Here is a 144,179-nt window from a genome sequence, read left to right as displayed (position 1 = left end):
GGGGGTAGAATATCTGATGAGTGGGTGGTACCTACCCAGACGGGCTTGCACAAAGCCCTACCACCAAGAAATAATACGTACATAATATGTAATTAATTATTATAAATTATTTTTAAACGGTATTTTAATAAATATTTCACAAATTATGCCCAATAATATTTAAATTTAATTAAAATTAAGTATTTCGAACGGAATGCAAATATTAATATAGAAATTAATTAATAACGATGTAAACGTTTACCAACGTTACGTTTTATGTTGATTTTACACTTTATTAATTCATATAACAATTTTTCACTTTTAAACGATATTAATTGCATTTTAACGTAGTTTACTCAATTAGTTCATATTTTAATAAAGTTCACGTGAGCGAATATACGTAATTTTCTTCGATATCAAAATATACGTAACGTTAAGTTATTACCGATAAATATTGACACGCGAAATATTAACCGCTCTTGGTTTTTCCAAATATTTTTTCAAAAATTTAATGACGCACAAAATAGTTTTATTTTGCTTTTAATGTCGTGCTTTAAAATGTCTTAATATATTATAACATTTGTCAAAGTACCTGATGTATAATTGTTTCTAAAACGTATAATTACTAGGATACGTTATGTTTAATGTAGAATATAGGTACTAAAACTTTACCATTTAAAGTTTGTCAAGCTCGTGGAGGTTCATAATTAATATGGACAGACTGCGTTTTAGCTTTTAAAATCGTTTAAATTTTCAGTATCTAGTTACGACCCCATTTGAGTTGATGACTGATATTTTATTATTGTATCTTCTTATTCTTAAATAAAGTAATAATTATAAATTCAACAACGCGTACTTACCGAAATTATAGATACGTACTTAATGTTGTACGTAAATATTTAGAAACATAGGTACTTAAATATATTTTTAATATATTTATAATCGTGCATAAAAGAGAGAAATTGCGTGCTTATTTAATATAAATGAAAAACGAGCTGACTGATTGCAAAAATATACATAAATATAATCACAAATCACAATTGCGTCACCATATAATCTCTAAATTCTTGTTCATGGGAAATTATTGTAGAATATCCATTACGAGGTTAAATTTTGACCGGTAAATGGAAAGTAATGATAGCCTCCTTTGTGAAGACTCATTCGATTCACCTGGGCTTACGTATCCGCTGCGAAATGATCCCACTTCTTAATAATATTGCTTGGAATGTAAAAAAGACATGTTTAGATTTAAGGTAGGCATTAATATCGTTTTTGACAATTTATTTAACGTGTATATTTTAAAAATGATTAGTATTATATTCGGAGAAAGTTCGGAAAGCTGTGTCACTTAACTTGGTTAGACTCGTAATATAATCGCTTAATTAAAACTGTTTAACAAAAGTGAAAGCGAAATACTATTTGTATAAAACAAAATTATAGTGTTTCAATATTTCGCAATTTGAATTGACGTTTTAAAAACGATTCCATTCGGTTATATATCTATAAAAAAAATATGGGTAGTTGTTCTTTTATATATTTATTTAAGTTTATATTTAACTGATAATTTATAATACTACATTTAGTTTCCGTCTTTCAAACATAATTAAAAACTCGTGATGTATTAGTATTTTATCTAGTTTTACTAATACAAAAAACCCAATAGCATACTGACGTGGATCTGTGGGATTATTCATAAAGCAATTTAAAATGTTAAAACAAAATTAAATAAATTAATACTTATATTTTTTAATTATAATTTATATCTCTGAGATACAGTAAAGGAATAGCAAAATGTACTAGAAAGTGACAGACTCGTTATGAGATACGACGATGGTCCTAAGTTAAGACATTCTCAAAAAATCGCTTGTTTTCGCTATTTTTAGAAACCTGTCCAACAAGTCCAGGCCCGTCTGGGATAGCCGACTACCAAATAGCATTTGGAGGTGAAACGTGTCTGAGGGAGACGAATTGATGGCTCTTAGAAAGTAGAAGTAGGATGGAAGATGGGCTAAATTCTTGCATGTCAATATTCATTGTGGTCGGCCCGCGGTGCACGCCCCTCTGGCCACATGCTAACAGTTACAAAAATTACCGAGGTGATTATTATCATTACCTCTAGCCAAATATAAAACCATGTTCTGCCTAATAAGCATTATCTAACGGATTTACATCTTTGTAACAACTGTCAAAACGCACCTGTCTTAAAAGTTTTTAATATAAATTAAAAAGTTACAGCGCCTATAAATAGACCATTATAGGTTCTTATTGGAAACGAAATCTAGCATCTGTTGCCACCGCGTTAAGTTTCTTTCGGCAATACTAAAAAATGTCCGTTCACCGTCGACGTCGACTTTCACGCCCGTGAAAAAATGTACCGACCTTTCTAACAAGTTAGCCCGTGCAACTATTGTGTCATAATCGCCACACGCGAGTCGATTTCTAATGACATGTCATGATTTCCACGGCCACACAGCGAAAGAAGTTTCGGTACTTGTATATTTGAATATAATATATTTCATAAAATATTATATTAAAATACTAGTTTTCCTTCCCAGCATTATCAGGGACAAACAATTCTCTCCGAAGCATACAATCGACGAACCCATAAACTTACGTATTTAAAATAATAATTATATTATACCTCCGCCTGTGTGGCTTGGGGTCGTTCAAATCTGACCCCCCATTAATTAAGATATACATGAAATGAGAGCTCATCTTATATTGGAAAAACAAATGTGGTTTTTATTGTTATATCACCAGCTCCCGTCATCGTTGTATGGTACAAACGCGAACCAGTTTTAGAGTCTAACCGTTAGCTTTTAAATGCAAAGTTTCATCAAAATCGATCAATAGTTTTTGCACAATGTTAGCGACAAGGCCATATATCATTTTATGATAGTCATATATATCATCGGGCTACTGACGCATAGTTTTTTTCAATAATATGATTCTCGATCAATGTATTTTACTGATGATAAAGTTTATGTGGAAAACTACCACAAGAATTTTTCCTATGACTTTGTTGAGTCGCCGTAGAAGGAAAACTATTTATATGATCAACAGAAATTATGTTGCTCTTGACAACAATCAATTGCGTAGGTATATCCTTTCTAATTGATATTAAGATATCATTTCTCTTAAAATAGATATTTATTAACCTTAACTATATAAGATGAAAAGAATAATAGTTAATATAGAAATTATATACAGTAAACGAAAACATATCGTAGATTGTTGAACGAGTTGAGCGTCCGACGTCGAGTCTGATTTAAAAGGAAACAGAAGTCGGAAATCTCACGAAATTGCTTATAATTATGCGATTGTTATCGTCTCACTAGCTGGTCGTTCTCGTTAGTATCTTGTACGCTATTATTTTATCAAGAGTATATTGTGTTTTGAGTTTTGAACTTTACATGGCTTGAGTTCGGAAACAGGGTGGCACGACTGCTTGAGTGTCGCGCTCCTGACGTGCTCACGACGTAATAAATAATAAAATCAATTACTGATTTATAAGAGATCGTGTTTTATAACAATGACAAACGATTCAATATATTCACGGTTTATGATTTTTTTTTTTTGATTACAAGGATGAAAGTGTCTCGTCTTGTATATTTATTTTATTTTAGGTGTATTTTTTTTTCTATTTAAACTTGCATAAACTTTTACACTTTGCAAACATACATCAACAATGTTTCCAACATTCCACTATTTTCTTTATTTGATATAAAACTAAAAGTATTATTTTATCCGTTGATAAATTATCAGAATATTTTAAAACAGGTCGTCAGGATGAAGCTACAAAAGTGAAATAATTGATAAGTGAAAATTTAATGTGTAATGTAATGTGAGTCCTAATTAAATTTCAAGACAAAGTCCCAACGACGTTAATATGTATGGGGTAGTAGAAATTTAAATCAATCAATATTTAAAATCTTCGGTGCGTATGGTAGTAGTCTAGCAATTGTGTAGGTAGCTTCCAAAAGACTTGACCGATTGAGGTCATATACAATATATTTGTCAAGTCGAGACGAGATCATGGGTCACAGCTTTACTCTAGGAACGCTATACTTATCGGGAAAAGTAGTGTGTAGGCATTAACCCTTTTATTATTCATATATTTTAAAAAGTGTAAATGCAAATATGACTCATTACTAACAAATACGTGCACTAGTATATCGTTTAACAACGGTTAAGATAAGTCGGATCGAATGATTTGAATTACGGAAAAAATCGAACGGCTATGTCAGGTTTTTAACGAATCGAGCCACTTTTTGCCTCGCCGTTCGTAGTAAGAAGCGGCAATGCTGTTGCTATGCCAAAATGTATCCTGTTTTAAAATGGCGTTGCTATCGGATGTGAATACGTGAAAACACGTTAAGTATTTTATTAAAAGTATCTCACTTTTTATGTTAATATTTTTGATTTATATTTCTCATTAACACGTTGATGGAATAAGTAATTATTATTGTAATTGTCATAAAATTACACATGAAATTTAAATAAATATGGCAGGTAAAATTATTAATACTTACAAATCTAATAGAAAAAAAAACTGTAGTTCAAAATAGTTTAATAATTTGCTATAATTTCTAGTAACAAAAGAAAACTGTATGAATTGAACAACTGTGAATAATAATACCAATAATATATATATATATATATAATAGGTATATCGTAAGTTTTACAGTTCGGAAATGGATAGAGTATTATAAAAATACTAGATATCTCAAGAACTGGTTCGAATCCTCGAACAGGGCGCGGGATCGGAGCAGTGACGTTCTTTACTCTTTATCGCCGTGCGAGCCAGTCGCTTGCGCCGAAATTCGTCGGTGTCATCGCACTTGAGTGGCCTAGTTACAACGATATTTCGGTATAAGTGGCCACGGCCGCCCCCCTCCTCCCGCTTCACTCGCCTTCTCGCGCTATTTTGCCACTTTTATGTTTTTTCTAATCAATCAAGGACGCTATCTACCACTTTTTGTAATGTACTACAAATGAATTTGGAATGAACAAGTGATAACGATGTTGCTTGCCAACTTGGTAGTTGTTTTTCAGCAGGAATTTGTATTAAGTTTAATTTACCACGTTTAAGTCATATTTGTCTTAGTTGTAGTAAAATGAATGAGGATATCCTATTTTTAATTAACTGTTTAATACATTAGTTTAACGGTAAATTCATTATATAATTTAAATAGCAAACTCGAGATACTAGTAGGTACGACCTGGATGTATTTTGTAATAACTTTCTAATCAAGTGGTACCACTGGTACAACCTACCTACCGATTTTTTTTAAATATAGTTGTCCTAATGAAAGCCATTATAACGATGTTTTGTTCTGTTAATAAACTCGTTAGCTGATAAAGAATGTGCGTTCATAACGTGTAGGAACATTGTGTGACCAGTGTCACTAAGCTGTTTAATTTACACATACAGTTGTCCGAGGCCGTGAAGACTCTGTGGAACTAGCTGTCAACGAGAATTAAATGCCTAGATTATATTTCTAATATTAAAAGTAAGCATTTTCTACTCTTTGACTCGGCAAGGTTATTCTGAGTTTGTTTACTCGGTTTCTTTGTATATAAGTAGTAAGCAAAAACTATTAGATCTACAATGTCATAGAAAATTGTTCATCCATTGTTAAGGTCATGTATTGTATTATATTATACTTGTAGTAGGAATTAGGATCAAATAAAATTTAATAATTTCAATTGATAATAGGCGCGATCTTATTTTATACTGATGAGTTATTTTAGAAATTTTGTTTATAATTTTAATTATGAAATAATTGTGTGTGTCATTTTAACTATCCTAGAAAATTATTTATTACTTACGATAATAAAATGGGAACATATTTATGTGTAACATCAATTGGTGCGCCTTGGGGTTAAACCGACTCGTAGGCCATGGTGTGACACTCTTTTATGGTGTCATGTCACCGTGTACAAATATATACATAGGTATATACTGCGTTGCTGGTTATTGTTATAATCATTTAATTATTATCGAAACTCTATGTATTTATTTATTTTACTAAATATATTTGTATTATTAACTATTTTAAAAACCAACCACTTCGTTTCTCATTTGCAGGCCGTCCCGTGATGGCTACATTGTTTCTATAAATTCTGGATAACAATCAGATTATTTCTTCAGAAAAACTAATCATTAATAAAAAAATCAATTTGTGATAATTATTTTGCTTTTCCGAACACACAAAACACGTAGGTTCTCTGTGGAATCTTCATGCAGAACCGGTGGCAGCTTAATATTTTATGTGACCCTTTAACATGACGATTCAATATTGTCTAAAAGTCGAATTTTCGAAAGACTTTCATGTTGACTTTGAATAACAGTCGTGTACGGCGTCGTTTTTAAAATAAACTTAAATAATAAAGAAAATAAAATCACGATGGTTACAAGTAGGATACGTGTTAGAGTAAATTGGAAGATAAGAATTATGCAAATAAATGTATCCTTTTGAGAAGAAGTTTTGGAGTTATTCCACTACTCTGCTCCAATGTAGGATTGTATCGACTACACGTGGTAGGATTTAGGATGTTTTCCTTCACCACAGGGAGTAAAATAAATTACAAATACATATTAAGCACGTCACGTTAAAGCAGTAATGATTGCCCTGGTTTGAGTAATTGTCAGTTTAGATGCATGTGTTGTAACCATGTTCATCGTAGGTCTTGACATTTGTAAATACTAAATTATTATTCTGTACGACTAAGAATTAAAACATAATTATAATGTTTAGAGTAAGAGCGACCAGGCGTATATCGACATTGGTGGATTCGGTCAAAATTAAATTTTATTTTAGTTTTGAAATATTGCCCAAATATTACAATATGTTTTATCGTGTTATGAAGTATGTGCGTATGATTTCATCGCATTGTTACGTTATACACATATATTTGAAAGACTAGGTACTAGCGATAAGTTGAGGAATAGCTAGTATTCCTATTTACCCCTCCAATATCCAACAAGTGTGCATAGTACAAGTGGGGACGGCAATAGCCTATCTTGCTCGTTAGATGTTGTAAAATGTACTCTTCTTAAAAAAGTGGTTATTTTCATAGCTTGTTAAAATGCCAAGTTCTCAAAGTATACATATATTATTAATGTCTTGAATTTTGTTAAAAATCTCTATAATATACCTACCGTTTAAATAATTATTTGCAGATCACGTTATATTACTAGTCATTCCATTTAATTTCATAATAGCAATGGCGTATCAGGGGGTATTTATGTGACTTACCCGAAAAATGTAATGTCGAAAAGTAACAAGTAATATTGACTATCAACCGAGACACATTTATTTTAATCGGAGGTACAAGTATTTTATGGTATTCTCAGACATTTATTTCTTATTTTTCTTCCACATTTTATGTTGTTTTTCTTACTCGTTTCACACATTGAAAGGAGGCTATCAATACCAAGAGACTTCCAGGTATTTCGGATGAACGGTTGATTAAGCTATAATAACATTAAACAGGAAAAGGGGACAAAACATCTTAGTTCGCAATACCATTAGATAGTAAAATCCCTCCCCCTTTTTCCTTCAGCCATTCCTTCTTATAATGTCAATATCTAAACAGTGGTGATGACTGCTCATCAGGCTCATTTTAATGTCTACCTAGTTTTAATAAAAAAGGCACAATCAAAGACTGCAGCTCCTACGTCAAGTTCGGCAACGAGTTCGGCGAAGTCAATATTATTATTTACACTTAACTGGTCTTATTAGTCATTTCCCGAGCCCAGCATATTGTAAAAACGAACGTAGTGAAAATTAAAATTAGTAAATTAATTATAGAAGCATTTAGCATACTTATTTATTGAGAATCAAAGTGCAACAGATATTTGTTCCTGTTGAGTTGTTGATTTTTATTACTTTATATATAATTTATATACCAAGAATCGCGGTCCTGCGGCCGCAACCCCTAACTAGCTGTCCACTAATGGAAACCTATGTGGTCTGAGATAATGAAGAATATTTATTTAGCGGTTAGAACCATCAAAGACTGATTAATACAATTGACGACTAGTAGAATGGACAAATACATGGAGTTATTATAAGAACATTTTTTAGCATTAGCAGCCTGTAAATTTCCCACTGCTGGGCTAAAGGACTCCTCTTCCTTTGAGGAGAAGGTTTTTGGAGCATATTCCACCACGCTGCTCCAATGCGGGTTGGCGGAATACACATGTGGCAGAATTTCGTTGAAATTAGACACATGCATGTTTCCTCACGATGTTTTCCTTCACCGCCGAGCACGAGATGAATAAACACAAATTAAGCACATGAAAGTTCAGTGGTGCCTGCCTGGGTTTGAACCCGAAATCATCGGTTAAGATGCACGCGTTCCAACCACTGGGCCATCTCGGCTCTAACAAGAGCCGAGATGGCCCAGTAAGAACATCCTACGTCATTATTATCGAATTGAAACTTCCTGAAATTCTAAGGTTTCTCTAGCTCTATAGACGAATTTATGTAATGTTAATAAGCTTATAATTATTTGTAAATAAATATTCTATAATATTTATATATTTCAGTCTTTATAACTTTGTAATTATTTTCTGCAGGTTAAAGATTATTCGATAATCTTCAAGAAGTTATAACGAATTCAATGAGTTTTTACCCGTAAGTACTTAATGCAATTAAGTCTCAATTAATAGGATTTCATCACTTTAAACTTGTAAACTAGTATATGAAACTCTGGAACATATTTTAAAATAAAAATTTTTTATACTTACGTTACGTACTTTATATTCATATTATTCTTAAATAAATTTATTTAAATAGTTAAATATAGAGTAAATGGCTTAAAACAAACAAAAATACCAAAATTCCATGAATGTATAAGAGTTGACATTTTTTAAATGTTGATAAAATCCGATTCATATATGATTTACCTTTTCTAGAAAAGAGTCCGTCTAAGTCATCGCGGTATAGTAATAATACATTTCCTAATTATAATTTTCACGGGAACACGCGGTGTCGCCCGACATTTTGGCTGCCCTCCAGTTTTATATATAAACGGAATAGGAGCAACTGACATTATATGCAGGTGTTTAGAAACATTTTAAACTTTATCATTGAATTTTAATAAAGTTTTAGTTTTAAATATGACCTAAATTAGCTAAATTGAAACATTTTACTAACAGCTAACCTTCGAATCACAAGTCCTACCAAACGTAGCACTTACGTAATTAAAAAAAGGTATTTGAATAAGATACCTAATAAATTAAAAAGCTTATATTTTTCTTACGTTAAAAACCCACATGGCAGAGTTTAGAATTATAACAGAGTACATAGCTTCATATTCATGTTTTTATGTTAATATTTTTATATGTAATTACGCTTTTTTAAATTAGAATTACTTTTTGTCTAATAAAATAATAAAAAGGACTTATGTACAGTAAAATAAAGACAATATTGTACTTAATGTAATTCAAATGGTACTACGAAATCGAGCCTTGACCAAGTTTTAAATACACAAGTTAACTAGCCTTGAACAACGTCTAAGTACTTATCTACGAAGCGACGTTTGATTGGCTCGACCGGTCTTTACTGCAGGCAGTTAGAGTTTAAAATAGATTGTCCCTAACTCAGTATCAATTGTGTTCGACCTTCCACACCAGTGACCAGTGATCACGATATTAAAAGATAATTATGTTTCATTGACTATTTTATACGAATTGAATAAAATTTTTCCTCTTATACTTTCCAAATGGTTTAGGAACTATGAAAATATCAAACGAATACTATGCAAAAAATCTTTAAGTTTAAATTAATATTTCATTATGAATTTAATTTACCGTGAATAACGTAAGGTAATACGTTTTATTGTTTTATGTGTAAAATTCTCATCAAAGTAGAGCCCGAGGTCATGCCGCCGAAATATTTAGACACGTAGAGCGTAGCGCCGTCTCAATAATTAACACTGTAATATTTCGGTTTCGTCGTCCGTGGACAAAACTGAACATATAAACATTAGTGTACTTTTTAGTAACAAAGTACATCAAATTGTATTATTTGATCAATATAGATTTCAAATCATCACACTCACAACTATAAAATGTAATGCAAGGAAGAACTGAAAACAATAAACATGTATGAGAACCCACAAATAATGTAGTTAAACTTCCATAACGTACCGCATTTCGCAAGTAATGAAATGACTACATATCCTATGGACGATTAGGTTAAGTTAAAGTATATTGCGACCTTGTCAGCCCACTCGCCCACCGGCGTCGGCATCGACATCGCGACGTGCTGAATGCTGTCGAGATTCTAGTTCGCCTCGCTTGCCACATCACTAATTATTTCAATCACTGTATTCTATTCAACTGGATAGATGAACATTTTTTTTAAATAAAAAGAGTAATACCGCCTTGTATATAATATTACGTATTATGAGAGCGAGGGTTTAAGGTAGCTCTCGTGTTTGCGATCAGACATTAAGGCACTATATATGTATGTAGTTGGCAGTTAGTTAATATCCCACTAGAAATGTCACTGTGACTGAAATTGGTTTGAAATATATTTTTGACTTTGTTTTGACATACATTTAATCATAATGTAATCAAAAAATCAGTACCCAATCATTGCATTGAAGTTTACTCAAACGTACATAGTGATAAGTATAGCAATATAAATTATAGCTCAGAGGATGAAATTTACCCTAAATCACCATGTTCAATTCAGCTTAATGAGCCGTATCATAATTTTATTATAGTATCGGATACACAGACGACTTAGCTGATAAACAATATAGGTTTAAGCCTGACCTAAACTATATACAATAGTTTACCTCATATTCGTCGTATCTATTTTGTAGCATGTGTATGTATAAATATTAGAAATAAGCACAAAGCAAGTTAGAAGCCCGTGTGAGAAGCCGCATGTTGGAAATGACGGATTAATTTTGTACAGTAATTAAATTATTGAAACCTGATCAAGTTGAAAATGACGCCGAAGTAATAAATCAAATTATACTTGGAATTATGGGAATAAACATCACTATTATTTTAATTAGAAAAAATGTATGTATGTTTGTTTGTTATAGGTTTTGCTCATACTCATCCGCAACAAGTAATTCGTATGATGGATAGTTTTTAGTCTTTATTATAGGCTAGGGAAGTAGGGAGTAGGAATTGTCGATACAAATGTTTTTATATTAAAAACTGACTCAAGGAAATAAATAAGGTTTGATAAATGTATGCGGATTTTCAATATAAGAAACAAAAACTCCGCGAAATATATAGATGTCATATTGACCACTTTCTATATTATCTATCTTTCATATCCATCTATTTAAAAAAATATCCCATATTTACCCTCTCTTTATTTTTTAAATACCCGATTGTCACATGATATTGATGTCGGTATAACATTTAAACATCTCGATTATTTACCTTAGTATTTATTGTATTCGTGAGAAATCGAGGCAAATACTCAGTACATGATTGAGTTACGATATCTTATTACTACTTACGCAAAAATAATGTATTATATCGATGGCCCACCTATTTGATACCATTGTTTTATTTTCAGTTGAAAATATATTTAGTTGTGAAGATATTTTAACTCTAATTGTTTTACTTATTTCTATTAGAAAGATACATGTATCTTATGTACTTTTATAAAGACACACGCACACATATAAATATAGAAATATGTTGGTTAATGTGTTTTAAAATCCATTGTGTTAAATTCGTTTATCGAAAGGCATTCACGTCATGGCATTGCTTAATATGGCACCATGGAATCTATGGAGGGCGCCAGCTGAGCCAGTTATGAGTTCGGCTTAGACGAGACGGACGAATGATTTTGATAAAAGTACTTTCATTGTGATCGAATAAACTTCTTTTGTATTTCTGTCGTTTTATTAATCGTGCGCACATTAGAGATCTATTTAAATTATTTTTTTCAACTTGTAATGGAAGTAATCTCTTCAGTGGATCTTGGCAGACTAGAGTGATTTTTAAATTGATTCTCTTTGTTTCACTAGCATAGTTAGTTCTGTTGGTACTGAGAAGATTTACATATTTAACGAAACTATTTTTGTGAAATTGATTATGTTATTTATATGGGGTAGGTTTGTAGGTACCACTCATCAGATATTTTACCGCCAAACAGAAATAGCTTCTTAGTATTATTGTGTTCCAGTTAGTGAGCCAGTGTAACTACAGGCAGAAGGGACATAACATCTTAGTTTAAAGGTTGGTGGCGCATTGACCATCTAAGGGATTAATATTTCTTAGAGCGTCAAATTCTAGCTGCGATGGTTACCACTTACCTACAGATGACACATTAGCACTTCTAAATCATAAAAAAAATACATTGTTAATTTAAATAAAGGTGTAAATTGCTTTTTTCCAGTTCCAGTTCCGAAAGGCGAAGGAATACAACGATGTCCAATTTGACGAGCATACTTTGCGCATACATAAAAATATCGTGACCTAGTTCAATGCTTAAAAACCTTCTCTTGACTTAGAGAATAAAAAGAATTCTCAACACAGTGAGTGAGGTCTATAATTACACTTAAAATACGTACACGTCAATATGTTTTTAAATTAGTTCGAATGCAACGTGTTGGGTGCCAACAGCTACGATGTTATATGGTTTGTACTTTGTAGGTTTTCAATGGCTATTAGTACATGAGGTGACGAGTTTTAAGGTTTTATATTTAATATTCATGGAAAGCAAAGGTCTATTCAGAAGCGGAATAAAAAAATATGATTACGTGATGCCGAAGTTAAATGTCAGTTTTATGAGAGAATTATTTACGTTGTATACTCAAATAAATCATAAACTCAAGATTGCTTGCTGTACATAATATATACAATGTATGTAATATAGTGATTTACATTTAAATTATATGTTAAGAAGATGAATAAAAATTATTATAATTCATAATATTTGGTAATAACTGCGTTGAAACCACTCGGATAGATAAGAGAAAGTAACTAGTAAGTGAACAAAACGACTGACGCGAGAAACTAAACTAATACTCTTACTTTTTAGTATTGTCATTGAAAAAAATTGAAATAAGAGTACAAAAAATATTCAAAACATGTAAATTCATATATGTTTTTATTAAATTATTTATTGTTATAGTACAATAATTATAAAATATTTGAAAAACTTAAAAATATTAACACTTTTGGAAATATGAACATCAGCCACTGCCAATCGAATATACTTTATTAAAAAAAACTTTCTTAAGCTGATCGATTTTGGCTTAGTGTTTCATATTCTTATTAAAAATATATTTCATTTCAGGATATCCTCGTAAGAACGCCAACTGTTTGTATCGATTTTAAAAGCCACGTTTTTATTTCTTATTGCTTATATAATTCAAGACTTCTTATATGATATTACAATCAGTAGATATACACTACAAAACGATATTTAGCTTGGATAGGAAGAAAATTCGAGTTAAAATGTTATTATAATCCACTTGATTACAAAATACGTTTTAAAAAAATGTATAAAGTTGGTATATCGTGGGTGGTACATTCGGCCGAATAAATAAAAAAATATTCGAAACATCTTTGATCTTCGATCGGCGAATATTTCAGAGGGCATTCTAGAACCTTGCTTATAAAAGTCATATTCACACGCATAACATAATTTATTTGGACGCACATTCTTTAGTATGGGCTTGTATCTAGGCCAAGGGTATGCCGGCAGCCTGGCAGGCGATAAACGACGATATCAATAGCCCGACCTTTAATCAAAACGTATTTCACTCCGAATGATTATTATTTGTCTTTGTTTAATAAAATTGATGACGGCAAATAGTTAAAGAAATCGCTTTAATCGTAGTTAATAATAATCAGTTAACATAGCTATACAAATACCCGTACCAATATTATACAGAAGTAGAAATGTATTGTTTGTTCTATGCGGCTTGACGTAGAAACTACCGATCCGGTTGATATGGAACTTTCATATTATTTCAGTTTACAGATTTGGACATTGGCTACACGTATAGTGTGTTTCATAATTGAATATGCTGATGAAGTGGTAAATAAAATTATCGGTGCAAGTGTTCATGAAGCAAACGCTGAATATTTATCTTGTATAGAGGAGACATTAAATATTGGTACGCTTAAAAAGGGGAATAAATCTATGGAACTGAAAATTAGTTTAAATGTAAAGTATTAATCATTATCGAAATTAATAATATTTAAAATAGCATTTATAGAAATACTACTGTTCATACTTTGCAATTAAAACCGATAGTTGTAGATATATTACGAGATATTTAATTAACGCGAGAATAATACGCGGGTTATACTGTACGACGCATTAGCACAGCGCAGGCGACTAGATCGCTTAGAAAAATATCTCGGTATACATAGAATACTTATTTTACCAGTACGAAATTTAAATAACAGGCCTCTGTGTTGTTGTGTTCCGATTAGAAGGGTGAGTAAGCCAGTGTAATCACAGACACAAGGGACATAACATCTTAGTTCTCATGGTTCGTGGCGCGTAGGTGATGTTAGGATTGGTTAATATTTCTTACAGCGCTTTTGTCTATGGGCGGTGGTGACGAAGTCAGGACGTGCAACGAGTTTAATTTATAAAATTACATTTAATGGCACAAATAGACATATTTGTATTTAGTTAACGAAAATATATGAACATTAACGAAAGCTGTATCGTGTATCTTACGCTTATATTTAAGGATCTTGAATATTAACAACTTTTTGTTTATCTCGCTCACTTGCTAAATCGTAGTTGTCTTTTTCATACAACAAGATAAAATTTGAAAACACTATAACACATCATTATATTCTTATCTTAACTAATGTCTATTCATTTATTAACATAACGTTATAACGAAATAGTTACGTTTATTATTTCATAGTTATTTTGGAAAATTGATAGATTGAAAGATTTAGAGACAGGTACTGTGTTTTTAATTTACTTTATTGAGATTTTTTTTATCGTCTCAATGATGTCAATAGCTTTTACAATGACAATAATTATATATAACAGAATAGCAGTGAATGGTTTATTGATAGCGTTTAACGGCGGACAATATAGATATAGATCTGGCAGCATACACGTCATTGCTGTCTCAGGCTCTTTGTTGGCAGCGGCGATTAGAGAAGCATCTAGTAGATTTTCTTTTAAAATATATTTATTGTAATTGTTTTTACAACATCATGTTTTACTTGTAACTTTGTTTTGGTATAAATAAAATAAAATTTAGTATTATTGCAAGATACATACGACAGTAGTTTTATTGTGTGAACTTCTGAACTAAACATTTGGTTAGCTATAACGATAACGTATTCAACACAAGACATAACAATTATCAAATTATTTTATAATTTACATGTAATATTTTTATTTTTCAGTTATTTGAAGATTACTTAATACAAAGGATCGAGGTGAGATGCCTGAAGCACGACTGAATAGTATGGAAAGAGCGAATAACAATTACCTCTAATCTTTACAGTTTGATTCGTATTACTAACAAATAAAGATTACCAATAAATTAGGTAAATGTTTGTGTCAGCTTCTTCTGTTTCATAATGACTATTTGAATTACTTTGTCAAAGGCCCTAGAAAAGTACTCGCTTGACTATCTCAAATTTCCATTAATTTTCAGATTATTATTCATAATTTAAATATTTCTGTTTTTTGTTTGTATAAACAAATAATCTGTAACCCGTTTCGTTGGTCATTAAATAAAATAGGGGTTGGATCAACGGAATTCGCATTCGCAAACTTGATACCCTATAACCATGTATCGACGAATCCGCGCCGATAGATCTCATCTCTCATACCGATACACTAAGTAGTTTTCACGTGATTAATTACGGGGCCAAAGAAGAGAAGAATAATAATAATATTATTTTACTGTTAACTCTATTATTTGTATTGCTAATAATAAAATGTACCAAATACTTTTTTATATCATACTTGTTTAATTATAGGCAGGGTCTTTAAGATTTGACATGAGCTCAAGAAACTGTATATTAAAATACTGATATTATCTAGCAAGATCTCCAATTTCAATCAGTCAATTGAAGTCCATCCCGTGATTTTCGCACGGTGAACAAATTGACAATTGAACAGGATGACCGACTAATGTTCAAAATGCAATTATCTGTACTAATATCATTTATATAAAATTAACTATTACGATAAAACTTATTAATTTACATTCTTCTATCATAATTTTTAATATAATTGAAACCGTCGTAAACACAACATGCTGTGCAATTTCATTGTATAACAGAATTCGTGAGCTGTTTCGATTTTGGAAAATTGTATTTTAGTTAGGCTGAAATGTTTTTATAAAATTATGCGATATTTTGCACTCATATAATGCATTATTTGTATACATAGTTTGTAAAATATCTAGTTAGTTGATCTGACCGGGTTTATGTGCGCAATTTATCTAATATGTTCAATTCACTCAGTTTCCGATCATGGAATATTCAATAGTCACTTTACGGTTTAGCTTAAAAATGAACCTTATATGTTTAAGATAGGGTTAATTTTCATTTAAATAATATTGTTCTGTGTACTTAAAGGTTTAGTATAGGTTAAATGGTAAATTGATTCTGATTGAAATGCTCCAGATTTCAGCGAGTACATCTACTTGTCTATCATATCGTCAATTTAAAGGAAGTACCTATTTAAAGGTGCGTGCCAGAATTTTTTTACTTTTAATAAAATTTTAACGTGTTTTCTTTAGAATTAATTTAAAACATTATTTACAAATATTTAAAGTCTCAATTCTGTACTGTGCTGGCGTTACTGATTGCCAATTTACTAGGAAATTAGAATTTTAAATGATGTTATATTGCCATTTGTGAAACGTACCATATCTACTGGGAAATTTATATAAAATACCTTTATACAGGTACGGTAACTATTAAAAAAAAAACAAGCAAAGTAAACGTCGGTAAACATCCAAACACTTTACAAAGACAGGAAACTGGAATCAATCTTAATCTAGCGACTAGCTCGCTGCACTACTGCGCCGCATTGGCAGATTCACGTACCTCTGAACTCGTCTGACACATATTCTCCACGATATTTTCTTTAAATATCGATAACAAGATAAATTATATATGTAAATAAAACAACGTTTCTTGCTCAGATCTACACCCAGAATATGTACTTTTATGATTGAGATTGACGTTCTACAGACCTACCTAATACGATGCGTAATAACGTATCTACTAAAATGTAAATCGTTTTTTTATAAATGTCATGCCTACTGGCAAACAAGTCTTATTCAGCATCACTGGGCACGGCTCATTCTAGTTTATTCATTAAAAAACAGCGAGTAAGAAATAATGATAACGAAATTCGGTCGTCGACCTCCACGAAAAAGAAATAGCGACGATGATGGTTTTAGAATGATTTTTGCATTAGCGTAAAGTTTCGTATGAATTATTCATGTTTCCGGACTAGAGTGAAATTGCAAAACTGACAAAACTATTTCCATGGAGGTATAAAAACTTTTAGCTCTCAATTCGGAGCATCGGGCGTTAGTTTCCACAGTTTCGAATAATTAAATAGTTGATATTTTTGTTCTGTTTTAACATGTTGCCAACACGAATGTTATATATGGATGCTGTCGTTTCATTTAATATTTTAGGTATTAAATGCGATATATATTTCATTAACAGTTTGCTGTACAATCTCGTCCTCGTACATTATGAAATTTGAACTTTAAGCAATATTTAAAGCTTTACAAACATATTTTGTAAAATAGTTTTTACGTTCATAATACGAATGTAAAATTCAGGAGAACTGTCTGTCTCTGTTTGCTTATAATAAAATATTTGATGAAAAAATAAATTAAGGCATATAAATCTACAAATATTCCAATTAAAGTACCATAACTTAGATTACTTTTTGCATCTTACAATCCTTCACCAAAATCTGAGAGAGACTTTTTCTTTTTACCATGATCCAACAAGACCTTAATCATGAAATACATACATACATTTATAAAAAACGTGGCAGGCAAGAGCTGTTGAAGAATGCATTATTTATTCATGATAATTGATCGTCTTCTACTGTTAAATTCAAGAGCCAGCACGAAAGGTGGAATAGCTGATTAGCTGATCCAAATAAACAGGATCGATATTAGGCAAGTTCTGTTTGCTTACGACCGACGTCCTTCGTCCAGTAGGTGCTTGCCGTGTGTGTCATATATTATGTAACGAAAGGCTATTTCGTAAATATTGTAAACAGCTAAGTCGTTTCTATGGCAATTCTGAATAAACATTGTTATGTACCTAATCCAGTTAGATATTGTATTGTACTAGCCTTCGGTGATATAAAGTAGAAAAAGAATATTTTTTACTATTTTCGATATATTTGTATTATTAGTTTGAATTCTGTTGTGATAAAATTAATTCCATTCAATTTTAATTAACTTTAGATTTTTTTGAATATAGTTTAATGTTACGTTAGGTACGTATATTAGGGAAAATCTTACAATTAAATTACTGTAATTTTTTGAATAACGTCGGTAACATTTATAACATAAATTATAAAATAAAACACGTGAGTATTATTTTATGTTATTTATTTATTTACTGAAATAGTTACACCATCAACTTATCACTAAACACTTAAAATTAACAACTGATATAGTTAACATTCGAAGTGATACGTCTTTAAGATATAAACAACATTGTTCTTTTGAAAAAAATTTGCATGTTTTAAATATGGGACGACTTGCGTTGGTAATCAATATTTAATTTATTTAATAACAAAAATGGATGGAATTTTGTATTATTAGTGTTAACAAGTTAAAATTGATAATAATTTGCGATTGCATTGCAATTATTCCAACATAATGCAGTGCTGTCGCCCAGCTAGTGTTCCGCACTCATTTACCTTGAATAATTGAATATTCAACATCGAGGAATCAATGTTATCTTTGATTCTATAGATAATTGTCGCTGGCTGATTGTCAAGACAACAAATACGTACTTTTTATATAATTACTGCAAATGTTTAATAAGAATATAAGCGGTAACAGCACAGCGCTGTGTTGTTATTTTAAAAGCATTTATATTAAATTCTATAAAATAATTTATTTAAAAAAAAATCTATATTTATACTTTATAAAATAAACCACATGAAATGCTAACTAATTATTGTCGCGTACAAGAAGCCGTCCTCTGAATTATTAGTAATTGCTCTCAGACAATCCAACTTATGAATTTATGAGGAATATTCGATATTCATCTTAACACGTCTGTTACTCATTTTCATGACCTAACATATTGCGCAGGTAATATTAGTCTAGTAATATTTAACTAAGCACGTTTATATCCATATTTCATTGTATCCCTAGACACATAACAGGAGGTATATATGTAGCCTTGGTAGTGATTATTACAAATAGTATTTTTAAAATGCATACACGTTCTAATTTATGCACATAATTTTTGACAGAAACATCTAAAAGAAAAACAAAACTACAGAACGAAAAAAAAATATATATATAGAATTCAAATTTAATTAATAATTAAATGCAAATGTAATTGTTTTAAAAAAAAAGAACTAGTTACATCAAACATTATACATCACGTATGTATATTATAGAGTAATATTTCTTTAAATATGCTTTTAGCATCAATATTTATAAAATATAAACTGCAAAAATTCAATAATATAACGTTCATAAAATGTATGTATGAGACATATTATGTCACGATACATCCGATCTTTTTATTTTATTTAATTATTAATACTAATGACTACAATTGGTCCTTAGTATTATTAACTAATAACGTTATTACTAGCTCTCATACGAACGTCCAAACATCTGTTTATTTTATATGTGTGTTTGAGGCAGGTTGAGAGGTCCTACTGTCATAATCAGGGCCGGATCTACCAGGGCCCCGTGGATTCAAGGGCGCCCCAGCTAAGTCAAGTCAAAGTCAAAAATAGATGATAATGCGAAAGAATCCATAACTTTATTAAAATAAACAGAATCGTATGGTTTGCAGCCCTGCGAGTCCTGCGATTAATCAAACCCATTCAATTAATTTAATTCAAGTCTACGTTCAGATATGTCTTAGGTGGGCCCCTAAGTAGTGTAGCCCAGGGCCCCCTAAACTTACGGTCCGGTCCTGGTCATAATACATTGAAGTAGAACAAGGTTCTTAAAAAACCACCATCGTTTTATCAACTTTCTCTCAAATACAGTGTTTGGTCGGTCGTTTTGTGCTCGGCGGTGAAGAAGATCATAGGGAAACCTATATTTATCTAAATTAATTCTGCCACATCCGCATTGTGGAATAAATATATAGAGCGTGGTGGAATCAACACAAATCTTCTCAAAAAAAGAGAAAGATAGACAGTAACTTTTTACTTTACGTTGTCGGCCATAATAAAATATTATTATTGGATTAAAATATTTCATAAACTACAAATATAAAGCGATGTCTTATAAAGTCAAACTTAGACTCTAATATTATAGAAGAAAATTAATTATCAATTTGTTCACAAAGTCTTAACGCTGACTAAATAAACATCTAGAATCGTTTAATATCGTGATACTAGTCATAGAATGCGCACCGTGTGGCGGATGGCCTTATGGGTTTATGACATCAGCTGATTACGTCACCCGAGAGAACTACTGAATCAAACGCACATGTGCCCTCTAGTAGGAATTAAATACATGGTTATGTATGTTATGTTATTTGTCGTTATAATTAAATTACCTTCCCTTACAGATATATGCATTATTTTAATACTATTTACATTATAAGTCATGTATAATTAGTTTATAAAAGATTGATTTTATAGGTTATTCGTTTTCAAATGTAGGTAAATATGTAGGTATGTGCGTCGTATCTTAATAACCTAAGTAAGTATATAATCGCTTCGTATCTTGTTAATAATACTTAACGTGTTACGAATAACTGTCTGAATAAGAAAACATAGAATTTTTTTTGCGAAACAAACGAAATACTTCAACAGATATTTTAGCGATGATGAAATATAATGCTACTTAGGTTCTGCTAAAAAAGATTTCTGGAAATTTCTTCTTGAAGGAAATGGAGAAGGGAGGTGAGTTTCTTTCGCCGGTTCCTCTCAGGTCAGCGTATTTCCTTTTCCGAACCGGTGGTAGTGTTTAATTTGACTATCAATAAGTAAGTGTAATGCTTCTATATTGAATAAAGGAATTTGAGTTTGAGTTTGTTCGAAGTAAGTACGGGTAGCGTAGTTATACAATAAATGTATCTAGGTTTTTATTGGGTACATTTAGATTTACAAAGTACTATGCATGGTAAATATTTAAAGTATGCAATAATGACGACAAGAACATCCCACAAAATTTCATATAGACATATTTTTTATATATAAAAGATCTGCTACAAAGGTTTTATGTAAAATATATATTTTTACTTTGAAAATTTATTCTCAGACTTTATATAAATGATGCACAACAAAGGCTAAACGGGGTTACTGATCGATGACCCAATTTCGTGAAGTTTCTTCAGCCTCGGCTGCAGTAATCTGCCCGGGACTTATCCCGGTCACCAAGGCGTTATCACCATTGTATGAATTATTTACATATTATTTAATACATACTATTTATATTATATACGTTATACTTATTAAGGAATAAGGAATACAAGTATAACATATTCTTCATCAATTTGTTTGTAATTCATATAATTATGTTTTTTTTATCGAATTTAGACCAGATGGCAAATACTGGTTATGTTAACATCACAAAATGATTAAAAATTGATTGATGAAGATATATTTAAATACGGAAGAATATGTAAATGACTTCCGATGTTGTTTTTATTATACCTATTATATAACAAATATTTTTTTTAGAGAAATCAGGAATTTTACATGTCCTCTTTATTAATTATCTTATCGTTAAAATAATGCTTGAGAAGGTAACGTAATATTTGAGTATTAAATAAATAAAATTATTCATGTACATAGAAGCTTATTGCGATTAACATTTTGCTTAAATTACAAATGTCGATAAAACTTTCCATGCATTTTGTTACATATAATTCAATTTTAACCGTGTTAAAAAAGTAAATACTCATGTATTATATATGTAATGTGCAGGCAAATTCACTTAAGCCTAAGTATTGGATCAAGTTAATCCAATTAGAGGAAGCGTTGATGACAAGATGTGGCAGTTTTAATTTTTAAACTTTCTTTACACGTTTTGTTGTTTCAATGACTAACAGTTGTATCGATTTTGTATTTGAAAGATATTAATTAAAAATGTTAATTAGCACTTCTCAGTGTAACCCCAACAATCAAAAACGCTTATACACAATACACAATTTTAAAACCATTTAATATTTTATTAGTAAGTTAATTAGTTACTGAACTTTATATACTCGAAGATCGACGTATAATCGCTAGAAAGGTTCATCTCTAACTTCGAACATTGGATAAAATAATTTTCTGTACAATGCAGACTGACGAACATTCGGCGTCGGCAGAAAGTCGGTCACCAAGGCGTTATCACCATGGTAACCACTCAATGTGGCCGTATCGATCCTTCCCACTTGTCTTATGAATGCGGACCTCGGCCTGATGCTACCATTTCCGCCAAATCGCCTTTCCGAACTTTGGTCAACTGTCGCAGTCGTAAAATATTAAATAAAAATTGCCAGCAAATAAAAAATAAACTTTGAAATATGTTAAATTATTTAAAAAAAATTAAACATATTTGATGAATTAAGTCTTTAGTCTTGGCTGACTAAATATAATATATAGAAGTGGCACAGTATTGGCGGGTAAACAAGTTTTGTAACTGTATCAACTTCTGAATCGATATGGATACTAGTTACAGATATAATCGATCGCGACACAATAGGCAGGCGGCGAACGAATATCGAGAGGTCACGTCCAAAAACGAGACCCAGTAAACGATGGTTCAAATATAAAGTGATAATACTTTTTACTAACCTACTAAAACTTAAAAAGGCTACGTCGAAATCCAATGCAATTATAACCATCACCGTATCCACTATGAAGTAAGATTATATTTCTGTCAATACAGCATTTAATGAAAATGTGATATTATATATCTCCGATTCGTTGAGAAACCACTAAAATAATATAATCATAACAGATATATTAGAAAAATATGGCGACCAGCAAGCACTATCTGTATCTAGGTTATCCGGTGCTTATGACTGCATGTGCTACGTTATTTTTTTCTATCATAAGATCTTTCAAACATCTTGTACTAGTTACGCGATCCGTAATGTTGTTGCATTTTATAGTATTAAAGACAAACGCTTATACTTATTCCATTATTTATTTCAATATGATAAATTATAATTTATCATATTGAAATAATAATAATTATTGCTCTTTTGGGGGTAAATAAATGTTACACGTGGCATTACAAAATTTTGTATAAATGTAGTAAATATTACGTAGTATTATGTATATTTATATATAGTGGTGTAGTGTAATTAATAAATAATTATTACAGTAATAGTAGTGTAGTATAATTCATTAATAACTTGAAAGTTAATCAAAGTTACTTTCTCTTTTATAAGACCGAAAACATTCTTTGTAATTTACTTCAACAAGGGTCTCAATTTGTTCTTTTGTGAAGAACAAACAATGGAACTTCTCTTTCAACTTTTATTTATCGAGCCTCGTAAGCGAAGTTGCTATACTACAAGAATGAATAAAAATTATTAAACTTTTAAAATAAGGAAACATTTTTTATGAGATTATGATAAGAGCTTTTCACTTATATCTGGAATAATTTTTCAATTCACTTGACAAAAAATTCGGTGCTGGTGGTCGTATCGAAATTTTTGTTAAGTTAAACAAATTGTAACCCTGAACGTAAAATTTAAATAAATAGGTAACAAAATGTCGGTGGTGCATTACGAAATACATTAAGAAAATGTATTCTATTATCGGTATCAAATAGAAATCGCTACTCACTCCGCTTAAGTTTTCTTATTTTACATGTATGTTTTGCTTTATGTAATATATTATTAGCTTTATACACAATTCAATAAATAGGTACGTATGTATATTTTATTGTAAATTTAAATATATGTATCTATAATTAAAAATTTTAATATCTTTTTACTGAAAATGTAAATAAATGTTTAATTAGCAATGTTAATTAAAAATGAGAATTTTCTGCTGATGATAAATGATGATCAGATCGAATAACAATATTAAATGTCAGTACAACATAATAGTTCTTTGTACACGTTAATACGTGTCCGTCGAATCATCATCCGTATGAACCAGTTCCACTCAATCGATTGAGCTGAAATTTCTGATCCAGGTGACTATTCTACATGTCACGTACTGAAACAATTATATTTTTTTATATATATACGTAATTTAATAAGTCATTGAACTGAAAATACTATATTTCTACAACATATTCTGAGAACATATACATCTTATGGACTTTTCAAGTCCAAATACCACTTAACAGGCAACTCGTTAGGACAACTGTCTGAACTAACAAAGAATATAAGTTTGATCGATAATAATCCTTTTTGAATATCTATTTACGAAGACGCGTCCTTCCGTGCTACCTTATCGGCGTGCGTTAGTATGAGTGGTGCTCGTTCTTAAAAGATGTGTTAGAATCCAGATCTATACCTGCTAAGGTATTGTATTTGCGTGTATTTTAAGATGTATCGCATATTTTTAAATATTAAAAAACTTAATGTAATATAACAATTAAAAAATTCTTATTTATTTGACTAAATCGAGTCAGGTCTAATAGGTAGCCACTTTATATTGATTGTTATGCGTCAAACACGCGATTGAATTCATTAACACATTCTCACGGTTTTATAAGGTGAATTATATATCACCCCACGGCCATTCTGCGATAATTCTAGATATAAAAGAATTATCGCGTACTATTGTATACGAAGAATTCTGAAATTTTCGCCCACATGGACTATAATGGACGTAGGATGCCGAGGATAGTTATTTTAATATACGTCAACTTATTTCATTACTTCTTGTGGTGTACCTACTCGAACATTTATTTACTTTGAGACATATAACAATATTTTTTTATTTTCGAATAAAAATGTAATACATAAAAAATATTTTAGTCATGGTTCGTAATCAATAGGTGCATTATGTATCAAATCGAGATGATACTTTGTGCCGTTGTTTTTAGCACTGGCTTGTAGCATCATCGGCGCCATTATTGAGGGTCGGGAAAGCATTACAGGCGCGTTTCAAATATTCTAATTTTAATATAACTGGCCTATTATATACATCTATATTTTAAGAATACGACAGGAATGGTAGTCCGTGGTCAGTACCCTTTTCCATAAACCTGGCCAGCAGCAACCGTAAAGAAATATATCAAAGAGGCAGTCAATGACTCGCAACTTAAAGTCATAAGGGTAAAAAGGTATGAAGAAGAAGGATTATATATGTTCGCTATAAATAAAACTGTGAAGTTTCAGTAACATAGCTGAATTCAGTGTTTCTTAGCTTTATCCTTAGAGCGAACCGATCATTCCATTGTAATTAAGTAGAATACTATTTAAATCAACTTATTTGAATATTACCTCAATAGGGTAGTTCAGTATTACATACTATTCTGATTTGTTTTGAGATTACATGGTTGAGAATTCAGGTATTTCGTCAGATTTCTGTTCCCGCTACATGATTTTGGTCAAAATTTTTGGTGATTTAATAAAGAATATACCAGCTTATTACGTTAATTGCCATTTAGTATATTTATTGCTGTATTAGATCTAGTATATTAGTTAAGAAATAAGTACAGCTAGTTTATCAAAAGCTGATCAACTAGCAGACAATCTAGGAGGACATTTGTCAACAATATATATTTTTTTGTTATTCGAAATATTAGTACCATCCATTCCTCAAATAATTGGTTCGTTATTTTGTATGTCGTATTTTTGTTTTTATATTTTTTTTATATACAGGAGTATTGGTAATTCGATGTATTCCTGTTAGTAAGTGATATAGGTGACTATTTGCGATATTTTTAACCTATTTGCGAGACATTCTAAGAGCGTATTTAAGTTTTGTTCGAATACGAGTTTTCATCAGCGTCCTTTGTGGACATTTTATTTCGGTTGCTTTGAAAGAAGTTCCTAGTTGTTATACATTTTTGTAGAGCTAAGAAATAGGTTATGTTTTTAAAATAATCTGCAGGACAAGTTTCATAATTTTTTTTTTGTTTTTAAGACATTTTTGTGGAAAAAAATCAAAAAAATATTGAAAAAATATCCTTTTCCATCTCGCATTTTTAAAATTGGACCGATAATTATTGTTTTAACATTGGCAAATGACTAGTGTTAATCCGTTTTTATAAATCAGAAGAATAAAAATGATTTTAATTGATGATTTATTTTTTAATAAATTTTTGAAGGTTCATTCTTGACTTATTTTGAAAAAATCTAAAAAACGTGATAACTCAAAAATGATTCACTATTATATTATGTATATATATAAAAAAAATTAACTGCCAATAATTGTAACAAAGATGACCTTAAATATATAAATCCTTTTTTCAAATTCATGTCGTACTTTGTGCAAGTTTACTACGATTTGATTACTCAGAGCAATTGAGTTTCTATTTACATCGTAAGAATAATAAAAAATAGTCATATAACATTATATGGAAATTTAAACCATTTTCAATCGTAAAAAAGCCTTGTTTAAAATGACAAATTAACTATAAAATACGAAGTAGGTAGGTCAATTAGTGAGTACCAAGAACGCCGTAGTAATAATACTCCATGAAGATAATAACTGTTCCACAAGAAATAGTATTTATTTAGTTAGTAAATAATCATACAACAAAAGATATGTAGTCCATCCGATGATTTTTGTTTTAATGTGAAGTTACAACGGTATACATGTATATGTATGTGTTTACATAGTTCATTTTATGCAATTACAGATACATTTTGTCACGATGATCTCAATATTTAATTATACGAGCTACAAACGACGACTTTAACGACATCTATAAAAAAAGTGTATTTCAATGTACCATTACTTTCTAGTTAGTATAAAGATACCTGTATAGATGTCACTGTTTTTTTAAACTTTACTTTAAAGTTTTCCAGAGTTACTACTAGATGTCGGAACTCTCAAGTCATCAAAGAGATCAATCATCGTCATCAAACAAAAATATAGTATTAAAATTTTTATTAAAATTGGTAAGACGATTTTTGTCTTTACAATAGTTTTTAATTAAAAATAAGTGAATAAACAAAATTAAATAGATTTTTCAAACTACCAGCGCCATCTGTTGTAGAATTGAAGTAGCATTATATGGCTTTTGGTATTAAAATATATATAAGAGGAGAAAGTGCACACACAAGAACACATACATACGAAATGCTTGAAAATGACATATGCCCACAATACTTTATTTGAAGCACAAGTTTTATATATAAAGAATATAGATGTATAAATATGGAGATAAAAGCATGCCATTACATAACATAATATGTTGCATCTATTATCTCACAGATGGCGGTGTAATGAATAAGCCATTAATTGGATCGCGGTGTAAATATTTTTCGTAGTTACCTTGTGCCATATATTTTACACGTTGGGGTTATATCTCCAGATTCCTAGGACGTCGTTATTCTATATATTCTGTTTATAGTCTTAAGTTGTTTGCTTTCTTACGTTATCAGTTTGGCATATCGAAATTAGAGTAGCAATTAATCATTCAGCAATCTCTTAAGGGGACTACATGAGCTAAATGCGAGTTTTATAATGCAAAAAAGTATATGATCCAATGCAGTTAACCAAATGAAAATATATGATAATCTTCAGGATACATGCTAGTTATTTGTTATTTTGAAAACATGATGTAATTAATTTGGTACGATAGAAAAAAATCACAAAGTTACCTCTAAAAAATCTTTTAATAAATAATAACTATACTTATATACATTAAATAATTTTGGTTTTTTGTCAGATTATTCTACAAGCAATATACTACTATACCTCTGTGTCACTTTTTTAGTAAAATCAATAGATTTTTTTAAAATCAGATATTCTTATTTTCGAACAAAAGGCGTACGCATGTGTGCGTAAGCGCCGTGTACAGACATTGCCGGCCGAGGCCTGATGCTATACAGATGTATCGATCTTTTCGCCGCATCATTACGTTACGAAATATTTTTTTGTAATTTTAATTGTAAATTCATTGTTTCATGTTTTCTTATAATAAATATTATTCTTTCTTGTAAATAAATATATAAAGTAAAAATAATGTTGTAGTAATTAGGCATTTATTTTTTATTATATTTGTTATAAATTTTAATTGTGTAAATATGGGAAATAAAGAGAAACGCGTGAGGAAAATTAAAAATATAAATTAAGCGCCGAACATACATATGAACGACATTAAAAGGTAAGAGTATTTTATTAGTAAACATTTTTTTTTTTATAAATTATGATCATTAGAAACATCTATTAGAAAAAATGTACAATCAGTATAGAATCAGATTTTTCGAGCTCTTCTATAAATATTACGATAGAGTATTTGGTCAAAGTAAGGTCAATTGAGAGTGACTACTTTCGATTCCCATGAACTCGAAGCAATATGATATTTTTCATTAAAAGTACTATGGGGCATATTAAGATACATTTTTTTTAAATACATACTTTTATAATTAATAAAAATATAATTACTAACATATATTTATTTTTTACAGAATAAAGAAAGTCGAAAACAATAACACGGAAGCTATTTATATTGCGTAAGAGTTTAATTTTATCGATTTTGTTTATAATAGAAATTAAAGTTATGTATGAACTAATTTTAATAATTAAAAAAAAGTAAAGTCGTAACAAAAAAAATATGTAATTGTTGTGAACCACAGAACTAGAATAGTTAGAAGTGTCATTTGTACGTAATTCAAAAATTATTATTTTTTTAACGTCCGCCGTATTGGATTGAATATGGCAGCAATTCATAAATCGTGCATTGTCAACGAGACTAAATATGTGTGCCAACTTTCAGCTCCATAGCTTCAGTGGAAGTGGGTGTAATATTGATTGCAAGATTCCAGGATAAATGGACATACATTCATACATACAAGTGAAATTAAATAAAAGATTTTAATAAAAAAATTAACACTAAATGTTTTTTTTTTGTAGTACTAAATACATAATAAAAATATTTTAAGTTTAATTAAATCAGTTTTATTTTTTAATCATTTTCGAATAACAGTCAAAAGCAATACAAATAATTCTAATATCCTATCTATTTTTATGAGATTTATGATTAAACCTAGTATGATTAACCTAGTTAACCAATAATTCAACCAAATCGACTTGACATTTTTTTCTAGTAAATATTTAGATGTTTTTTTTTTAAATTGAATATATATTTTTTCTTTGTGAACCGATATTAATAAAACGACCAAACACTACGCTATATGTTACCCCACAGTTACTACACTACAGATTTCGAACACTTACGATTTTATTATATAAATAGATTATCAAACGTTTATGAAATGTTAAAAATTGGTATGTTTTAATATTTAGTATTAATTTAATAGAACTAATTGTGGTATAATAATATAAATAAAAAAAAAAGATTAAAAATAACTGTCTATTTTATTATATACAAAATATAAATAAAATATTGTAAGTTTAATTGAATCAGTTTTATTTTATAATCATTTGTTAAATAACATCGAAAGAAATAAAAACAATTCTGTTGTCCTATCTATTTTTTATGAGATTTATGATTGATCTTACTTCGCTCGGCTTGGCGCCATCTATTAGAATATTTGGGCGTAACCTCGTTACCTCGCTTAACATTAGTTCACGGGCTTGCCGTTTTCGTCGATTTTGTAAGTGGTTGCGTGCGATTCTCAAGGGCACTTAGCTCTTGTAGTCCTCTTAAGGATACTCTCTAATATTACTCTAAGCACTGGGTTGTTTTTCGTAAAAGGGTTTTTAGTTATTAATAAAATTAATTTAAAGGACAAAGTAATCAAATATTCATATTTCGGGTTACAAGATCTGTATGAGTGCCAACACAATGCGAAGCGGATACGAGGATGTCCTGTGAATATAACACACACTGATGAAACAGAATTTTAGTCATAAGATCTTAATATGAAATCACGGACTGCAATGGACAACAGGCTAATAAGGTTAAAATATAAATATATACATATTATAAATCATCAAAATCATAGCTTCATCAAAAAAATGGCAGTACTCTATATCTGTTATGTCATAACCATATTTTCACTCATGTGAGATTTTGACTTGCAAATATTTCACTTCTCGTGTTTTATAACATAGGCTGTTTGTTGATGTTGTTTGCTTATATAAGCTACAAGAATGCATACAGAGTCTTACTAACAATATATACACTCAACCGTACGTTACAGTCATAAATCACAGCATTTGATGGGGTCCCTTTAAATTAATCATACCGCACATGAAATATGTCCTTGGTTTTATCCAAGGGTCATCTAGACGGATAAAGGCATATCGATGTCCTCTACAGGCTGCCACTTTATCTTTAATAAATTAAGCTTACCACTGGAATAACGCACCTCAGTTATAGGCTTCAATATTAAGCATATTTGCTGGTAATTGTGACGAGAGTCACCTTCGAAGAAGAATTCACTCATCGCCGCGGTCCATTCGCCTCTCTAAGGCACCAGAAACCGTGCCGCAGCGTATGACACCTTACCATACGACCAGGCGAGGAGTTGAAGCTTATAGCGATCATTCTCCTGTATCTAGGTGACACGGTAGGGACTACACATACCTGGATCAATTTTACCATGTGATTGAGAGTATTATATGCAAATACAATATAGCCTTTCTTGTATTTTCGTGACGGTCGACTATCTTCATTAACCAAAGTCGCGATTCGAAGCAAGCAAGTCGCGTATCACAGGCGTTGGCGCATTAGTCTGGTACTAATATGAGAAGATTAAATGGAGCGAACTGTGTGGTCTCGTAAGAGATCGTATAAATAAAAGCTGTCCAAATGAAAAATAAAAAATAAACAAACATTTATTTAAAGGCGAGATATCACCTTTGTTAGGATTAGCCATGATTTATGACTTCTAGGTGCAATTGAATAACAAGATATAACGTCAAAATCAATTGCATAATCAATATACTTCTTGAAATAAAATTAAAATCAGTGTTTAGTCCAAAAATCAAATTAATAGTCTCAATATTAACTTTATATCACAAATGAATCGAAATTAACATAAACTATCGTAGATTACACGGAACAATAGCGATTCGTCGTATTTGTGGTGCATTTACAATGACGGTTTCTCTTCCCAGTTGAATGCCGCCATTATGTGTGCGCTAACCATCCACACGACGCTCCGCTAGATTTTGACAGTGACGAGTAGTTGTCAAATCTAGTTCCGACGTAATTCAAAATACAACAACATATTTTTTAAGTTAAAACTAGATTAAAAAATACAAACAAATCTATAAACCAAAACTAAACGACTAGTTAGGAATACTAGGAGAACATAATCATTGTGTACATCTTTTCATACAAAAACACGTCCCTTTCTAATGCACTCAAAACTGCAGAGACAATAACATGATGCGCACGTTTAAAGCGAAAGCTTCGCATTGCGCATCCATTGAAAGTAAACAACGTATCTATCATGTTATAGAAGTCTTAGCTATTTAGTCTTACGTTCTATCTTAATGTACAATAAGACAGTATTTAATAATTAATTACCTGTGTTTAAAAATACATTTCATTATTTGTTAATTCATTACAACTATCAGACGTCACGCGGGCACATTTATTTGTCCAAGAATCTATATTATTGGACAACGCAATTTATTTTTATATAAGAATTTATGATAAAATGCGTCGTATTAGTATTTATTGGCTCTTGATGAAGGATAATATTCTTTGGGGCTACAAAATTTAAAAATTCCTTTATCATTAATTATCACTCGTATTGTTTCTAACTATGTATATAGAAACTAGGATAGTTTAAATAGAAACGACTATTATATTGTATTGTATTGTAAAATAACAGTATGATAGATAGTCCTTGTTATTGATAAAATTGTCGACTCTGATAAAAAATAGTGTTAATCTATATGATCACATAAAATCAACATTTTTTTACGAAGCTTGTTTTTAGTTTTGCTATTTTGTATAAGAGGTTTTTCTATAACTCGAAATGGTGAACTAAAAGTAAAAATTAATTAAAAGTTAAAAACTTTTTTACAAAACAAGCTTCTATTTAAATGCGCAAAAAAAGTAGAAAAAAGCTTTTACACTAAAACTTTACTGCTAACTTATAACCTCATTTCACATTTGACACAATTTATATGATATAAAAGCCTGTCTCATTTTAATAAAAACTTTTTTTTAAAAAGGGTTTTAACTTTAAATTTATTTTTTAATTTTTAGTAAGTATAACTCGCATTCGTAGTCTCAGTAATTTCTTTCATTCGATACCCATATTGTAGGTGTTTCACCATACAGGAATTAAAATAACGTCAGACAGTTATCCATGCATTTTCATCCAAACTGAATGTGTATATCTCCTTCAAAATTGATTTTCAAGCTTTAGAAGTCCACCATATTGAATTAAGACTGACGTCACATTATTTTTCGATTTATTCTTAGCAAGGCCTTTTTTTATACCCATATTGCAGGAGAGCATCAAAAATAATTGGTTCGCCACCTTGGGTACGCCGCCATGTTGGATTTAAAATGTCTCTACATAGTTAACCGTGCATAGTCATCCAAAATGAACGTTTCATCTCAAAATTTCAGCTCAATCGTTTTAATATAAGAGATATCTGCTTCTATATTGAGTTGCAAGATTTCACCCGTACATAATTTACATTGTCAGTTAAAAAATAAAAGCTTTTAAGAAGACCAAAGGAAAAAGTAGAATGAGTACAGGTTACATTCTGCGTGACTTCAGGCTTAGATACTGGGACATCAGAAACACTACGAAGATTCGGCACTGCTTTGTATGCTACACGCTGTCTTAGAACCATTTTAGTATGACAGCATAAAAAAATACCTTGTCATTTATAGGAATAAGGTATCATTACATATTATATTCAATTAGTAAAATGGATTTAATTATTATTATTTTAGGATAAACTAGTAAGTATTAAATGCAATATTATTAAAGTATCTTGTATCAGATAATTATCGTACTTTTAAAATCATTGGCCATGATCCCAAATTGTATTGTAGTAAAAATAAAAGTTCAAGAAAATGTCACTGAAGACACAATTGTAAAATAAGGTAAACGAGAAAATGAAATTCCCTGAATTTTTATTCTAGTGTAATAAATAATAAAGTTAATAAGCTGTTTTCTTATTTTCATAGCCCCTTTAAGTAACATAACATCCGAACTCGTACCAACATACCCCTTACATTCCAGGGATTATTGTCCTGATCTGACCCATTTATTGATTTCGATTTCATTTCCCTCACCCGACCTATATTAAAGTTTATACTCTCCTACGAAAGTTCATGAGTTTAGAAGTTCATGCTCTCTTAGTAATGCAACGATGTATTTCAGGTTATGTGTCATCATGTAATGTAAAATGTGAATGTAATTTAGGCCAAAATAATGTTCTTATTTAAATATCAAACTTTTTTTAAAAGCAATTAAAATTCAACATCAGAATAAGAGTTCTGGCTTGGTTTTGTTATATATCATAAATCACAGGAAATCATTAGCGATAAGTTTAACGTAACATCATCTAAAGAATTGAAATCAGTCCGAATGAGGCGTGTTACATTTCACATGTCACGTATTGAAGTCGAAAGGCTAAATATACAAGATAAGATTTAACTTTTATAGGAAATACAAGGTAGTCGAAAGGCAAGTCTCAATATTGTGGCCAATCAACAAAACTAGTTGCTAAGTACAAAAACCCTTATCTCATTATACAAATGCCTCAAAATAATAATTTTTTCGAAAACACAGTCGAAATCGAGCAGGATGCTTACCTGATGGGAAGTGACTACAACCGCCCTTACACCTTTAACATTTTTTACACCTGCAACACCGGGGCGTTACGTTACCGGCTTTTAAGAAATGAGTACGCTCTTTTCTTGAAGGTTTCCAAGGCGTTTTGGTACGAAAAAACCTCCGGTAAAAGCTGGTTCCACGGTGTAAAGAGTGCTTTTAAATCCTACGATAGGGTAACTTTGTAAACCGAAGTGTCTTCTTATATGCCTGAAATTTACCATTACTTTTGGCATTGTTACATTTTACCTTCAAAATATTTTTTTGGCGAAAATATTAATGTTTTTATTGTAGACGTTCAGGAAGTAAATCCACTGGGTCCTGCTCTTTTTAGTCTAAGGTATCCATAACTACATATCAAATTTAAAATCTAAATTAAACATATGATGAAACTTTTGGAGGTAAAGTAGATGACGTTATTGAATATTTGATTAAAATTAAAGAACAATTTGATAGCTAAACTTAACAATAAGTCGCCTATTCTAAAATTAAAATATTTTTGGACAATATCGAATGATTGGGCATCTTAATTTCATAGAGCGTGAATAATCTAGCCTTACAAATAAAATCTACGCCATCCTTTAAAACTCATTTGGAAAAATTTAAATGATCTCTTGTTGAATTTCTTGGGCTTAAGCTACACTTCTAATGATCCTTGGTATTATCAGCGCGAGGAAAATTTTCAGGCTTGCCTTTCCGGTCTTTCTTTCTTCAGTTACTTTTTTGTTTACAAATTTTAAAATCAAATTCAGTCCAAATCACAAATGTTGCAGAGGTGACAGATAACTGGAGGATAAATTGCCCTAATGACGATATTCCTAAGGAAGTTACTAAATAAAAGCTTTGGGATTCACCATTGGTCCTCGTTACACAACATAGTTTGACACAAAACTTAACAATTGGCAAAAACCATGCCAGGCTTCAACCGTAATTAACCAAAGAGTCAGATCACTCGTTGCAGAGGTTACCCACTAAAAATCTTAGGGACACTTTTACACACTGAATATTTCCACATATCAATCGGTCTCTGACTGGTTGAACACCGCTATGCTTTGAGAAGAAGATGGACTCTTTCAGATTACATGGTATTCCTTATCCAAGGAGTTCAGGTTTCTCTTTCCTGAAAGGCCGGCAACGCACCTGCAAGCCCCCCGGTGTTGCAGATGTCCATGGGCGGTGGTAGTCACTTTCCATCAGGTGAGCCTCCTGCTCGTTTGCCACCTCTAACATAAAAAAAAGAAAAAAAAAGGTAGGTTTTGCCGCCACGGTTCTCTTAATGATACAATAAATAGGTCTCTTGTCACTATCGACAGCTCTTATTGTGTCTTGTGGAGTTAGTCGTGATTATGGAAAGAGACCTGATGCACAGAATTTTCATGTGCTTAATTTTTGTTTATAATTCATCTCGTGCATGGCGGCGAAGGAAAACATCGTGAGGAAACCTGCATGTGTCTAATTTAATTTTATGCTCCAAACCTTCTCAAAGGGAGAGGAGGTCTTAGCCCAGCAGTGGGAAATTTACAGGCTGTTAATGTTATGTAAAATGTTGTGCCTATTATTATGACTTTGAGTTGAAACACTTGGACCTAGAGTAATAGTGCAAAAAACTTCATTATACTTTATAATTAAATTGTAATTCAACGGGGAAATGCTGAAATAGTAATGTATGTACTTAACTATTTTTTTTGTATATAGTAAAGATGTTTAATTTTAATATTTTTTTATTTTATTATATGTCACTATTTAATCTATTAAATAAGTGATTATTTTGATTATACATAGATAATAAATATAAGAACCCTCAGAAGATCAAGATGGTAAAATAATAAATGGAAAATGCTAGCGGAGCAATTTGCAAAACCTCTAATTCTATTTAGTAAAATCCAATGTGAAATCATTTATCCCTCAAAAGTAAATATTCATAACATAATAGATAGGTAATAAATAAATATATTAGATTAATTTCATTTACACACAGAGGAAAACCTCCCAGCAGCTAGAGTTAAAAAAATATAGTGATGTTTTATCTTTATATTAGCTATTCGCTGCAGAAGAATTATACATCAATGTTTTTTGAAAATGCAGTTTTACTGAACAGATATATATTCAGTAAAACTGCAAGGGTAAAGCCTTTTCTCTTTTACCTCGTGATAAGCTTTTATATCAAATGTGAAATGACGTTATAAGTTTTAGTGTAAAAGTTTTTTTTTCTTTAAAAGCTTGATTTTAAAAAGGGTTTTTACTTTTAATTTATTACTACAGGATTCCAGAAAACATAATTTTATCTATATTTATAAACTTCTAACACTACAAATGCTTCCATTGAAAGGTATGCGCAGAGAGTAAAATAATTGTACTTTCACTTTCAATATGCGCAACCTGTCGTTATTTCTACATATCTGGTGCAACGGAAAGAGATAAACGATGCCAATATTCCAGGAACGGAAGATTGAATGCTATTTTCAGTCTCCTCGCACTTATGGACTCTTAGTACTGTTACTACGTAATTTTAGGTTATATGTATTTTATAAAGGATATTTATATTGTAAGGCATCCTTATTGCAAACGCCACGTCTTTTATTTAGCATTAATTTAGCAATTATTTTCTTAACCCTACATTGTATAAGGTGCCATATGTGGCACATACAAATTTATGATGTACAGTTCTAATTGTTCACATTTTAACATTCGAATAGTTTTGATTTTAGTTAATATTATGGCGTAGAAGTTTTATGATACGATGATTGAGTAGTTTTTTGAGCAAAGACGGTCAAAACTCTTCAGATACTGAAAGTGACCATGAAATTACAAAAATAAGACAGAACTTGGAGCAGCTGTATGACATTCTTAGTAACTTCGAAATTGATTTGTCGCCTAATAAACATGCTACATGTCTTTTCTCCTACTTACAAGATAAAAACGTATCTAACACTTAAAAAAAATTAAAAAAAAATTAAAATATCTACTTATAAATAGGACTTTTACTTTTCATTATTTTATTATTACACATATATTTTTATTTGACAAAAATAATAAATCATGCATTAGGCTTAAGAGATATAAAACAACCCGTCATGATATCTGCACATAAAAAAGTAGTCTGGACTAATAAAGTTATACATTAAACTTTCTCTGTGGAGCTCTCGTAAGCTTAACGCCACCCAAACTACCACCGGTGGAGGTTCTTGTTTATGGTTATACAATACTCAAAGTAAAGAATCAAAGAAGTACTAACTCAAGGATATTTTGTGTATGGTTGGCTTTTTGCTTGTTTGTTATTTCTTAATATTTAGATTGTCTTTATTAATATAATGACTTACAATATATATACGTATTAATAAACTAGCAAACGAGAAACGTTCAACTATATATGTGTTTATTGTACTCGTATATAGTAGAAAGTCCGATGAGCAAATTGATTTTTTTTCAATGGCATAATTTGATTTGTTTTTAAGATCAAAGATTAAATGACAGTATATTTTTATAGGAATGCGAAAAAAAAATGTGCACAAACGGCGGAAACGCTACCGTCAGGACTTTTACGCCTGGTTAAGATTAGTTAACACAAACCCCTACGTATGGCCTGGTGTTAAGGACGACGACGTATTAAATGCCGAATGTCTGCTATTTTCACTAAATACACTTATATTTATATTTTATTTATTGTTTTAAATTGTCAAATGTCACGAGCTTAAGGTATAGTAAAGTAACTTTTTTATTATTTATTCATTTAATATCAGTATTACTATTTACTGCTGTACTACTACTACTAAATATTTTAATTAATTGTATTATGTACCAGAAGTAATATAAATACAAAAAATAACAAATATTACATAATTCAATATTTCAAAGCAGGTATGTTTTCAATCTTCTCTTCATATGGTTAGCGGACTATACTCATCTAAAAATTAGGAGTAATCTTGCTTTGGAGGACTTTTTTTTTTGTTATGTGTAGTTGGCAAACGAGCAGGATGCAGCAGCTCACCTGATGCAAATGGCGTTTATTTAGCGGTTAACGTGCAAACTTGCGTCTTTATGGGGTTGAGCCGGCCCCAGACCGGCACTTTGTTTAACGAAGACTCGATTTCACACACAAGTTTGTTCCGGTTTTCCAAGAAATATTAGGCCGGTGTATATGGTGCCTCCGGTTCTGTCGTCTGCATAGCAGTTATGTTCTATCTATGAGTAAGGTAAACTAGAAGATCACCGGCTGAGCGACCCCGACGGAAACCACCCGACGGAAACGGTAGTTAATCAGCTTGTTCTCCTCTAGGTACCGCAGGAGCTGGCAGTTTATAATGGTCTCCATCACTTTGGAGATCAAGGAGGTGATGGCTAGAGGCCTATAATTGGACGGGTCTAAGCGGTTGATCTTTTTAGGGATCGGATGCACCAAAGAAGTCTTCCAGGAGTTCGAGACGACGCCTAAGGCGTAAGATTGCCGGAAAAGACGCGTTAAGACCGGCGCCAACTCAGGAGCACATGTCCGTAGCACGATACGTAGCAGGGATGCCATCGGGTCGGTCCAGGATACTTCACATAAACTGACTGCATAATTCAGAAACTACTCACTTGTTTTATACGTTTAGTAATCGACTGCTTTTCTTTTCTTTCTTAATGTTCTTTATTCATTCTGTCAACAAAACTTGTCGTCGACAAATAAAAATAATATATAACCTGAAATTACGCAATAGTATTACTAGGAGTCCATAGGATTGAGCAGATGTATCTGTAAAATTGACATCTCTCATCTCTTTTCGTTACACATGATTTGTAGGAATAACAACAGAATGCGTACATTGAAAGTGAAAAGATAAAATGCAACGCTCTGTGCATCCGTTTTCACAGAGATCGTGTGCAGTTTCCAAAATTTAAATGCGTATTAAGATCGTACATATGCAAAAGAAGGGGATAGATAAGAAATGAACCATAAAGTGTTAATACAAGTTAATTATTATTAATGTTATTAAGTAGCTTACAATCTATCAAAGTTTATTCGTTTTAATTTTTCTGGGAATTATTTTTAAAGCTATTATCATTAATTTATAATTGAATTTGTATATTGTTATTTTTATCAATTAAATCTAACTTAGATTTGTATATAATATTTTTATTTTATTACGTCAAGCCAGAAGCAGTAATGTAATTCTAATTAAAATGATATTAATGATTAAATTAATGATTCTAGCTATGGAACAATGGCGTGTCCCATCCCGATAATATAATTTTTACCCAAAACAACTGCTATGTAATTAAATTTATTTTAATTTTTTAAAATACTTGATATTGTTTATTTACAATCAAACCATTTATATTTAGCTGTAGCTGATCTTAAGGCTGTTGATTTCCTCTTTAACAATTTTGGCCAATGTACAAGGCACATACTAGGCAGATATGCAATCACAATAATCGTGCTCTCGCCTAAATCGATAGGACTGCCATTTTTTTGACTCTGAGCTGCTCGCTCACACGGCATTATTCGAGAGTTTTATTACACGAGGAATTGGAAAAATACAGGTTGCCTACTTTTCCTTTAATACAAAAACGGATTTGTCAGGCACAAACATAAACAGGCGTTATTAATATATCCACATCAGTTATTTTTATAATTATTTTTATTATTACATGAAAGATTACTACTTTATTCCCTGTACAAAACAGTATGCGAGATGGCCATGTGAAAAGTATATTATATATATATTATAAACTTTATAACTATTATAACTTTGGTTTTAAATTTTGCTTAAAAAAGCAAAAATTTGGTAAATATTTTCATCAAAAAATTGGGAAGTTGCTTAAAAATTCTAATGAAAGTTTTATTTTATAAACTCCCTCTCTATCAAAAATATTTTCGCCCTTTCGAACAACCTTTAAAAACCGATATTTCATGATTCAAAAATACTAGGAGCGCATAAACGCGTTGGAGTTTTAAATATCTTTCTCGATACACCAATACTTGATTGAAGCAGTTGCAATATTTTATATAAATTTTACAGTGAGGTTTCAAATTCGTTTAACTACGAATTATTTTTATGGACTTGATTTTTATAGTTCACATAGTTGGTACTCGTCATTAAAAGCCTTGCCATCACAGCAGCACAATCAACACACATAATCGATATAACCGACAATTGGTTAACATTGGCAGGTAACTTTTGATAGTAACTTATAATTATTAATGCGAGTACTTAAACTGTGTTTATAGTATCGAGATGAAGAATTTAAAAAATAGACGTTGATTGTACTTCTTTAACACTTCTTTCTTTAAAAGGATATGTTATGATTTAATAGTTGTTTTTTGAGTAACCCTACGATAAATCAATATCAAGAAAGATCAAATATAAACTATTTATCTGCTATTTATTTCAATGTATTCAATGACCTTCAAAGTTATAACTAATAATATGAAAGAAGAAATATTGCTGAAACGAATGATATTTGTACTTTAATTAGTTCTCTCATTAAACGTTATTTGCTCGTACAGGTTATTTAGACTGAATATTGATATCACAATAAGTAATTTTAATGCATCTACATATAAATGAAATCTTAACAAATATCTTTGTTAATATTTATTTATTTATTTATTTTATTTAACTCTTTATTGCACACCAAATATACAAAAATATACAAAATATATTTTGTTTAAAAGAAAATTGGCCAAGCAAAAGGCAATTATTTAAAACATAATTAAGATTTTTTTTCTTTGATTATTTAAACTTTGTTGTATATTAGAAACAAATTTAAATTTCTGATTTGAATATAAAATATCACATATTTGAAACGTCAAATTTTTAAATATATTTTATTTAAAAAAAAAATCAAAATAAACTAACAACTAAACTAACTAACTAACTTTATATTTTATTTGTGTGTCGCTCGCTATTCCTACAAAAGTTCAGGTTTCGATACCAGGACCACAGGAAAGCGTAAGAGCTTTTGTTTGTTCAAAGTTTCTACCGTAGTAGTGACCTTTGCCGTATAGTGCACACATTTAAGTTATTACTGCTATGCATCTAATACTAAAAAGCACATACAGTCACCATAAATATGCGCTAATGTTGTAACATTGTTAAACTAAAAAAGTCATAAATAAACAAAATATTGTATAAGCAATATGATTAGTTGTGTAACTTGTCCAAAATGAATTTACCAGATTGTTTTAATAGAAAAATTTTGGCAATATTATCAGACAAATGATTGATAGTCATAATAAAGAATTTCAATAAAAATAAAAATACTATTACATTATAGTATTTCTTTAGAAGAAAAATTAGCAATGCCCAATAATAAAGTATTACTAATATTCTTATGTACCCCTCTAAGCTTGTATTAGAAGTGGGACGACAACGGTTGTGACATAATTATCGTAACTTATAATAACCATAATGAAGTTTAATTTTGACAATATGTAGGTATAGATGGATGATCAGAAACTTCGAGTTTTTTTTAGGAATTATTTCTATAGACATACAAGTAAGTATATAGTTGTTGCGCCAAAAGTTAGACATTCACTGCAAACTTACGCTATGCATTGATAACTCTCTATGATTCCAAATAGTAGTTATAAAATGATAATGTAATTATTTACTTCCATTACACCACATAATAATCCAAACAATATCAAATTTTAATTTAGGAATACAATATCTTCACAAATGTTAAGATGTAAGTTAGACCTAAATAATTAATCAATATTTATTAACAATTATTTGCGAATTTAATTGTATAATCAACGGTTAATAGGTTTAGATTATTAAAATGAACAGTGTTTTATGCTTGAGTTTAGTTTTTTATGACCTCGAAAGATCAAAAATATTTTTTTTTATTCATTAAGTGTTAATTTAATAAAATAATACATAAAAAACGATGGGTGTTATCTGTTTCTTTATGTAAAATAGTTATAAGTCTATATATAATAAACAACAGTATATATATATATGTTTTATGTATAATAAAACAACAGTGATAGTTTTCTTCACAACTTTTACTACTCCTGACTTCACTGATTTAAAAAAAAAAATGGTTTTTGAGTTATTATAAGCAATTCTTGTAATAATCACGAATTAAGCGGCTTTGAAACTATTTTGTAATTATATAATAAATGCATATCTAAAAGAGTAAAAGTTGAAATGAAATACAAATCACGTAAAGAAAAATGCTACGTTTAATTTTGAGTAAATAATATAGATAAAATAAAATATATAACGCTATGCGACGGAGTTTAATAACCTTAAAACTACGAGGCACAAATACTAGCAGTGCATAAATAGAAGGAGTTCGAATATAACAGATGAAATAAACCTATGCAACTGCAAAGCATACATACGTAAATATATCTACGTCATATCACTTCATATTTATTTGATTTTGTACAGATTGGATATTGTAGAAAAAATAGATTTGATAAAATACCGCGCCTCTTTAAAAAACTACTGAGTACTGATTTATGAGTTCGTATACAGATGTTAAGGCTTTATATGCATAAAACCCAATCTATTAAAGCAAGTTATAAGTTTATAGTAAAAAAAAACTAGTTTTAGTTTGATACTGCATTTCGGTATTAACAACTCAAATACTTGTAAAATACAATCACACCTTTTTTTTTAAGATTAACGTTACTGAAAATGACAACTACCTACTCGTAGTCCATTATCACCGTTAACGATAACGTGCTATGATTAAATTTATAAATATTTATATATATATTTATTGAAATTGTACATCTTTCTTAGAACTGTAAAATGTATGATTTATTGTGATGCGAGCAGACTGGGTTGTTGACTTTGAAACTGTACGAAGTTCAATATTCAATTCTTAGTTTAATGGCTTTTAGTTGTGCCGACAGGGCACAGATTATTTCGCCAATGTCACGTAGGATGGAAAAGACACGAAGGAGATTGATCGGTACACTATACGAAGTTGCTTACTAAGCCGCCAATCAAGTGTCAATTCGCTCGAAATGGACAAGTACACGCCATACAATTATTTTAACCCTAATTTCAATTGTAATTATTTAAAGTTGTGGGTGAGTGTTATAGTAGTGATGGAAAAAGAATAAATTACTTTTATTAATATTATTAATAAGTTGATTATTATTATTTTATTGTATCAAATTATTTGCATGCAGTAAACAACTATTTTTAACTACGCCGAAGAAATTGAACTTCCAATTACCTACACACATTTTTTTAGTGCCTTTGTTGCATCTTTATAACATTTGAATTTTCTTGTTGTCAGTCCGGATCACAATCTAAATTTTAGGAATATTGACTATATAGGGCTTTTGACTTTGATTATTTATGCAACTCTTATGATAAACATTACAATTATATTTTAATATTATATATGTATAGCGTGACATGAATACATAAAGAAAAAGAACAATTTGGGTGGGCATGGATTAATTTAATGTAGTTATTTCGCTTTACCTATATTTTCTATACTGTCAACTGGACAGTTTTCTGGCTTACGATAAAAATATTATACAATTCTGGTAGTTTGGATGATTTATAAAAATATTAAGAAATACGACTTTAAAAGCTTTACTTTTAAATTGATCAATCAGTCATACTATCATATATTAATTAACTTTTTCTTATCCAGTTTCAACTTTTTGACTCAACTCTGGAACAGAAGAACCCATCAGTTAATGACCTCAAATCAGTCGTGACCACTGTCACTTGATCAACAAACAAAAATAAATATTTATTTAACGCGCCGAATTGAAGCGTATGAAGTACTAGGACAGCATAAAACTAAGAGGTGTAGCATAGAGACACAAATATAATAGGTTAGTATTTCATAGTTTGCATATTATCCCATTCATGCATTGTGACACGCTACAACTGTGTTGCTACAATTGTGTTGTACAAAAGAGATCCGACGCTTTGTATGGATCCAAAATGAAGATTGTGTAGTCGTAACAATTTAACCAATACCTTGTTTACATCCTGAGAGACGGCACACCGGCCACTCGGATCCGCCAGCATAATGCAATCGATCACGTGCTTGGCCGCTCGCGGTCCAGAGAGGTTCAAATATTTATAGTATTTGTTAGGTACGCGGAGCAAACGGAGTTCAGCGGTTTTCGGATCGGGTCGTTATAAATTTGTACCATTACAGATATTCACCACGTTTCAGAGAAAGTTTTAAAATTAATATTGTATTATAATAATACAATATTAATTTTATAATACAATACTACAATACAAATTAAATTTAAGCGTCAATAGCGCAATGTTTTACGGGGCTACCTAGCGGTGTAAAAACTCGCAGATTCGATCTTGACCTTATCTTGAATCTTGGGCTATTGTCGTACCCACTCCTAACACAAGTGATAAGCTTAAAAGGAAGAGTAAATAGTAATATGCCTTATTTGGGGCATCGCTATTATTCTTTATAAATCAAAATATAATTCAACGTACAAGCCACAAATTTATCAATAACATTGTAGTATTTCGTTGATTTTTTTTGATAGGAAAGATAAAATATTGTTTTGAAGTATTCTTAAAGATTAAATAAACAAATATATTCTTCGACGATAACATTTAATTTAATTTAATAAGGAAGTATTGTTACAATGAAAACTTTATTAATTGTAAAGTAAAAAGTTACGAAGTTAACAAAATTAATTTTATTTATTATTTAATAAAATTTCCTTCATACAGATAGCAGAAAATAAATTTATTTGACTTGAAATTAGGTTTTCTCGACGAAATTTAATTATTATGTATTTTGTAAACACTACTGTCCTTTTTATATAAAATATTTTTTGCCGTGGTCCAACCAAAATCAATCAATTAACGTGTACAGGCTAATACTTAGTGCAACTGTACCAGGATCACATGAGCGTAAAGAGTTATATTGCATTCAGAGTGCAACAGGAAAACTTTCTACTTTTATGGCCTTTTATTGATATTATAGACGGTTATTTAGTGATTTATCCTAAATTGGCGTCATTTTTTAATGCTTTATATTAAGGCTTATTAATTTAAGGCTTTATATAACAAATGCATTCAACAAACGACCAAGTAAGCGAGTTTCTTTAAATAAAGTACTAAATCTTATTGTTGATTCTCTTCTGTTTTCAATAATGTTTATATTAAGCACAGTCTTGAGCCAAGTGCAAAGCTAAGCTTTATAACTCATAAAAACATTATTATTATTATCTTGAGGAGTAAATTAAAAAGTATACCCTTTCTTGGGGTTTTTTAAGCTTACTTCGTATTTGTAACGTTAAAGTTACGTTAGCATTTATTTATAAAATTTAGGCGAATTAAAAAAAAGAGGAAGTGCTTTATTTATTTATTTATTATGACTGCTACGAACCAAAGTAATTGTGTGCGTTTCTCAATAGTGGTTCTGAGAGGATATCCCATCGAATTAAGATTAATTGGCTAGATCCAAACTATATATGTATGTGAATCGGTTGAATAATTTTAATTACAAAACGAATTTGTAATTGTAAATAAAATTCATGTTACATAAAAATAGGTATCTATAATTTATTTTCGTTACATGTACATTAACTTTGATAGAAGTCTATGAAGTTTTATTATTTGATGTTTAATTACAACTCAAATAATGATTTTATTAAGCCTAGAGGTGAAAACAAGCTTTTAATGGCATCTTTACCTTTGTTGGACATTATGTTACTTTAAATCTAATTAAAAAGCAAAAAACGTAGTGTTTTTTTATTGACTTTTTTCCATATCTATTAATAAAATAAAGGAAACAAATAACCTCATAAGTGCATAAAATTATAAGTTTAAGCATAAGACAAAGATATAATAAACAATTATATTATCAAAGGTTGTTATATTTTAATTTTAATAGTGAAAAGACGAACATTTTAGGCTACGCTTTTATGCTACGCTCCAAGCTACACTTCAACTTCAAGGTCTACGCTACGCTTCGTAGTAGCGGAGCAGTGTCAATATACACATAAATCAACCAGTATGGCAAACTGTATAAAACAGTCATGTAATGGTGATGAAAAATATAATGAGTAAACCATCGTAGCATACGACTATAATTTCTTATTTATTTACAAATATTTATTTAACTCAAGATAATATTAATTTAATCTTAACTTTGAGTGTTTTCTTTTATATCAGATTATATAGAACGCAATTAGGAAATAAAATCCATCATATCGAGAAATCGATTCCATAATTATAATATACGTCACCTTTAGTAATCAAGTAAAAGATGTAGATATATGTCACAATAACCACCCTTAATCGAAAAATAAAGAAAATTATTTGTGTTCATTTCTAATGTTATGGTATTTGGTATTTTATTATATATTTTATTTATTAAATGTAAGCATAGAAAATCTATATTAATATCAACTGAAGAATATAATATCTACATAAAAAAGTCACTGAAGGTGACTTTTTGAATTTAAAAATTATTAATATTCATTCCTTTTTTGAATAAAAATTATAATATATTATAAATATTTTTTTTTAATTTTATTTTAAACATTATAAAAAAGTGTATTTTTTGTATGATAGGCGGCAAACGAGCAGGAGCCTCACCTGATGGAAAGTGATACCACCGCCCATGGACATCTGCAACATCTGTAACTCAAACAGATACTTGAAACATTCAATCCATATATGATTTAAAATTTGGTATAAGTAAGTAGTCTCATCAAAATGAATATGAATTAATTAAGTTGCAATCTTTCGTAATTTATATTTTTATATAAATTATTTATTCACATCAGAGTTAAAAAAAAGTAGAATTAAAATTTTCACGATAAGATTGAAGTATATTCATCTTATTTATTGTTTAAATCTTTAGAATTTAAACGGTTGTTCTGCTGAGGATGTGTCGAGTGCAATAAACTTTAAACTACGATACACAAATACTAGCGGTGCATAAAAGCGAAGAGGTTCGAATATAACAGATGAACTGGTAGTTCCACTGCACTCGTAAATATACGTACATTTATGTTACTTTACCCATCACTTCGACAGCTTTGATATACTAGAAACAGCAAAACTGGTAAAATACTTAAAAAAAATTAAGAATTTAAAATTGGTTAATTACGTGATAAAATAATAAAATATTCTTAGGTTCGTATTGCCTTTCAGTATTAACAACTCGAATAAATATGATGTATATCCAAATTAATAAACATAATTATATTTCCAACTATAATAGATATTCCATTTTTGGTTTGGGCATTCATTGTTCACTACATTTTATAGCTAAAAATATAAAACATGATATTGTAAACATCTAATGACAAAAGTCGTTAAAATATTTTATATTGATTAAAAATACTAAACATAACTTAAACACGGCAATTTAAAATGTTTATATATAGATCTGTTATTTTTTATACAGGGTTATTGGTAATTCGACGTATTCCCATTAGGAGGTGATAGGGGCCAGTATTTGCGATAATTTTAACCCCCATATGCATGATGCAAAAGTGAACCATTTTTGAGTTATCGCGTTTTTTAGATTTTTTCAAAATAAATCAAAAATGCAACTTCAAAAATTTATTTTAAAAAAAGTTTCGATTAAAATATACTTTTTTCTTCTGATTTATAAAAACGATTAAACACAGGATATTTTTCAATATTTAAACAATAATTATCGGTCCAAATTTTAAAATGCGAGACGGAAAACTATATTATTTCAATATTTTTTTTATTTTTTTCCCTCAAATATGCCTGAAAAACAAAAAAAAACATTATGAAACTTGTTCTGCAGATTATTTTAAAAACATAATCGTTTAATTAGCTTTCCGAAAATGTATAAAAACTAGGAATTTATTTCAAAGCAACCGAAATAAAATGATCAGAAAGGACGCTGGTGGAAATTCGTATTCGAACATGACCGAATTCGTACTAAAGGTCGCTCTTTAAAATTCCCACAAAATTGATTTAAGATAATAACCAATGTAAAAAAACTTACTTATTTACTTAACTTACTTACTTAATACAAATTTGAAATTAAATTTAGATACATAAACAGTTCAGTAGCTAAGTTACAATTAAGATATTTTGTAATTTAGCCTAGTTTTTGCTCGAAGTGACTTCCCCTATTGCGAACGCAAAGTCGCATTCTTTTTCTAAGTTATAACTCGATCGAACTAGTCAAATTATTCCGCATTGTATTTGAAGCGTTCATAATTCTTATTTTGATTTCTTCCGCGGATGACACAGGCGAGACGTCATAAACTAGGGATTTAATGTGACCCCAAATATAGAAATCAACCGGCGTTAAGTCCGGACCCCTTGCGGGCCACGGGATGGGTCCCTTTCGGCCTATCCATATAAACAAATTAAATTTAAATTAACATTACTCATATCTCACACACTCTAACACATCTTGTCGGCACGGACGTTTATTATACTAATGCAGGTTAGTAATTAAGTGAGATGAAAAGACTTCGTTTTCAATATGAGCATATTAATATTCAGACTGCATCAGAAAAATAACCGGAACTCAACCGACCCGCAAATATAACTCACAACTATATAATATATTATATACAAATTGTATGATACACATATATAAATATATTTAAACAGCTTTTTTGAAATTTTGAGCTTCAAGCTCGTGCTCGCATCCAACAAACCATCCAACTTGCATTTCTCAATGCATCGAGCAAAACTGCATATAGAAATGCTGCGAGTTACCAGGGAAACATGAACAGATGTAGGTTTACTGTATTTTAATAGATAGTTCATATCTAGGTCACATCGGTGCACTAGTGTAAAAGGCTGTAGAAGCTGGAATGAATAACATCTTCTTTTATATATTAATAGCCTAAGCGGTTATGGTCTAATTTTGAAGAGCTCCAGCCATAGATATGCAGAAAAATAAAAAAGAGTGTTTATTGTTATTTACTAAATTGTTACTGTTTATCAAATAATTGGTTTTAGAGAGTGGAAAAAAGTTACTGGCCGGTTAGAGCAGAGCGTTGTTCTTTGTTGTTCTGTTGTTGGTAAAACAAGAGTTTCGATTGAATCAATTTCGTCATATGAAAAACCTACTCGAGTAACAGACACGTCGCTATCACAGATCGGAATTATTCACAAGCGAACGTAGCCAGTTACCAACCGTAGACTATTGTAACTAAACCATGATACTGAGCCATAATTACGGAGCTCAACATACCTCTCAAGTTTTAGAAACTATTCTAAGAAAATTTATCACCATCGATATAAATCCTCATTTTCTTCGACATCAAGAAGACAATAAAAGTCCTTTTAAGATTAATGTCTAGCCTAGTCTGCTTAAGCACTTTGTTGTACACATTTGGTCCTGACTTCTGACTGACTTCAATTGAATTTGAACAGCCTTAACGTATCAGGACTTCCACCTCACAAATTACAATTGAAAATTGGTTTGTTGATATATCGTTAAGGTAGGGGCGATATCTGTTAAGGCAGGTGACAATTGCAATGGCTTCTAACTCATAGGCATGTAATTTTTTACTCGTTCTATTGTAGTCTCGCAACTAAATTAAGCTGTAGGATGTAGTTTACAACTATAATTTTCTTTTTGTAATGAAATTAAGTTTGTTTGTTTAGTAAGATCTTTCAAGGGCTTAGGGTGAATAGAAATATTATCGAAAACAAACTTTAGAAAATAACTTGCTAAAATTATGTGCTCCTATAAACTGACAGACATCATCGAATATCTACATATAGAGGTGACATTTAATCCGAAAAAAAAAAACATGAAAAGCTATACTAAAGCTATAATAGAGCTTTCATTTAACTGTTTTTAATTTTGTTGTTTTAGAAAAGTAAAACGACTGACATCTACCAGCGACAGAGCTAAATATACAGTATTACGTAGCAACGACATCTATACGTGGTCCATTCAACTAGAAGTTCTAACAGTTCTAATAATTTAAATAATACAATTTTTCATAGATGGCATAATACTAAAGTTTACTGGCACTATTGAATTTTAAAGTAATAAAAATTACGGGATAATTTTATTAATTTATTTTATTCAGTCAACTTCAATATCCTTATTTATTTTAGGGGAGCTCATGATGGTAAATTCGAATATACAGACGATGAGAAAGAAAAAGTCAGGCCTTTTTTTAGTAGCTAAATATGACTAATGAGATTATAGGTGTCAGAAATAAATGAGTCAGAAAAAATATTAAAATAAAAATAAATATATTTCACTATTTTTTTTTCAAATATTTCTCCAACTTCAACCACTTTAACAGTTTTCAGGTTTTTCTTAACAGCGCTTCCTTTGTTCAGTCTTTTCCAGCTTTTTTTTAAATTTCATCTACCCATCGTTCTTTAGGGCGTCCTCTGGCTCTCTTGCCACTTAGACCTGACCAAAATTAGTGACCAATTTTGTCCACCTTCTTTCTGTCGACCTTGCCATGTGACCAGCCCATTTCCATTTCAGTCGTTTTATATGCTGGAGAGCATCTATCACTTTGTTTTTTTTTGCGTGTCTTACGATTTTTGTATTCAAGTAGGCTTTATAAACTTTTGAAACGTCATGTTATTATCACATTGTTGATACAGTGTTGAATTAAATGTAGAGCAACTATCGGTTGGGAAAGTAAATTCTACCGAGAAGAACCAGCAAGAAACTCAGTGGTCTCTCTCTTCCACCATTTTAATTACACCGTCAGTATGCGAGTTAAGTAAAATTAACTCAATTTGCCCGAAGCATTTTTTTTATAAAAAGTTTTGTTGGTTGGGTTATTCGTTCCAATATAAAATGCGTTGTATAAGCAAAATACGTCATAAGAATACTAGGATCGCATGAGTGCAAAGATATAGGTCAGCGAGATGCATAGAACGCCGCCATTCCACAATTTCACTTAAATATGCGCAAGGTGGATATTGCAATTATATAGGTGGATATAGGAGGGCATCACAAAATTTCATCCCAAAAAATCTACTTTAGGAAGTTTCTCATAAGAAAATACTTTTTTAAAGATAGAGTATAAAAAAACTGGTTATTAAATCCAATCTACGTAGCATTACTTAAATTGTAGTTGTAAATATTGCTTACACCTTAATTTTTAGCTCTACTAAAAAAAATATAAAATCACGTATAAAAAAAAAATGTAAATATTGTACATGCAAATGAATCTCCTGTTTGCTCCAACGAGGCATTTTTAAATTTCAATTAAGCTATTTTGGGTTCGTAATTTGGATAAAAGATGAAGACCGTGAAGACCCATTTTAAAAAAAACAAGAAGCTAAACAATTTCGTAAAATTAAGATTCAAACGTGTTTGTAAAAACCTACTCGAATGAAATATATTTAGGTATGATTTTGACTAATTTCCAAAACCTTGAAACCGCTGTTTATTTGTAACGAATATCCGTAAAAAAATTATTAGCCTTAACAATTCTATGTTGACTAACTACGGCTACTGTATGCCTGGCCCTCACACAGTGTTGTTATGGAAATTACTATGTTTCAATACCCATCACTACAAAGTTCTTCTGGATAATGGTATGAGAAACGTTTAAATGTTTATTTGGTTGAAGAATTTCGAATCTTGTGTTCTACCTTTAGTTGATATTCTTTTGGAAATGTGTGTGTACCACCTATGATACGTGACACTTACAATTTAAGAAATTTTTGTAAGAATAAGTTTTGGTTTACGTTTTTTTTTTTTTAGAAAGACGGCATCCCAACTGATATGAGCCTCCAAAATTTAATTTTCATTCAATTGAAACTCGAGTTGCAGTAGTAAATAAGCAATTTTGATTATTGCTATTTTTTAAATAAAATGGATTATTGTCTGTAACGAAGCACTTATCCTTTCAAGAGTTATTATTGATGACGTCGGCTACTCTTCACCATTTTCTGTTTCACACATAATTATTGAAATAATAATAAAACGATTATTTTAAATTTAAAAATAACATAATTACATTAGTACTCACAATATTTTTCATTATTTCTCCTCACAAATTACAATTTTCTTATAATAATAATCTTTATTTTTCCTATAGTTTCTTTTTTACCCAGTCCTCAAATCACCATGACAGCTGCGCCGTTTTTTCCCTACCTTCTTTCTTTTAATCAATACAGCTTTAATTTTATGGGAAATTACTTTTTACAAATTCAAGTGATACTAAAAATTTGTAAATGTATTTAAATATTTTGTTAAGTTTATTTTAGTTAAAACTATAAACTTAAATAGTTTTGTCTTTTGAATAACAATATTCACACTGTTCATATTAACTGCTTCTATTAATCAAATCAAAGTAAAAAACCTACAGATAATCTTTAATTTATTCATATAATTAAGAATTCGTTTTTAATCATTACTTAGTTTGTCGTTACAGACGACAACAAAGAATTACTCATCTCTCTAATATTTATAAACAAAACTTTATTACCAAATCTATGTTAGATATTACGTTATGATTATTTCTTATATAAAATGAATACTAGTATAAGTCAATCCTTTAAATTCTTAATCAATGAATAAATAGCCTTGGATCGACAGTCGACCTTATAATCCCGCGTCGACATATAATGTATATAGTATATATATAAATATATATATAAAGAAAGCAAGCTGCTATTTTATTATTTCTATTTTTTCCTACCCGTGTAGGACAAAAGTCCCAAAAAAAATAGATTAAAAAAAAAACCTGCTATTTTATGCAATCAGTATAAGTTTATTTGAATTTTCACATACTTAAGGGAAATATTTAATATATATCTCTAGATTACTTGATAAATGAGACAAACATTGTGTGTGGTTGATGGAGCGAGGTGGGACGACTATCTTCCACGAGAATGCAAGTGATTCGTTTCGATAAGAAATGCAAGTGCAGCAACAACAACATGTGGTGTGTATTGCAAAATCTATGGAATAATGTATATACGGTGCATTCTGAACACTAGGAAATCATAACCATAGAGGAGTTGCGACTAGTAGTGAATGCATTTTCTATCCTTTATCAACACGAATGTTTACGGGCTGCATGTCTTCCTACTCATATGTTGATCTGCGATTGCGCGGTATAATATTTAATCTGTCACTGTCTATCGTATGCAATTTCAGCGAAGATGCAATTCGGTCGGGCTGACATTACCTGTACTAACTGAGCATATTGCTATGTTATACACAATAATATAAATTTTCGACAATGGTAAACAAAACAACTTTTTATTTACTTTACTAATTATCCTATAAACATATAATTATAAAGTATCGAAACGTGTGGACACGGCACAGATACATTTGGTCTTATATACAATTTGTTAGTTCTCTAAACAGTTTTTAAATAAGTACTTGTTACTTAAAACCATAACATAAACATCTATCACGCACGTCTTTAACACCTCTACGCATGTCTACGTCGAAGCTCTACGAATACTCAAGTGCTTGAATTGTTTAAAAAAAATGTTTTTTTAATGTGTGCGTGAAAATAATATTTGTAAAAACATAAGAGTGTAATATAGCCATCTAATATTTGCTACTAACATTCAATACATCCTTGAGTTGTAATTAGGTTTTCCCAGTCAATTAATTTAATACTAAATGTTTGACACAATAAGAGAAATGACATAGCCAATTTCCGCATATTACTTAAGTGTAACAATTAAAAGAATTACTAGAGTTTGTTTGTTAGTTAGTTCGTTTCTATCAAAATCATCAAATTGACGTATAAAGTTATAAAATATACCAGAGTACAGGTTAAGCTACCTAGCAATAACCAGGATCACATGAGTGGAAAGAGTTTACAGTAAAATAAATATGAGTCTTTGACGATTCAGCTAACCGTGAGGTGTGCAATGTGCATAGCTTCGGATGCTCGTACCATTTAAAAAATATACAATAAAATAAATAATGTAAAAAATAAATAACAATGTCATTGGGGGTGGTAATCATTTACCATCAAATCAACTTTTATAGTGATTTTTTATGTGTACAATTTAAAACGTCATATTTTATGTCATAGTAATAATGATTTAATTCTTTACAATATTTATAATTGCTTCTGTGAGGTTGGTAATTTTTTGCTCAAAACGGTTGAATTTTTGAAGTTGGTTAAAAAAATATTATATTATTCAAATTTCAACAAACCTTGCACTTGCAAAAATGCATTTTAGAAACGCTGCAAGTTACCAGGAGAGCATAAACAGATGTTGCTTAACGGTATTTTAATCGATATTTTATCTCCTTAGGTTACAGCGGTACACTAGCCGAGTTGTGTGTAGTGTTGGAATGCAAATACGTAACGGTAATTGAAGGTCCAACATTGTATATGTCGGCGATTCGCATGAGTTTTCCCCAGGATCCATGATAACAATATACTTGTTATTTTTAATTTATATTTTTAATCGTCTTGATGGTACAAACAGTCGTCGAAGGAATGCCAGCCTAAGCTTACTTTGGCATTAACTAACTACGACATGTTATATATCAACAACAAAACTATATTTATTTTGTTACAAACATAATTATTATTAACGACTTAAAATTATAAAAAAATATTTATAAAGTTATTTTTAATCTTAATTATGAGTTGAAAAATAGTAATTAGCTTAATTATTTATTACAAATTTACACATTTCTTGACAAAAATAAATCATTTATATTTCAAAATTATTGAAACACTATTTAATAATAATAACCATCGCCAAAACTTCTATTAAATCTTAATTAATTTAATTAATTACTTATTATAATAAATCTTTCCGGAAAACATATTCCTAACACCATATAGGTATATAACAAATGTTACTGAGCTGCTAAATACATTCTTCATACCAAAATAATCTAATTACGGAAACTAACGAAAGCATTATCTAAAATTGATTCTAAAATTGGAATTACAATTTATTATTTTACATTTTACTTACTTTCTATTCCGAATTATTTGATAGATGCCGCTTTACAGATATAAAGTTTTGTTTAGATTTGTTACATACATTGAAACCAGATGGCAGCAAGGTCGACCGGATTATATATTTATACTAAGGTTATTTCCTTTAAGTATTCCTTTTAGTATTTCCAGAGATAGAATTAAATGCTACGTTGATAAAATATAAAAAATAAATATTTAAGTTAATTTATCAACTAGAATTATCACATAATATCTAGTTCGTTTTTAAGAAATATTCATATTTGGCACTGTTTTAAAAATTCAAAATGACTACATACCTAGATGGATCCGTTTCAATTTGATATTAATATCTCAATCTCAAATTTTATTATTTAATATCTAATAATTTCAACTAACTATTCTATACACGAAACATAGTATTATAACAAAGTCCGCATTTAAAATAATTTCCTGAAACGTTAATTTGAGCATGAATAAAATTGTTAGGTCCCTAGCGCAATGCATGGTTTACTTTTTATGCATATTAGGTAGTTATGATTGTGTCCTCCTGATCGATCAGCTTCGGCGGCCAATCTCAAGGGAACGAGCCAACTACATAGGACTTCTCTTTTTATAATTATATTTTTTTCTCAACAATAAAAAAAATAAAATTGAGTCAGATGTTCAGAAAGATTTAGGTCTAGTTATTAGGACAGCAGAATCTTTGCGAAGTTAGAATTGTTTCCATTATAATTCTCTCATTTACTATTCAAATAATATAACAATTATATTTTAAGACATAAAAATAATAATTTAACTAGCTTACGCTACATAATGTTATTCCTTAATAATGTCCCAAATCAAGCGTACCTACGCTAATTAAAAATAATATTCAATAAAGATTTAATTTGTGGGGGAGGGGACTTGAGCTTTGACGCGAATTAACTGCAATTATTGATTAATTTAGTCTTCAAATAGATTGGGTACTAGAATAACATAAAATAAAAAAACTTCAATGATGAAAATAATCAAGGATTACATGAATTAAAATATTCTTTATTGTCGACTGCCCTAGCATTGCACGGGGTGCAATTTATTAATAAAGAAAATATATGGTATCAATATAATTTATACTCTTTATCACAAGGAACTTTCTACTTATACTTTTAGAACAATTTGTCTGTAAAAGTTCCCTGTGAACCCTCAAAGTTTGGTTATTAAATAACAATACGTTTTTTTTCAATAATAATTTGAATAAATTTTATAAAAAACATTTTATTCAATTAAAAATGAGAAAAAGAATGGAGGAGTTAATAATGGGTCAATAAGTGTGTAAAAATTAAAATTAAAAAAATCTCGGAAACAAGAAATAAATTAAAAACAATATTTATTAACAAAAGGCCATAAATTTGAAAAGGTTTAACAACGTACATATATTGGTATTACGTATATAAAAATATTATAAACATCTATGCATTTCACTAAAATTGACATCTTTTATCTCTTTCTATTACACTACATCTGTAGAAATAATGACAGATAGCGCATACTGAAAGTTAAAAGTTGAATACATCGGCACTGCGCATCTATTTTATAGAAGAATTTTGAACTCGTAAAAGCGTTAACCTATAAAAGGCATAAATAACACTGAGCAACTTGAAATTGCGATTTGTTGTTGAGTCCTTCTTTGTGGCTTTAAAATTTTCCAATTTCTGTAGGGATCCGTGGACGTATACACTCTCCCTTCAAAATTACTTCATCTATTTATAAATCCGAGTTCTTTTCAATTAATTTTACACTTTGTACAGATTAAAAAATATGTAATCTATATTTAATTCATGTAAATTATTTCCACTGTAAGTTTCTGTATTTATTGCGTGGATTAAAAAAAAATAATTAAATAATTTAAAAAAAAAATCGAATAAGTTCGGCCATAAGCGGATGTCGGCTGGTTATCTATCTATCTTTATTTGACTTCAGTTAAATTATGCCATTTCAAATACTTACTATACACAGAAATTTCAATATTTTGAAATACCAGGAAAACATAACAGAACTGGGCATATTATCTGTTATAATAAGCGCCTCCCTTACACTTTATTACCGACCCGAACAAAATGATGCGTAAATTGAAAGAGAAAGTTATGAATTGCGCATCCATTGGAAGGAAATTACGAACTCATCATAATATTTTTAATAAGGTATCTCTTTAGGTTTGTAACACTATTTAGATATACATTATATAACATAATTACAATTTAAAACATTTACAATCAACGTTAAAAATTTCAAAATTGTCGAATTAATAAATTATTAATTATTCTATTTAAGTATTATTTATTAGTTGTGTCGTTCGAAAATTTTCAAAAAAGTATAATTATATCCCCAAAAGCTGTAGATTTATATTAGAATAAAAGTTATACTTAGAACATTCTCTAAAATATAATCATTATTCATTTACTAAAGCTTTTTAATTGTTTAAACTCCTAGTTAAATTTTTTATGACCTTACAAGCCCCAATTCCAGGATCGCAAGAGTGCAAAGAGATCAAACAACAAAATCGAGATGTGCAGAGCAATGCCAGTTCAATGTGTGCACACTTTTATTGCAATTCAGGGTCCGTCAACAGTATTATTAATTATTAAGTTGTTTTGTTTGTTCGAGAAAAAGGTGAAAATTGTTTACGTGCGTTGTGAAAACAGAAACGCTACAATTTACCAGGAGAGCATAAATATATATCTAAAGATGCAAACTGTATGCACTGATGCAGATGGAAACTGGAATGAAAAATAAGGAACGTTGATTGATATTGACGTTACAGTACAAAATCTCCCAATGTATGGCATGTAAATTTTATTTATGGTATTGTGTAATTATTTTATCCAAGTTATTATTTTAAAATATATGCTTTGTTAAAAAACTAATGTGTTAAAAGTAACTAAACTCGAACTAATGAGTCGGTTTACATATACGAAACACATTAATGAATGTAGAAAAGAAATAAAACAACTAAAATTTAATATAAAACAGTAATGCTGCTAATTCAATGTTATCATAAAAACAATTAATAAAGCTGTAGCGGATTTGATAATAAATTTAAAAAAAAATAAGAATAAGCTAAGTTGATCAAAGTAACCTAACACATTTCCATTGCAACAGAGCGCGCAAGACTATTCCTTCCCCCTCCCTACTCCTTCAAAGTAGAAATAATAAATGCGAGTGCAATATAACCTTCCATCACGATTCGCAAATACTAGAAGTGCATAAACGCGAAGAGGTACCTGAAATACAAGCACTGTATTTATTTTTATTGGTAATGAGTGTCTCAGACATGTTTTCCGTTCCTTTGGTATATCTATCTTTAAATTATATATATTTATCGTGCATCATAATTTAAATTTGAATCGATCACATTTTAAAATATATTAATGATCGGTATTGTATTTGTATTGTCCAGAAAAAAAAAAAAAAATTAATTAAGGTTCCAATTACCTAATTCATTAAGATAAATTATTTAAACATAAATCGTACAATATCGTAAAAGATTTTATTACGACAAAATCAACATGAATTATTATTACAATTTATTTTCATAAATATGATTTTAATTGGTAATTAATATTTATTTTCATAAAAATAATTTAGCATTGGTAATTAATACAATTCATCCTTTCCACCGCAAATATATTATAAATTTATTTTATTTAATAATGACTAACGACGCTAAACGAGTCTTTGTCTCAATTTATTTAGTAAGTGTAATGAAGGAATAAAGTGTGGAGTGAAGGAAGAAAGAAAGTGAAATAAATCGAATCATTACTTGTGATGAAAAATGGATACTGTACGATAATCGGAAGCGCTCGTCATTATTGAAAACGGAAATTGACTCAGAAAAAGTTACTTGTAAGTGTTTGGTGGACTAGTGCCAGTGTCGTTCACTACAGCTTTCTAAAATCTGAATCGGAATTGAAAAAATTCAAATCCGATGCGGCAGTCCAAGCCGCCTTCAAAGAGTTTATTGATTCTCGCCCCCATGGTTTTTCTAGCAAAGGGATCAATGAACTACATATGAGATGGCAGAAGTGCATAGATAACAACAGTGCATACTTTGATCAATTAAATATATTTTACAAAAAATAAATTGACTTTATATTCCTTCCGCACAAAACGCCAATTTCATATGTAAGGACTTCATATTTTGTATTCGTTTTACATTAGACCTAGAGATAAAAGTAATTAGTAAATAAGTAAAGTAAGTAAAAAAAAGGTTTAGTTAGTATTCTTCATTATTCTAATATTAGTACATATTATGTTAAATATATAAAAAAATGTATATATTAGGAAGCGCCGCTAGTCTAGTATTAGTGTGAGGACTGCACTACGAAAGATAGACCCCACGGCACGCATTTCTGACTTTCGAAGTTATGTCTTGCCTTAAATCAGCAACTGGGCCAGTGTGAAAAACAATTTACCCTAACTGTTCTTATATTAAGAAAAGGCTCGTGCCGAGCACTGCCCATATAATAATATACTTTGTATTTAATTTAATCAAAATCGATTCATGGTTTAGTTTAGATAAGTGTAACAGAAAGACACATTACGAAATAGGTAAACACACAAATAGTAATTGTTTCCATTATATGTTTCCAGCGATAAATATTAAATGATATCTTATATATTAATAGCATAAGACTATTTTTGTCCCAGTGATTATGGGACGGTAGCTGCACATAAAAAATCGGTTATAGTCTCATTTTGAAGAGCTCTAGCCGTAAATGTGCAAAAAAATTAAGAGGATTCTTAATTGCAATTAATTATTGTTTCAACAAAGAATTAGTTTTAGAGACCGGAGTAAAGTTATACTGGCCGGTTAGAAAAAAAATGAAAACGTTAACCTAACAACTGAACTTTTGGCGCCAAATGTAGACGAGTGACTTGCAGTTTACAATTAAATTAAATCAAAACAAAACCTGTCATAGGTTTTGAAATTCCTAAAAAATAATTTGAATAAACGCGAAGTTTTGCGGGATATCAACTAGTATACTATTAAAATATCTAATCATTTGGATAACCGACGAGCCAGTTTTCGAAGGTAAAGGCGAAAAACGATAGCTTTTCCTTAATTTTTAGTATTGTGAAATATAGCATGAAATATTACATTTACAATATCCTGTGCGTTAAAAATTAAGTCTGATTTATTTATAAATAAGGAGATTTTAAGAAATTGTGTTTAACTGAATAATATATGTTTAAGCTAACAGAATGCTTTTGTTAATAAGATTTGTAATAAATAAAAAATGTCTTTGGAAAATTTGGCACCCTGGCAGGCAAGCGCATGACTGCAGTTATTGATTAATAATGTCTTCCGAGGAATTGGGTACTAGCATTACATAAAATATGAGGAAGTAAAAAATCGTTCTAATTGTAACTCTATCGTCGACAACATTTGGCTTGAGAAATGCATTGGCCAAGTTTATATGACTTTTACAACCATCTTTTAATAAATTTGATAGTTTTGACATTTGTATTTAGTTGAATAAAGATGCCTAATATTGCAGTCACTCTGAATGCTATTAGATAACTGAAATTAGAAAACAAATTATGACAAAGTTATTGAATACTTGCTTCCATGGATACTTAAATAAAATAGCTCACTTGGTTTTACGAGAAATCACTCAATTTTTTTCTGGCCGTAAAACTGGCGTTGCAATACTTTTCAATTTTACTATTCTGATGGGATAAATATTTTTTTTTCAGATACAGTTAATTTGTATCTAATATCTATTCAAAATACCAAAAAAAGATATTTAAAAAAATGTTTCCATCAAACCCCTGGGTGCTCTTTATACGAGCACAGGTTAAACTACCTTGTAATAATACCAGAATCGCATGAATGCAAAGAGTAAAATCGAACTAAAACATCGAAGTGCATTGCTCAGCACCATATCGTACTTTTACTTCCAATGAGCGTACACTAGTATGACAATTCAAACTGCATCTTGTGAGGTGCGGTCTCGCCTTCTTATCAAACGAAACTAGTCTAATCAAAACTATTAAAAGCTTATCGAAAGATTTTAGAGTTAATCGAGCAACAAGTGTTCACCATGACATTTTAAATAATTAAATTAAATAAAGCTAAATAATGCGTAAATACTTTTTTAATTATATATATGAAAAGTTAATAATTCTGAAATGTCTTGACACTGTCAAGAAGAATTGTCAGAAGTGTCAAGTTGACACTCTATTAATTTGAGTATTCCATTTAAATCCCTTGTAAGAGTCAATTTCTTTTAAAGGTCAGATTAGTTTATTGCTTTTAGAATTAAGATAGGTTCAAGTTCCCAGAAAACGACTATTTAAAGCACGTAATTATTTATTTAAGAAAATTTGGACTAAACCTAAACCCATAAATTAGTCACTATTTTCGATTTTTTCGTATTAAGCAATATGTTTGTAGTTCACATCAAAATAGTATCGCGATTTGTTGCTATAGATTCGAATTACGAATTAAATAACATATTCACTTCATTATTATTACTTACCATTTTCAAGTAGCGTTTTAATGATGACTGGTGCGGTGCGCCTTTAGGCTACTTAATGTTTCTTAAATTATCATTACGATTGTTGAGTTTGGATGTGAAAACGTGAAAAAATGTTCCGTTTAGAACTTTCATTCAGTCATTATATTATTTATAATTATTATCATCATAGCTTTCGATGGTTAGAATTTACCGTAAGTTTTTATGACAATTATTATTGAAAGAAATAACTACTAGGGTAATAACGACGTAATAATAACCTAAGTAATAATATGACGCAATCGAGATGGTGTCAGAACAAGGACTAATTAAATCTACATTTAACCATTTTTATAGAAAATAAGTACACAGACTATAAAGTATCTCTGTACCAAATTTAGTTGACATATGGTCAGTCGTTTTGGCGTGATTGAATACCGAATATCCATTCAAAATTTCGCATTGATAATATTATTTTGATATATACCAAAAAAAAACTACAAGTAATATATAAACAGTAAAAATAGTCATCGCGATGACAAATAAAGATACATAGTAAAGTAGAAACTAATTGCTTTGATGAGCCAAACGATGAATTAAGCAAATTAGTAAATTACAAGCACTTCTATGTATTTATTTTTTAATTTTTGTACCTTTTTATTTTATTTTATAAATTGTATATTAATTTATTGTTATTTTACAATGAACCACGGTACATTTCAGCACATTTATTCAATATACATACGTACGGTATATTAAGAGCAAGTACAATAACCTCACACCTCGAGGCACAAGTACTAGATCAACATAAAAGCGAAGAGATGCGATTAATTATTATATACGTGAAATACAGGTAATATTCGTAGTTTCAGTAGATACACAAATGCGCACAGTATTAATTCATATTTAACACACTAGAAACAGCAATTTCTGTTAATTTTTTAATAATCATTTCTGATTGACGGGATAGAAATAGGTATTTATTGCGTCGTATTTATTCACAAAAATGAAAAACTTACTTTTATATTAAAAAGAAGGTTAAGTGGTCTATTCTGAAATTAAAGGTAAAATAATATAGTAATCGATAAAGAGACTTAACTCTCTCGCTTTCTTAAAACTATGTAATTCAGCAATTCTGTCTGGTACAAAAAACATAACATGTGCGCTATAACCAAGAGTTTACCAAACAACCAATTGCAGGAATATTTAACAGTGCATGAACTGCCAATATTACCATTTTCTATGCAGATATACCTATGCAGCTACTGCTTCTTTAATTCACTACAGCTATTGGCAGTTCGCAATGTGCTTTGCAAACATCGTCTTCAGTAATCTAATAAGTCAGGCCATAACCTGGCTCTACACCCAGGCAGGATTACTAAACTCAGCAGGATACTCAACAGCATATCCATGGATTTTTTTGTATAAAGCTTAACAAAATTTTACGATTAATTTTATGAACACAAAAATAACAATGCTGATAAGTATTCAAAATATATTAATACTTTTAAAAATAAAAATAAAATTAACATGATATATATTTTTACGCACATGTGGCGATTTCATATGTTTTTCTTTAAAAAATAAAAAAAAAAGGTTGTTAAATATTAGTTCATTAATAAAATTAGCGAACAATGCAACCATGCAACTTGGATTTGAAAACACATTCACATTCTTGGGCTTTGTTCTTTGTAATTTATCAGTCCATTTTTTAAATTGAGTTTTTTACATTTGGCTAGGTCTGTTAATATTTTCGTTTAGTGTTTCAGCTAATATATTATAATATAAAAAGAAAGAAGTAGGAAGACATTTAGTATAGAGTTAATTTTAAAATATGTTCGTGTTATTAATTCGGTCATATTTTTTTTTGTGTTATATTTATTAAATGTGAGTACAGGCTAAAGACCTCACTATAATACCAGGACGGCATAAGTGCAAACAGTTAGGTCATTCCGAATTTTTACTTTCAATACGCGCCCCGCTCATTGCATTTCAAAATCAGACCCGCCCCCTTTTTACTAAACAAAATTATTTAAGTCAAAACTTAAAAAAGCATGTTTTTAGTTAAAGGTTTCAATTTTTTTTTAAGTTAGGTTATTAAATACGAAATGAAATTAAGATATATTAGGTTTTTTTATATCCATATTCAATAAAAATAATAATAATACAATTAAATTGCAGCTAAAATATTGATTTTACTTAATTTTTCAGCTTTATTATATATATACATTAACAGAAATGCAAAATAGTAGAAAATTGAAATAAACATGTTTATTAAGTAACAATAATAAGAGTAAATTATAAATCCACCCTTATAAACTTACATAACTTTCAAAATTTCATTTATATAAAAATTTAATAATCTGTGATCGTCAACATCTGTTCAAAAATAAAAGAGTTGGTATCCGAAATCATACACAAAAATATATTTGTGAGACAGGCAAACTTCCCTCTTTAATTAATTTAAAAAACATTCAAAATGTATATATATGCAGCAAACATTTTGGCGTCTCAGATGCACTTGCAAAAATGCATCATAGAAACGCTGCAAGTTACCAGGAGGCCATAGCCCGTAAACAGATGTTGGCTATGCGTATTTCAAACGATTCAACTCCAGGTCACATCGTTGCACTAGTGCACTAGGTCATAGGTGCATAAGTCAGATTGAATGTTATACAAAGGTATCGTTGATTGAATGTCACAACGCCTCTTTATCATTACGTGTATGTATATTTTATATTGTATTCTTTTACAGTGAATGCTACATTCAAATACAATCGAAATATACAGTTTTATTTTTAATTAAAATTTAATATTTATTTTTGTAAATCCCAATACGCTCTTTATTAGAAGATATTTTTAAAAAGTGATTTGAATATAAAGTTCCGTAATTGAACTCTTTTCATTTGGTTATCGTTTTGATAATACAAAGCAGGAATCAGTGTTGCCAATTGCTACATTTAGTCAGTTGGCAACACTGATTCCCGCTGGACATTTTACAAAAAGGTGATTGATTGCTGCTTGATTTACCAGTTTTACCAAATTATTACAATCTTGTTTTAACTAAAATTCGAGAGTATTAAAAATCAGTAAATTATATTAAAATGGTAATAATAATATTTTTTTATTCAATTAAATAGGTGAAGATGTCATAGCTGCGGTTCATATTTTTTCTTTGATTTGGGTACTAATGTCATTTACAGTTGCTAGAAAATATAGTTTAAGAATTTTAGCGAAAAGTTTTATCATATTTTATCAGCCTAACACCGAAAAATAGCTAGATTTAGCTGTAAATTTGCTAAGTGGGCATCACTTGCGAGAACACGTAAGCCCGATACAATAATACAAGATTATCTTTATTATTGTATGGAAGAAGCGTTATCAAAATGAAGTCAAAGCGTATGCAAAATGTTTATAATGTAACGTAAAACTAACTACAGTTTATTTGAAACAATGTATTCCGAGTAAGTCTTATATAATGTAAATAAAATAAATAAATAATGTAAATAATTCTCAGAAACATATACTTATATATATATATAATAAAACAGAGAAAAGACCTCCTTTCCTCTCAATGAGAAGACTTGGAGCTGATAGCCACACTACTCCGATGCGGGTTACGATGTTTTCTTCACCGACGAGCCCGAAGTGATAAACTTCAAAATTCAGTAATGCTTGTCTGGGTATTTTTTATACTTAAACGGAAGCCGAAATAGCTCAGTTGGGAGAGCGTTAGACTGAAGATCTAAAGGTCCCTGGTTCAATCCCGGGTTTCGGCATAATTTTTATTTTATCATATTTTTATTTCTTGTTAGAGATTCTGCATTTTTGTTGCCTAGTATTAGTATTGAGCAATATTTTGTTCATTTTAGTTTGTGTAATAAATAAAGGATTTTTTATACTATTAGTACGGGGAAATGCTACTAGCATTCTTGTCACCATTCCACGCGGTCATCAATTTTATACATTAACTATTTATAGTAATTATTTGTATATAATTAAAGCCTTGATATTAATAATTATTATGTAAATAAAAGTAATAAGAAACAAAAATATATTTTATATCAAAATCCGTATCAATTTTCAACTCAATTGTAAGTTTATAAACCATCATACTGAGGACACAATTAAATATATACCTATTTTCAAAAAAGGCCACCATCGAAATTGTTTCATCTAAGTGAAAGACTACTTGTATCATTAAGAAACACACAGAAACCTGGATCAGGGGATTAAAAAATGGGTATCAGTATAAATAATAGCTGGGGTTAAAATAAAATAAATAAAAAAAACCTTAAATCGAAAATAACAACACTACACATCTATCCTATAAACTACCAAAGATAGATAGTTGGAAATACCAGGAAAACATAAGAACTGTGTATATTATCTTATATTAGTCATAAGCGCGTCCCTTTCTTATGCATTTGAAACTGCTGAGCCAATAAGCATGATGAGCATATTGAAAGGGAAATTATGGATAGCGCATCCATCGGAGGGAAAGAATGAACACATCACGTAGTTAAACGTAGTAAACTCTTTCGATTTTCTCAAATAACCTCGTTAATTTTTCTTAGACCAAATATAATCACTGAATTCACTGCTACATATATTGACAATATACTTAATATAATTATAAAAAAAAATAGTAATCAATATAACAATAATTCAGGTATACTTAATTTATAATGTTTTTAAATTAAAATTATAAATCTCCAAAACCAAATTAGCTTCCTGAAAACTGGTTACTACTGGAATATTTTTTAACAGACGCCTGTCACTGGGAACTTATTTACGGAATTCAAAACCGCCAGGAGCGAGCAAGTTGATCAGTTAATTATAAAATCTCTTGCTCTTTCTAAACTCGAAGCACCATAGAGTATATCCATGAAAACAGTTGCTTCTCCATGGCCACCTGGATCTTCATTGGCTAGCTGCCTTAAAGTGCGCACTGCTAATTATGGACTCGATTTCATACCATACATATGTGATATTTAGTTCGAAAAACTGGAAGTGATGAACTAAAGAATTTCCTCATTTAATCTACTAAAAGTTTCTGTCATACTTTTGAATTTAAATCAAGATTATCATACGTTTGTCCTCAGTAAAAGAACCTTTTGTAATCGAAAGCGACAACTAATTTGTATAATATAATGCTGCAGCCCTATGTAATGCTTATATTGTTTAGAGAATTGCCTGAATCTGTAGGACAACTAGCATCAAAAACCACTCTAATTGTATCCGAGCCTAACTAAAATATCCCATTATATGGAAATAATACACCGTTGACCACTAGGTGACAGCTCCGCAGGATACGCGGTTAGAAAAGTTAGTTCAACTATCCCACCGCTGAAAATAGAATTTGTAGGACAATGTGACTTTTAAATTATATAAATATTTACTAAGTAAAACAAAAAACTGCTGGTTAGTAATAATTTTTAATGACTTCGGTATCGATACATATTGGAAGGAGGGGGATTCTTTGATTAAGCCGTATTTTTGTAGGATAAATATTTTTATTTTTTAAATAATTTACAGACAGTTTGGTGAACCAAAATAAAAACATGAAATACAAACTGCTCCAACCCTTTTTTAATGTTCTCTAAATTTTGCTTTTATGAAAAATATGAATAAAAAATCCTAACCAAGTAATATTAACAACAATAATATTGTTGAGCAAGCATATTATATTACGTATCTTATTAACATAAATTTAGTTGTATTAAAAATACTGTTTGATAGTAAATATATTTTATTAGTCAATTGGCCATTTTTAACTTTGTCCTAGGCCGGAGTTTCTAGTTCTGTAAATACGATTATAAGCTCTTCTTTATCATGCGTCCATCCATTTTTGTTATTAGTAATACTAACTTTAATTACTAAAAAAATATAAGTAACGTAATAAAGCCGTAAATTCCATATCAGCTAAACCTTTTTACAATGGCGTTTTATTTCGTTTTAATAGTATATGTGTTTATTCGATAATTTTATCAGCCTTTATATTAAGAGGTTTGTAACGGCACTAAAACTCCTTTCGACAAGGTATGACGAGGGAAAAGCTATTAAAAATTTCCTTGCGATTTCCCACAGTCCAGGATATTTTTCGGGTATTTCTGCGTGCAGCCAAAATGTTTGGTAGCCTTTTCTAAATTTCACCTTCAGCTCCTCATTGGTGCTTAGCTCGAGCAGCAGTAATATAACATTGGCCACTTCCGTTTCATCAAATGGATGTATGGTCCATGGTGGTATATCCATCGTCAGCATATCTTCAAACCTGGTTTTGAAGTCATCATGCAGGGCACTTAAATGTTGACTGTAGGTATGGATATCCTCATCAATACATTCTACCTGCGACAAGTTTGGAAATGAGAGAATTCGCGCCGACTAATGCTTTACTTCATAAATTTCAATTTCCCAAGAAAAGCCGAAATTATCCCCTTTGTTTTTATTAAATTCAGGCTGTCACCTTGTAACTGCAAGTTAATATCATTAAATTTTTTAAACAAATCTGTCAAATACGCAATGTCTGCTTTGAATTTGAACAAGTTTTCTTTTAAATCTGGATCTCGACTTTCTAGGAACTCTAATACGGAATCGAAAACAGAGTAAAATCTCGTTAAGCATGCACCTTTCGACAACCAGCGTACTTCAGTATGTAAGAGCAGTCGTTGGAAGTCTTCATTATTTTCGTCGCACAATTGAGCAAATAAACACGTATTCAATGCATTGCTTCTGATTTTGTTGACAGCTTTTATTACAAAATGAAGAGATTGTTTCAACTTGTCACTTAAATGGTTTGCCACAAGATGTTGTAGGTGGATTACGCAATGAATAGCTGTAAGTCCTGGTATAATTCTTTTGAGATGACTTATAAACCCACGATATCGCCTGATCATCGCAGGAGCTCCGTCTCTTGACACTGAAATAATGTTTGTAAATGAAATCGATTTTTCCGTAAAAAAATTACTTAGGACTTTAGATATTGATTCGCCTTTAGCGTCAGTCTCCAAAATTCTGGCAAATAGCAATTCTTCGTGAATTTCTTCCTCCATAATAAATCGGACATATGCCAATAAAAAATGGGTAAACAATTTGGGAATCCCTGGGTTAAATGATAACGAAATTAGCATTTATGTACATACAAAGTATTTATAGTTAAGTATAAAATAAAATATTTATTTATTTTTAAAACAAATAAATTATTATTACATAATGAATAAAACTAAAAACAAAAACCTTTTTCTCACAATTTATGAAGCTCTCGATTATTTTATTTTTTTTTAATTATTAGTTTTAAACGAATTATATATATATATATATATATATTAAGTACATAGAGTTTTGAGGCATGGATGAGGGAGAGTGTTGGACGTGCGTAATAAAATAGATGGTTTGGCGCATGATTAAAACTATTGATTGAAATAGCTGTTAGACAGACTGAAGTACTAGGACTCCATAAACATGAAGGTGAATATGACTATGCTGCATATCTATAGCCCAGCGCCTGTAAGTTGGTTTTTAAGATTACACGAGTAAGATACAAAGTCAGTAAAAATCGCATCATTTTAACATAATCAATACTATAATGTTTTTGAAATCACCTTAAATTCTTTTATGCATAAAATATTATAATTAAAAATCTACTTCCTTATTTACTTAGCTACGTCACTTAGTTACAATCATTTAATGAAAACAAGAAGTAAAGATAAGTAAGTAACTTAAACACATCAGGTTACCGACTCCGCCATTTCATAACATCCTTTTTTTTCTCGCTGGAAAGACGCATAACGCGTTTCTCTTTACGTATGTGGAACCGGTGCCCAGGATGCCTATTGCACTCTGGTACATCGGAATACCCACTAAAAAACCAGCGCTACCCGCTCCGTCTTTTCGGCGGGCAACACAGAATCGCTTTCACATGCTATCGTGGCGCCCTGACGGTCGTCACTGTACTGAGTTTCTGAACCAGCTATCGTCCTGTTAAATAAATATTATAAATTACTTATAAGAGCTTATTAAACTTTATTAGGTTTTTTAAGATTCAGAATTATAAAATATTTTATTCATAAAATCTAGCGTAGTAAAAAATAAATCAGTCAGCAATAACTTAAATTTCAGTGTAGATGCGCATAACGAGACATTATATAAACTTTTACTTTCAATATGCGCAGCCTGTCGCTATTTCTACAAGCTGTAATGTATCTGAAAGAGATGAAGGACGTATATTTTCTAGGAACAACAAAAGTAGCACATACAGTTTCGAACCTCCTCTCACTTATGCATTTCTAGTAATTCTATTGCATAATTTTAGGTTGTATGTATTTTTATGCTCAGTAGAATTAATTTATACTTCGTAGCTTTCGTAGACGTACTCACTCTCTCGTATATGAAGCGACGTTAATAATTGAATTAGTCAATGCTTCAATCATAGTGTTTTTTTACATAATCTTTAGTTAAACAGCGTTAATGTATGACCGATTAACGAAACTGTTTTAGCAAAATTTTATTAAGAATAGTCTTGTTTGTTTGCCGCGTCAATTCTTACAAATAATTTTGCAATTTCGTCAAACATGATTTTTACTTGTTAGTATACAAAAATGTTTGATTTGCTTTTTATGATGCAAACTTTTTTTTCCTTAATGACACTAGAGTGTAGGCAATCCGTTGCATCCGTGCATTAAGTTACCAGTTACTACCAGATTGCCTGATGCAATAAAGATGTTGGTGGGCGATATGAACTGTGCTATCAATTCAGCTCATGACGGTATCTAAAACGATTTCTCCCATATTTCTCTGTCAGAAGTGAGACGTCATCTCACAAGTAACATTGTTTCCAGCCATATCGTCTTTCACACAATCCATTCATTTCTTTCCCTCCCCAAATCCCATATCCTTATTAAAATATCAATTACGATCTGGTCCTACTTATTCGTGTTGAATATGAAATAGATACTCAGGTATTTCAAGCAAGTGTGAAAAGAAACCATGCTTCAATTTTTTAAAATAGTATCAGACTACCAATCAATCGATATTTCGATACATACTTCCTACATAAAGACTGAAAAAGGTATCAAAAATATTATTTTTTATCCAAAGTGCATCTTGCATTTATTTCCGTATTATCTTGCATCGTAGAAACGCTGCACTTTATCAGAATCGCATAAACTGACGTTGGTTAACTGTATTTTAAATGACACCTTAAATCTAGGTCTCATCGCTGCACTATGGCTTGGAGTTGATTGAACGACTGGAACCAACCTATTTGTCACTGTGCGCGTCATATTTTTTTTAATAAGTAGAATGCTATATTTTGACATTAATGAATAATAAGCCATGATATTTAAAAAAATATATGATACCCGTACGTACGTCTCCGTTATTAATTTATTTGGATTGTTTCTTATTTAAGTAGTTGTTTTCGTTTTTAAAATAGAAACCAGGTATATTTAATCATAAACGTATATCAACTATTAGATTTTACCTCAAATAGAAAAAATTAAATTAATTTAAACTTTATATGGTGAAACTATATGTACTGTTTTAAGTATAGTATAATATCTAAAAATATTTTTCAAATATTATGGACTAAATATTTACTTTACAATGAGAAGTCGGAAAAGGTATTGTTCGACAATTATTTTTTTTATTTTCTGACGTTTATTTAGAATTGTTTATGTAGACATTATCTCTCAATGAATAAACATATTTAAATAAAAATATTATAGATTTGAAGTTTCTTATAATATAAGGTAATTTGCGTCGTTGATATTTGTAACACAACTCAAAACTTAACGAAACATTGCTTAAATGATTATAATATTATGCTGCTGTGATAGAGAATATTTTGTTAAAATATATATACTACGTAATTAGTAACAGTTAGTTATTTAAGCCATTCGCCATTTTCTAGTTTAAACAATCTGAGCAAGTTGAGAGCTAAAGTGTCGACATAGAAATACATTCATGTATGGACTGCAACTATACTACCAATACGAGTATTTAATCTGTTATATTCTAGCTCCTTCAATTTTATGCTGTTCTAGTATATGTGCATCGTAGTTGGAGGTTATTGCACTCGTGGACTTCCCTCCATTGAAAAATATAAACAGACAGTTTTATTAATATTTCAACAATCATAAATTGCTGGAACTTAGTAGACGTCTTGTTTAAATTTTTGTATACATAGTGTGGAAAAGACGATGTAATAATAATGTAGAAATTGCCTCTTTGTTTCTTATAGTACCCTTTATATGTTTATTAAATATGAATGAAAATTCATTAAATATGTTGAAGCAGCGAAGATCCTAAATTAGCTGACCAATCAAGTACTTCAATAACAAAATAGAATGAAGTGAAGTTTTATTTCAAAGATCCAAAACAGGAAATATTAAAGTATAATTTGAATAAAAAATCAATATAATAAATAAAAATATTAAAATACGAAACACAAATAACTTCAGTAACAAAGTTGTATCGTTTGGGTTAATGTAATCGTATTTTACATAAACTCACCTCACCAATGAATACGCACTTACTTACACGGCGAATACAATTAAACTTTTAGTTCTGAGGTTTTTGATATCGGCTGTCATTCGTATGATTTCAGTGGTCCATCTATATCATTTACACGTTTTTTTCCCTGACACTGGTACTTCGTTTTGTTTCAGTCGCAAGACTTATCGCCGGTTGCACCGCGCAACATGTAGCAAGCGTAGCATAATAGTGTAGCGAAGAAGCGTAGCAAAAAAGCTTAGTGTAGAAGTTTAGTGTAGAAACGTAGCGCACGGTATGATCATAGCATATAAGTTTACAACGGTACAGTTTGTATTTTTTATATCAATCGATAAAATACATAATAATTAAACAAATTGTGTGAACTTTTACAATTTCTAATGAGTAATTTATAAACATAATTGATAACATTAAGTGCTTAAATATATATATACAAATATGAATTAAAAATAATTACTGTATAAATAAATCTTGACCGCGTGGAATGAGTAATTAATTATATATTATAAAATAAAAACGATAAAGATGTTCTAGTAACACAACACAAGTCAACCAAAAACAGTCATATTATATACATAGGTACATAAAATACAACAAATATTACAATACAATATATAAATAAGCTAGAGTAAAAGTAGTTAAGTTAATTTGTAGTAAATTTGTGTAGCCTTATAGATAAAAAAGTCATTATATAAAAAAAATAGTTTAGAATACCAGGATAACATAAAAGCTGTGTAAGCGCGTCCCTTTCTGATGCATTCTAAACTGCAGAACCAAATAACGTGATGGGCATATCGGAAGGGAAAGTTATGAATGAATTGCACATACATTGGAAGAAAAAACAAACCCAGAACAATTTCATTAATCAAATGTTTCAAATGAAGGAAATCCATTTTTATAACAGTTTATTGTATAACTTGGTTACTGAAACAGTACACGTATCACAGATTTAAAGTAGGCGAGAATCAAGCAACATGCTTCTCAAACTCCACATTTCGAAAGCCAGAGCTCGCAAGAGTGGTCTTGGTGGTCTTCGATATATTCCTGTTTTGCCAGATTCTGGTTAACTTACTCATTGTTGCTTTGGTCATCTGGTTGTGACATGATAAAACGAAATATTAAGTAATAAATGAATGTTATACTTAGTATATTCATCCCATAAGGGATAATATGCAATATAATATTGCATATTCTCATTTTAGTAATATAATCGATAGGGCTTTAAATATGAGTAATTTTTCCTTTATACATCCTCATATATATGAGTAATTATCAATTTTTCAAATTAATTTGGTTTTGTTGTATTCGCGATGTAAGGAATGGGTTATTTTTCTTGCAGCGCACATTTATTCGTCCGCTATGGTATAATTCGGCGGACAATCAACTGGGCACCTGATAGTAAGTGGTCATCACCGGCCAATATTAATTCCTTACATCGACAATGCACCACCAACCTTGCCCGATAATCACGATGATAAATACTAGTTAAATGTGTCCTTAACCGTTCCCCACATATCAAATATGATAAACTGGATATAGGGCACACAAATTTCTACTCTCCATATATATATACAAATTATATAATATAATTTTCAAATAAGTGCAATGTATAATATACATGATAGCAGTTCTTGCTAGTAAAAGTTTTGCTATTTACTGGTATTAGGCGCAAGGCAATAACTTCTTGCGTCAAAAGTCTGGTTGTAATTCTATTGATCTATAAATACTATATAATTATGCAACATAAGCAGTATAAAAAGTAAGTAGTTAAGTATTTAACTTTGTAATATTAGAAGTATAGTTTACTTCTAATATTGCAAAGTTCAAATCAGCAACGGTCTACCATTGATAGACATACTTGTAAATGGCTCTACTTAGCAGCTGCTTCTGATGAATTTCTTACTTTTCCTAAAGCCTCTATAGGCTTTTGGAACAGCTATATAGTAGTATAACTTTAACTATATTCTCTTTAACTACTTATGTCTACTTTAAATTTAGTTTCAAGTCCCAATAATAATTTCGTCGACATTCAAAAAGCATTATTTCTTAAACCCAATAAAAGTATTTTAATATATTATAGATAGATAAGATAGATGTACTACGTTTAACTAAATCAAAGTTAAAAATGACCAAATTTGTAAAAATATATTATTTGATCGGTTTAAAGTGTGTAAATGAATTATTATTAGATTTTTTAATTAACATTGAATTCAATTTCTAAGTAACCTTTATGGTTAACTTTATGGTTAACCTTAATAAAATCTTATCTTTTGTTATCAACAACATCAACACGAATGTCCTTATAATTATATCATAACATACTTTTACCTATATCACACTGGCAATGGTCTCGGCAAAATATATTTAAAAATATTTCGGCTGACTCATGGTTTAAAACAAAAACATAACTAACTAAAACATTTCAATAGTTTGGAATACCAGGAAAACATAAACACTGTGTAGGTACATCATTTTATTCCTATCATGATTACATCCCTTTCTGATGCATTCGAAACTGCAGAGCCAATAACATGATGCGCATATTGAAAGAGAAAGTTTTGGATTGCGCATCCAACGAAGTGGGAACCTGAACCTACTATAAAATTAACTTTTTAGGGAAGTTTTCTGTAGCATTGTAAACTTTGTTCGTACACAGTACGATGAGGTTTAAGATTTTTCTAAATAATAATAATAATAAAATCGAATAAAGAAAGATACTACATATTCGACAATAACTTAGGAACAATAAAAAAAACTAATGCATGATTTATTCATCATCGAATATTTTTGTGCAAATGAAAATTAGTAATGTCGTTTATTTTAAAAATTAATGTATACTTAAATGTAAAACAATACAGTAATAAATTAAAACAATAGTATAATAACTAAAACCCCATCTCCACTGAAAACAAGAAAAATATAATACAATAAATACAAAATATTCAATATTTATAATCTCATAAATTACATTTTATTTTCATACAAGTATATAGTAATTTTGATATGCAAGCTACCTAGAACATGACGGCTTATCTTAAGAGTAACTTACACAACAAAACATATTTAATAAAGATTGTCTTTTATTGTGAGTAGTTTAGGAACTTCGTGGATCCAGATGATCATGCTTATTGACAAAAATACATTCGTACCGGTTGAAATCATAGGAGCCTGATAAAACGACTAATATTTCATAGTAGAACTCTTCAAACATAATTACATATTTTATGAAATAATTTAATTGTGTCACCTATAATTATTGAAAATCGAAGTTCTCTAATTTTGTCACTCACTCACACACCTATCATCAAAAAGATACTAAGTACTTATTTCTAGAAGGCAACAACCTTCAAATTAGCAATTCAAGTAGGGTTGAGCCAAAATCTGAAAAAAGTATTATTTGTGTAAGTTAGGATGTTAACAACTAAATATTAGCAATGCACAATCCCTCCAGAAAATACTGAGTTTCCGAAGCTTAACCTGTTATCAAGAAAATCTACTTAGCTGAACAATTACAAAATCTGCATTTACCATGTTTGTCGTCTAGCCTATCGATATGTTTTATATGTGTATACCTATATACTTTATATATTATAATATAATATAAGTACAAAGAATTAAGCTACAACTCCTTGGATTTTATGATATTCTAATTTTCAGGTTTATCGAAGAGCTCTTAAATCATTATGCAACCATGCGCTATGCCGGCCGTTGTGAAGGAAAGTAGTTATTAAAAAATAAAGTTTTTTTTTTATATATTATAGGGGGCAAACGAGCAGGAGGCTCACCTGATGGAAAGTGATTAGCACCGCCCATGGACATCTGCAACACCAGGGGCGTTGCAGGTGCGTTGCCGGCCTTTAAGGAATAAGTACGCTCTTTTCTTGAAGGTTCCCAAGTCGTATCGGTTCGGAAAAACCGCCGGCGAAAGCTGGTTCCACAGAGTGGTTGTGCGTGGCAGAAAAGGCTTTAAAAATCGCGCTGTTGTAGATTTTCGGACATCTAGGTGGTGCGGGTGAAATTTAGAATTTTGACGAGATGTCCGAAGGTGAGAGTCAGCTGTGATAATATCTGTAGAAGATGCAGACTGATCTAATATCTCTACGCAGAGCCAAAGGATCGAGCAGATCAGAAAGGGCTTGACCGTCGATAATTCGAGCTGCTATACGTTGGATACGGTCAAATGGAAGGAGCTGGTACTGGGAAGCACCTGCCCAGAGGTGAGAGCAGTACTCCATGTGAGGCCGAATTTGCGACTTGTATAGTCTTAGGCGATGGGCCGACGTGAAATATTGTCTTACCTTGCTGAGCACACCGAGCTTTTTTGATGCCAATTTGGCTTTGCCTTCCAATTGACCGCGGAACTGAACGAGGCTCGAAATATCAACGCCAAGTATTCCGATACTAGCTGTGGCGGCTATCGGAATATTCTCAAATCGTGGAGATACGACAAATGGTGTTTTTTTTGGCAGTTAACGCGCAAACTTGCGTCTTTTTGGGGTTGAAGTGGACTAGGTTTAGCCGGCCCCAGTTCGAGACTTTGTTTAACGAAGACTCGATTTCAGACACAAGTTTGTTCCGGTTTTCTTCGACGTTTTCCCGAGAAATATTAGCACGGCCGGTGTATGAGGTGTCTACGGTACTGTCGTCTGCATAGCAGTGAATGTTCCTGATTTGCAACAAGTCACTGATATGCAGAAGAAACAGAGTGGGTGATAGAATGCAGCCTTATGGAACACCAGCATTGACGAATTTTTGGTCGGAGCATGCACCGTCGACAACGACCTTGATGCTCCGATCTGCCAAAAAACTGGTAATTCAATTGAGTAATTTCCCGGGAAGTTCATAGGAAGGAAGCTTCGAAAGAAGCGCTTTGTGCCACACGCGATCGAAGGCCTTGGCTATGTCCAGACTGGCTGCTAATGCCTCCCCCTTGCTCTCAACTGCTTCCGCCCACCTATGAGTAAGGTAAACTAGAAGATCACCGGCTGAGAGACCCCGACGGAAACCGTACTGGCAGTCACTAATCAGCTGGTACTCCTCTAGATACCGCAGGAGCGGGCAGTTTACAATGGACTCCATTACCTTGGAGAACAAGGGGGTGATGGCTATAGGCCTATAATTGGACGGGTCTAAGCGGTTACCCTTTTTAGGAATCGGATGCACCAAAGCAGTCTTCCAGGAGATCGGGACGACGCCTAATGCGTAGGATTGCCGGAAAGGCACATTAGGCAGAAAGATTGCTATAAACATGCAAGAATTTTAGAATAATTTGGTTTAAGAAATTATTTTAAAATTTACGGTACATTTGAGTGATATCGTTATCAATGTTGTGTAAGAAAACTCCTGTCTATGGTTTAAGTAACTTTAATTATTTATTAAAAAGTCACATTTAACTGTTATTTCATCAATAAATAAATTATATTTATTTTGTGATAAGCTTTTAAAATCAATGTTTATTTTTTTCTAATCTTATTTTAAAAGCCCGCCAAAACTACTTTATCCTTTTCCACAGATAATAAAATCTTAGATTAGGTCATAAGCCAATAATTAACAAATATATATATTCCAGTACACATAAAATATTATTGGTTCGAAATATAAAATAAAGAATAATTAATATTCAGGCACAAGGGTCATAACATCTTATGTTATGTTCCTATCTATTGTATAGTATAGTTGGTAATCTATTAGCGATGTAAGAAAAGTTTAAAAAGTACCACTAGTAGACCAACGCTCTTAAAAAAATATTTGTTATTTCTTTATTTTTGGTTCTTTTTACTGAACATAATATGTCAAAAAAAACTAAAGTAAATCGTCTTTGTTAAGATGTCATAGAAATATTGAACTTTGCCTGTAGGCAGGCTAATAAAAATTATTACAGTCTTTTTTTGCTTTTTTCTGTCAATAATTTATTTATATATTTATATACAGACCCATCTCACTGCTACATTTACAAAGTGTTCTAGAGAGTTATTACGTATTGTCTCCAGCGTAAACTTAAACTTTGACAAATTTAAGCCTCCCGAAACAACAAGTTTCCCCAAAGCTCTTATTACCTTAGACCACATACAAACGCTGCGACAGGTTATGCAGACGAGGAATAACCAGCAGTTATATGAGTAGCGTGTGTAGACTAAAACCTATCTCTGTTGAAGTCTCTAAAACGGTGACAAATTCATATATCGATATCGAAAATATCTTTATGGTCTGCATCGAGGCATAAGACAGAAAGATGTAATATGCCGAATTTGTTCACCGCTACATTGGAAGATGTCTTCAATTCAGGATAAGTAAGTAAGTAATATTAAGCATTCATAACTAATTGAATATATTTTATTTTATCTACGTTTGTAAGACGTTGTAGAACGCAACTTAAACGTCATTCAATCCAATTTTGAGTCTATAGGTCTGTCTAACTAATGTCAAACACATAAAAATAAACAAACATCGTGGGTCAATAAAAATAACAAAAGATATACCGTAAATAAAATCAATTTACAAATTATGCAAATTAGAAATCTAAACATATAAATTAAAACAGACTAAAATGATGATTGCTAAAACAATGTAATAGTGTCTAGTATTTTTGGGTGTTCGATCAGTGATAAAGATTAAAGAGTGACTGGAGCTCCGCAACATTGGTACTTGTGCCAAGCAATGCATCCAACTCCGACGTAGTACAAGTGCGGTGCCGTGTAGTCTTTAGACTTGTGACTAACTTGTGATCGCGACATTAATTAAAAACATCGAAACGTTGATTTGCCGATAAAAAAGTTCTACGGTGTTCTTAAATTAAGAACTATGTAAGACCGCCGTAGAACATTATTACCTAACTGCCTTTCGGCCAGCTGTCTTTTATTCCTTGTTCAAGCCTATTTAATTTTAATCAGTATTGACGGGGGTTTGGCTGAAAATAAAGTAATTTGATAAAGATCCAAGATAAGTTATGAATTAGAGTGCCTATTGAATTAAATGTATGCGAAACCTGACTCAAATTTGGTTTTGCACAAATGTCTTTGTAAGATTTAATAGATTTGAAAATTAAGATATATCTTCAAATTATGTATTAAAATTTTCACCTCTTGTACCAAAAATTGTATGATATACATATTTTTTTATTAAATTAGTATTTTTTAAAATTATTAAATATTAATTTTGCAACTAGCATGCAACATCCATCGGCCAGTTAATGTTTCTGAAGGAAGAATTTTTTCTCTCTGAAATAACTCATAGTGAAAACTATAGTGCTATCATTAGTATATCATATATATATATATATATACATTAGTGATATCATTGGTTGTTTAATATGTGGTACATGTGAAGTAACACGAAAGTGAACACTTCTGTTTTCGCTGATGAATGCCTTGTGAATAAACTCAGCACTGTTTCTATGTATAGTCTATAGCTTAAAAGAATTCAAAAAATTCTAGATTTATATTGTTCTCATTCAAAAGTACTGTAAAGTTGTAAAATGAATATGTATATATTCTCAAAATTCATTATTCTGAAAACATTTTAGGAAGTCCCTCTTATCATAAGTAAATGCAATACAATACAATCTTCATTTTTTTATCTGTAGTGGTATGCTAGTACATTCTAGGAAGTTACCAGATTATTGTTGTGTTGTTCCCCATGTTAGTTATCAGTGGAGGAAATAAGACGAGTCATGATAAACTTCTTTATTGTATTTTTTTTTGATTATTGAAATCCACATATTGATACTATGTGAAGAAATAAAAGATTTAATTATTAAGTGAAAGATAATAAGTACATATTTTTGGTTTGTTTTGAGCTTGGGTACAAACTAACTAAATAGCAATCACAGGGCTGAGACTATTCTCTAGGGATGAGAGAGGAGAGAAGTGTTTCATATGTATATCTTATAACTAGGTAAATGCCTGTAGAGATCAAGTATTTTATGAAAGTATATCTTGGCTAAGGTTTTCTCCTCAATATAAAAAGAGTCTTGTATAAAATTAATGGGCTAGATGACTGATATAAAAAAGTATATTTCACTTCAATTCACAACTTCTCGGAGGTCTTTGTCGAACTATTTTTAAATTCTTCTATTTGTCATTTCCTCATGTAATTTACTAAAAATATTGTTTTAAAATTTGAACAAGGCATAGTTTCACTTGGTGGTAGGGGTTTGTGCAATCCCGTCTGGGTGGGTACCACCCGCTCATCAGATATTCTACCGCCAAACAGCAGTACTCAGTATTGTTGTGTTCCGGTTTGAAGAATGAGTGAGCCGGTGTAACTACAAGCAGAAGGGACATAACATCTTAATTCCCAAGGTTGGTGTTGCATTTGTGATGTAAGGAATGGTTAATATTTCTTACGGCACCAATGTCTAATTGCCTATGGGGGTGATAACCACGTACCATCAGGTGGCCCATTTGCTCATTTGCTTCCTACCGAAATTATAAATTAAAAAAACGTACTTATTCACGTGTTTGTTTACAAATTACGTGATGCAATGGCTAAAGATAATCTTTAGACCATGAAGCAGACTCCGTTTTCCTTTAGTCTTGATAAAATAATGAATTAAGTATACATTTCAAGTTTTGTTGTTCAAGTCCAAGTCTCTAAAAAATATAAAACTATTAATGTCTAACAAAACAGAATGAACGAATAGAACGATGATAAACAATATTTATGATAATTTTAATGCGATATTTTCATATTTTCGCCAAATTTTAAAGCTTCAATTTTTTTAACTACTTAATGCCTTATCATCCTGACCAAATTGATGTTATATGTGTTAACGTATAAATATCAAGTTGTATAGTATTTTAAATAGTGATGGTACACAATAATATTGAAGTTTTTGCGGTTGTTGTATAGATGGAGCAATAGATTAAAAAAACATATCCTTGTGCGCGCATCCTTGTAGCGCATGATCGCAGGTATTGATTTATTACTCTTCGATGGACCTAAATACTAGAATTTCATAAATTGCAGGGACATATTGCTTTATGCATCGGTGTTAGTTTAATTTGTTATAGCCACACTTAATGAAACAATAACTTCTATGTAGCCATATGTAGAGTGTACTAGGTGCAGGATATATTGAAAACAAATAATATTGTACAGTAAGTAAACAGTATTTCAAATAACAGCATTCAGTGCTAACAGTGATAAATTTATTTCTTAAAAACCATGAAATTTTCAAAATAGTGTAAATTAATTTGGAAAAGAACGCCTGCCTAAATTCAAAGAAAGGCTAAATCAACGATAAAACACTCAGAGCTAACCGTTGCAAAAAACGAACTGATTATAAAATGAAGTGCTCAGGTTGTTTTAACAACATCATTGAAGCCACGTCTATTGGATGTAGTGTTCCAATATGTGAGAAACGTTTTTGCAACGATTGTATCAGTATAAACTCTTCAACAACCGAGCGTATGAATCAGTGGCTTTGTTCCGAATGCAGTGCACTGGAGAATAATACAGAAGAGTCGACCCTATCAAGACCAAACATCGACAGCCAAAATATTACGCTTCTTAACAGACCAGAGACTATGGCCAGTGTTGGCAGTTCGGAGACATTTGATGTACAAAACCTCTTGACAGAAGTAAGGTTGCTCACGAAGGAGATAAACCGTTGCCATGAAAGAATCGATCTTTTGGAGGCTACTGTAATAGCTAATGAGTCGCACGTATGTACTACTGAGAGCCAAGAGAATAAGGGAGAGAACAACGAAATGGAATTCCTCAATAGCATCATACGTGAATTACAGGTGACAATGAATGCGCAGACTGTACACCATCTTAGGAAGGAAATTGAACTCTGCGGCATCCCGGAATTACCAAGTGAAAATGTAACCCAAATAACGTTGCTTTTGGCGCAGGAAATCGGTGTAGAATTATCAGATCAAGATATAGACTGGACAACTCGAGCAGGACCGCGTATTTTACCTTCAGACAAATCCACGGGAACTACAAGAAAACACTCCCGTCCCATAGTTGTGTGCTTGCTGCGGCGCTCTAAACGGGATGAAATAATAAAAGCATCCAAAACACGACGAAATATCACAAGCACTGATTTGGGCTTACCTGGACCGGCACAAAAAGTTTTCATAAATGAGCGACTTACGCAATTAAACAGGCTCTTCTTTCGTGAGTGCCGAAAACAATCGAAACGCGTGGGATATAATTTCTGTTGGTGCAATAACGGAATAATATATGTTAGAGAACGTGAAGGGAAAGCTGCTATTGTTGTCCAGAGTTACGAAGATCTTGAACGACTTGTCAATAAAAAGAAAAATACAGCAGACGATACGTCAACTCCATAAACTTTTATGTAGGTAAAACTTTTACAATATTTCTAAGATGTTTTTAGCGATAATATATACTATTGCAAATTGCAATTGCAAATAAACACTAATTGTATTTTAAAATACACACGACAATCATTATTATGATTTTTATCTACTGTATTTGTTAAGTAAACTATTGTATGTTGTGTTTTGCATCATAATTTAGAATTATTCGTTTGACTTGTTTAGATTTAATGTCGATCGTAGATAAGAATAACAAATTAACTGTATTTTTTTTAAACATTAGATATATCATTTTTAATAAAACAGATGAAGATTTTTTTATATAAAACTTTTCTTTTAAACGTTGTAGGTATTGTTTTTGATATCTCCGATGACATTTCCGACGACACCAGTGTCTAGTCATAATATAAGCACTATGAGCTCAAAAAGAGGAATCTCATTATCATGATTATTTTTAGCAATCGTCTGGAGGTTGCTTTGCCAGGCAATATACATATTTTTACAGACATCCGTTTTTAAGATAATAAGAATCATTTATTTTTATTATGCTTAGATTTAAATGGTAAAACATTTTTGGGTTTAGGGCCTTTCACTTTTTTCCGTTTTAGGCAAACTGAGACTCCTTAGTATGAATGCCAGTAAGTATTGGCTGGCTACGAAAAGGCTGATACTTATAATTACTAGCGATATTATAGTCCTGTCTTGCTAAACGTCATTTAATTATCTTATCGCAACATGAGTTCGATAATTTTAGGAAAATATATGGTATTGGCAAGCATCAGTCAAAATGAAAACGTTTTTTCCACATAAGATTACATATAAATAAAATAGTTAATTGCTTCAATATTTTTCGATAATGTTACCTAACGTATATTTAATTTTACGTTAATACACTTATATTATATAAATTTCTTTGACGTTTCCAGCAATCAGTGGATACAATATGAATACAATTTGTATTAATATTATTTCTTCTAAATTAAGTTAGCTTTCTACGACATACTCATTGTAACATGAAGGCCGGATTTAGGGGAGAGCATCCGATGCTACAGGCAACACAAGAAATTTATAAAATAAAAAAACTACTGAATTCCGACGAGTGAACCTATTTACTTAATGAAGTATTTTGCTACAGCTAAATATATTAGTTAATAGATTATTTTGGAAATAATTAAAAGAATAATGTAAAAGATAAAAGTATAAGAAGTAAAAAGTATCTATTATAATATTTAAATTATTCAAACACCCAATTAAAATTACTTGTAAATGAATAAAGGTCTGTTACCTCAGGCTCTCCAGACCTCTAAATCCGGCCCTGAGAACGAGTTATCATTACTCTTTATAACTTCTTTGTTTTCAACAAATAATATTTTTTATTTATTTGTACGTGTGTCAGGTGAGGCATTTACGATTGGATTAAAATATATAGTAGAATGTGTTTTGAAAGCGCTATTCTCAAAATCTGACCCGAAGGTAGCTTGTTTGTCAAAATAATCCAAATCTTCATTGGTCTTTGGAGACCAAAAGCCCGAAGAAAATAAATGAGTCTTATCGTCCGGTCTGGTGGTCGAAACGTTTGTAAAGCAATTTTAATATGACTGACTAGCTGGTTTCATTCTTGAGTCTTAGTATTCTACATTAGGTAGTATCTATTATTTTAGATCGGCCTGCCAAACAAAATATATTAGCCCATAATTTAAATTTTGATATAACATGTTGATTGCAGGGGAAGCCCCTTGCTGAAGCCCCACAGAGGGATACTCATATATATATACTTCTTCAAAGTAAAATTTTGACGCCCTAGACTCAAGCCTACACAGCATGCTAATTGCTAGCAAATTGCCATTGGTAGTGGAGTAAACTTGAAACCTTCCCATCAAAATGATGGGATGATATATACGCTTGAGTGGTATAACTATGTGTTTATCTAATTTTTAAATCGTGTTCAGAATATGAAGTATTTTCTTAGTGTATTACTCGATATAAATAGATGTACTTATTCAAATTTTGATTCGTAGATGCTGACCGTGACTAATCATATTGTAGCGGCCAAGTAATTTGTTAGTTTGTAGTGTTTACGTATCTGTATTGAATGTTGATAGTAATAAGTCTACCTACTTCATAATTAAATCGAATCCTCGATTTATAATTTACTGACAGATGAATATTGTTGTTAAGTTATTAAATTAACTTTCAAGCTTTCATTAAAATTCAAAAATCATTAAAAACAAGAATTGCATTTTACTGTAAGTGGTAAATACCTATGTGTAAATAAATTAGAAGATTATAATCAACAAATTAATAAGGTTTTGTATGAAAATGTTTAAACCTTATAAGATGTCATAAATGTATTTAAGAGTTAAAAAGGCTAAAAGCGCCGTCTTGCTCCAGAATCAATCTATCAATATCAAGTGTATCTTTTGATGAAGTGTATACATACATCTTTAAACTAATCAATGAATTTGTTAATTATATTAATGTTTTAGTATTTCCTATTGTACTTTGATTACTTTCGTGACATTGCTAACGATAAATGTTATTCACTATAAAAATATTGTGGAGGTACCTTGTAATCTTTTTATACATAAGCCTAATAGTATTTCTGTAGTAGGATTTGAAACTCTTTTATTATGTCAGAGGAAAAATGAATTGCATATTTTTTATCTTCATTGTAATTAATAAAATAAATAATACAATAAAAAGCAATGTATTTGAATTTTTTATTTTCTGCGATCTTAACAATCTCCATGATGTTATTATAATATAAATTTTGTTTCAAATATTTTGATGACATGACTAAAATTCAAAGACGAATTTCAAAACATCTATTTTCAGAATTATTTAAAACATTGTTTCAGTAATTTTTAATAATGTTGTAAATATTAATAAATAAAGAGTAAGGTTTCTATTTCATTACATAATACAAATTCAACACATACACATATGAATATATAAGTTGTTAATTATATAATAATACTTTTGAAGTGCAGATTGAAGATTTTTTGTAAATGTTATCACCAAGATACAAAAACTAACCTAACAAAAACAATTAGCAAGTATAAAGGTTTGTCTTTTTCTATCTATCTATATCAATATATAATTTTAAACTCACACTGTCAGCAACAGTTAATACAAAAAACCATCCATGAAGGTATCTAGTAATACCTGTTCATACCAATGTGTCCAGGCGCTTTGCTCATCATACAAATTCAAATTGGTATCTTCACCTTTACTTTTTAAAGATAACCATATTAAACCTATTAGTCTTTGTAACAATGAGTCAGATAGATTTTTATCAACTTCACAATTTGTTGCCCTTTGTAAAACGTCTAATACTGTAGTATATAACACAGACTGTCTTGTTGCTGGTTTACATATAGATAAGTGGTCTAATGGTAATTGATAAAATGGTCCACGTCCTAAATCGGCTGAGTATGAATCTACAAAGTGAACTGGGACTTTAAATGCCGTGATTAGAGTGGGTAATGTTTCTGCAAAACTTATTGTCTCCCAGTTAAAAATATCTGCAAACTTTATAAACAATTGATGCATTTCTAATAATGTTGGTGAGTTTTCTTTCAATTGTTTAACATCTTGCGAGGGCCAGAGAACAGCAGCTGCAGCGCGGGGCATTGTTGCTAATGCACTGCCCTTATGTGGGGTACTATAAAATAGGACTGCCTTTGTCTTTTGGCATAATTTTTCATATGCGGGATCATTTCTTTGAGCTGCATCAACTAATAACTGTTTAACAATAAGGCCACCCATCGAATGAGCCAGCCAGACAACATTGTTTGTTCCAACACCTGCATGAAGTAATGTGGAAGCAAGTTCATCTGCACGTGCTTCTATATCTGCATTTTGTAAAGGACATCCTTCCAACCAATCAGAGAGTTTACTCCAATAATTAAAGCCTAATATTCTTAAATTATTACAATCTCTAGGCAACCAGTCTTTAGGCCAACAGTGAGTATAATAACATTTATCTTGTTCTTCTTGCAACACTGCTACTCTTTTTTTGTTAGCTGTAAATTTATTGGTACTGATAGGTTCTCTCTTTGCAACAATAGGGAGATCATGTAATACAACTTCAAAGTTAGACAAAAGTGCCTCCTCTTCAAGCACTTTCATATCTGCTATTACTTGTTGAAGGTCAGGATCTAAGAATCTATTATTGTTGATTATATCTTCTTTGCATGGTTCACAATCAACATCTGATACAGTTACCTCAATAATCCCAACAGGTTCTGCACACTTTTTATCTCTTTGTCGCCATGTAACAAATACACCACCTCTTAAGCCATGTACAAGAAGAGTATCACAAGTTTGGACACTTTTTGTTCTATACAAAGGGTGTAATAAGAAAAGTCCTGGTCTGTAACAAAATTCTCCAGAAAGATTTGCCAAACAAACTGCTGCAGAACTTGCCAAACGTATATCTTGTGATTTTAATAGGCGGGCCAGTTCACCAATAAGACCATTTTGAAAAAAATCTACCAAGAGATTAGTATATAAACTTAAAACAGTAAGAATTTTTAAAACAGCCAAATCTACTTCTGTGTCATATCTATAACGCAACATTAACTCAGCTAATCGTGGTAATATACCCAATTTAATTAATGTAGAAGTTGAAATATCATTATCATACAATTTTTGGTTGAATAAAAAAATGTGGTGATGAAGAACATCAAGACATAATATACAAAGTTGCTTTTCAGTAATACTATCTGGTTTTGGAGGAACACTATCAACTTCAACTACTTGATCTTGGATGTTTAGTAGATGTTTTGAAAGGAACTGATTGATACAACTATGAGGGTTTATAGACTCTACAGTACTTATCATATCTATAAATTTATATGATAAAAGTTCAGAATTCAAAGCTGCTTTCCGAACATGTATTGGAGGAGGTAGAAAATAACGCAAGTCAGCACCATAGGTGCGGGCAAGAAGTACTGCTGTTGATTTATCAAGTGCTTGAGCTATCTTTAAACAGTCCCAGCTTTTATTATTTCTAAAGGAAGCTAATTGTTCTAAAGCTAAATTTCTTTGCTCTTTATTTCCATGTCGACAAAGCCACAATAACCGCCAAGCTACAGAATGCTTTAAGCTCTTCCATACCCGAGATAATCCAAAAGTATTTGCATTTTGTATATCATTGTCTATACTCATGGTAGCATTATATGATGGATCATCGATATATATGTATTCAGAAATAATTTTTTTCTCAACATCTAATACGTTTGCATTAACAATTTTATCAATACTTCTACATATTTCTCTCAGATGATAAGCTACAATAAATATGCTACCTCCGATCAAAGAACCCACTTTTAATATTTTTAATAACGGTTTCAACCGATCTTGAAGACTCATCTTCAAAACCAAGAAAGATCTCGATTTTCACTTCATATTATACAAACAGTGCTGCGACCTCTTTTTTTAATTTGTAAATTTGTTCAAAATATTTCTAAATAAATTCACATAATATGCGATATTCACATAGTATTTTTTAATATACACAATTTTAAATGCAATAAATTGTGTTAAATAGCTCGTTCTTATTAATATTCATAAAAGAAACAAAAATAATAACACATTCATAATAACCCATATCTGTCAATGTCATTTGCTAATGCTGCATGACACTGATGTCAGTGCTAGTTCTCAAAACTAAAAAAGGGCAGCCAGCGACCACAGAGTACATAACAATATACCAGCGACTGAGATTTTAATTTTAAATATACTTTATATAATTTCATATATCATTTCATTTCATTTTTATATTATACCTTATTCTTAATGCATAAAAAGACAATGTTTTCAACATTGTCTTTTTATGCCTTCAAATATATTTATATTATTTATGTATTTCATAAAAAAAAATATTTTCTTTTAATGTTTATTAACAATTTATTATATCGTCAATGAGTCACCAACCATAGAAACTATGATCTAATGTTCCTTGTGCCTGTAGTGACAATGGCTCACACACCCTTAAAATTGGACCGCAGCAAAAATATTACTGTTCGGTGGTAGAGTGAGTAATGAGCAAGTGGTACCCGGACGGAATTGCCTAAAAACACTACTTACTAAAGAGTGCAAAATATTAAATTTAACAATATATTAAGAAATATATTCTGCAAATCTTACGTATGATAGAAAGGACACAACAAATACAAAGAACTTTAGAATAAAAAGCCAATATTTACTGATTTGAACTTTAAAATTTAAGTGCTATTTTTATTTAAAGTTATAATTGGATATGGACATATAGGACATAGACTTGGGAATATGTCAGAAAACCCGCCTCCTCCTCAAAATGCCAAAAGCACATCCCCTCGTATGGTATGCGCGCAATATCGTCGTCGAAACTATTATCTTTATTATTATAAGTATAATAGTCTTAGTATTATATCCGGCCGGCATTCGAAACCTGGATAGAAGTAAGCCGCCTGCCGTTTGACACAGGTGATGTCCAGGTACGGTTGTTTTGGAGGACCTTACACAGTACCACTGTTGCGCTAATCGGGACTCTAACCAGCACACCCTGCAGGCGTTCCCCGTGGAACGTGATCCTGGTTTGCGAAAGGAAGCGTATCTAACCACCGATTTTCAAATTTCAATCTTTCATAAATGATGAACATCCACACAAACTTTATCTTAAACTTCATAGGTTATGAATTTCAAAATAGCTTTGTACGACAATTTTTTAAATTATATATATTTCAATTAAAGGACGGCTAAATAACGATTTAGATATTTTTCTAACCTAACAAATTTTGAATTTTCATAAAAACTTTCATCCTCCCAGAAGAATAATTTAGAAAAATACTCTCTTAATGTTTAACTTTGTTTCATAAGGAATTCCTGCGAAATTTTAATAATGATATAGGTAACCCACATATTTATACTGTGCGTTATATGTCAGTCAGTCATTTGAAAATCTTATTGCGTAGATTTTTATTTAGTATTCAATTTAATTAGGTAAGAACTTTTTCATAAACGTAGTTTAAATAATAAAAAAACAATTTAATAAAATTATTTATTTAAAAAGAAACAGCTTATAATTACAATACTATTTGGTACCTATCGATTTAAATCTTATTTCAATCTCTAAAAAATATTATCTACCTCTAAATGATTAACCAACTACTAAAATTGTAACAAAAATCGTCACTTTTACTTATTCTAGCAATTGACTAATGTTTTACATAGACTTATCTTTTACATGCAACGTGCAAGAGGTTTAAATAATAGATACATTATATTTTAATACGGACGATCAGCTTGTCTTAGTTATCATAACTAAAGGGTACAGGCAAGAAACCGTCACATTTTTTGTTTGAATAATTGGATCTTATAATTGTATAATATTTGTACTTGTAATAGTTCTATTCTCAAAAATTATAAAATACTTTTTCGTTACACTATGCCAATATTATTTTTAAAGGGTCGCATTTTCTTTTACATGAGGTTGACTTTTTAAAAGAATGTTTTATTGTTTATTAAATACTTTCCAACACAACCTTTATTTGTTTATTATGTTTTTTTTTTTTAAAAAGTGTACTTCTATTTTTCCTGTTTTTCCTGTACCTTTAATTAGGGTACTTATATATATAAAGGCTTTTAAGGTTTCTTATTATATTAGAAAGCTAATAAAAAAATCACCACTAAAATTTTGCATTTATGAGGAGAGGATAGCAAAAAACAATTATACTTAAGACATATGTTAACATATTTTTTTTTATTATTTTTGGTCTTGCATACAAACCTCATTGAGTGGTGTTTAGATAAACACTGAATTCTCTCTTTCTATCATTCGAAAGAAGAAGTCACAGCAAGTTTAACGAATCACCCTCTAAATAACAAAAACAAAAGTAAGTAAATTTTATAATGTAGTATCTATTTATGTACGGTACCAAATTACTAATACAAAAATTTTAAGCAATTAAAGTTAAACTTATAGCTCGATTTTTATCGGTTTCATTTTCTTTTAATTACGTCATACATACTATAATTTATAATTATTTACACATTTTGCATTTACGCAAATCAATTTTGTAACTAAGAATAAAACAATCGCACTTTTATCAATAGATAATCATTAATATATGACATGAACAGGTGTTGCCTCATACTTAGTAAGTGGTCACCTCTGCTCAGAAGAATTCCTCACAGCCAAGGCGCTGCCAATTATAAAATTTTAGATTATATATCGCTTGTACCTGCATTAAAGATATTATTGAAAAATTGTTTTATCATAATATCTATCTCATCCTGAAATTCTCACCGGGTAATCTAGTTTTAGACATTGGAAAGTTGGACGCTTGGTTATTTGAACTGAAGCGGAGCCCCTGGTCAGGGCCGGATTCAGAGGTCTAGATGACCTTGGGCAACAAAGGGGCAAAACAAATATTTTACAGTTGAGTGTTTAAATAAATAAAACAAATTAAAATCTTTAAACTCATAATAAATGTTTCAACAAAAAAAGATAATTATACAAGAATTAAAAGAATCGTACCTTGTATTATTCCTTTAAATCAATTAAAAAAAAATGACATACATATGTGTAGTTGTAGTAAAATACAAGAATTGTACTTATATTTAATTATATCTGTATATACGTAGTACATTAATTGTGTATACTCTAATGTGGGAAAAACTATATTGTGAGAACTCCTCTCTTGTTTAGGTTCCAGGCCTGAAGCGCCGTATGTTCTCCTCAAAACCGGTCCTGACCCTAGCTCTGTAATTTTCATGTTTCATTCAGAAGAGATCACTGCTGAGCGATAAGGCCGCCTGTTGCACCTCATGCAACTTTGTGTAGCAATATTGTAATTTTTAGTTTTAAGTTTGGGTGCAATAAAGAATAAATAAATAAATAACCGTTTTTATCCAATCTACAAATGCCTATATTCTTTTATAAATATAAATTTAAAAAAAAGTGGCTCATAATTATTTTATGACAGGTTAAAAATGCTTATACAATTTTAAAATATTCGCCTCATTCTTGAAAGAAAACTATGTATATATTTAATAAAAGATAATGTAACTGATACCCAATGACACATTTTCAGATAAACTTTCACGTTTACGTTAGTAAATGGAATACTATATTTTAATTAACAACTTAAAATCTACACTATTATTGCCATATAATAAAGAATAATAATAAAGAAATATCACTTTAAATGCAACAGGTTTTTAAGTGATTATGATGACGATTACATAAAAAGACTTATTAAACAATTGAACTTGTTTGAAGAAACTCTTTATAAATATAAGCATATACAAAATGATGAAGGCATATAACGAGACATGTATCTTTAAATTTCTGCGTGTTACTAAAACCTAAACAATCCTTTTTTTTTAAACCTCTTTCTCTAGTATCTTATGTTAATAAAACAGATTTTCATTTTCATACTGTTATATTATATTATTAACAATTTGCGTCATCAATTAATTGTTTATGATAGTTTCATAGCTTTTTCTATAGCGTATTATCGTTTTAGCAGACACTGCACGCGTTCCAGTTGTATCTATAAAAAGAAAAAAAGTAGTTTAAGTTTTTAGATAGATTGTAAAAAAAAAACGAAATTATGTTAAACTATACAGTTAATATTGTACAAAATTTATGAGAACTGTGCATTGACGCTTATGGAGTTATGATTATATATTTAAAAACAGCTTACCAATGATATATACTTCATTTACGCTCATATAATGTGGTCATAATAAGAGTGTACAGGTGTGGAGTTTGTAGGCGTAGCTGGTGTCGATGAGATAGAAGCTGGAGGAGGCAGAGCAGGCAGCGGCGTAGGCGGTTTGCGGTCAGGTGGCAGTGCTGGGAGGGATGACGACAAGTGATGCCCGAACCCACCCAGGCTACTGATAGATGTTCCCCCTAATGAGCTGCCGGATAACATCTGCCCGTGCATCCCTCGCATCCCAGCGAACATCGACGCCGCACCTTTAGAAATAAATATTACATTACATTGAATACATCTGTAACTGTTTTTCGGTACCTTAATAACTATATTTATAATTCATTAATTCCATAAAGTCGCTTAATTTGCTTTTAACATGAATTAAATATTTTACAATTACACATTCGAAATCTCAGAGGCTCAAGATATAGAAGAAAGATTAAGACAAACTTAAGATATTGATGATCAATGTTCGAAAAGGAAAATTACACACAACGCCAAAATAGACATCACTGTCCATTGCATCGCAGTTACATTTGACATAACACGTCTTGACTATTACATCTTAACCTGGTCGTTAAAATGAATGGCGTAAATATATTTGTGAAATGATAGACTTAACAAAGGATTTGCATGAATTCCAGTTATATTAAATAACATTTTATTAAGTGTGACGGTTCCATCGACGGAATGAACAACGCGAGAAACGTTACAACTCTGCGAATTGTGATAGTCACGGACTTAAGTGTTTACTGTTTTTTTTTATGAATTATTTATTTTATAATAAGTATATATCCTACAGAATTTATTTACCGGCTGTTTCAATTATTTTCAATTTGAAATCGCCAAGCTTAAAATATTAAATCACATTGACATCATCGAAAGCATCCCGTATAACACGCATTATAGTAGAAACACATTTTATCTGCCAACGCAATAATTCATGAAGTAACGACCACAGAATTTCTGATTCAGAATTAAATTAGTATTCGTAAAGCTATAATTGCACACTGTAAGTTCCCATCGATCCCGCCTCGCCTGCCGCTCGTCTGTTGTCGCCCACATGCATACATCGGTACCTAATCGCTTTAACTTAAACAAACCACCCAATTGGATGATTTAGGAAATAAATTCTCACTGGGAGTTTCTATTTTCTAAGAATATTTTTGAACACGTGTTTAAAACGAGTTTGAACTCATTACAGAATTAACTCATCTAGGTATGTTATTCAGATTAATTGATAGGTCTGTGATTCGTCGAGCCTTGCAGCGATTAAAACGCACTTCGTCTAGGTATAAGGATCACCCAACCGCCACTACCAAAAATGTACTTCATACAGTATACGCATTCTTTTTAGGTTGTCATCACTTACGAGCTCTTTGATTAACCGGAGAGTTTGCCGACAGTTTAAATTGCTCTCAAGTTAGTAGCTGACGACAGATGTTCGCCGGAACTCTTCAAGCGTTAATCGTATTACTTATTGAAGATATGTTAGAATTTATTTGTACTTGTTGAAATATTATAATCTTTTTGAAGTATTTAGGCATTCGCATAATTCGCAAAGCAAAATCCTATTCATTATTAAATTACAAATGACATAATAATATATTTTCGCAAGCGAGTTATGTGAATCCTGAATGCCGGACATTTCCATTGATGACCACAGTTAAATTATTTTTAACACAGCAGCAAATGAGAACATTTTATTTCATGCGGATACAATTTTCTTGCAATCAATTATTTTACGATGTACACAATAAATTATACGTAAAAAGTCAAATTTTAAATACCTTATTAAATGAGTTTATACACATTATACCCTACAATTATATCGCATTTGGCATTAAGGATTCACGAGGACGCAATATTCCAGAGAGTTTACAAGACATGTACCATACAAAAGATCACAAAAAAAAAATCTTTTATATGACCTCTTTCTCAAGGATATTTTCATTAAGAATATCAATTCGCGCTGACCAAAATTACTATGAAATGTAGTACCTGATATTTAGAAACAGTTGTTTGGACCTATTTTAAGTTTCTGATTCAGTAAACAGGTGTTGAATAAATTCGAAGAGTGTCTGGTATTGCGCCTTCGATCCATCCTATACAAAGTAAACATTATTTCCTTATTAAAAATCTTGTGTTTATATTAAACATATCGCAACTGATATTAGCTTAATATATCCAAAAATATTTAAATGTAACACATTTTTATATAAATCAAATAAAAAATATGACGTTAATTATATAAAACGTGAATGGTGTGTAGTGACCCTAACTGAGCCCGCACGCATCGGGATAATGCATTGTTCGCAGTGTCAATTCCTTGGATCTATTTTTAAAAGGTTGTTCCACGTCAGTTTTTGTTTTGTATTGCAACAAAAATAAACGTTTAAAATGGTACACTTACAATATCCCTATATATTACTATAATATCTTCTACTTTACTTTATTTTATACTTTTTATTGTATACCACACAGGTTAAATAAATAAATACAACATACATAGATCCAGCCAGATAAGAGACGCGTACAATTTTGGCGACCTTATGGCTTATCGCTACATAGCGATCTCTTCCAGGCAACCAACGGTTTAGGTTAGGATAGCTCATAGAATATGAGGTGGATGAAGCAGTAATGATGCTACATAATTACCAATAAGTAAAAAACATTTTAAAAATGGTTGTTAAAGAATCGTTCTTAATAGGTTTTATCCGTATAGAAATATCTGTAGCTAACTAGTTAAATGACAATTAAATATTTTACTGTGATTTAAAGTAAGTATATGTTTGTAGGTAATGTTGTTGTAGGTTTCTTAGGTAGTTATTACAATAGTTAGTATTTGTTATGCAAGTATAAGGGAAAACATTATTCAGACATGTATCGAATTTTCTTAAGTAAGTAGGTATTAGAGTTTTTCCTAACTTGCATTATCCATATTATCACATTACCTCGGACGCGGAATACTATCTGTGTAACATAAACATTTGCAAACATCCATACAATCTTTTTCCCGAAATATTTAAGACATCAAAAACTATACCGCAAAACTTTTTTTTCAAACATTTACTTTCAACGGGGCGTTGGGACTTAACACAAACTTTTATCCCCAATTTCACTCATACGTAGAACCCAAAACATAGAATTCTATATTTATAAGGCCAATTTTTTTTTATTAAGCCCCTCTAGCGATAAGTAAGTAATTGATGAGTCAGTCATTTTAAAATATTATGCGGTAGATTATGCCACAGATCTACTTATATCACATGCAAAAGAGATGTGATCCAATATAGGAGGATTTTTTATAGTCAATGTTTTAGAAACAGTGTAGTTAAAATGTTGAAGGTTTTTAAATTGAAGTGTCGAAAAATATACATAAATTGAGTAAAAGAAGAACTTCTGCGTTCGTACAAATTATTACTAAGTAAATAATAAGTACTAGCGACATATATTTTGAGACATCCAGACTATAAAAAGAAAAAGAAATAATATGGAATGCGTTAGTAACATATACAGTTAAATTAAAACTTTCAAACAAACGTCTGTTATCTACGTTAAATCAAAAATGCTCATAAACGGAGCACTGGGCAACATAAACATTGTATCAAGGTTGTCGTTCTCAAAAATCATTCTCGTATTTTTTATTAAAGCGAACGCTCGTCGGCTTTCTGGCGGGTTATTCTTAAAAATACCTATTGCATTTACAAAGATCAAACGAGTGGAACAAACGCAACTTCGTGTAAACAGTTCGTCTAAACGCTCATATGTACGGAGCGAGTGCTGGCTCTTCCCATCCGTGACCTGACGCCATTATCGATGCGTAAACTGAAATACATCATCACTCGTGACTAAAATTTTTAAATAGCTTTTTACTATATGTATTGAATTTAGAAATAGGATTACATTTTGTTATATCTAATACCTCTTCATTTTACAAATATTTATTTACATATAATAAAAATTTATTAGGTAGGTAAGTAAATTTATATCAAATAAAATAAAATTGTGTTATTGTATTTTGTTAATATTAAAATCTTATTTCGAGTACTGGCCGATTTCTTAGTCGCCAGTTAGCTTTTATCAGATGCATAAAATTTACGTTTTGATAAAATACAAAATCAGGAATAGTACAAACTAATTCTTAAATTTAAAATGAAATAACTTGAAATTATTGTATTTTTTTTATAACAATTAAATTTTATTTTTATAATCCACGTAAGTGCCATAATTATAACGTTGTTTTAGATGTCTGATGTTGTGTTGCATTATTTTTTCTCACAAACTTAACAAAAACATGCAAATTTGAAACTTATTATATATATCTGTATCATCTCTTTTAATATTCGTGATACAGAATATATTGAGCTCAACTATCGTATGATGATGCAAGAAAAATAATAATAGAATAAAATAAATTTAAACTTCGTGTACGTGAATACGATCGAATATCATTTCGGTACATTTTATTTAAATAAATTTATATGACTCGTTTCTACTATAATACAAGTAACACGCGAATGTCTAAATTTAGTTATTTTATGGAGAAGCTGAATAACGCGAAACTGCCAATCAAACTTCCGTTTTGGTAACGATAAATTCTGTTTCATCGATTTCATTGCGGCCACTAATAAATCTAAACCAAGAAACTGTTCCAAAGCGACTTGGGAAGATAATTCCAGGATTGTTGACATTTGTAAAAAAAGAAAAACAATTGTATGTTATTTATTATAAGGATATAATATATAAAGTCGTTTTATATGATCCGATAGTCCTTAATATCCGTAGTAAGTGTGTTGTATAATAATAACAACATCGACCTCGCGTCCGCTTAGTTAGTGGACTGACGGCAGCAAATACGTTCAAACAGTGAACTGGTACTGGTGCTGCCATTGCACAAATGCACATGTTACCGCAGCTTTTACGACCGTCGTAAGGGAGTGTAGCTTCTGAGAAACGGGCTGCGCACATGGGAGGTAATAAACTGTCGATTATCCGGCCCTGATCTATAAGTATTTATTGGCCGTGAATTTATTCCCCTGATCTTAACTGTCTACGAATAAGTCATTGTAGATATTTAATATTCATATAGTACCTTTTGAACGTACCCCAAATAGAATTATAATAATGTAACTTGTTTTTAATTAAACGATACGGTACCTACCTATTACAATAAATTATTTTTTAATAAATAGGATTTATTTTATAGTGAATACATATAAAAGGGTTTTCAAGTATTAAAAGGCATATATATGGATGTTGTATCTGCTTGAGGTTTTGTTAAAATTATATCATCAATAATATAATATATAATATAGCCATCACGTGTCTAATAATGATATTGTGAGATTTAGATAAAGTTCTCTTATGATAAAACCAAATTACGAATGTTCAAAATCAGGGCAAATCAAAGTCTAAATCTTTATATTATGCTTGCCTCTGACCTCAAGCCTGAGAAGAATCGGTTTTTTTATATTTTATACATTTTTTTTATTTGATAACGACAGGGGGACAAATTCTATTAACATATTATGCTGTTCCCGGTTCTATTTCGATCCAGCTTCGACCAAATCACAACTGGATCGTTGTGTTATTAGAATAAGAAAGGTTTTTCTTTTTTCTTATTCTACTAACTTAATTTTCTTCCATGATTTATTTTATTTTATTAAGTATTTTTGAGATAAAATAATTTAATCTTTGGTAATTATAAGACACGTCTTATCGACAATGATAAAAACAATACTAAAGTAACGCGGCTCTTATCGTCACTTATAGTATTCCCAACTGAATAATTAACCTTTAACTATTATAATTATGTACTTGTGATAAGATTGTGAACTATTCAGATAATTCTACTCAAAGTAAGCAAACAAAATGATATGTGCCAACCAACGCATACATATACAGCTTTTATTTTTCAATACTAAACAAAATTTATTTTGTTTATTAAGAAATTATAAGAATTTTCAATAATTTATTTGCTGAATACGTCATAAAGTTATCGAAGGTCCTTCCAAACACACAAACAAATCAAAATCAAATTGTATATTTAAAAGAACTGTTAAAAATTATTACGTTAATAATAGTTTAGACAACTTAAATTAATTTCCTCGTATTGTACTTTTTATTATCGTATTAGTTAGTGCATAGCAGTCATATATAATATACATATTTATATAAGTATTAAGTATAATTATTAGTATGTAAATATTTGCGTGTAAGTTTGTGGCTGCAAAGCCTACCAAGATTATGTTTTTAAAAAAAAACTCTCTCAGATCGGGTTGTCTGGAAGAGATGGCTAATTGTATACTATGGCTAAAATGTTCACCCATCGTACAACACATCCATTTTTTTATTTTGATTTATTTGTAGTATTATTTCTTTTTTTAGTCCTAAGATTTCATTGACGTTAAAATAAATATTCTTAATAACTAATTAAATGTCATTGATAAAAATATATATTAATTAGTTTATTTATTATACAAGTGGTACGTTCATTTTTTAATCACCACTTAATGAATTGTTTGCTTGCTAGGTCAAACTTTTCCATATTATGCCAAAACATTATTTATATATGCCTGCAAAAGTTTCGATTTCTATACTAGGAATACAGAAAAGTGCAAGAGGTTGTAGTTACAAAGTTTACGCGTAGTATATGTCTATATATATGTATAGTATGGATGCGCATAGAGACTCGGGCTGGAAATTTTTCAAATACAAAATACACAATATTATATTATTTTTACAGCCGTATAAAGTATGTGGAATTTAAACACTAGGTAGTGGGTTCAATTTCAGATATTACGACTGAATCGATTGTTTTTTTCGTGCTTGGAGCAGAATAAGGATTTAACAATTTTTTTTTAACTTAAGAGCTCTTTACCCAAATGTGGGACATTTACGAGCTGGTAGTGTATGGTGACTAAGAAATAATCGTTAATAGGTAAAATTATTTCTTAAACTCTTAATACTACTTATTCTACCGTTAAAACAGCTTATAAAAAACCGGTGCAAAGTGCTGCAACTGTAATATTGTGTAAGAACTAAAATTAGCATTTCAGAATCTTGATAGATCACGTAAAGTTATTTGGAGACATTCAAATCTCGAGCGTCCCGAGGACCTCAATGATTTGGTTGATCATTGCAGCGACAAAACTGATGTGATTTTTTTATCTAGCATTGATCAAATCATAAACTACAGTTTATTCATTATTGATAGAATTGATGTTTAAATTATCAATGATCCATACTGCTGTATATATAACTTAAGTATATTTTAGAAGAGATTTAATTGAAGTTGATTACCGTTATAAAATAAATATCATTTTGTAGGAAATTTCTCTAGTTCCATTTATTAAACAGTTGTTCGTTGTAAAATGAATATACACATGCATTGTGATCAAAGCATTTAATTTGATGATGTATTGTACTTGCGAAGTGGTATTGTACTGGTGCTCTAATATATCTAGAAAAGTCTTTCTTGTTGTGAAGATTTCCAAGATATTCACATATCATATATATATATTATAATAATTAACTTATTTATAAACAATTTTATAATTTAATACATTTTATTTTAATATCATGTCAACAATTCAGTGCACAGATTGCAATGCACTGCAAATTGCATTGATATGAACTTGCAAAAATGCATCGTAGTAACGTTGCAAGTTACCAGGAGAGCATAAACAGATATTGGTTAACTGTATTTTAATCGATACCTCATCCCCTAGGTCGTATCGGTGCACTAGAGCACTAGGGTGGGTGTCCCCCACCGGAATGAATAACCGTTTCGTTGATTGAACGTTTAAAATCTCCCTATGTCTGTTAGTCGTGTTTGTATTATATATTATTTATGTTGTACTAATTTATTTTTTAAATAAGTTAGTTAGTAATAAGTTAAGATACTTTTTTAATATTTTTAATTTGAGTAAAGTATTTAAATATAGTAATATTTTTTTTATTTTCTTTCGAGTAGAGTTTATTAAATAATTTGAAAAGTCGAATTTTAATTTCTTTATGTATGTGAGCAATTACCATTTAGCAATTACAATAGCAATTATCATTTTAAAAATACGATGCAATGCAAACTTCATAGTTTAATTCAGTTAAAGAATAAAAAAAAAAGTTTTGCTTACACATTCATAATATACTTGAAAATGTATGGATTTTTTGAAACTTTAAGTAGCAGCCGAAATAGCTCAGTTGGGAGAGCGTTAGACTGAAGATCTAAAGGTCCCCGGTTCAATCCCGGGTTTCGGCAATATAACTTACTTTTTTTTAAATTCTCATAATAATTATTTATATAATCAATTATCTCACAATCTTTCTATTTTAATATGAGTCTCTTCATTTATTAGTTCGTAAAATGCAATTTGCCTTAAGCAGATAGTGAGTAGAGTTGACAGTTATAAAATGTATGTATTATATAGGTATTATGTTAATTTATATATAATAAATATACTTCAATAGCGTTGTTCTGCATTTTTTCTTTACAATAATGAACTTGAAAGTAAAATATCCTTCTTTGATTTTAATTGTGGGAAAATATAATTTGCAATTATTCTTTACTGTACACATGATGAGATCACAAATATGTTAAAAAATGAGATAAGTTAGGAGGTACCTATGTACCTATATGAGTATGAATATATGTATTATACTTATTACGTTTAATTTTAATTAAATTGATTTTGAAAAAGTTACTGGCCTGTTAGAGAGCGGCGCTACGGTTGTATAAAAAAAACAAATGAAAAACGTGCGAACCTACTGCGACATACGTTGTGTGTTTCTTTTAATAAAAAACATTTTATAACTGACTTCTAGGTTGCAGACCTGAATCAGAGACCTAATCAAACACATTTTGATCAAATTCAGTATCATCTCAGCTTGGCCGCAGCGAGCCACCATGGGCAGAACTTTACTTTCCTGCGTATTTTCTTCGTGTCGGTGATGATCGAGAATGCAAATAACAATATTTTAGCTGTTAATTATGAAAGTTTATTCTAAATAAAATTAAAGTACCCATATTGTTATCAATAAACTCCAATTCTAACTGAACTAATGCTATTTGACATTATAAAAATCAATTGATAAAGGTTTTCTGTTTTGGCGCCTAATTTAGATGAGCGATTTGCAGTTTATAGTTAAATGAAATAAAATCAAAACAAAACCTGTCATAGGTATGGAAATTCCTAAAAAAAAATTAACTACTACACGAGTTTTTACTACTCTACGCATTTCTAGGTCACGGATCTACGGATGCTACAATGCGTAAAACTTTATACATGAAATATAAATAAATTAATCAATATAGTATATTAATATCACAGCTTTTGTTTATATATGATATAATAAAATAAGTCATTTTTAAATAATTTTAACGTGGTAATAATCGACTACATAGTAGTAGAAGAAGCGGTCAGCTATAATTACGAATACCATTATGGCTGATTCGTCTATCAAGTTATTTTTTCTATATGAAATTATTAAAAAATATTTCAATAAATTATTTTCCTAATAATGAAATTAAACCCATAAAATAAAAGAAATAGATTAAACTTTAAATATGATGTATTTAGAAATATTAGATAAATGATTAATGTAAAAATCCGGACCGAATAAAAATATGGTAATGAAATAGAAAAACCCACCACATTTAACTTTTAAAAGAATAAAATTCTTACCTTAAGTTGTTTATCTATAAGTACAAAGAAATAAAAATGAAGTGTGTCTATTATTTTAAAATAACTGTCTCTAAAGTTGATATGATTATCATCATCATTTGCGAGTTACCGAAACCAAATTCATTTTTTTGTGAACTGTCGAAAATCGTCACTTAATACAGATAATTATCCTGACAAACTATAACTCTCATTTTCTGTCTCTCTCTTACACATTATTTAAACTTATTTTTTGTTATTGTTTTAATTGACACAGAACTCGCAGAATGCAAGATCGCTTCCTCCCTTATCCCTTATGATATATTCAGTCAATTTATATTATATATTAATCGCAAAGAGGTATGAGTAGTAATTTTTTTTCAACCATTTTTTATATTTTTCTAACATAATATGAATCCGAACACTTTTTTAACTAAATATACCTAACTCTAAAAACCATCAATATAATTTATAAATCACATTAAAACATTATATTTATGTCAAATAACATCCACGATTTCAAATAGTGAGGAATGAAAGCGTGGAATTTTGACATTAAACAGCGCTAGGTATGGTTTTTGATTTGACAGGGGCATATGGAATACCGTTTTTAGCCAATAACGCGACGCGAGCGCGTTACAAGGTCGTTTGTGTTTTCGATGGCATACAGAATCAGGGCCCAGGTGAAATCGTAAGTTCATTAGCATTAGCAGCCTGTAAATTTCCCACTGCTGGGCTAAGGCCTCCTCTCCCTTTGACGAGAAGGTTTGGAGCATATTCCACCACGCTGCTCCAATGAGGTTTGGTGGAATACACATGTGGGAGAATTTCGCTGAAATTAGACACATGCAGGTTTCCTCGAGATGTTTTTCTTCACCGCCGAGCACGAGATGAATTATAAACACAAATTAAGCACATGAAAATTCAGTGGTGCCTGCCTGGGTTTTAACCCGAAATCATCGGATAAGATGCACACGTTCTAGCCGCTGGGTCATCTCGGTACTGGGCCATCGTAAGTTCAGCTAAATAATGAAATAAATATAACCTAAAAGTACGCAGTGACATACTTACATATATAAGTTCGAAGTGCAATAAATCTTCAAATGGTAAATAAAAAAGGTCTTATTGACTCTATTCAAGAATCTATTCGCAAAGTTACTTACTATCACACAATTCATTATTGGCAATTGACGTCCACAATTTGTCTCAATCAATTGACGGACTCGTATCAAAATGCCCTAAGTCGATTATCAAAATTTTAGGAGCGAAATATGTACGGTTTTTTTTTTATAACTTGTTGGCTATTATTATTTTTATGCCCAGTGTGGTAAGATAATAAAAGTTCTTAAAAATACATTTTTAGTAAAAAATCAGAAAATGAGTTCATATAAACTGAACAATTTAAATATACTTTTAGAAATTAAAAGATTTAATTGTATTAAACAGGGCTTACAATGTTTTACTATATTGATAAAAAATGTTCGACAAAAACTTAAAATATAAAGCCAGTCGACGAACGTTTTGTTGGACCTTAAATTCAATGAGCGAATAGAGTTCAATATCCTCAACATTACGAGGCACAAGTACTAGAACCGCATGAAACCAAAGAGGTTAATAGTTACGATACACCCAAAAATATATATCTATTTTATATAGCACTTTCCCTCTCATTCATTTTACGCTCTTGAGATTGCAGATTCAATAAAATGTCACTCATGTTCAAATTAAAAAAGAAATGATTTTAGAAAAATTCGTATTTGTATTTCGGTATTAACGACTTATCTTTGGAACTCAAAATTGGAACTTAAAATACAACTCACTTAGAGTTGTATTTTTAGTTGAATGGTGATACGTACTACTTAAATTAATTCCGTCAATATAAGAGTTTTTGAATTAAAACCATCTTCTTTTACTATCAAATTTTATTACTCGTGAAATATATTAGTAGTAGCCATCAAAAGTTTGAAATAATTTGCTTACTAACTTTATTAGTGATAAAAATATGTTCAGGTTCCTTGTAATTTATGAAGTGCTAGTACTCAAGTTGGTTGAACAGGCAACCAATCAATACTTGTTTTGTAATCATGCGCTTTTCCATTCATCATCGATATCTAATCTCTGCAACTTCCTCTACGCATGTCTACGTTCTCAAGAATATCAAGGCTCTACGTGTACTACACTAACGTAATACGTATCGTATGAAAAAGGTCATAATAAAACAAGTTTATTGCACTTTCCTTTTTTTAGAAACATTATAATTAGTGCTTGCTATATAATAAGTAGATATATATTTGAAAGCCACGTGTTCTTTGTCATAAATCATCAAAAAAAAAAGAAAAGTTATTTACAATAATAATACATGTTTTCAAAAACATGTATTATTGTAAATAACTTTTCTTTTTTTGTAATAACATAAAATAACAAAAGTTTTGAAGATTTACATTTAATTAACCACAAAACAATGCCGCATAAATAAAAATGTAAAATGTTTGTTGACATAACAAATTCATAGAGAGCAATAAACCTCAAGTTACGAGGCCTAAATACTAGAAGCACATAAAAGCGAGGAGATTTGATTATGACATACACAGAGTTGTAACGGAGTATATAAAAAAAGTATACCTGTGTAATTTCATGTTGGCAGCATTTATTTAAAATATAAATAAAAATATATACAATAATACAATTTATAGTCTATGAGTGCGAGGTCTGGAATATTATTTCAGTTATACTATATTCAAAACGACAAACATAAAAATAATTCACTTCAAGTTTATTGACATATACATACATATATATTGTATAAACTTTTAGGTACCTACTTATTTAATAAAATTTACTATAAAAGAAAGAAAGTAACCTCTATTTATTTGCTCTAAGTATTTGCTTTTATTTTTTCCTAAAGTGCATTTAACTGCAGTAACTTTTAGAGTAAAGCTGAACCTTAGATGTCTCTACGATTTAAATTAATGATATGGATAAATTAATAGTTCATAGGTAATTAAAATAGAATTTAAATATAAAACAGATATTCAATAATAAATATATATATTGTGCATAGTAGCTTGTAGCTACTTAGCACATAATATTTTTTGCATAAACATGTTTGTTAGCCTAGTTTAATGTAGCATGGTTTTATGATGAGGTGTTGGAAAGTATTTAGTTTTTAATTTTTCCTAACTTTTTTTTTATACAATAGCTAGTTATCCGTCCTATCTTCGCACGGATAGAATGAGTCTACATAGAACGTGTTTATTGATGAACAAACATACATACCTTTTGGACGTACGCTGAATAACTTATCGAAGTTTCATCCCAATCAGATTAATGGCTTATAAAGCCTAGAAAAAAAAAATTAAATTTCCCGCTTTTTTGATAATCGAAAATTTAAGAATTTGTTTTAGAAAAATTTACACAGTTTTAAAACTAAGTGTTTTCCTGATGTTAAATAAAGTGATTTTTAATCTCTATAATATATTTTCTATTAAAAAAATTACGTAGAACGCTACCAACAAAAAAACTAATTAAAATTACCTAAAATTTCGTCAATTAAAAATAAAACCCAATTATATTATATTTTACGTCGAAAGTTTTTTTACTTTCAGTAGTTTCCCAATCATATAAAGTATAGACAGTCTATCTATCCATAAAGAGTATAATAATAAAATTTACGGATAAAAATAATCGTTTATTTATTTTCTATTATTTTTATTATTATATGACTAAAAATGTTTTAATATCTATTCTTAGCTTAATAAAAATCTGTTTTTAAAACAAATCAAAGCTTTCCAAGGTAAAAAAAGGATATTTTTGAGCTCGCGAATAGAGAGAAGTTGATGGTCGGTCTACAGAGTCAGGCCTTAGTTATTTTTTTAGATATTATTAACGAGAACATACAAAAATAGCCGCTTTGGGGCATCAGAAATAGCAGTCCGTGTGTAAACCATTATCTCGTATACTTTGAGATAGCCAAAGTAAAAAAAGCAGACATAATAAATACATAGGTATGATGTTAATAAATTTTATGAAGCTACTGACAAATTCAATATTAATTTTAATTAAAAATAATCAAATATTAACATCATATCACTCAGATAAGACAAATTTTATATAATTAATACATTAATTAAAAAGGAACTAACAAAAATAAGTCCTGTTGCTAACCAACAGGAGCAATAACCTCACATTACGATGTGAAAATACTAGGAGCGCATAAAAGCAAAGAGTACTGTACAAATAAAATACACGTGACAGTAGCGCCGTAGTGCAATACATACAATTTGTATTATATAACATATTATATTGCTCTCACTCTTACAGGAGCTGCATCCTAGGATAAAACGGATTGGACAAAATAGCGCGAAAATTCAAATTCAATAAAGTATTAAATAAAAAAATATTTTCATAAATATTTTACCACATATTACAATTCACAATTGTAGAGTTATACGTAATTTATAAACGATTGTATATTTAATAAATGCCTTAAGACATAATGTTTAATTTTTTTTCCTTAGATGATATTTTGTATAAGATTTCTCTAAAAGCGCGAAAACCAAAACACAGCACATAACTCTTTATTGTCTATATCACCTTTTCAATATTATTAAAATAAAATTGTAATAACGAATATATGATTAATGAACGAAGTTCAAACATAATCATTATTAAATAATTGTATAAAACATATGTGAATATGCATGCTTTCCATTTTTCTAATCTTATTTCTCACATTTTGTTATTGATAACACTCGGGCTCAATAGCTAATAAAGCAAAAAAAAAGAAAATTGTTTGACAAATAAAAATGTCATTCTTTTTTAAGTCCTTGTTTATTTTTTAAAAAGGAAAGACAACTTTAGAAACTACAAAGTCGACGACTTATTAGTGACAAATACAAATCTATGGTTTCTAAGCCATGCTATGCCATCTTAAAGTTGAACTAGGATATAGCAAAAAATAAGTGTACTTCAATAACTCATTCATTTTACTGTACTAAAATAATGACTTTTGATCAAATAAACGTTGAAGCTTGGGATAATAAATGTCGGCACTTTAATAAAATTAGAAAACGTGTGTTTGAAATACTTTAATTATATAGATAGTTTGAAATAGATTAGAGCTTAAGTTAATACTTAAACTTGTAATGATAGTGATTCATGCATCTTTATTTGCTGAAAAGTGAAAACTGCAGCAATGAACCACCTCCTCGCAGTTTATGAAATGTTAGTACTCAAACTTCCTCAGTGCCCTAATAAATCAATATGTGCAGCCATGCGCTTTACAGAGGACATTTTTTTACCTTTTATGACAATGACAGACCAAAGACGTGAGCAATGACTAGGAGGATGAGCAACGGTTCATATTCAATTCTATTAATATTTAGTTTTACATATTTTTAAATAAGCAGAATGCGGTTTATAACAAAACTAAAAAAATGATATAGTTTTTCTGAAATAAATTGTATCTACACCAGTTCGGGATGTAGATTATAATTTAAATTACCGCCAAGAAATTCAGTAGTTACTCTTTTCCACTAATTAAATAATATGGTTTAGATCGATGCTCTCAAAAAGGCGCGAAGTAGATGTGTCATTTAAGAATGGGTCATTTTGTGCTGTACTTAATAAGTCAAAAAAATATATATAAATAATCATATACGAATTAAAAATGTCTAACTTTATTTAGTGCTATATTATTTATATAGTTTTCTTTATTAATAATAATTGATAATGTATACCTTAACCGCATTCGACACTCACATTATATAATTTGAAAAACTAAAGTTAAAAAATAAAAGATAATCTTATGTTTTTTTATAGAAATACATGTGCATTAACTATTATGTATTATGTTAACTTAAGAGAATTACTTAATTCTCTTAAGTTCTGTGGTCATAACCTAACCTAACCTAACAATGTTTTAATTTCAGCCAGATGTACCGATTACCGATGAAAGGCAATACGTAAGGCTCAAGACCTGGAGTTTTGGCGCAATTTTAGGGAGGTCCATTGGCTGAAGATGAATGATGATATTTTCTTAAGAACTATTCATAATATTAAGGAATGGCTGCACATGATTGCAGGTAAATTTGCGGGAAACGGCAATTGTCGCTGTCGCTGAAGTTTTCGCTGTTATTTGCTAAGAAGCAGTTTTGTTGGAATTATGTCGACGGTGCATGTCTTGGTATGCGTTTGTATCTCACGTATATATCCAATTATCTCCGTGAGTGGTTGTTTACTCTAAAATCGAACTGTTCATTTTCAACAACGAAACCGGTACGACTTCTGTTTAATCGAAATATTATAAAATATTAATATAATGCACATAGGTTATTTTATATAATGTAAAGTAATTTAAATCATCATATCATTATATAGGTAATTAAATAGCCATTTAAGTGAAAAAAAATCGCGTTGCACATGAAAACAACCTAGAAAATATTTTTCAGATATTATCTGTTTTTCCAAGGCTTTTATTGTAGTGCTAATAATTGTAAATTGTGCAGTCCAAAGCTCTATAATAAATATGTTCTTTTTTTTTATAAATACTTACTATAGAATAAAAAATACAAGAAAAGTATATTTTCTAGCATGTTAATGAATTTTTTGAACAAAAAAAAATTGTAGTAAAATTATTAAATACGAGTAGATACTTCATAACCAAATATAACCATAACCATACTTCAAATTCAAAATATAAACCAAATATAATTTTTTTTTTGTTTGGCTTCGAATAAATAACTCAAATTTATTTTTGTTTGGCGGTAAAAATGGAAAGTACGCCAAAAAAATAAAGTCACTTATAATAATAAATTTATAAGGTAACTCAAATTATAATTATAAGGAATTGAGATTTCGTGATTTTTCTTACAATTTAATTTTGTTTCGTTAATTTTTGTACGATTTGGGGCAAATTATATCATAACAACAAACACAAACCCGATTAAAACTCAACTTTACTAAAAAAATATAAAGGGGTTATGGGAAGAACGTCTCATAGTGCAACTCGTTACACGTGTGCTTGTTTGCTTCTACCTGTGTGTATATTTAAATTGTAATGAATCAGAATGAGAGAAAACACTGAATTTCACTGCCTTCGCTCCTTCTGCTCTTGCATACAGGTTTATCGGGACTGCATTTCGCTTCCTCACAACCGTAGCTCCTTGTTTTTATGTTACCTTAGTATTAATGCACCATAGTTATAGGTTATTTCGATCACACGCCCATGTATAAATGGTACATCCTTGTATTTTTTGATATAGTATACCAATTTAGTCATATAACATAAACTAGTTATTAAAAAATAATATATCTCACAACAAAATTCACACTTATTACATATATTCTTATTACTTCTAGCGATGTTCAAATTACATAAGTAATTTAAATTAATTAAAAATCTTTATTCAATATAGAGTGTTACACTTGCTTATTGATAGTTAAAATTCTACCACCGGTTCGGAAATTAATACCTCGGACCTGAGAAGACCCGGCGAAAGAAACTAATAATAAATAACAGTTTTTTTAAAGTGTTTCAATTATTGAAAAACTTATGAGACATTTTCAATTTGCTTTAAGCAATTTTGTAATCGAGTAATTAACTACTCGACGTTGTTTTATTAACAAAACGCATTTTACTTACTTTTAAGGTTGAGAATTTGTTATTTGAAGTTCGACTTTACGTATATCTAAAAAAAAATATGCTATAAAATAATTGTAAAAAAATAATCTCAAATATATTTTGATGCAACATGCGGTCGAATAGTGAAATCAAATACTGACGTGTTGTAAATGTAAAGCTTATATATAATTAATGATCCCAAAGCTATTATAATACACGTGAGTAAAGTTTTAACCTTCATCATTTATAACATTATAAATGTTTTTGCAGTGTTATTATTTCTGACTAGAGAGGTTGAAAAAGGGGTGTTCTATCTTACCAGCGGAATTGAAAACGGTATCACCGTTTATGTTCCTTTGACTTCCTATTTTTTATTCTATTGATTGATTTGATTATTCTATTGTACTCATTTTTCGGTGTTAGATTTATACGAGTAGGTACAAATAAAGAAGGAATTTGGAAAGGATTAATTAAGAGTACTTTGATAAGAAATTGTGTACTTATGACTTATATAGTTAGAGCTAAGCTATAACTAAGAAAAAGTGCCAGTAAAACAAATTATCATCACTTAAAAACGTCTTATCTCTTGTTCAAATTGTTGTTAAGATTCTTTTGATTTTTATAATGAAGGCCGATTTCTAGACCAGACATACATTCCTATAATCACATGAAAATTTCTCGTAATACTAAAAAATACTTGATATGAAAACATTTACGATAAAAAAAAAAATTATTATAATATATTAGCAGCGTTACATTACGATAAAATCCTTGTAGTTCATGAAGTTCTAGTAAGCCATGTTTTCGAACACGCACTTTCCAAAATTATTTTATTGTTTATTTTTTTATTTATATTTTGAAAATGTACAGAAAAATAACAATGAAGGACAACAAAGCACTAATAATATTATAAATGTGAAAGTAACTCGTTCGGTCTGTCGGTCTGTCTTTTACTTTCGAGGCTACGTCAATGATAAGCGGAAAGCTCGAACCCTAAGAAAGCCACCTCTAGAGGGTTTATCTCAGGGTTGAAGGTTAAAAATGTACATTTTTGAAAAAGTTATTAAATATGATTGTAATTTTTTAAATACCAATACGCTCTGTTTCCTTACTCACATAACTCACTGGGATTTTCACTCCAATATGATTAAAAATAGTTCAGGCGCAAGACCGATGGCTTTACGTGCTTTCCGAGGCAAGGGAATGTAAAGTACTCCTACCAATTTCCTGAAGTGAGAATTTACTGAACAAAAAATCTAATAACTTTTTATTGACCTGACCCGGCAGTTGAACTCTCAGGATATAATCTACAGCTTAAGAACATGTATACAAAAGCCATACCATTTTATTACGTAAAAATACCCTATCACCATAGTCAACATAGGTTATAAAATATTATGGAATTTTTTAACTAAAAGCGATTTCATCATAAATATTTAAGCTAAAAACGGCCATATAAATAATATATAATGGTATAACGATACGAACGATAGGCTCTGTGCTTTTATGTAGTCCTGGTACTACGTACTGAACTTCTATAGAAAGTTTAAAACAAAACTCAATACCAAGAAAGTTTATTTTATAAAGTTATTTTAATAGTTTACAATTTTATTTTATTTATAAATTGATTTTCTAATAAATAATCAATTATTATCTAATAATGCTTTTATTATTTTTATTTAGTAAACCCGAATGAAATTCGACAACGTATCTACTTCCGATGCATTAGATAAGAGTTTGATGGTCATTAAATAGAAGATTTATTGTTAAAAACCATTTCCTAATTAAAAGGTAAGTTGGACTTATATTTGAAAACTATTAAAATGTAAGAAACATGCTCTTGATAAAACTTTCTATCATGTAAAAACAAAGATCAAACAACAAAAAGGGCAAAATAAAAATTGATAAATCTTGTAAAAGTCGTGAGAAGCTTAGTTATTAAATTATCGTGTTGCTACAATCCATCGTATTGGCCATAAAATCTTTTCTGGTGCAATGGGTGGAGCGATTTCAATAACGTTCTAGAAAAAAAATGCATTATTTTGCGCATTTAGTACTATTAGTACTCCCCTACAATATATGAAGGTTCCAATTTCAATAACTTTCTAACTAGCTCTTATGTTTTCTGATAGCCTAGTACTACAGGCCGAACTTCATATAACCTCAAAGCATTAAATTAGTTGCAGGGAGGAAGGGATTTTTTCTTTTTAATTTAACCGCATGAAAAGACTGAAATAAAATGTAAGTATGTAGTGACTTCAATTTTTATATGCTTGCAATTTACCGAAAACAAAACAACCATTATTAATTTTATTTTTGTCTGTTGTCGGTGTATATTTTAATCTTTATTTCATCAAAAATAGAAAGAGTCTATCTCAGCCATCCAGAAGTTATAAAACTTTATGTGTTTTTTGCATCTCTATACTTATGTAATAAATGCCCTGACTGACTCATTCATCATCGCTGAGCGTAGACTATTAAAGTTAGGGCCAAGAAATTTGGCGAGTAGGATCGTTTTATTGACTCACTAAGGAAGGGATTTTGGAAGTTCTACCCCTAAGTGAGTAATATAAGGGTTGAAAGTTTGTATGGAAATCCGTCATTTTTTAAGTTAGAAACCAGAAACTTTATTTTTGGGCTCCTGATTAAAAATAAGTAGATTCTTATTTAAGCGTTTCTGGATATTCAACCTTAAGGGACACACCAATGTGGTTAAAAAAAGAGAGTTTAAATTAACGTAATATTTTAAGTTAATCTGTAAATATATTCAACTTTCCACGCTAGCAAAAACGCGTGCAACTGCTACTTTGTTAATAATAGAACAAATATAATTATTATTTATTTATGATTATTACTTATAATCATATAAATAATAGGAAATATAAAATTAATTTATAAATATTAAGTATTATTTATATATATATATTAATTAACTGTAAAAGAGAAAATAAAAAATTACATGAATAGTAAAAAAATCTCTACAAATTAACTTTACTAGGAGCGGATAAGGTAATACTAAACAGTGCGGACTTATAAACTTCCCTCATAGTAATATTAAAAGTCGATAGTATATAATAATAAAAACAATAACTAAAAAGTTGATTAATATTTTTCTAAATAAAAAGTAACACCATCAGTATATGGAGTATACATTGACAAAAATTACGAAGAAGTGGTTTTAGTAGTTCTTTTTTAAAGACAAAGAACAGGACCGTCAGCCGTATGTATATATGTAATCGTCACCTACCTAATAGTTTATTATATTGGCGTATTATTATAATCTTTATTTATTCTCACTCATGTATAATACATTTTTAAATATAAAATACAAAATATATAAAATATATTTAAAAATATAAAATACAGAGGCCAACCAGTGGCGGGTCCAGGGTCCAAGCCACCGGTGGTCAGGGCCCCAGAGAGAGGAACTTCCTCACAATACGCGCCGTGCCGAGGAGTACTGCCTTCTGCATCAGGCTCCTGACCCAGCTGCCTAACGAGAGCCTCTTAATGTGTTGGTCGAGGCTCTTGGTCATTAGGCCATTCGCTGAAACGACTATCAGTACAGTAACTGCTGTATCCACATCCCACATGTCGACAACCTCGTGAGCTAAGTCAAGATATTTTATTTGCTTATCCTTCTCAGCCTTCACGAGATTCTCGTCATGAGGGATGGTGACGTCATCAGGCTTGTTGGCGACAACAGTCCTGTCAGTGATTATAGATCGGTCCCAGTACAGTGTGATATGACCATTCTCGAGAACTGGGTCGGACACATACTTGTAGTATGGTACCTCTGATACCACAAGACCGTATCGAAGTGCAAGTTGTTGATGGATAATCTTGGCCACTTGATTATGTCTGTGTAAATACTCTTCGTTAGCAAGACGAGAACAACCGGAAATAATTTGTCTAAGGGATTCGCCTGGAGTGTGACACGCCCGACATATGTCCACCGTGCCATCCCTCACAATATACTTCCGGTAGTCTGAAAGAATTTGAGTACTTTTTTCAGACGACCAAAGAAACGCTCCTGCAGTGATTGTTTCATGTCGGTCACATTGATGCCTAATGCTTCCGACACACCCGAGTATTTGTAGTATAGAGTTGTATCTAATTTATAGAACTCCAACACCCTCAAGAGCCATGTACGCAGCACGGAATCATAGGCCTTCTTGTAATTTCGAATTTCGAAAATGACGAACCTGTTGTGAAATCAATGAGGAGTAGCTCCTTAGTGCCTCGTGATCCACCCCTACATCCATTCTGAGAGACAGACAAAATACTATTATTCTGTATGTGACTATTAATCTTATCTCTCAGAATGGAGGTAAGGAGCTTATAGACCGTCGGTAAACAAGTAATCGGTCTATAGTTTGTAGGATACGTTGCACTACCTGACTTATGGAGCAGGTGGGTGACTCCGGTGGTAAGGAACTGTGGTAGCGACCCAGACTCTAGAGCTGACTGGAACTGAGATGCCTAGCAATCATGCGAGCTGCGCAGCCATTTTAACCAAAAACTATGCAGCCCGTCCGGTCCCGGAGACTTCCAGTTGGGAACGGACCGAACTGCAGCGGCTACATCTTCAGAAGCGATGGAAATTTCTCCCATTTGGCGTATTATTATTATGTTTATAAGGAATAGCTTAAGTTGATCTGAAACTCTATAGCATTTCATTACAAATTGGTAAGGTTACTTAAGTTTTTAGTATTTTATGAAATAAAATAAAGTTAAGAATCTGAGTATAAATAGTCTCAAATAAAATTGTTACAAATGTATATATATATATATATTTTTTCAATTCCAAACAATAAACAGTGTTTACTTTGGCTAAATATCACCTTATAAAAATCTTATTTTATATTTACGGATCGAGTTAAAATGAACAACAAATACTTTAATATTTAATTGAGGGAGTTTAATTTCAAATACACTCGCCGACAAATTATATAAACAATGGGCTTTGTATTAACTACGACGAACATTTGAAACTTAACACTCGGTTAATAACAAAACATTTGAAATTATTTCGCGTTAATGATGTTAGTAATCATTAACGCGAAACTTTTTGTCCGGATGTTTGTTCCTTAATTAAGCAACATAGGCTGAATCGATTGTAATCTTTATTAATAAAATGTACAAATGAATTTAGTTTAAATATCTATAATGTAGGTATATAATTCCAACAAAAGTATTTTTAAGTAACAACTTAATTTTTATACGTACAATATTTGTTTAGATATGTTAAAATTATTTAGAATCCACATTAAAAATATTTTATCAAATTAATTTTTTTTTAATATCAACACCAACGTCACCAGTTTCAATTATACGAACTTGCCTGAATTATAAAAAAAGTTTTACTGAAACTTTTTAAAAACAAAACTATGGTTATTATTGTGGCTAACTTAATATAATTATCATCGTAAATATGTATCATTGCAGTTTTTTTATTTAAAAAAAAAAGTCAACTAAAATTACTATTAAGTAAATAATAAACTTAATTGGATATAATTTCAAAATAATACATATATAAACGTTGAAATATTCTTCTCATAATATCTTAATAATTTTTTTTTGTATAATGTATTACTACCACATACAAATTATTTTCATTTCTAGCGTGTATTCATAGACTTTTCCCAAAATTTGACATGACATAATAATAAATTTGTGGTCAAATTATACAAAAAAAAATTTTTTCATACGTAATTAAAATGTGAAACGAGATTATTTTCAGATATACACAACTTTAGAGGTTGTTTAGTTTTTTGAATACATTCTATTTAGAAAAATAATATAAAATTGTAAAGTTAATTCACTTTCTGCAAATATATGTATAAAAAAAGTAACAATTATAATAATTTTTTCTTCTGATTTATAAAAAAGTATAAACAGTGGCTATTTATTAGTATTAAAAAAATAATTATCGGTCCAAATTTAAAAACGAGAGACGGAAAACGAAATTATTTAAAAAAAAAATGAATTTTATTTCTACGAAAATGCCTTAAAAACAAAAAAAATCGTTAGTAAACTTATCTTGCGGATTATTTTAATAACATGACCGTTTTCTTAGCTCTCCAAAAATGTTAACTTCTAGGAACTTATTTCAAAGTAGCTGAAAAAAAATGACCACAAAGATCACTATTTAAAATTTAAATTACCATAAAAGTAAAAATTTTGAAACAGAAACAATTCAGTAGCTCAGTTACAATTAAGACATTTTATAATTTAGCCTAATTAATGCTCTTGCTCGAAGCGACTTCCCCTTTTGCGTCCGCAAAGTCGCATTATTTTCCTAAGTTGTGACTTAAGTACCGAACCAGTCAAATTATTCCGCATCATATTTCATGCATTTGTAATTTTTATTTTGTGAGTGATTTTAGAGAGTGATGATTATGCGACATTAAAAAAGCAAAGTTAAAAAGCCGGTTATATCCCACTGCTGGTATAAAATCTCTTTACCCTTTTTCTCTTTTTTTGAACAAAGTTGAAAATTGCAACTATTCTTTTGACGCTATACCTATAAATGACTAAAAACCACGATGCACCAGTACTAAGGTAACATAAACGCAAAGAGTTGTAGCTGTATTTTCATGAAAAGCTTTTATATGCAATAATATAGTGTTAAAAAGAATACTACAGCTGACCAGACTGTTTACGCGCCGCTCATTCATCATTTCTTGCAGTTTTCTCTCTGTCTCTTTCTAGTGCTTAAAACCCTTTTTAAAATATGGGTAATATAATTATTTATTATTATGTCAAGTAGTATTCAGTATTACTCAGTGCTAAAACACAATGTCTTCGTATACCTGAACTTCAGATTCCAAATCATTTTTTAAATTGTACATTTTGACTTCAATAATAATTTTGTATTCAAAAGTTATATTCGTTTCAACTAAATACTTTTTGATCCTAAAAATCTAACTAATAATGGAAGCCTCCTTCTGTCTATTTCGTGGAAGTACTGAAAAACCTAAAATTAATTTTTAGTGTGTAATTATCTACCCATTGTTGGCCTGAAGTAAAAAATTAAAAAACGAAAAATTTTTTTTAAATTGTGTTTAACTCTATTGATTTTAATAAAAGTCCAAATGGTGTACTCCATGTCTATAATATAAACGTAATGATTGAATTTTTAACCATTTTTAAGAATACACTGGGAAAAGCAGACAGACAAAATATTGTATGTTATATATAAAAAGGTTTATAATGTTATGTTTGAAGTGTAAGTCAAAGATTACATGTCGCCTGATATTAATTAGTTGTCGCACGCGGCTTCGCTGGCGTACTCTTGGTTGATCGTCAGGTATTAGGCTAAAAAACTATATTTTATTGGAATTCAAGCTTGCTTCATAAGAAATTTCATCAAATTCGTTTCATTGGTTTAGCCGTGAAAGAGCAACAGACAGACTTACATTCACATTTATAATATCAGTATTGATTAAGCATATTCCTATCGTATGTTTAACTAAAATTATTATTATTTATTTAAGTAAGTATCTAATTGTTTTTATGCTGATGATGATAAAATGCACTATTTTAAAAAGATCACGTATCAGTAAAAGTGAGTTGTAGCCTCGAATCCCCTGAATCCGACCCAGTACCATAAGATGCATCCGGAAAAGTGTGATATATACATATAATATTTTGAAAATTCGTAATATTAAACAAAACGCAATTTTTAAAATATATTACGTCTAATTAAAAGGTATTTTTAAGGCGTAAAACAAAATGCCATCTGCCGTCAAACAAGATTAGATTAGACAAACGTGGTGGTAGTTAATTATGTTTTACAAAAAATAAGAATTTACTTAGTTAATACCAAGTTATACTAATTATAATAATATATTTCGTAATAGTACTTACATACACAAGAGGTGGAGGAAGGATATTTTAAAGACCTAATACATATTATTTTAATATTTACTTATTATATATAATACTTTAAAGTAATTTTATAACAAACCTTGTTTCTGTATTTTCTACGCTTCCGATGCAGGAAATAAATCCTTCCATAACTTTATATAGACATAACCTGAAAATACGATGCAACCGTACTAAAAGTGCATGAAAGTGAGGAGGTAGAGTACAGGGTGCATTCAGGTGAACCTATTTCCGATAACAGTACAGGAAGCTAGCTTAATTCAACATCCGGTTAACGTAGTACCTGGGGCATCAGTGTTGCATCTACTCTAACTACCAGAAAGGACTCGTTGATGGACAAAGAGATAGCATTATTGCTATCTCGCTTTGGTCATAACTTCAGTACTACTTAAAACTGAATACACATATTGTTGTCTATACATGCAAGTGTTGTTGTAGTCCTCCACTTGTGTATACACTTACGATTAGCTTGCGACTGTCTTATTTCAATATTTGCTATATAATCTTTGTAATTTTATAAATTTTAGAAAAAAATACAATGAACTAAGATACTTTAATACGAATTACTATTATTATTACGATATTTATAAAAGGTATTTTAAAAGTGTAGTTTGTCTTGAACTGCCGATATGTAGTAGTAATATACAACAAACACCATAAAGACTGGTACAATCGTTTTAAACTTTAATCATTTTTTTTAAATACGATAATTTAACCAGTGGAAGCAATAAGACGAGAATGTTACATTTTTAATAAAGTTTTTTGAATTATTTCTCCAAGGGCCAAATACTTCAACCGCAAACAGAACCAAAACATAATTTCGCAGAAGAGACAATGATTATTTGCAATAACTTTTTGAGTTTTAACTGAAACTGTTTCAAAAGGAACCAGTATCAATCCAACAGATCTCTTGATATCAAATGGTGTGCATAGACTCAACAATTGCTAGAGCACTTTGCAAACTCTTTCATTGTATGGGCTTCTAGTACTGCTGCGGTGTTTTTTAGCCATAGATTTGCCTATATATCCATTGATTGATTTTTTTACATTTAAAATAAACCGCTATGTTGTCAGTATCCAATCGATAGTAGTTGTTGACAAGTCATTGTGAATATTTCTAAATTAAAAATAGGTTATTTTAGTAGGTATATATGATAAAAAAAATCCTAAAAATTTTTATTAATCATAACATTTAGATATATTCCTCATTTATTATGATAGATTTATGATAATTTTTAAATATAGAATTCGTTTTATTTGTATAATTTAACAGTTTTTACTAAATACAAGTATTTAGATGATTAAATCTTAAATTTATAAATATTTAACTTAATTTTATGTGTAATGTTATATGTACGTTAATGTTCAATATGCGTATGGTATATATTATTATTACGATCCAGGTGAATTGTGCTTGAGTTTTATATTATATATAACAAACAAAAAGTAACGGTATTATTTACTTTAGTTAATTATTATTAATATATATTTTTTTAATATTATAAAACTATTTTGTATGTAGTTTTATATTCAACTAGGTTTGGTTAGTGCACTACAATGTGCGTATATTATAAATATATATGAAAACCGACGTGCACGGATGCGTGCCAATTACCAGGGTACCAGGATACAACAAGAGATGATTTCGCGTGTTTATGACCTATATGTATTTGCATATTATATTTCTTCCTGCTCCTACACAATTATATAAAGGTTAGTATTTATTAGTTACTATAAGTTTAAGTATATCGTCACCTTTACATTTTACTTAAACATTGTTTTCTACTGTTTGTTTGATTTGAGCCTTTACTACGAGTTTATTCAGTTTATAAATATTAACTAAACAAACTGATACATATATACAAGTATTATATTACATACAAAATTAATGTTAATTAATTACCATAATTAGTAATTTCGTTTTAGTACCGCCTGAATAAATGGAAACGTGCAGCTATAGTCAGCACCTCTCAAATCGCAGTATCTCTGTTTTATTGTCATTTGGCATTATAATGTTGTGAAGCCAAAGTGAGTTGTTTGTTTATGTTTAAAATAGGTAGAGTGACTGATAAATAAGCTTCCTGATAGTAAGTGATGACCACCGTTCATAGACATTTGTATGGTAAGAAATATTAACTATTTCTTACACCGTTAATAAACCACCAATGCAATGCACCAGATTTGGGATCTAAGATGTTATGTTTCTTGTCACGAAATTTTAAAACATTGTCGGCCTTACGGGTGAAAATATTAAGTATATTAATTTAATTACATATGTGTGTATAATGAATATATTTTTCCCTGTGACTTAATTACAGCGATTGTAAATCTGAGATTTCGAGAAATATCATGAAGTAATTGTTGTTGTACTTGTGCCTCGTGTACGTAACCTCCATAGTAAGTGATCTCCTACCTTTTCAATACCGTAATTGAATACTATTTCATTCCTTTATAATTTACGTAAAAGATACAGTGTGTTTGATAGAGATATATATTTCCGCTTAAATTAATGGGCGTTTGTCACATTCATTGAGTTTAATAAGTGTGATTAATTTGAAATCTATATTATTTCAACTTGCGGTCGATAAACGCGAGTCTCTTTCACCGATAAGGAAGGCTTTTTGATAACTGTGATCTGTATCTCTATCATTTTAGTCCCTGGTCGATCTTTTGGCGGTATATAAGGCCACATATTTCCGAGGGGTTCAAGCCTAAATAAAAAATTATTGGGTTTTTCAGTAACAGTCAGGAGTCTGAAAGATGGAAGTTTGTATACTTTCATACCTGGGAAAGTACGTAAAGTCGTAGGTACTTCGCCTAAACTCCGGTCGTGTCTGATTTGCCGTCCCATAAGATTATGAGGGAATAGAAAGTGTAATTGTGTTTGTGCACTTATGCACTAAACGTCCTTGCAGTTAGCTGGTCCCCTACAGATTGGCCTTTGTGTGGTCTGAAATCGGACGACACCAATATCATTTCGATCCCAAGAAACTTCCACTAATAGATTGTCAAAGCTTCCGCTTTTTGACGACTCCTAAATAAAGCTGTGTGTTTACAGTCATTCGGGAGTGTTCCTCAACACCTGCCTTTCGTACTGGTTATTTCATGATAATTCAACGTTAAAATTCTGCCACATGACAAATATTGAAAGAATTGGGATTTACTGTGTGAACTTTTTTTGTTACCTATTGATAATTATAATTTATATTTTTTGTTTACAAAAACTTAAACTTATAATCAACCGTAGAAGACAATATGCACGCATGTTACTAAGCAGTTGCATGATTTATTTCGACACAACATTCTCAAGTACGCATGCATAATTTACAAGTTCTTCTAAGAGCAGAGGACGATAAATCATTCATTATCGAAATTGGGCGCAGTTTACCCTCACACGTAGCTACTGTTAATCGGCGTTCAACGCTCACGGTAAGTCAAGAGCACTTGACATGAGCCAGAGTTACAAGGGATCTCGCTGTCGACACTTTCAAGAACTGTGTAGAAATGTATTCGGTATATTTCGGCGCGTTCTCATAGTTTCATTCGACGACTCAACCGCTCTACACTTATGTTAAGCTAATGTCTATGCGCATGAAGTGTAATGTATGACTAATTAATAATGAGATAAAAAATCATATTGGACTTATGTAGATATTTTTATAGTTAAATGATTAGCTGTCTAATTGAGTTATATTATTGAGTATATATTTAATAGAATACAAGATAATTTTTAATTATTGTCTCCGTTGTACATTTTCTGCCAAAGGAATCGGAAATACAATTCAACGATGAATTGCTTACATACCTGTATATACCTAATAATTATTATTTAAATAAACACATAATTAAAACCATTGTGTTATGGTGTTTAATAATAACAAATAAACTTATTATTTATAATTGCAGCAAGAACAGTAATTAAATAAGGAATGCTTTAATATTTTACTAGAATAGCCAAAATTGCAGGTTCAATGCATTTCTATGTAATTGATTTTGTATTAATAATTCGTCATATGAACATGTTGACTTGGACAACTATGTCCGCTTGGACTACATCAAATATATGACGTAGAGACTTATTTTAAATTTAATATATGTATACAGTTTTGTATTATAAATAAATAAATAAATGTTTAACATCGTGAGAAAATCTGCAAATGTCGTATAAAAATCTGCCACTTAGGTATTATGTGTCTCCAAACATTGGAGCAGCTTAGTGAAGTTATCTCTTTCTTTAATGTAATTTTACGTAACTAGTAATAACTAATACAAAATATATTGCCCAAAACTATTTTTATTATTTCGATATAGTCTATATACGTAATAATTAGGTTACAGACTTCTTTGACTAATTTAGTTTGTTTACTGTTAATACGAAATTTAATTAATACATAGATTTATTTCAGTAATTTCAAAATAATCAGAATATAAGTGTACATTCCCTTATACTGTTATATGCAAACGAAATAATTTGTCGATTTTTGTTTAATCAATTATAATATTTATAATATTATTAGAAAATATTAATAATAGGTAGGCCTACATTGGTCCAAACCTAAGATGTTTGCAATATAATTCAAACATAAACTTTTTTTTATATATGAGAAATATGTAAGATAAAAAAACATATGCCAAGCATAAAACCTTCTTTATTGAAGTCAATTAGTTGGTCATTATTTGTATAAATAGCGACTTTACTCGTGGAGAGTAAAACAAATAAGTAATATTATTATTGCGCGACACGTTTGACCAGCCCAGCAACGTATGTTGTAATATGTTTTATATTCCTAAGAATAAGAAGTGAGTTCCTAAAAAATATCTGAAGGGATGGTACTTTATTAGTTACTGGAGATACCTTTAGAAGTTGCCACAGCGCACTAGTTTAGACAAAAAACCTATGAATAGAATTTATTATCTTGATATGTTTGAAAGAATCAAACTTTGAATTCGTCGATTAGGCGCTGCGACGATTGAGAGGTTGTACAGGAATCACGTAAAAAAATATTGAAACATTTACTTATAGAATTTAGTTTTTAGGTACCCTATAAAATCCGATAGGTTATAAACAGTGTATAATAAGTATATTTTAAACATACTAACACATTAGATACACATACAATATCTTATTGAAAAATACTAAAGTTAAACTAATATGATTTTCAACGTATAAGGTAATTATGGAATAAATCGTAATTAAGCGAACAAATAAAAACGAAAGTAAAAGTTTCAATCAAATAAACTTACCATGATCATTGGCGACGGCATACTGATAGTTGGGTATGAGGTCAGGCAGATCGTGCCGAGAAGGTGGAGAAGCTGGCTGTGGTCGGTACGCGGGTTCAACTGCACCGTACGCAAGGGGCCATTCTCTTTCTCCCATACTGCTATAAGCACAATATTCTCCACCGTAGCTTAACTGTTGGCTTGAACCCGAATGCGAGTAAGCACAGGCCCCATAGTCAATAGATGGGGTGCTGCTAGCTCCCGCGCCGCTACCACTTGCTAACTCATATCCCGTAGGCTGGGATGGAGGCAGCGATCCAACTCCGCTTCCGCACAGATAACCACCACCTCCAAACTGAGGCTTTAACGCCTGACATTTACGTCGAAAGCCACGAGGCCGCCGCCGGAAAGATCCTTCCTCAAACATAAACTCTGAAGATGGATCTATCGTCCAGTAGTGCCCTTTCCCAGGCCTGCCGAGCCCTTTCGGTAGCTTGACAAAGCATTCATTCAAGCTAAGATTATGTCTTACCGAATTCTTCCAGCCTTGATAAGAACTACGAAAAAATGGAAACTGCTGCTGAAGAAATGCATATATTTCACTAAGGGTCAGGCGCTTGTTCGGAGAGTGACGAATTGCCATAACGATAAGGGCTATGTAAGAGAAAGGTGGTTTTTCCTGACGGCGCGTGGCAGGCGCGCGGCGCGCCGCCTCTTCGGTGTTTTGGTCCTCGGTCTTCATGCGTGCGCGTCGGAACGCGAGCCGGAGAACAGTGCACGCACCGCCCACCAGCGAGCGTGCGCCCGCGCCGCCCATTGCCGCCCCTGCACCCGCGCCTTCCCGCCGCGTAGCCAGACATCCACACCCGTATCGCTCATACACCGCTTTACAAATTCTCCTATTAAAAGAGCACATGCACCTACACCAATGGAAAATTAATACAGATGATTCCTTTAAGCCTAAAAATATCTACATATTTTTGTATATGTCTACCGAATTATTTCACTTCTTACTATTTGATTTTATAAATATATATTTTTATTTTAGATTTCTGTGTTCATTATCTCATATTGCAATCCATAATATTTTTTTAAATATTTATGTGTTTCGCTTACTGTCTGTCGCCTGCTGCAATTCATAACATAATTATGCGAAACAGCCTTAAAGGTCTCGCAGTCGTTGTGGCAGCTCTCGCAGCCTGGATCTCTCACGGGCTTCGGGCTTATACAAAAACTAAACAGCGGAAAACCCGCTTAGACAATAATATTTATCCGTCGCAAGGACGCCTGTCGAACGCCCGCTCTTGACCTAGCACAATTAAACCAAACATTTTACTAGATCTATAAAACAGTTATACGATGTTACACCAAATATTTACCATAAAGCGTAAACCAAAAGTTTTGCATTAAACTTGCCCGCTTTATTTACGTGCGTGTGAGCGTGTAGCGACACGGGAAATTCGGCTCTATCTCAACAGTGTACGGTTACATTTAAATAAAAGAAAACGTAACTAGTAAGCTATGAAAGCAAACTCTACGAGTAAGTCATTGTAACAAACAAACTCATCGCTTTGTACTTCGCAATTTATAAAATTGTTTGTTTTTTAGTTTGCTTGCTATTCATCATAAGTAGCCAAAACTAACAAAACTATTTTGTACCTACTTTTACTTATGAGCTCATTTGTCCTCGAATTTGAATCTCAGATCAGGTCCATAAACGTTATTAGTGATGTAAACAACTCAATAAGGCCCTCTAACATTATAATGCCAAATGGGAATAAAACAGAGATACTGCGGTTTGCGAGGTGCTGACTATAGCTGCGTTTCCATTTATTCAAGCGGAAGTGGTGTTCGGTAATTGGCAGCGTAACACCAGGAGTGATCCTCTGAAGGTACGCATTTAAGATTCGTAGCACGTTGTGCATGCGTCTGAGCTGTCTCTGATCGTATCAGATTATTATACTGTTTTAAAAGTAAGGAAACATATTCTAGGCAGTTGGTTGGTCGCTGTCGAGAATGATTAGATTTTATTTATTATCATTACCTATGTACCTCTGTACGTCCTACTAAAAAGTAAAATAGAATGCAATTGTTATGTCCAATCGACTATTAAGTAAACTTTAATTTAACCTACTACAAACCTATTAAAGCACCAATTAATTTTGAAAAATAAACATCTATAAATTCCTGAAATTATTTCAATGTTCATTTTATTTATAACCTAACCAAGTCTTTAATATAATATAGGTGTTTCCGTACAACAGTACATTAGTCTAGCCATCGTAGTCAATGTTAAACCGTAACAATATTGTTTGTTACTTTTAAATCGCGTGTGGGTCTCCTGTAAATAAATAATATTTGCTCTATCTATAAATACCAGTCCGCTGATAGACCCGCTCCGCCGGGTTGCTGATCTCTGCTATAAACAATCACCGCCGCCGCCTCTGTAGTAAACATTACCTCCATCATACGTTGATGTGTAGCCTTGCTACTGTTAAATGACTTTTTTTATATTCCATAATTGTTTTTTTTTTACTCTTTTCTTATTTGCCACATTTTTACTTTATAGGTATACACAAACAATTCAAATTATTATATTTTTACATATCTAAGCATATGTAAAAATCATTAATTTTTTATTCAAAAGGAATTTACTCTGAAAAATATAACATGAACGATAAATCAGTGTTACATCTATTTCCCTCCCTCTCACTCGGATTTTATTTATTGCAGAGCGAAGAGAGGGAGATATCTATGACGTTAGCGTCGGAACGCGAAGCTCCGCCCAAAAGATGGCGCGGTAGTGAGACGCACGCGCAAACCGCTGCCTGATCTTGAACCCTCCATTCATCACCATTTACGAGCAAGCTATGTTTTTCTTTGAGGTTTTTACGGTTTCGTCTTAAAATTGGTATGCAATTAGACGTTTATAGTTCAATTTAAATTAATTGTCGGTTTCGTCACTGCATTCCATCCATGTGTGAAATCTTAATAATACTTTTGTATTTAAGAGTTACTTCATATTTTATTTTGTTCAAATCTTCGACATTATTTTATACTTTAGTTTTAAATTACCATTAATTGTAATGGAGTTACTAAGTAGGATATAGATATAAGGATATAGAGGTAGAGGAAGCCCCAAGAAACGATGGATGGATTGTGTGAAAGACGATATGGTTAGAAAGAATGTTACTAGTGAGATGACGTCCGACAAAGAAGTATGGAAGAAGAAGACATGCTGCGCCGACCCCAAGTAGAGTTGGGATAAGGGCAGGAGGATGATGATGTAATGGAGTTACTAAGAAAATAATACCAGATTCAATATTAGTAGGATATTAGTACAGTGTCAGAAATAGATATATAAACTCATCTGTTATTTAATTATGTCAAAGATTGTATGTTAAATAATATGTAGATTGATAAATTAAGAATGGTTCGCCTTGCTAAATTCTCCTAATTTATTATCATAATAATCCGACTTTTATTTCAATACAACCATGAAGTTGCCAGGTACGAACAGGTCCACATGCGTTAATACCTAATATCCTCTATTCGGTTATTCAATTGTTTTTTTTTTAAATAAAAGCTTACCTTATTCACTGTATAACAGGTTGCCTTGTCAAAGGTGTGTCAGATCTATGGTTGCTTAGATAGGTATAATAATAAACAATTACACTTGACATTCTTTTATTATACTTATATAGACGCGTATTAAAGTGTCCTCTCATACTCCAACGGGAAGGCAATCCGAACTGAGCTGAAATAAATCAGAGTGTACTTGTATTGGGTTGTAGAACTTTATGCAAGCTCGTCTGGGTATCACTCACTCACCTCACTTATTAGCCTATGGGTTACAAAATGAAAATTGAAAAAGTCTAAAAACTTTAAACGTTTTATATCTTAATGTAAATGCAATGCTTTAAATCGTTAAATAATATTTTATTAACTATGTTACCTAACGTTGTGAATGGGTTTGTCAAGGTAAAGAAGAAATTATTCATTTACTATATTAAAAAGCATAAAACGACAAATATGATATAGCAAACGTATTCTCGAACAATATTTTCAATTTCTTGTACGGTACTTTGTTGGTGGATCTTCAGTCAATTCGATCGGTTGTATAAAACTGATTTCAAAAATATTTTTTAAGACCCACACACGCATGTATACACACACATACTTCACAAACCATATTAACAGTTAAAGATCTATAAAAGTTTTAAAACTCAATCGGTATTGTAACATGTGTGGGTCAAACTTAAATACATTTGAAACTAGTTTTATACATTGAATTGAGTTGACGAAAGATCCACCTACATAGGAATATATAAGAAATAGTAACCGCCTCTTCTCTTCTCGATGAGAAGACTAAAGAAGACATAAAAGAAAATTGTGCACCACATTTAGGTATGAAGACTAAAAATACAGTAATATTACATCATTATAACTATCATGTTACAATATACTTATACAATATACAATATGATTTTTATATCTACTTGATGATTAAATCGGCATATATATGTTATGTAATACCAATTTAATATGTAAGCATATTCAAATCATACTTGTTGCTATTATAGAGTACTTATACAAATTTATAATTATAATTTGTTGTATAAGAGGCATGCTTCTTACATACTAAGTCTACGCATTACTTTAATATAGACATATAACCTGTATATATTCTTAGAACTTTTAATACCCGCAATAAAAACGTACAGTAAGTATAGATATATTTACTTACGAAGGTACTTTAATTATTACCGGCGTAAAATTATTATGAGTGACTGATACGCTTGAGCCTTTATGATGTCTTAGTGTGCGTGAGTGAAACTAAGAGTAAAGACAGTAAAAAAAAAAAAATTAAATTTTATGTGTTAAGATTTGTTGTATTAAAAATTAATTCATTCAACTTGCAAGTGCACGCCTTTGAGACTGTATATATCTTTAATAGTATTTTTTTTATAGTAAACAATTGTATCAAACAATATTTTAATTCATTTTATATATAAAACATAATCGATGATTTTATTTTATAAATGTATCTTCACTAATAAAATCGTGTCATCTTTGTGTAACTATTCAAACAAAAATACCTCATATTAGTAATAACCTATATGCCGTGTTTCCCAATCACTGTGAATTAGTAATGACAATTAGACTTTAATATTGAATTGATGTAATATAATTCTAAAGATATTAAATAGTCTTTGATAGAAGTTGATTATGGATTCGTGAAAAAATGCCTTTTGAATATATTAAGTTGTTATCGGAACTTTGGAAGTGAAATTAAAGTGTTTGTTTTCACTTCTTCTCTGATTGGAAAAGGTTATAATTTCTGGCAAGAATAGAGTCACCCTATCTAAATCCGTGAACTAAAGAACTTTTATCAATAAAGAATCAATCATCAAAATCACAGTCATCATAAATCAAGCCCATATTTTCTTCAACCGATTAGTTGGTGGATAACTCTTTTATCAGCAATAGGATGCTTAGGAGCCATCATATACTTTGCACCGATTTATCATGTTTAACTTTTATTATTATATTATCTTATAAAAAATATCACAAATTTATTCAAGTTTGATATTAAAAACTGTGGTAACGTTAAACCTTATTGAAATTTTTGACGCAGCTTAAAAAATGGAAGGACGTAATACAAATGTCGCTTAGATAGATAAACTTTATAAAGTTAATTTTGTACGTTCTAAATTGTCTACTAAGTCAGAACTTAGATAAATATAATTATTTGGTTGTACAAGTTGATAAAAGGTATGTAGAAGTACGTGCCTACTCAAAGAATCGCTACGCGACAACCCGCCGCGGTCTTATAACTGCATACGAAATAACGGATGCCTGGACAATTGGACAATCTGCTTTTTGCGATCCGACACGACCGCACTAATAATTATATACATAGTTTTACGACACCTTTCTCAGAAGTAATTATGAAAACAATAATGTCTTATCTATATTATAGATGTGACAATGTTACCGACTTACAAATATACTGACACTATTAAATCTTAATTTGTCTCATAAAGCATTCCGGTCTTTTTTGAAGTTAAGTTTTTTTGGAAGCGATGAGAGAAATTATTTAATGTGAATTTAAGCGGATCTCTTTTCTACAGCTGTAGTACTACGTTAATAAATTACTTTCATTTCCCTACTCTTTCATAGGAATAAATCTTGCATTCATTGCTAGATGACACTTTACTTATCTAATGCTACTTGACTGCCTCGTTGGTTTAGTGGCCAGTTTATGGGGCCGCAGATCCCGAGGAACTAGGTTGTAATCCTAGTTTGAACCAATAAATGCATATATTCCAAGTAGCAGCGTGGAGTGTGGAAATTGGCGATGTTTACATTCCCATACACGTAAAGTTTTTAAATTTTATACATAGTAGGTAGTCGTATATAACTTTAATCTTACTTCTGAACTTAGATATAATTTATATGTATTGATATTAACGTAGTATAAGTGAAATTAAAGGCAACTCGAGTATTGACTAGTATAAAAATAATGCGATGGCGACGGCGGTGTTATAAATAGATCTATAATATCGCCAACGGATCACACGCCTTGGGAATTCAGGTGATATATCCATTGTGCTTTTATTCTACCACCGTACGCACACAATAATATTAACTGTTGGTGTTTGGTGGTAGAACATCTGATGACCGGGTGATACCTACGCAGATGGGCCAAAGCCCACTAAGTAAATAAAAATGATATAAAGATATTCTGACTTTTTTGTACCCCTTCTGCAACTGCAAACACATATCATTTGATTTTATTTTTTTGCGGTCTTATAAAATTCCTATCAAAATTAAATTCCAATCATATCAAACACAATCGGAACTCATTAAACATTTATAAATGATAAATATTTGTTACCTATAGGTATGATATTTCATTATTAAAAAATTCAGTCGTACGATGTTACTTGAGAAGCACAATTTTACGCATATTACTCCCGCAATATTTGAATAATTAATTATTTAAAAATATATGGAGATGTATTTAATTCATTCATACGGGGTCTTTAATAAAATTAGATTTTAATGTATTGATATAAAATAGTAACAAAAAAATCGACTTCGAATAATATTCTAGAATTATTATATAATTCGAGCCTATAAACATTTTCATCTGTAAATTTTTATCCTTAGGGTTAGTCCGGAAGTAACAAAAAAAAAAGAATTGAGACCATATTTGAAGTTGGTTCAAAATATGAGTATGTAATTTCAGTAGATCAGGATGACAAAATATATTCAAGCTTGATAATAATTCTCCAACAAATATATTTCTCAATAACTCGAAGTCATCTAATTATGTCTCGTGACAGAAAAATCTTTTAAAAAAAAGAAATATGTATATATATGTATTTATTCTTCAATATTATGCCAAATTATAATCCAGTATTAAATAGTATGCCAAATAAAATAATATTAATTAAAGTTTAATAAATTATTAAACAACAATTTAGAACAATAATTTTATAAGTACATAATAATGTAAAATAAATAGTTTTGATTATAATCATTATATGTAATGTGATATAATTAATTATGACATCCTATATGTCACACCTTATTGGAGGCCAGGGTTACTCGCTAAGAAGTAGTTATTTGCAATTACAAAATGTTGCATGTCCTTTATTATTTTTGAGCCAATGTGGACGAAATTTATTGAGACTATTTTCGGAATTAATATACTCAGTTAAATTTTACTACATATAGAATTATAGTTAAAACAACAATATTAAAAGTGTATATTATTTCGAGAAATATGAGTGCACTCTTATGCAGCGGTCAATTGCACTACATACAACTGCAAAACAAAACCACCCTTCAAACCCGCCTTCAATCCCATCCCCCTTGATATCACCCCAATCAACCCCCCTTATAAACGCATGCGCTAAATCTAGATTTCAACATCCTCATACAGTCTAGTTCCCTGGTACTTTGACTAAAACTTTTAGTAGTTGTTTCAACGAGGTTATGTAGGTTATCAAACTTTTTACAATACCAGTACAAGTTATTTTGTGAATATTGACGTGATAGCACAGTCTATAATCAATTTAACAATCAAATATTATACTTATAAGGCTTAGTTATAGATATAATTAAAACTGAGAAAGAACTCACTTCGTATCTCACTCGTGAAATTTTGGCACCCAACTTATAAACGCCATTATATTCGATGTTACATTTCACATTCTGTCATTTCACGCTCGTATTATGCGGTGAAATTCGTGTTTCTTGTTACTTTTACGTTCTTATTCATTCCGTAATTGTATACATTTATTGACTAATATTTAAAATTTAAGCTTATATGTTTTGTGTGTGTGTGTGTGTGTGTGTGTGCGATGTCAATGTGTTGATTTAAATAAATTTAAAAAAATAATCTCGTAAACTATAAATCAAAATAATATTGTTCAATTTGGTTTTCATTTTATCTAATTTTGAGATATACAAAATTCCTATTTTTGGTGTCCAATAATGAAAATTTGAAACTGATACATAATTGGTTTATAACAAATAGTTTCATTTGGAACACAAAAAAAACTAAACATATTCTTTTCACCTTACCTTATGTTGAACAACATAATGTTCAGCCAATGTCAAACAATAGAGATCTCACTATAAATTATACCACAGTATCTTTATTTTTATTCGGCTCAGAAGCACATGTGTTTATCAAAGTAACACATATAACTGGCATTATTATTTTCATAATAGCATGTCTTAAGGTACTTATACTTTACATCATATGGTACATATTACTTTTGAGTAATAAAAACTGTAGTCTTTCTTCTATAACGACTAATCTTGAAAACTCCCTTTTGGGTAAACTTCACGTAATATATTTATAACAAAATTATGTATATCAAAAAACAAATTAGGTTATTTATATAAAATAGTGACAAACATAATATGACTAACAGTTGAAATAAATTTTTAATACCAACTTTTTGACTTCGTTTTGTGAATACGTTCTTCCTGGGTAATTGATTCTATAAATAACTCGTAGGCGACTTTACATTATATTTAGATTTTTAAACCTTACGTTGAAAATGTATTAAAATACAAGGCGTGTTATGCTACATCTGATAGGTATCTAAAAGCATATGATTGACTAGCAACAATTAACGGCTTCGCACGGGTGCTTTTTGTTAGGAATAATGAAACTATCAATTAATTCATTAGTTCCGGAGATTACCTCCTACATACAAACCAAAGAAATTTTACATCTTTATAATATTAGTATAGATAAAAAAGAATGAAACTATCAAGTAATTATTTTTCAGCAATTTCCTGAGAGTTCTTCTCAATGGAATCTACAATCGGAATAATGACGCAAAATGACGAAAACTCCTTATGTGCGTACATAGATAAAGTATATTATTTTGATTTTGAGTATAATTATCTGTAGTATTGTACTCTCGCTAATCGACATTAACTTCTCCGGTCAGTAGTTTGTCGACTGCTAATATCCGCTAGTGTGTCTTAATATGTACTTATATATCTAAGTACGTATACTTATTAATAATAACATTTATTCATACATGGCATAGCAATTACTCGTTTATTTCAGTCATGGAGTAAAAAAATAATGTATTAGTAAGTATTTTAACTAAGTATCTTGTTTGTCGCCTCTAGTTATTTTTCACTGTTATGGAAAACGGTAAATAGGCTTTTCAATCAATTGAGTAACGCGCTAAAATAAACCTACAGCAAACTTAATAGTTCATTAAAGGTGTCGATCATTAATTAATTATATCATACGATATATATATTTGTATCCTAATTATTTAGTATCTATATACTCATTGTACAAGTTTCCAAGCAGACGTGAGTTTTACCCATACACGCTTTCAGTATTGACATAATTTGCTCCAAATACAACATGTTCACGTGTTGAAAGCAGCATTCATCATTTAATCTCCAAAACTCGACGCAGTGACGGCACAAAAGACGTACGTTTCGAGCAAGTAAAGCAAGACCGTAAATTACGTTTTATGACGACGCGGCCATGTGCATTACGTCCATCGACGACGCCCCTGCCCCGCACCGCGCAATTCGCGACGAGGCTCCCAACCAACATTGCTTTGTGAGCAATTGTTTTAATATGAAACAGATTTCAGGAAGCGGTCAATAGATTTATTTCGATAATTTCATTCGTGGTAGAGTAATGTAAACGTTTCACGGGGGAAAGTGATCTACTGGGAAATTAAATAATAACAAAAGTTTAACTTTTGAAAACGACTGATGTTGGCGACGAAGTATTCAGCTTCGTTTTACGTTCGAAAGTTAATTTATGCAGGAGTATCATTATACAGAAATTGACAATATGTAAACAAATATCTAATGTCTTTAGAATATAAAGGAGTAGTTATTGGAAATGCATACGAATGTGTACACGATCGAAGAGCTTGCTCGGCTTCAGATCATTTTTTTTTTGTTTGATCAATTTCCAGATAACAGTAATCGATAAAGAGAACATGTGGTGGTTGTCTCGGCGTTTTTCCAACAAAAACACCATCTAATATTGCTGCATTGTATCGGGAGGAGAGTTGGAAAGAATACTTATACATTGTACATCTGTAGAATGTTCTATTTACATTAAAACACGTAAACCTGGTTTTAATCACATTGCTCAAACGATAAATTCTTACTATAAAAATAAAATTTCAGTATACGATATTTTTTTCATGCAATATCTTTTAATTATTTTGCAAAACTTTTATTAAAAACAAATATAACAAATTCTGTGCTAATTATACCTAAATTTCAATAATCAACGCACGCTAACGAAATTGTTACATTTTCTTGTTTAGAAAAATTCCGTAGACGTATTTTTATTATTAAGCTGGTACATCATGTTATTATGTACTTCGTATTTTGCATAGATATTTCGTTTTGAGTTAGTGTCACCGAACCGACAATTTACTATCCGCAACGTTGACATAACAAGCTTCATCTCAATCAACATAAAACATAACATTAAACATATATGAAGGTCCATCTAAAGTTTCGTGGTATTCGTATTACTTAGTTATTTTTGATTTAATCTAAAAAAAAATCCACAAACAAACAATAGCTACTTCGTACATTATTACGAAGAGGGAAGTTATAATATGACTAATTAATATTTTATAATTATAAATTATGTGATGCTTATAATTAATTTACACATTTTATATTCCTCTAAATTCAATCATACTTTATGTACTTAATAATAATAATAAAAAATAAAATTGATTTGTCATTCCATCAAAAAAAACTATTTAAATTAAAATATATCGACCGATTGAATAATTATAGATTACAATTTATAGTAGGCATATTGCATATAATTAGTAAAAGAACTTGCATTTAAATAAAATGAAACAAATTGTAACTAATCGGTACATTACGTATCAATTCACTACACAGTTGTAATCGCAAGCTGTTACTACATCGCCAGTCACGCCTACATTCGCATAGAGCAAGATCCATTACTAGACGGCAAATGTAAACAACACCATCGGACGGCGACTTTAAAGGCATTACAGAGAAACTGAGTCTTTGAAACGCTTTTTGTTCGTACCGCACAAGAAGATTTAATTTAAGACGGTATTTAGTTCCATATGTTATAATAACAAATACATAAATCACGTCATCGCACAGTTATGTACACATAAGCTAGAAACAAGCTGAATTAGACCGAAACTAAGATAAAAATTGTGAAAATATATATACATATATATACTGCCAACTACCTTATTGTCCACGCTATTCTATTTCAGCTGTAAATATTTTCTTAGTGAACGGGAACCTACCGGCTAAATAACAAGACTAAGTTTAAAAAGGGATGATGTAAAGATAAATTAGTATTACAACAGCACATTTAGTGCACTCTTAAATATTTAGACAAAAATAACATAATCAACATTATTTAACAGGAATGAGAAAATATTTAAAAAAAAACATAGATCAATTTGTTATTTTATCTGTACTTCATACGGTATCTAGTGAATTATAAATACTCTTTAAGCCCAATAAATCTTAGCAGAGATCTACATGTTTTTACCACTGGAACATCTGAATATACTTATTGATAACCATTATATGGTTTATTTACTTTAGAATGTGTTATATTGAAGATATATATATATTTTAATTCTCAAAAAACTAAGTATATGTCGGAGAAGTAGTCGGGTTTACAGCTTCCATCGCAGTGAAACGCAATCAACTTAAAGAATCTTTATTCGTTATGTTAACAATTTATTGTCTTTTCACAAAATGTGTCAATGGAATATGGCGTTGCTATAACAATGCTCGTTTCTAACGAGTCCTCTTCGAATGAATCAAACAGATATTCACAACTACAACTTTTTATAATAAATTAATGCAATTACTGCAAATTAATTCTTAAAATATAGTTTAATATTAAAAAGGAATATCTATTTGGTTCTTATTATTAAATATAGCTCTTAATTAATTACAATTGAATTACTTAAAAAATAATATAATATTTTTATTACATAGTCCGTTATGACACATTACAGGTGGCGCTGCAAGACGAATCCAAATTAAGTTTTACTTATTGAATAATAGTGTTTTAGAAATTTACATTATACAATATAAACATTAAAATGATAATTGACAATATATAATTATTATTTTATATTATTAATATTTTAAACCATTGCCCATAATTGGCGACTTGCGCCCATATATACGTCACCCATTTATAACTTATGTTGTTATACTTTTCTTTATAAGATGATAATATTTAATGGTTGGATGTTAGTAGAGGTCAAAAATTACAGTAAACTTAGTAAGCTCTTTAGACAAGAACATTAACATGAATTGAGGATTGTATGGAATAGAAAATTTTGTATTTAACTTTATTTATTTACACGATAATTTATTATTCTTAAAATAACTTCATCATAAAATATTTAACATTTTTTATGACAAAATAGGTTTTAAGTTCGTTATTTTGATAAATAACATCGGAATTGTTTGAAACTTTCATTAACAATAAAACGATAATATCTATATCTAAAATGGGATAACACCTAATTCCATCCTTGCAAGGCGACTTGCTAGTGTATAACTTCTGGCATTTTTTATGCATAAAACACGAAGTTATAAAATAATTTGAATTTCAGTCTTGAGAATTTGCAACATGGAGATCAAAGACAGAAAAGTAAAAAGTTCCACAAATAGTTTTAAATTCATTGGCAATCGTACATCAAACGTTTTTACTCATCGTCATTTAATAAGTAGCAAAAAACTTACGATCTGTTAAATTTATTTAATGTCTTGGAACGGCTAAAGCCAAGTACTTTTGTATTTTTTATATTTATTATACATATTACATCACAAATATAAACAAGTAGATACAGTATTGATTTAGGCCTGTAATAATAAATAGAACTATTTTCCTTCAAACTTAGGCAAAAGGTGAGTAAAATAAAAAAATATATATTCATTTAATTGTTTTATTCTATTAAAATATTTACAATATTTTATTTTAAAAATTAAATCACTTTAGCAACAATGATTATTGAAACACGACTATGATATAAGATTAATTTGTTAACCTTTAAAAAATAAAGCATTACATGAAGTTTAATCGTTTATGGCAGCCACCTATTTTTTGTATGCCATTTTAGGAGCCAACCCTTGCATCACATAGGTAAATTAACCCTCGGACGGCGGATGTAAACAAAAGTAAATCACGCCTGGCGCATTCGGCCACATGTGCGCTAACCGAGGTTAAAAAACTTGTGGGTATGAAGCCAACAAAAAAACTGATGTTTTACAACATGTCTGGCGAGATAACTACAAGAACGATCCGGGTGCGAACTGCGCAGAAACATACCAGATCACTAAACTAGTGATTTGAGTGATAAATTTGAAGTGGAAACAGCGAAAACGACTATAAATTGTACTACAATATTCAACAAAATCATATTGAGACTCATATATCACATCAGTGAAAAACAATGTTTATTCACACTAAAATTACGTTACATTGCGTATTTTTATCGCTGACAAAATAATTAATTTAATAAAATAAGGTTTCTCGTCTTACGCCTTCAATCTTATACTACTAAGCACGTATAAAATACCACATTTCATTAAATAAGTACTTTACAAAGTATATACATACATCCAAGTATTAAACTTATCGGATAGAAGAGTTCGAGCCTTATAAACTACAAAGTTGCTTGTTGAAAATATAGACGAAGAATTTGATAAATAATTTCAAATCATTTTTATACAATATTCAAATTATTAAGATAGACTATTGTTGAATGTTTGAAAGGTCAAAATAAGACAAAGGAATAGTTTATTCTTCAGGATACAGCCATCAGCGCGTACCCTTTGTTTTCTCTACACCGCCATGCGCGGCTCTAACAAAATATACAAAAGACCAAAATGTAACCGCGCCGTGCCCACACGTTACAATACTATATAATTATATAATATGTATTGACTTCTCATTAGTCATGGTATTGTACCGCTTGCAGCAAGTTTTCTGCACATGTAACCACTAGTAATAAAGTTTTCCATTACGAAAAGTACATTTTTGTTGTAAGGAGTAAATGATAAAGACTCAGCACTAGATTATTTCATGTAAGCTGCGCAGATAGTTCGACACTAAACTGTTTACTTCTAAAATATGACAACACGTGTAGCAGTACTAGTAATATAGGTGCGACTGAATTTTACTTTGCTGAAACTGCATACGATAGACAGTGACAGATTCAATTGTGTACGGCGCAATCGCAGATGCACCGTGTGAGTAGGAAGACATGCAGCCCGTTAACACATCGTGCTAATAAAGGATGGAAAATGCATTCGATCATCGTCGGAACTCCTGCCTGGTTATGCTTTCCTAGTCTTTAGAATGCACCGGATATACATTGTTGCATAGATTGCAACACCCGCACTTCACTCAACTGCATTATTTGTCGGAACGAATATCAGTTGCAATCTCGTTGCAAAAGTCGATCTCGCACATCATTTTGTGTGGCTCGTGTTTGTTTGTCTTTTGACCCCGTTGTAAGATTTTTTTCTTCGAGGACAACATATGCTTTGGATTTTGTATTTAGCGTAGCTATAAAACTTTACTTGCACTAAAGTAATATAATATTTGTTCTCGGCTATTCAAGTTTTTTATCTTATACTCACTGGTATAACGAATAAAATAACAATTTTTTAACGATATAAGCTTTTAAATCTTTCTTTGTTGTACCTAGATACTTATACTAATTATGAATATGATATTGACATTATATTTATTTTAGTATCGGTAAGTAGTCATATGGGTAAAAAATATAACAATTTTGCAAATAATAATATCTTCTTGTTTAAAAACAAAGGTACACATAAGTATGATAAAAATATTTTAAAATTATTCACATTTTTAATTTCGTAACGAGTTTTAAAAAAATCATCATGTGTTCAATGAGTGATTAAAACAATTATATAAAAAACTTTTTAGGTATATTCCACTGCAGGTAGCTGAATCATCGCATGTTTGCGAATGCAACTCGAACTACAATAAAATGAAATGGGCATGCACTAACATTTAGCTCCGCCTTGAGACGCCTCTTTCTGTAAACCTATTAATTGCTAAGCTAACATAACTTCATTGATAACTACGGGATATATTTGTACATAAAATAATTTATATGATATGGCAGTCTAAACGAGAAGAATTGTTTTAATATTACAATATTTTTGAAGACATACCTAGTAATCTTATTTAATATTTGTTGTTACGTTTACTTTTCATATTATTTATGAATAAAACAAAACCAAAAAATCTTTATACGGCTCTAATAATTTCAATTCGCCATATTAATGATTACCTAACTGTTTGGTATTTTACTGAACAATGATAAAAAATCATATCGGGTCTTAGATTATTGCTAATTGTAAATCCTCTGTTAATGTGAGAAATAAGATATACTTACTGTGTATTATTTCATTGATTTTCTTTTGACTTAGACTCAACTATTATTCTTTTAACAAAATGGAGTCCCAGCGACTAATAGCTGCATAATAAACGTGTTGTTAATTCAGAAGCTTAGCGATTTTTTTATTGCAACACATGCTTCTCCACCGTAGCGAGCAAGGTCACTGAATCCCTAGATTTTCTCTGGAGCAACGTTAACAACGAAATTTACATATCTATTTATATATTACATATGACTCATAAAATGATGCTCAGGAAATAATTTCACCGAAATCGATATTGATGTGATGAAGAATATATTACAATCAAAGAATCGTTAACTAAATAATAGTAAATTTCTTAATATTATCGTTGAGTGCAATAATACAGGTTTTGTTTTTAAACCAACTATTAAAAACCAACTAACCATTGTTGTAAGAAAATAATTTTCAAGTCTCTAGTAATTATATTCACGCCTACTTTAATGTCAATTCAAAATAAAACATATCGTATATTGCTAATGAAATAATAGGTACCTAATCAAAGGGTTACGTTCCAAAAACCGTGCAAATGAGTGTTCATAAATTTAACAATAATATTATATGGATTGGGTATAGTAAGTAAATATACATCTATCATAATATTAAAATATTTATGAGTGCAGAGAACAGAGTATTTTTTTACGTTTTTGCTCTAATAATAATCTTTTAAAAATTATAGATGTTTTTTCCAAGAAACAAGAAATAAATGGAAATATTTAAAGTATCGTGTAACTTTGACTAAAACGTCTACAGCACATCGCTAGAAGGCAAGGGAAGGAAGTAAGGAGTTGAAGGTGTATTCTCTATTGGTGTCGTTGTCAACTGCGCTTCATAATATATGGTTTCGCCATCCTGGACTGGCTGTACATTGGATAAATTCAGGTAATCCATTTGCCCTTGACGCTGGATTGCCTGGGCGTACTGCTCCATTATTAGAGCACTCGCCTCCCCGAAGTGAGAACGCATATGAAAATTCAAATGGCTGCTTTGTTTGAATCTTCTTTTGCAAATCGGACACCCGAACGGTTGTATGTTAGTGTGAGTCCGCATATGCTGTCGGAGGTGGACAGATTGCGAGAAGCATTTGCAGCAAATTATACATTTAAACGGCTTCACTTTAGTATGGGTACGCAAATGCTGATCCAAGCCAGCCTTCTGTGTGAACGCTTTAGTGCAAAACTTACAAACGAATGGGCGAATACCCGAATGCATACGCATGTGCTGCTGCAGACCTCCTAGTTGTGTAAAACGTTTTGTGCAAATACTACACTGGTGCGGTTTCATTTTAGCGTGTAATATACGATTGTGTTCGTCGAATTGAAAACTGTCTAAGAACGTGAACCCGCAGGTGCGACACGAAAAGGATGGACCGTTGCGAGGCTCGAGCTGTGCTGGTAAGGCACTCGATTGATACAAGTTTCTGTCCAAGCGTTTCTCGCAAACTTGGCATCGCAACGCAGCCTTGCGCCTCTTCGTATGCTCCTCCCGATAATGTAAAGAATATTCGCAACAATTAAAAAATATCTGTCGACATTGCGTGCTAGGGTACGAAGTTGAAGGAAGAGTACACGTAAAGGGACCCCTAGAAAGACATACTTTGTTATATTCGTGTAACAGTAGCTGTACATTGTAATCGCAGTTATTAGTTCACAATGATTATTTACCGCAAATCAACGGGCTTCTTCTCAGGCTTTGATTGAATCTTTTTGATCATATTGTCTAAACGCGATCTTTTCACACGAACACTCTCATTACTCTCGTACCTTATTATCAAATAACTCGTATCAACACTAAAAGTGCGTTTAGTAATACCGTCTTGTTCCGTTACGGGATCTTTTTCGCAGTTATTTAACGGTATAAACTTAAAATCGCAAATACCATCAAAAACCTAAACAATAAAAAAACATTTGACGTGATTTTGGATACACCTAATTTAATGATTGAATTTGATAGAATACAAATAGTTAGTAGTATTTAGTAGTAAAGTAATTACTTTGTGGATTATTACGAATCTAATTAAAAATCGTAAAATATAAATATCGGTTAGCTAACAGCACAGATATAATATTCATAATACTTCTATAAGTTCGGCGAACATTATAAAAATCAACATCCCTAATTACCTGATCGCTAGCATTAGTAGTGTACAGAGCTTGTTCGTCTTCAGTGCCAGAGTCTCTTGAATCGTGCTGCATAGTTTTATGATTCCGCAAGGCATTAGCATTGTAGAATGTTTTCTTACAAATATAACAAATAAAATTTGCCGATTCATCCTCTTGATGTAATGGTTTCTGAAACTTTATTAACTTGAATTAATAATAAAAAGTTGTAAGTTGCAAGTTTTTCACTTCATAGATAGGCTATATGTTTATTGTATCTGTTCAGTTTAACACGTATTGCATTAATTCAGCAAAACTCCGTCATAGTCGTGATCGCTTGCTGGCTGCCCGTTATTGTTTCAATGCTGGGCAAGAGTATCTTCTCTTGTTTAAGGCGGAAGATTAGACGAGCTTATCCTACCAAGATTTTTCAATGCGGACTAATAGACATATGATATAATTTCATATGAGACTTGGCGCTAGCTTTTTGCAAGCCGTCTTGTTGGGTACTACTCACTCATCAAATATTCTACCGCAAAACAGCAATACATAGGTTTCGGTTTGAAGGATGAGTGTGTTTAACTACAGATACTACAAGGGCCATAACATCTTAGTTCCCAAGGTTGGTGGTATTGGCGAAGGAATGGTTAAAAACTAAATTAAATCTTTTTGAATCTTATCTAAACTAATTATTATTATAACTATAATTACTTTATTGTACCCTACAACAAAAGCAAAAAGATTTGCAGCTCCTTCATTTCTTTTAAAAATAATACCTACCTATTATACAAATTATATTGATTTCATTAAAACGAATTACTATGAAAAATAATAATTTTACTGTCACTTCTGACCAATAACAAAAAATCTTTTACCTCTAGATATGGAAGAAAAAAATCATTTGATGACGCTTCCATTGAATTAGTATTTATATTAAGATTAATTTATCTGGATTCTAAAAATATTAGTGTGAATCTCCAAATCTGATTAACTTTTTTTAATTAGAAATATGTAAATAATGGGTAAATTCATAAATATTTTTTTTATTTCAACAAATGAGAATGACAGTCATGAACTAAGTAGGTGCCCACCATTTTGTAGACTAAAAAACTCGTAGGTTCAGATTTAACTAATGTAGAGTAAAAAAATACATTTTTTTTTCAACAATGCAGATCGTATTAAATGTATATTTCCATAAAAAATATCTTTACTTTATTTTATAAAGTAACAAGATAAAATTATTAAGTATCAATTAAAAATATATATATATTTTATATTTTTTTAAGTTTTATTTATATAAAAAAGTCAGGTTCTAAAAGTTTCATCTAACACTTAGCATTTTTTAAAAGGTCCGTTATTATAGTCATATATTGTAATATGTATTCTTAACACTATAATTTAATATAGTAAAAAAATTTACATATCAACAAAATATTTAAGTATAATAAGTCTATAGTAACAACAAGTATCAAGAAAATAAAATCAGCTTCAAAATGCTAACATAATTTTTAACCTTGTTGTACTTTGTTGTTAGAGCTTAAAATATCATACTTATATATTTACGTCATAACCGTTTATTTGTACATATATTTAAAAAAAAAAAGATTGTAGCTGTAGTTTAAGTACCTAGTTTTAATTCTATCATAAAATTGTCGTTAATGATATAATATGATATTAAATAATTAAAGCTACAGTATATATATAGCACACACTTTATTTTGAGAATCATAAAATTTTTTTATTATAATTTATTTCTGTTTATTTTTCTTACTTTATTTTCATATTTTATTAGATATAAAAGTTTGGCGTGGGGCGCCATCTAGTTGAAAATACAAACCCTTTGCTGTACCTAATAGGAGTGAGCAAAAGAGGTTCATTTTAAAAACGTATTTTACAAATTAGTGTAAGTATATTATAATAGATGGCTCTTTAAACATAATATACGAAAATAAAGTTATATGTGCTATTCAATATTGTTGACTATAATATTTGTTCTAAATTTTATTCAGCAGATCCGTTTAGCCGATCCGATCTTTTGAAATTCTAAGATTTTATATTAGAAAGATGTAAGAAAAAGTAAAAATGTTTTAAAACTAAAATAAAAAATGAAGCAAATTTGCAGCCTTCCGTCAACTGATTCCAGTTGACGGAAGGTTGTAGACTAAAATAGTCAGCTGCTTTATTAAATACATTTCAACATGCTTTTATTTATTCCAAATACCTACTACTGTAACTGCTTGCTTTTGTAGTTATGAACGCTAAAAATATTTTTTTTCATGAATAATAATAATATGCATGTAATTTTCTCACTGCTGGGCTAAGGCCTCCTCTCCCTTTGAGAAGAAGGTTAGGAGTATATTTCAACACGCTGCTTCAATGCGGTTTGGTGGATATTTGTTTTCCATATGAACGAACCATAAGAACATTTTACAAGATTTCTCTAAAATCTCTGCTTAAAATAATAATTCAGTATCAGTCACTTTATGAGAGTTAAATTTCAACGATAAGTTCATAATTCAGTTACGACAAGCTGTTATTTTTTAAATTAATTTAAGTCAATTATTATCAAGGAACTGAAAAATTATAAAAACAATAATATAGCTTATGGTACTATACATAATATTTCGACTCTATAGTTATGGTTATTGCATTATTTATCTATGACTTTTGGTTTTGACTTTGAAATTGGAAGGAAAAGTGCATCAGGATCAATACCTACATAGATTCGCAGTTTATTGATTTATGTAAAGATGTAATTCAGAATAAATATATAAGCTTTTAGCTTTTAACAGATAAAATACCGCCAATTTCAATAAACATGGTTTCCCGAATGTTTACAAAACAAAGACTGGTAATTTCGTTTATTATTTTATTAGTGGTTGTTAGCCTTATATATTTTTATTTAAATTATATCCAAGAAAATTATGAAAGATCACAGGTGTCTAATGATCGATGTTTCACAGAATTGACTTCAGTAAAATACCAACTTAGTGGTAAGTACCTATAATACTTGAACTATGTCTAATAAATATTGTAAAAAAAAATGTAGACGTATAACTTTACCTATTTCAGTGGTAACGGAATACAAAAACAGAATTGACAAACTGTTGACTGAAACGGAGAAGAAACATAAGTTAGATAAGGAACGTTTCAGAGATATAATGGAGAGTTGTGTTGCTATGAAACAGCAATCTATAATATGCCAGGTACTATGATATATTTTTTGTTATCATTGTTGTTTGTATATCATTATTGTCATATTAATTAGTATGTATCTGCAATGTGAAGATTTTTATTTGTCATTTTACTTTTATGCTTCCGTGCTCCCCATATATTTTATTTTATTGTACTTTACCCTACCCATTTATTCAAAAGAGACTACATGCTGTTCTAAACATCCCTTCTTGCAATAAATAATATCCTTGATAATAATTCTAATCCATCACTATTATAATAAAATAACTGTTCATGGATGTTTTGTTATTACTGTAATGTTTATTAAATTTAGTAAAGTAATCATCTTAAGTTCGCACCTTTTTTTTCTTCAAGCTTCAAATGTTATTAATTTATACATCATTGAGTTGAAGAGTTAGTTGAATGTAAATTATCAAATGTTCATGATATTGGGCTTAAATAACATATTTTTAAATAAGAGAAGACATGAAGGGTTCTGATAATATCATTATAGTTAAATACATATCACTTAAATTAAAAGAGGACTCAGATTTTGAGACAGGAAGGCTTTCTTTTGACAAGGGTTTCATTTGAGTTGAGTTTCTCAACTGTTTTAGGTTATACTACTGAGGAATTA

General features: G+C 30.5%; 3 protein-coding genes, 2 non-coding genes and 1 pseudogene across 6 annotated transcripts; 2 read left to right on the top strand and 4 right to left on the bottom strand.

Annotated features, from left to right (window-relative positions):
- The first annotated feature begins 65,057 nt into the window (after window positions 1-65,057).
- Trnaf-gaa (transfer RNA phenylalanine (anticodon GAA)) lies at window positions 65,058-65,130 on the top strand. Its single transcript has one exon. It is a non-coding gene; the product is annotated as a tRNA-Phe (tRNA).
- Window positions 65,131-67,348: 2,218 nt separating this feature from the next.
- LOC113396362 (SCAN domain-containing protein 3-like) lies at window positions 67,349-68,481 on the bottom strand (annotated as a pseudogene).
- A 16,794-nt stretch (window positions 68,482-85,275) lies between these two features.
- Window positions 85,276-87,773, bottom strand: LOC113396316 (protein SERAC1). The gene has a single exon (XM_026634220.2). The coding sequence runs from the start codon at window positions 87,526-87,528 to the stop codon at window positions 85,279-85,281; it is 2,250 nt and encodes a 749-aa protein (XP_026490005.1). The 5' UTR covers window positions 87,529-87,773; the 3' UTR covers window positions 85,276-85,278.
- Window positions 87,774-91,426: 3,653 nt separating this feature from the next.
- On the bottom strand, window positions 91,427-123,023 carry LOC113396253 (forkhead box protein F1-like). Of its 2 annotated transcripts, none has more exons than XM_026634131.2 (3): window positions 122,280-123,023; window positions 91,848-92,125; window positions 91,427-91,694 (listed from the first exon to the last, which is right to left on the bottom strand). In XM_026634131.2, the coding sequence occupies exons 1-2, from the start codon at window positions 122,998-123,000 to the stop codon at window positions 91,872-91,874; spliced, it is 975 nt and encodes a 324-aa protein (XP_026489916.1). In that variant the 5' UTR covers window positions 123,001-123,023; the 3' UTR covers window positions 91,427-91,694; window positions 91,848-91,871. The 2 variants fall into 2 exon arrangements, with proteins under 2 accessions (XP_026489916.1, XP_064076435.1); XM_064220365.1 differs by lacking the exon at window positions 91,427-91,694 and adding an exon at window positions 93,864-93,967 and having other exon boundaries at window positions 92,004-92,125.
- Trnaf-gaa (transfer RNA phenylalanine (anticodon GAA)) lies at window positions 100,053-100,125 on the top strand. Its single transcript has one exon. It is a non-coding gene; the product is annotated as a tRNA-Phe (tRNA).
- A 15,993-nt stretch (window positions 123,024-139,016) lies between the features above and the next one.
- Window positions 139,017-140,464, bottom strand: LOC113396367 (zinc finger protein 135-like). Its single transcript, XM_064220297.1, has 2 exons — window positions 140,393-140,464; window positions 139,017-139,889 (listed from the first exon to the last, which is right to left on the bottom strand). The coding sequence occupies exons 1-2, from the start codon at window positions 140,462-140,464 to the stop codon at window positions 139,017-139,019; spliced, it is 945 nt and encodes a 314-aa protein (XP_064076367.1).
- Between the last annotated feature and the right edge of the window lie 3,715 nt (window positions 140,465-144,179).

Source organism: Vanessa tameamea, chromosome Z, assembly GCF_037043105.1.
Source record: "Vanessa tameamea isolate UH-Manoa-2023 chromosome Z, ilVanTame1 primary haplotype, whole genome shotgun sequence".
Taxonomy (NCBI): domain Eukaryota; kingdom Metazoa; phylum Arthropoda; class Insecta; order Lepidoptera; family Nymphalidae; genus Vanessa; species Vanessa tameamea.
This window is presented reverse-complemented; position numbering and strand designations above follow the sequence as displayed.

What these genes read in the sequence shown, in the direction of transcription:
- LOC113396316 (XM_026634220.2), bottom strand. Translation starts at nt 87,528, where the DNA reads ATGAGTCTTCAAGATCGGTTGAAACCGTTATTAAAAATATTAAAAGTG.
- LOC113396253 (XM_026634131.2), bottom strand. Translation starts at nt 123,000, where the DNA reads ATGAAGACCGAGGACCAAAACACCGAAGAGGCGGCGCGCCGCGCGCCT. An exon ending in TGCCGTCGCCAATGATCATG is followed by an intron (nt 92,126 to 122,279) that starts GTAAGTTTATTT and finishes TTATTTCTAAAG; the next exon opens with GTGCGGCGTCGATGTTCGCT.
- LOC113396367 (XM_064220297.1), bottom strand. Translation starts at nt 140,464, where the DNA reads ATGCAGCACGATTCAAGAGACTCTGGCACTGAAGACGAACAAGCTCTG. An exon ending in CTACTAATGCTAGCGATCAG is followed by an intron (nt 139,890 to 140,392) that starts GTAATTAGGGAT and finishes TACAATGTACAG; the next exon opens with CTACTGTTACACGAATATAA.